Here is a 129,141-nt window from a genome sequence, read left to right on the forward strand (position 1 = left end):
AATCTACAACAGGCTGGAGGCTTGAAATAAAAAGGTTTCGCTTTCTGCATGAATCTACCCAACTCTGAAGCGGGGAAGATAAATAATCAAAACAGACTGAGCAGGGGGTTGGACTCGATGGCCTTGTAGGCCCCTTCCAACCCTTCTATTCTAGGATTCTGACGCCGATTGTCTTGGCCTTTGTGCATTTTACAATTCTGGTCCATGGCCAAGAGCAAAGCGGGTCTGGACCTAGTTCTCAGGCTACACTCCTGTCCTGGGGGCTCTCTGGTGGGGGGCTTTTCCGCCCCCACACTTCAACTCCCCTTTTCAGATGTGGAGTATATTGGGGCGATTACATGCACAGTTTGTAGGGGCTACTGCCATGGTCACTCGCGGCTGCCCCCCGCCCCCAATTGGGCCCATTCCTAGCGCATGGGTAGACGGGAAAAGCCCTGCAACTCCCAGCATTCCTCATGCACTGGATTGCGCCCTTCACGTGTTACTGTTTTCCAGGCGTTTTGTAAAGATCATGTTCAGGTTTTCTTGCTTTACATGGTCGTGCGCCGCCTCGGTGGCTGTTTCGCGAAGGAGACGGTGTCTTCCTGGTCACAGTAAATACATACGCAACCCCCGACCACAGCCGGCCTCCCGCTCCTCGCAACCCCCCCACTTCGCAGACCCCCGACTCACCCGTTGCGCATCAGTCTCCCCGCCCCGCGGCTCCGGCAACCGAAGAAGCGGCAACGTCCACCCTTTCGCACTCCCAGCCCAGATCCCTCTTTGTCCCTGGAGCAGGACATACGGTTCTGGCTTCCGATGGAAGGAGGGGCAAAGGGCCCTGTGCGCAAAGCAACAGGACCGGGGCGCCACGGAGCTCTGGGGCAGAGTGCATACAAGCCAAACAAAGGTAGCCATGCTGGTCTATAGGCCTGGAGGGAGAGCCCACAATCCAGAGTGGGGCCGTGCATCCTTCAACTATGGGGCCCCCCAAATGCCGCAAGGGCTTGTGTAGGGCGACCTGCACTGGGAACCCGGAGGGCAGCTTGGGCGCACTGTCTCCCTCTCGCTCTGCGAGGCCTCGCTCCTGCAGTTTCTGGCCGCAAACGTGTCAAAGCCCCGCTCCCTAGCGGTCAGCCCATTGCTCCTCGCGGGGCAAGCTTCTCTCAGCAGGCCTGCATAAGACAGCACCGTGAAAGTGATTGTCTTGTTGCCGTGTTATGTGGCCTTCTTCCTTTTTAGGGCCTGAATTTTCAGTGTCATCTCAAAATAAAATAGGTAACATTTCCAAACAAAACTCCCATGCATTGCATTAGTGCGCCAGCTTTCAGGACCCAGAGTCCACTTCACGAGATGCAGGGGGTGTTATTAGCAGCTGACAGGGCACAGAGACACACGCAGCCTTCTCTGCAGCGGCCCCGGCCTTCTGGAACGCTCCTGTGGCCAGAGAAACTGTGGCAACCTGCAGATGCCTCTGGAAAATGCACCTCTTAGGCTTTCCCTGACCTGTAACTGCCCGGCTCTGTTTTACTGTTTCCGCAATGTGTTGAATGTATTTATTATGTTGCAGTTTGTATATAGGCGTTTATACTGTGTTTTATGCATTCTTTATATAAATCATATTAAGCAGTATATAAGTAGTTTAAATAAATAGTACATAATTATAATGCAGGCGGTAAGAGAAACAAGATGTAAACAGTGATTCTGAAAGGCCATGAAACGGAAGCAGTAGGGTCCATGCAACTGTTTTCTGCTGAGTGTATAAAGGATAAGAATACAGCCGCCCTGTTCCCAACAATAAAACATTAGTGATTATATGATCTTTCTAGCCACATCATGCTAATATAAGGCCTGCAGCTAGAGAATGCAGAAAATGTCTCACGGCACCTTAAAGCAGCCTCCCTCAACCTGCCCCCACACTGCTAGATGTGTCATACTACAACTCCCACCACCCCAGTCAGCATTGCTCGGGCTGATGGGAGTTGTAGTATCCCAACACATCTGGAGAATGCCAGGTTGGGGGAAGCTACTGTAAAGACTAACAAGTGTATGAGTGTGTCAGCTTTCATGGACCAGAGCCCACTGTACCAAATGCACGACATGTGATCTTCGGTTGGCAAGTCCCTGTACACGCATGGGGGTACAGAGAGCATAGGGGGATGAAAATGTAAGGAGTGAGGTCAGAGGGAATGAAATGCAAAAAATACAGCCTGTGGCAATTGTGCAAAAGCTGAAATGTACGTAATATTTAATTACTCTTTAATTAGAGCTTCCGTCGTGCATTAAAAACGTGGTTGTTCAGGCAGGCATTTGGGGTGGGTTAGGGTATTTAAAAAAAAATTTTATGGTAGAATTTTGTTTTAAATTGTTTTATGGTGTGTTGTACATCGCCCAGAGTGGCTGGGTGACCAGCCAGATGGGCAATTAATAAATTTAATAATAATAAATAAATAATAAAATATAGGTAGAGTGATGTTTCACAAAGCTGTTTTGGTGATAGCTAACCAATACTGGGATGTTTGCGTTCAGTAACACCTCTAGGGGGATAGGAAACCATGATCTTTGTTCAGGCAAGAGATGATAGAACTGAACTTGCTGATAAAGCTGTAATTCCAACTGTTTATCTTCATAATAATTGTTCGCAGGAGTTGACACGTTTCACCAAAGCACCGCTATTCCCTTCACCTACTTTTAGGCTATGGCAATGGCATCATTTCTGAAATTTCAGTTCCTGCCTCGTCTGTCAGGGGAGGAGCCACCCCCACCATCAGGAACTCAGGACAAGCCTCTCCCTCACGCATTTCTGTCCCCTTCCACCAGCAGTTGCACCTTGCAGGCTTCAGTCGCTCTGCCCCGTCTCGTCTCGTGCAGGAATAGCTTCCAAGGGACAGCACGGCCATCAAGCAAAATCCCTCCTGCCCCCGCAAAGGGCTCCAGGGCACATCCCCCCGGCAAAGACCCACCTCCCCCACAGCAGTCGTCCCCTAACCTTAATCCCCCAACCAGTACTGCAGGAGAGCCAGGGCTGGCTGGGGCGCAGCACCCCCCGGCAGTTGCCAGACCCCAGACTGCCCACCAGGGATGCCCACTACAGAGGCCTTGCCTGTGCTCCTCTTGAAAGATGTTTCTCTCAGCCTGCAGGCAGCCCTGTTATTACCCACAAGGCCCCAGCGCAGTGCTCCATCGCAGCCTTGTGAGAAGCTTAAATGGTGGCTTCCAGGCCCAGCCACCAAGAGCTTACCAGAGCACTGGTGCTGTCGCTCCCCGCCACCAGCTAAGCCTGCCAGGAGGGCCCCCCGACCCAGGCAGGCCCCCCTAGATGGCACTCCGTGGAGGGCTTCCACACACCTGGAGCTCGCACAGCTAAAAGCCATTCGCAAGAGGCTTCTGTGTCCAGGCTCAGAATACAAAGCTATCCCGATGCATTTCAGTGGCCGTACCCCCTCGCTCATTTCAAGATGTCTCTGCAGACTTATTCCATTCATATATATTTGGAAACATGCGTTTACGGCAATGAAAGCGCATCGTTCCCAGTGACCACGGTACAGGCCACTCTGTTTGGGGGAAGAAAGACACATTCACGTTGAATCTGGCTTCTGCTCTCCTTCCATGTAAGTGGAGACCTTCGTCCCTTTCTCCCTCCTTGGGATGGGCAGAGGTGGGGCAGGGGGGTGTTTGCCCCAGCCGTGGGCTGCTAAGGTTTGGAGGTGCTGCAAAAGTGGTAAGCCAGATCCAGGTTTACTTACAAGGAGACTTTATTGAGTACTTACAGCACACAGGCGTACACAGTGGCTGGATCAGACGGCTTCTCTGAACAAAGAGCTCTGCTCCTAGAAGACTTTTATATCATATACAGTCAGAGCCAGAAATATTGTGTGGGTGTGTTTCCTTTCAACTTCAATGTGGTGGTGTACGGAGGCCAACTGCCAAAACAGTTATCCTCGTTCCAGTATTTCTGGCCCTGACTGTATGTTATTCAGGCATAGCAGTGAGGTAATATGACAGGTGCAAGCATTACTTAGAGTTCATCCGCACCTTTCCCAGTACAGCCTAACAGGGCCTGGTTCCCAGCACAGACACCTGTAGCTTTACAACAAGCAGAGCTCCACTTCCCGGGCACATCCGAGACTCTGATAAGATGCAGAGTACCAGAGCACGGAAGGTGCTGAGGCGGCCATATCGACCTTTGACTCATCTCACCAGCCAAGGAGCCCACTTGAAAGGAAATTGCACTTACTAATGAGCCAAAGCAGAGAGCATTATCGATCTCTAAGCCTTTCTCAACGACTGTTAGCTTGCTTACAGTCTGGGGACTTACGGGGGGGGGGGGCTCCTCCTTCAGCCCACCTCCATTCATGGATTTCTTTCTAAGCCCACCACCTGTAAGCACCCACCCCAGTGGGCAAGGCTGAACTAACAGGAAATTCACCAAAAAAGGAAATTCAGTATTTCACCAAAAGAAATCAAAAGGTTTATTGGGGACAATGCACAATACAAGGACAGCAGAAAAAATAATAAAGCAAACAAGGATAAGAACTGAACAAATGTCTAGCAATTGCTGCCCAGCCCTCTTTCATATTACACTCCAGCAACGCCCTGAACTCCCTCCAGCCCATCTGCTTAAAAGCAAATCATCCTGAGTCGTTGCAAGACCCACAGCATTCGCGCACGATCGTAGTTTGTAGTCCAGCAGTCCTTTATCCTGCACCAGCAAAGAGAGAATAGGAGAGAGAGAAAGAAAAGGCACATTGGCGCATATGGCAGTGTTATGCTGTCATGACATTCATTAGGGCTGGATGGAAACGTCTGTGCCACATTCTTCTATGCTTGAATTCTGAGGTTCTTTCTGTCCTGAATATGAAGGAATTTGCAAACTAGGGTGAATTCCTATCAAAACTGAACTGAAATTAAAGTCTCTGCACTGGCCCAATGAAATACGTCTAGCTATTCCAAGCATGGTGGGGACCATGTTGTGCCTGCCATGTAGCTGTTGAAAGATGAGCAGCCTGACAGAAAAATGAGGTGGGGACCCTAGTTCAGCACTAACATTGTGGAATAAGCCAGGATTCAAGCCCAGACTTCTAAGAGCTAAGCGTGCCAAACCTTGGCATGGATGGAGGAATCTGTCACACTCTCCGTTTCTCCAACATTTGACTGTTTTTTTTAAGTCTCAACTTCTTTCCATCCAAATATGAAGAAACTGGTGAATTGTGGAAAATTCTGATGAATACTGACCTGAAACGAAATGCTCAGCCATCCCAGGCAATCATAGCCGTATAGCAGTTCAAAGGACTTTCCAGTGCCCCTTTCTCCTTCATCAGCAAAGAGAGAAAAGAAAACGACTATGTGCTCTATATGGAAGCGTAAGGCTGGGGAGACATTTCCCACGTCCCCAGCAATTATGGGTGGGTCTTTTTTGTCCCGTGTGACAAAACAGCCGGTATTTCTGCTTAACACATTTCTATCCTTCCTCGCCTCTATGGGCTCTCTTCTGGTGTCTAGTAAGGCGTGATTTCCGAGAAAAAGAATTTGCACATGTCAAGCTTTTAAAGGGTCTTTCTCCTGTGAGGACCCTCTGATGGGTTAGAAGAGTTTCCTTCCGAGCAATAGATTTGCCACACTCCAAGCATTTCTGTTGTCTCTCTCCCATGTGAATAGTTTGATGTCTAAGGCGGCAGGATTTCTCCTGAAAACGTTTGCCACACTCCAGACATATGGGGTTTCTCTCCTGTGTGGACTCTCTGGTGCAACACAAGACTGTCCTTCTGGGAAAAACGTTTCCCACACTCCAAGCATTCATGAGGTCTCTCTCCTGTATGGATTCTTTGGTGTCCCTTAAGGCTTGATTGATGAGCAAATGATCTTCCACAGTCCAAACATTTATATGGTTTCTCTCTTGTGTGGATTTTCTTATGACTAATAAGATGTGATGAGACAGTAAACGATTTCCCACAATCCGCACATTCATACGGCCTCACTCCTGTATGTATTCTCTGGTGTACAGTAAGGCCTGATTTGCTGGCAAAAGATTTCCCACAATCCAAACACTTGTATGGCTTTTCTCCTGTGTGGACTCTCTGGTGGTTTTGAAGGTTTCCCATCTGTGAAAAACATTTGCCACACTCCAAACATTTATGTGGTTTCTCTCCTGTGTGGACTCTCTGGTGGTTTTGAAGGCTTCCCATCAGTGAAAAACATTTGCCACACTCGAAACATTTATGTGGTTTCTCTCCTGTGTGGACTCTCTGGTGTTTACGAAGTGAGGATATTTCAGTAAAACACTTGCCACACTCAAAACATTGATGTGGTTTCTTTCCGGTGTGGACTCTCTGGTGTTTCAAAAGAGTGTCTTTCCTGGAAAAGCATTTACCACAGTCCAAACACTCATGAGATTTGCCACACTCCAAGGATTTGTGTTGTCTCTCTCCTGTGTGAATAGTTTGGTGTCTAAGAAGGCGGGATTTCTCCTGAAAACCTTTGCCACACTCCAAACATTTATGGGGTTTCTCTCCTGTGTGGACTCTCTGGTGGGTAACAAGGCTTGAGCTGTGAGAAAAACATTTGCCACACTCCAAACATGTATGGGGCTTCTCCCCTGTGTGGACTCTCTGGTGCGACACAAGACTGTCTTTCCGGGAAAAACGTTTCCCACACTCCAGGCATTCATGAGGTCTCTCTCCTGTATGGATTCGTTGGTGTCCCTTAAGGCTTGAGTGATCAGCAAATGATCTTCCACAGTCTAAACATTTATATGGCTTCTCTCCTGTGTGGACTCTTTTATGACTAATAAGGTGTGATGAGACAGTAAACAATTTCCCACAAACCGCACAGTCATACGGCCTCACTCCTGTATGTATTCTCTGGTGTATAGTAAGGTCTGATTTGCTGCCAAAATGTTTCCCACACTCCAAACACTTGTATGGCTTTTCTCCTGTGTGGACTCTATGGTGACCCTGAAGGTGTTGCTTCTGGGAAAAGCATTTCCCACACTCAACACATTTGAAGGGTCTCTCTCCTGTATGGATTCTCTGATGAATTAGAAGTTGTGATGGTACACCAAAACCTTTCCCACACTCCGTGCATGTATAGGGTCTCTCCCCACTGTGCAACGTCTGATGCGTCACAAGCGCTGAATGTTCACCAAAACATTTCCCACATTCTGAGCATTCATAGGGCTTTTCTCCCGTGTGGATTCTCTGATGTCGCTCAAGGCTTTTTTTCCGGGGAAAACATTTCCCACACTCCAAGCACTTGTGGGGCTTTTCTCCCACATGGGTCCTCTGATGGCACATCAGTCCTGAACGCTGACGGAAACATTTTCCGCACTCCAAGCATTTGTAGGCTTTTACTCCCATGTGAACTTTCCCATGGCTCCAAAGCTGTGCATTTTGAGCAAAGCATTTCCCACACTCCCAGCATTTATATGGTTTCTCTCCTGTGTGAAGCCTCTGATGGATTACGAGGACTGACTTTTGAGCAAACGATTTGCCACATTCCAAACATTGATAAGGCCTTTCCCCAGTATGGGTTTGTTGATGCTGCATCAGTTGTGGTCGTCGGGAAAAGCATTTTCCACACTCACTGCATTTGTAGGGTCTCTCTTCTGTGTGGACTCTCTGGTGTACACGAAGGTGTGAATTCCGGGAAAAGGTTTTCCCACATTCATCACATTTGTAGGGTTTCTCTCCCGAATGGATTCTCTGATGGATTGCAAGGTGCGATCCTTTACCAAAACATTTCCCGCACTCCCAACATTTGTAGGGTCTAATTCTTGTGTGGACTCGTCGATGTTTCACAAAATCTGATACTCGAAGAAAGCATTTCCCACACTCCAAGCATGTGTATGATTTATCTCCGGCATGGAGCCTCTGGTGGATCAAAAGGACAGATCGATGAGCAAATGATTTCCCACACTCTGAGCATTTATGGCGTCTTGGGCCCCTTCGTGTTTGGCGGTTGCTCCCACGTTCTGAACTTTGACCACAACTTTCCCCACACTCTGAGCTTTCCTGGGGCTCCTCTCTTGCGTGGATTCTCTGGTGTGCAGCAAGAGACAATTTGAGGGCAAAACATCGGCCGCACTCTGGGCAGAAGTGTGTTTTCCAGAAATGACCTGCTGGGAGGAAGAAACAGGTGAGGGGGAAACAAGATTTGCTCCTGAATCTGGCAGAGGAGGAACCTTGGAAAATACACGGAATGACGGCTTGATTAGGAGCTACACAAGATATGGAGCTGTTGCTGCCCCCGATCTCTTTCCCTCGCGAAACATGTCGGCTCCAGCTTTGGGGGTCTCTTGGGCAACAGGCCCTAGGGGGGTCTCTTCCTCCTCCCTACAATCACACTCTTCCTCCCGCTCTGATCCCAATCCCCGCCCCCGCTGCTCAGAGAGAAAGGGCAGGTGAGAAAGCACCTGGTGTTCCTTCTGCTCACAGCATCCCTAGCTTCCTTGCGCTCCCCCTGTGGACCAGGACAGAGTACGAAAGAATCGTTGGAGGAGTCAGAAGTTGTCGCCACATCTCGTGACGGGCAATTCCGCGCCTGGCGTGAAAGAATGCTTCCCTTCTTCTGTCTGCCAATCCGGTTGCCAGAGTCACCCCGTCCTAACACTGGCTGTAGATGGCTTAGGGCCCAGGGAGCTGAAGGGCCGTCTTTCCCAACGTGCGTCTGCCACGGACTGGGACCTGGGGGAGCAGGATCTCCTCTGCATACTGGTGGCAACGTACCCCAGGACTAGAGACCCAGGGATGTGAACGGGATGTTAACTGTCATGGGGGACAGTATCGAAGCTTGGGGGGCACCATGCACCACTGGCTGAGCGTCACACAGGGCCCCCCCGACATCGTCTGAAACAGACCCCGAAGCCAGCAAGCCAGCCCTCGGAAGGTGGCGCCGCTCAAGCCCCTCCCCACCAGGCGGGCCAGGAGGACACCACGGTCGATGGTACGGAATGGCGCTGAGCGGTGCAGCAGAATGAACAGGGGCATATTCCCCCTGTTTAATTAACACATTTATATCCCGCCTTTTTCCTCTACGGAACCCAAGGTGGCTTGCATGGTCCTCCTCCTCCTCCATTTTTATCCTCACAACAACAGCCCTGTGAGGTAGGTTGGGCTGAGAGTCAGTGACTGGCCCAAAGGCACCCAGAGAGCTTCATGGTCAAGTAGGGACTCGAACCCGGATCTCCCGAGTCCCAGTGCAACGCTCTAACCACTGCACTGCACTGCCTCTCCAAGTGTACATCACCCACCAGGCAAGCAAAGCTGTGTGGGTCTCCCCGTGTCAGTTTCCTTGTACGTTTCCTACTGGTGTGACCCAGACCTGAAGCTGGACTGGAATGGTCCAGATCACCCTTCTCCAACCGGTTGCCCTCAGGGTGTGTGGGAGATGCAGTCTCCCACTGCTGCAGGGACCAGGTTGGGGAAAGCTGGTCTAGATGATCCATTTCATCCAAACACCACCCCTGGAACTGAGATGCCACCAGACACTCAAAAATGGCAAATGGGAGACTGGTAGTAAATTATCCAACGTGATGGGATCCAGACAGGGTTTTCTCAATCAAGGTTTCACAACAGGATCCTTGAGTCTGGGAGGCATGTGGTCAGCCTCATGGTACCATGAACCTTGTCCACGTTCCCAGGCTGTACATATGGAAATGGATCCATTACAAAAGGACAAGCAGAAGCGCCAAAGGCACATCCTTCGGATGCGCTCTTGTGGCACCTAAGTCTGAACAGATGCGAGCAACTCTGTCCACAAAACATCCAGCCAAAATGACACAGCGGACAATTGAGTCTGCTTCCTCAATTCTCGCTGGTCCTTCCTGTAATGGAGCTTTCACAACTCGGAGTAGCTCCATGCAGTGGCAATGGTGGCAGAAAAGTACAATTTCTTTACCAATAAAGCAAATAGTAATATGAGAAAGAGAGTTGAAGGCAGAAACGGGAGTTTCATCATCGGGAAGACATTTCTATTCCCTGAGAAATGTCATCCCCTCTTCAGTTATCACTCAGATGGTCCAAAGCAAAGAAGGAGCCTTCCAGGTGGCAGGATGGCTGAACTGGGGGGAGGGGAGGCTTAGCAGGGTAGGCACATAAGAGGAGCCCTACCGGATCAGACCAAAAACCCGTCTTATCCACCAACCTCTTTCCAAAAGGGCGGAAAGAAGGTTCCGGGAGATAGGGTGGTTGAGTTAGTGGGAGATGTGCCCTTCAGGATGAAATGACCGAGAACGTTGCTTTGTCATTTCTCAGCAGGAGTTGAGAGAAGCCTGATGGATTCTTTGCTACACCTCGAACTCTTTACCTGAGGTGCTGTTGGACTCAGTGACCTCTGTTCCCTCTGGACTGGGCAGATACGGCTCTTCCTCTTGCTCCAGCCGGGAGACAAGGTCAGGCTTGGGCACTGCTGATCCCACGTGGGAAAGAGGAGAGAACAAGGAAACGTCAGGAGGAATTCAGTCTGAAGGCCCAAACCATCCCTGGCAGACACTCCTCCGAAGCCCTCTCAGACCTTTTTGGAGGAGAAGGGAGATCTGTAATGAATGTTCCTGGGGTGGTGTGAGCAGAGGGAGCGGGAAAAGGGCACTGACTGCCTCTTGCCCCATGTCAGAGGACGGGTGAAGATGTCCTTGCCGCTCCTGGAAAAAGGACACACGCTGCCCCCTCTCCATCCCAGGGGACTCCCTGGCACAGGCGATCTCCAGGGCCACCTCACCCACAGTGCCTGGCTTTGTGGAAGGACACCCTCAGAATCGGCCATCTGGACCTGGCAGGCTTTCAGCAGAGCCCTCCAAAGAGCCGTCCCACTTGCCACCTCACTCCGAGGGGTCCTCAGAGCAAGGCATGGGGTGGGCTGCAATGGCCACCCTCCAGGGCAGCAGCCAGGCCAACAGCCTGCTCTAAGGACCCCTCCGAGTGAGGCATCAGGCCAGCCACTCCGGAGACCTCGGATGGCGGCGCAGCGGGACGGCAAAGAGGGTACGCTTTGGTATGCTGTCAAAGAGCGCAGCGTACGCTGCTGGCAACGAGGAGGAAACGAGAGACGGATATTTCCTGACCCATCTTGCATCCTTCACCAAGGGGGTGGAAAAATTCGGATTTTTGGAATATAAAGAAGGCTTGTTTAAAAAACCTCCGGAAAGTAGGCTGGGCAAAGGGAATGACTTATCCAGGGCCTTAATATTCTCCAACCTCTCCAGGTTCATTGCGCCAACGAGGAAGGAGGCTCCTTACCCAACGAGGCCACGATCCCGTAATTCTCCAGCGTGACCTCCTTGTACAAGGCTCTTTGGTCTGCATCCAGCAGGGCCCAGTCCTCCTCGGTGAATCGCACAGCCACCTCCTCAAAGGTCACCGGCCCCTGGAAGGACACAAGAGCCCCTCGCTCAGTCTCCGCCACCCAGAAACCTTTCACGGCATAGGTCATTCACACAGCCTAACAGGGGGGAAAGTGAGCTGCGAAAGACGCTCTCCCAAGAACACAAGAAGACCCGCTGGGCCAGTCAAGGCGCTAATCAGCGTGGATCCCCTCCAATGTGCCCATACATGTCATCATCCCAAACAAAGGCATAAGGATCCCAGGGGATTCCCGGTGCTACAGCTGACAGGCTTGGGGGAATCCCAGCAGTATCCCCATTTCACTGCCCTGAAAGCAGACTCCCATCCCCGAGAGACTGGGCTAAGAGCAGGGCACATGGCAGTGAAAGGCAGTATTGACTGGCTCTGTGCTCCCTCCACTGTCAGGGGCAGTAGGCCCGTGTACACCAGTTGCGGGGAACGTGGGCGGGAGGGTGCTGTTGCACTCATGTCCTGCCTTTGGGTTTCCCGTGGGCAGCCGGTTGGCCCCTGGGTGAACGGAATGCTGGCCTGCATGGAGCCTTGGTCTGGTCCAGCAGGGCTCCTCTGATGGTCTCAGAACTCTGCCTCCCAGCACTGCAAGGCGGATGCCTGTGTGACCAGAACGGCCGGGCACAGGCTGACCAGCCCCGATCAGGACTGGGGCCTCTGAAGCAGTGGAGTCAAGAGGCTGCGCCCAAGAGCTCTTCTCCTCCTGAGTCGAGTGACTGGTGTACCAAGAGAGCACAGAGTATTTATTATTATTTATATTTATTTATTTCATTTCTATACCGCCCAATAGCCGAAGCTCTCTGGGCAGTTCACAAAAATTAAAACCAAACACACAATAAAACAATTTAAAATATATAGAACATTAAAACCACAATATAACAATACAACCACAATAAAACCTAGCAGCAGTGCAGGAGTTTAAAATACAGATTTAAAACAGCAAAGATAAAAATTTAGAAAGCTAAAATGCTAAAATGCCTGGGAAAATAAAAAGGTCTTCACCTGGCGCTGAAAGGAATACAATGTAGGCGCCAGGCGAACCTCACTAGGGAGCTCATTCCAGAGCCGGGGTGCCACAGCAGAAAAAGCCCTCCTCCTAGTAGCCACCCGCCTCACTTCCTTTGGCAGGGGCTCACGGAGAAGGGCCGCTGATGATGATCTTAAGGTCCAGGCAGGCAAATATGGGAGGAGGCGATCCTTCAGGTAACCTGGTATTTGCATTTTGAATCGCAAGCGGTGTCATACAGACATTACATTTTGTCCCTATCCAAAACTCACCACTCGCTATAATGGGTGGCCAAATTCCTGGCCTTCTGGCCTGATCTCTCAACCCCCCCAGCACTGCATAGCTCAGGGCCTTGCTCAAACCCACCAACACTCATGCCAGCGGAACCCATTCACCTACAATGTGATGCATGGACTGGGTTTGGACATGTTTATTTAACCTATCCTGGGTTGTCGTGTCGTCTGTCGGGAATTTTTAAATCCATGATGGCTTATTTGCCCCAAACGACCCACAGTCTGCAGTACGGGTCATTTCACCCACCGTGGGTCGTCGTGTCGTCTGGCGGGCACCCTGGGTTCTTTTGGTCGCCTGCAGAGCTGGGCTGCAAGAGCACTGAGATCCCTGCCGCTGTGCTCCTGCGGGCACTTCCGTGTTAAGGAAAGAGCCTACGTGGGCTGCTTCAGTAGCGTCTACGGGGGAGATGCCAAGTGGAAACACCCTAAGTTTGCAGGATCCGGACCTAACTTCACACACAGCCTCACCTAGTCAGGAGGCACCCGATGCACTGCGTAAAGAATCCTTTCTTTTCTCTCTGAATATTTGGCTTTTACTTCTGATTATTTTTATATGGGACTTTTAGGCTGTAATTCTATACCCAATTACCTCAGAGTAGGTTCCCTTGAACTCAGTGGGACTTACTTCTGAGTAGACGTGCATACGAGTAAGTTGTCAGCCAAATTATTACACATCGCTTTACCTGATGCTTTTCCTGGCCTTGTTCACTCAGCTTCGTATTCTTGGCATGTTTTTTTCCACTTCTCTTTCTCTGTGCGAAACAGGAAAATAATATTTGCAATTAAAAGTATGCAAGGAAAAAATAGAGGCAGAGAGAGAGAGGTGCCAGAACTGCCTCAGGTGTCACAACTCTGGAACAGACTGCGCCGGAGTGGTGGGCTTGGGGGCAGAAGACCCCGGTTTAAATCTTTGCTCAGCCCATGACGCTCCCTGGGTTGCCTTGGGCCAGTCACCCACCCTTGCCTACTCTAAACAAAAAAATGAATTCATTAAAAACGGTACAAGAACTAACAGTGAGCGGAGGAGCGAGAATTCATTAGATGTGGCACATTTCATTTTGGGCCTTCGTGTACAGTGTTCCACGCGTGGCCAGTGGTTCTCTTCCACTATCCTCCTTTCGGACGTAATCAGTGAAGCAGCACCATGTGCCAGAGGAGGAATCCGATTTCTGCCATCCTCCAAGCACTGCAGTTTCATCGAGATGTTTCTCAGCTGACATCATATTCCAGAGCTGAGAACAGAAGAGCCCTGCTGGATCACACCAAGGTCCATCTGGTCCAGCATTCTGTTCACACAGCGGCCTGGGGCATCACTGGTTTCAAAATGACATGTCGCAGTTGTCTGTATTTTAATATGATTCTGTCATAACAAGCAATCTACGCTCCAGCTACGTGTGGTTTGACGGTTGTCTCCGGCAGCGATTGTCGCGTAGAGGGCGCATGGCGGGAGAATGTCATTGGGCCAGTCAGGGCCTGTTGTGTGCCCTGTGTCGGGGCTCTTGAAAGCAGAATATCATCTATTCCTGCAGACATCTTGTGCTGATGAGAGTGTCGGCTGAAATCCCTTCTTCTGGGCCACATAATTCTTCATGAGCCTGTTGGATTGTATCCTTCTAGTAGCAGGGCAAATTCATTGGCTGCATTCACACGACACGACACCCCGCCCTGTGAATAAGCTACTCAGAGAGGTTGTTCCCAGGACAACCCACAGTGCACCCGGCAGATGATTGGGCTCACCGTGGTTTGTTCTCCCCCTCCGTCCTCTCTGATCCTCCAGCTGGGATCCCAGTGTCCTTCGCAGCAGAACCCATCTTATCTCCCTGCCCGCCCCCCTCCCTGCTCTGACTCTGCCCCCCTTGTGTTCCCCGGGGTTTACATTTTTATTTAATTTATTCATTTTAAAAATTATTTATGCTTTATCTTTTCAGCCACAGGACACCGCGACGCAGACCAGATTGACTGGGAACATGGCATTTTGCCTCTCCTGCTGGGCAGCTCTGGACCCGACTGCCGCATCCCACCACGTGTTGAACAACCCCTAGAACAAGCCATGGGTTGTCAGGGTGGCTCATTGCCCCCAAATAAGCCACCCTGCAGAAAGCGGTCTGGGTGCGGACGACACGACAACCCACTGTGGCGCGTTTTCCACGAGGGGTTGTCAAGCCGTGCGAACCCAGTCGTTATCTTCACCGTTTTGATTTAATTACCTGTGGCCCCTTCCTGTCCAAATGCCAATGAACTATATACCTAATATCATCCCCGGCCACAGAATCATTTCCCCCTGCTTAAATTCATCTAGAGTTTAGGAAACTTACTCTTCTTTTTCAACACATGGTCCGCTGGGTTTCCTTAGCACATCGTGTACAATCAAATTGAAAATTTAAGCCACCAAGATAGCTACTCCTCTCGCCTTTCAGTTTCCATGAGCTATTTATTTATTTATTAAATTTATTAATCACCCTCTGGCTGGTCACCCAGCCACTCTGGGCAATGTACAACATATGATAAAACAGTTTAAAACAATAAAATTCTACAATAAAAACATTTTCTGAAATACCCTAACCCACCCCAAATGCCTGCCTGAACAACCACGTTTTTCATGCATGGCAGAAGTTCATTAAAGAGGGGGCATGACGGAGTTCCTTAGGGAGGGAGTTCCACAGAGTGGGGGCCACCACAGAAGAGGCCCTCTCCCTTGTCCCCACCAGTCTAGCTGTCCTGGCTGATGGGACGGAGAGAAGGCCATCCGAGGCTGATCTTGTTGAGCGGCCTGTCTGGTGTTGCTGGAGGCGCTCCTTAAGATAGGCTGGGCCGGAACCATATAGGGTTTTAAAGGTCAAAACCAACACCTTGAATTTGGCCTGGAAAACAACTGGTAACCAGTGCAACTCCTTAAGCACTGGAGTGATATGATCTTGCCAGCGGCTGCCTTTAATCAGGCGAGCTGCCACGTTCTGTACCAGCTGCAGCTTCTGAACCGTCTTCAAGGGTAACCCCATGTACAGCGCATTACAGTAGTCTAAACGACAGGAGACCAGGTCATGTACTACTGATGGGAGCAGATGGTCGGGAAGGAAGGGGCCACCACCTTGCCCCAAAATGGCAGATTTGAGACTGGGCGAAAGTTGTTCAGAACTTGGGGATCCAAGGAGGGCTTCTTTAAGAGCGGTCTTATCACTGTCTCCTTGAGGGCTGATGGCATCACTCCCTCTCAAGGGAGGCGTTCACCACCGCCCTGATCCCCTCACCCAGTCTCTCTCTGCAGCCCATAATGAGCCAAGATGGGCAAGGATCAAGCAAGCAGGTGGTCGGCCTTACAGATGAAAGCACCTTTTCCACTTCATCAGAAGGAAGAAGCTGGAAGTGATCCCACAAAACCGGTTTGCCACAGGCCGCCTCTTGCTCACTAACTGTATCCACAGCGTGCGGAGTAACACTCCTAATCCGATCAATTTTATCACAGGAGGCCTTAGAATGCTCCAGTGGTTCTGGAGCCACAGGACTGACCAGGCTCTGGACCAGTTGGAAGAGCCTCCTATAGCTTTTTTCTACCTCTGAGGATCTCAAGAGGGCATTGCTATCTTTCTTTTGGTGCGATTCCTGTACGAGGAGTAGCTGAGGCTTTCCCCCCTTTAATAAGGAGAAAGCTAGGGAACCGTCCTGCTCTCTCCCCTCCTGACCAAACCCACAGGGACCTTCCAGAGAGAATCTCCTACCTGAGCCGACTGCGCTTTAGTCCTTTCCCCCCTTCTTCCGGAAGGAGGGGGAGGGTGATCCGAATTGAAGCGCCATTCTGCGGTGGGCGAAATCAAGGGGAGAGCGTTTCAGAAAAACACCCACCTTCACATCATATCAAGTCTTTAGAACCGGGCCCGAGTCAACGGTTGGCTGGGGACGGGCAAGACGCCACTGCTTCCCCCACTCTGATGCTTCAGGGGAAATAGAGGAAACCATCCCAGGACAGTCCAGTAGTCCATCTAGCCCAGGGGTGCAACACGGGCAGCCATTTCTGGTGGCCTAAAAGACCCACCCGTGTGCACCGCTGTGGCGGCACTGCCTGGGGTTTGCCGTGCCAGCGCTACCCAGAGAAGCCCTTCCCTTTTCTCCGATCTCTGAGGAGAGATCGGGGATCAGGAAGGATCCCCTTGCTAGCGCCGGCAAGAGAAACCCCAGGCTTGGGTGTTGGTGTGTGCGGCCCCCGGCACCGCCTGGTGCGCCCTCAGGGCCAAAAGGTTTGTGCACCAGTGATTTATTTATTCATTCATTCATTCATTCATTCATTTCTATACCGCCCAATAGCCGAAGCTCTCTGGGCGGTTCACAAAAATTAAATCCAAGCAACACACAATAAAACAATTTAAAATATACAGAACATTAAAACCACAATATAACAATACAACCACAATAAAACCTAGCAGCAGTGCAGGAGTTTAAAATACAGATTTAAAACAGCAAAGATAAAAATTTAGAAAGCTAAAATGCTAAAATGCCTGGGAAAATAAAAAGGTCTTCACCTGGCGCCGAAAGGAATACAATGTAGGCGCCAGGCGAACCTCGCTAGGGAGTTCATTCCAGAGCCGGGGTGCCACAGCAGAAAAAGCCCTCCTCCTAGTAGCCACCCGCCTCACTTCCTTTGGCAGGGGCTCACGGAGAAGGGCCGCTGATGATGACCTTAAGGTCCAGGCAGGCACATATTGGAGGAGGCAATCCTTCAGGTAACCTGGCCCCAAGCCGTTAAGGGCTTTGAATGTTAACACCAGCACTTTGAATCGGGCCCAGAAATGGACTGGCAGCCAGTGCAGCTGGAAAAGTACTGGCGTAATATGAGCTCGCAGGCCAGTCCCTGTTAACAATCTTGCTGCCCTATTTTGGACCAGCTGAAGTTTCCGGACCGTTTTCAAAGGCAGCCCCACGTATAACGCATTGCAGTAATCCAGACGAGAAGTTATCAGAGCATGGATAACTGTAGCAAGGCTATCTCTGTCCAGATAAGGGCGTAGATGGTATACCAGCCTAAGCTGATAAAAAGTGCTCCATGCCACTGAGTTCACCTGTGCCTCAAGTGACAGTTCTGGATCCAAGAGCACCCCCAAACTACGAACCTGATCCTTTAGGGGGAGTGCAACCCCCTCCAGAACAGGTTGAATATCACCTAGCCGGGCAGACAAACCACCCACTAACAGTACCTCCGTCTTGTCTGGATTGAGTTTCAGTTTATTAGCCCTCATCCAGTCCATTACCGTGCCCAGGCACAATTGCCATGGCACAGAGCAGTAATCCCCCAGCACCACCTTCTGGAATCGGTCATCCAAGCAGGAGCGGAACCACTGTAGTGCAGTGCCTCCTACTCCCAACCCAGACAACCTATCCAGAAGGATACCATGGTCGATGGTATCGAAAGCTGCTGAGAGGTCCAGGAGAATCAACAGGGTCGCACTCCCCCTGTCCCTCTCCCGGCAGAGGTCATCCCACAGGGCGACCAAGGCAGTTTCCGTTCCAAAACCAGGCCTGAAGCCCGATTGAAATGGATCTAGATAATCCGTTTCATTCAAGAGTGCCTGGAGCTGTCCTACAACCACCCGCTCAAGCACCTTGCCCAGGAAGGGGATGTGGGCCACTGGCCTATAATTGTTAACATCCTCTGGGTCCAGGTTAGGCTTTTTCAGGAGTGGTCTAACTACCGCCTCTTTTTAAAGCGGCAGGCACCACTCCCTCTCTCAAGGAGGAATTTACAACCTCCTGGATCCAGCTAGTCCAACCTGGACCCAACCTAGTGATCTCCTAGTGATCAACCTAGTGATACTCCTGGACCCAACCTAGTGATCTAGGCCACGACTGTCCGTTCTGACTTGGGGAGGGTCTCCAGCTGAGGGCCCCCCCTCCCGTCACCTGTTCCTTTGGCCCGGAGATGTGGAGAAAGCTGAAGAGCCATTCGCAGATCCCAAAGGGCACAAAATAAAATGACGGGAGGATAGCAGCGCAACGATGCCCTCCCTGAGGCCCTAGAAGACGCCGGGGAAGTTTCCCTCTGCCCTTTTGGCTGCCGAGACGGGAGAATCGCCCTCACCCGCACAGCCGCCCCACTCCCCCGTTGTGTGTGGCGCACGTTCCCTTTAGAGCCAAGCCACGAGGGACTCCCCAGCTCAAACAGTCATGGCGAGGCACAAGGTCACACCAAGGTGCATTTCAAAAATATACAACCCGGTGCCGGCAGAGAGAGACACGGTCGCTCAGCAGCAGTTGCTCGGCAGCGGTGGCGGGATGGGAGCTGAGAGGGCGCTCTCATCTTGGTTCCCGTCCAGCCACCCCCCACCCATGTCTCTCCCTGCGAGGCAGTGCAGCAGCCTCCCGTGTGCTCCTTCCTTGCAAGGAGAGCGCGAGGGTTGAGAACAGCTGAGCACAGTGACACCACACATGGGCCTTTATGTAGAACTTTCCGTGCTGCAAATTTAGCTGGCACAAAGCCTGCGCGAAGAACAGTCAGGCCTGCTCAGAAACTCTGGGCAGGCCTGTCTTCATTGGAGGCACATTATTGACCACACTGGCAGTGGTATTTCCAAGTAAGCTGAAAAAAGGAGGGCAAGGGGAGACATGTTAGAGGTGTACAACGTTACGCCTGGCGTGGAGAATGTGGACGGGGAGACATTTTTCTCCCACTCTGAAAATACTGGAACCCAAAGGGGGTCACCCCATGAATCTGATTGGTGGGAGATTCAGGACAGATCAAAGGAAGGACTTCTTCACACAGCGCAGAGCTAAACGATGGCATTCAGTACAGCAAGATGTTGTGATGGCCACCAATTTCGATGGCGTTAAAAGGGGGCTGGACAAATTCCTGGGGGAAAAGGCTGTCAGTGGCTACTAGTCTTGATGGCTATGTGCTGCCTCCAGTACCAGAGGCACCGGTTGCTGGGGAACATGGGTGGGAGGGTGCTGTGGGGCTCCTGTCCTGCTTGTGGGTTCCTGGTCGACAGCTGGTTGGCCACTGTGTCAACAGGATGCTGGACTAGATGGGCCTTGGCACTACGTCACCTGCTGCTGGCAAGCAGATGGGTGCCAGCCAGCGTGCAATGACACCCACCTGTCTGTACACAGGCGACTGCTGCCACGTTTGAGGGACGCGCACCCTCTGTTGCTGGCTGAGAAGCAATGGATGGCCGTTGCATGGTGCTTCGCATGGAGAGCGGACGGGAAGAGCGGCCAGGCAGGTTTCAGTCAGTACGATGACACTGGAAAGCACGCTAGTCGCAGACAGGCTTCTGAAGGGTCTTCGCCTGCCCGTCGGAGGCCGCCTTCTTTGGCCGCCACGTGTGCCCAACCTCCCTGCTCCCAGACCTGAGGCTTCTGCGGCCGCCTGCGCTGTGGCTGGTGGCGGGGAGTCCAGAGGGGGCCACAGCAGATGCGTCCTCCTGCCACGTCCAGCGTGCTGGTAGCCAGACACTGGAAAGCGCTGGGAAGCTTTTTAGCCTGCCGCTGTACACTCCAGGTGACACGTGACATGGAGAAGGGCCCTAAATGCGGGGAACCCTCTCACCGCTCCAGTGTGGATGAGCACCGGTCTCCACAGCCCTCTGTGCTCGTACCTCCTGCTGCAAGACTCGTGGGGAGGCAGGAGGGCTCCGAGGGGCGCCTTAAGAGCTTTCCTCACAGCACCTGTGATGCCAGAGGCAAAACCCACTTGGGCTCGGGACTTCCGGCTGAGCTGACCCGCGAAAGGTGGGAGATCGTTTGCCAACCACGTGCCTTGGGCAGAGGGACCAGCCCATGCGCGGCCAGGGACGAAGGGCAGGAGCCCGCTGGGGCACAGCAAGGGTCCGCCCAGTCCGGGGCTCTTTGCCCGCACTGCACGTCCAGAAGCCCCGACGGGCAGCCCGCACGCCCGCCTTCCAGCAACCGGCTCCTTGCGCAGCTGTTCCACGCGCATCTGGGCCTTGAAAACCAATGCTGCTGCCACCTTTTCCGGAGTCGGAATCCCGCTCCCGCCCAGCTCGGCGTCCCAGGGCAGGAGTGCGAGTGAACAGCGGGGGGACGAGGGCCAGGACGCCGCCTGGCGCGACCCCAGACCGGAGGCGCGGGGGAGCCCAAGCGGTCCGCGCGTTTGCGGCTCCATTCAGCACACGTCGCGGGGGGGCGTCTGGACGGCTCCCCATCGTCACCGTCGGCCCAGGGCGAGCGCGCCTCGCTCGCCATTCCCGAGCGGCGAGGACGTGCTGGGATCCAGGCCGCGGCCGCTAACCCCCCGCCCCGCCCCCGGCTCTTCCGAGGAGGGTCGGCGGGGCACCGCGCGCGGCCCCTCCTGGCGCGCGCCCCGCCTCCGCTGCCCCGCAGGCCAGGCGGCTGGGGGGGGAACGTCGCGGGCTCCCCGCACCGAGGCCTTCCTCGCCGCCCTCCGGCGCTTTGGAGAAGGACGTGAACGCTCGGAGCAGCTCTGAGGTTCTCCGACGCCGGGGGGGCGGGGGGCTTCTCCCTCCCTTCCCAGGCTCGGAGCACCGTGGGGCGACCCACGCGGACCTGGCGGGCGACTTCCACTGGCAACCCGCGACTGGCCCCCCTCCGCCCTCGGGGCTCCGTGGGAGTCCCGCGACCCCCAGCATTCCCCCTGGAGAGCGGAGTTGCGGGGCCTGTTTCTGCCTGGCGTGCGCAGGACTCCACGCGCGGTGGCTCGCTGTTTTGGAACGTGTTTTTAACGTCACGCTAAGGCTCTCTTGCTTTAAATGGGCGTGCAGCGCCTTGACGGCTTTTTCGCAGAGGAGACCGTGTCTTCCTGTCCCGTTCACAGCAAATCAGTTCACAAACCCCGACTGCAGCCAGCCTCCCCCTTCGCAGACCCCGACTCACCCGCAGGCATCGGTCTCCCCAGCCCCGCGGCTCCGGCTCCTGCCACTGGGAGAAGCCGCTGCAACCTCCCCCCTCGCGCGCTCCCTCCCCAAATCCCTCCTTCACCAGGGGCTCCAGGGCTTCCTGATGCCGGACGGACAGTTCCGGCTCCCAACTGCAGGGCGGTGGGGGCACGCGCAGCAGGCGGGGCAAAGGGCCCCGTGGGCAATGCAACAGGGGCGGGCAGCACGGAGCTCCGGGGCGGATCACGTGCAAGCCAAACAAAGGCTGCGGGGAGAACCCAAACGCCAGAGTTGGGCCGTGCGCCTCTATTATCGCAGGACACCCCCGCGCCGTGCCACAAGGGCTTGCATAGGGCGACCTGCATTGGGAACCCGAAGTGAGGGTTGTGCGCACTTTTGTTGTTGTTCAGTCGTTCAGTCGTGTCCGACTCTTCGTGACCCCATGGACCATAGCACGCCAGGCCTTCCTGTCCTGCGCTCTCTCCCGGAGCGTGCTCAAGTCCATATTCATTGCATTGGTGATGCTATCTAGCCATCTCATCCTCTGCCGTCCCCTTCTCCTTTTGCCTTCAGTCTTTCCCAGCACAGGGTCTTTTCCAGAGAGTTTCCTCTTCGCATTAGGTGGCCAAAATATTTGAGCTTCAGCTTCAGTATCTGTCCTTCCAATGAGCAGCCAGGGTTGATTTCCTTTAGGATGGACTGATTTGACCTCCTTGCAGTCCAGGGGACTCGTAAGAGTCTTCTCCAGCACCACAGTTCGAAAGCATCAATTCTCCAGCTCTTACAGCCATACATTACTACCGGGGAAACCATAACTTTGATTAGACGGACCTTTGTCGGCAAGGTGATGTCTCTGCTTCTTACTATGCTGTCAAGGTTTCCATAGCTTTCCTCCCAAGGAGCAAGCGTCTTTTAATTTCATGGCTGCATTCACCCCAGTATTCTTGCCAAGAAAACCCCATGGAACATATTGTGTGCACTGCCTCCCTCTATCTCCGCGAGGCACGTTTCGTTTCGAAGCCCCATTTCCTGGCAGCGCATCTCGCTGCTCTCCCTGCGGCTGAGCTCCCTGAGCAGGCCTGTGCAGGAGCGCTCGGTGGAAGTAGCCTGCCTTTTCCATTTCATGAGCGCTCGGTGGAAGTAGCCTGCCTTTTCCATTTCGTGAGCGCTCGGTGGAAGTAGCCTGCCTTTTCCATTTCGTTTCATTTCAAAGAAAAATAAAAAGTCACCTTCCAACACAAAACTCCACTCCAAGAGACCAAGTCCTTTTGTCAGAGCGCCAGCTTTCAGGACTCAGAGTTCACTTCACGACATGCGCAGGGTGTTATTAGCAGCCGGCAGGGCACAGAGACACACGCAGCCTTCTCAGCGGTGGCCCCCGCCTTCTGGAACGCTCCTGTGGCCTGAGGGGTGGAAACAGCGGCAAACTTCAGACGCCTCTTTACTCAGGCTTTCCCTGACGTGGAATTGCACTGCTCTGTTTTAGTGTTTCTGGAATGTTTTTGATGCATTTATTCTTTTCTATTGTGTTTCTCTTGGCTTAACACAGTAACAAGGAACAGGTGCAGCAGATACAAACGGCTGAAAGAAAGGGGTTGGTCCAGCGGCAGGAATAAAAGTACCTTAACAGGATGGAAGAAAGCCCAGGCAAAGAGAGCCAATCAGATTTCCTGGCCCCAGCAGGGCGCTCCACAATCAGGGTGCCGCCACAGAGAAGGCCCTCTTGTCCTGCATCCTGACCAGTCCTCCCTCGGCCACCATCGGGACACAGAGAAGAGCCTCCCCAGTGCAGCAGGCAGGCTGATCCAGGAGGAGGCGATCTTGAAGTATCCTGATCCCAAGCCGTTCAGGGCTTTGGTAACAAGTGGGACTGGCAAGGAACCGTACCCGAGGGTGTTGCTCTGTGGTCGTTGGTTTTTTCCTAAGGGTTTTCTACTTTTGCAGGACTTGAAGTTCCCCTCGGCTTGGTGATACCCCCTTTTGTGCATGGACGGTGCCGCTTTGGCTACAGCAGAAACGGGACTCTGAGAATTGGGATTGCTATTACTATATACCAGTGAGAACTGAGGTGATCCTGCTCAGGGTTCCAGTCTGTGCCCATTCCCAGGATATTTTTTAATACATGTACGTGGATATATATGAAGTGCATACAACATTCTAGCAGTTCTACACGGGCTTCATCAAAAGTGGACCAAAAATCGACAGAACTACCCATTTGAAGGTGTCTATATGCCATCAGTTCAAATACTGAAAGCGTTGTAAGGTCCTCAGTCCGCTGCATTATAGGAGGACAGTGTTTATCGTCCCAGTGTTTTAATACTGGCCTTTCAGCTGTCCAAAGAGTGCAGAGATTCCATTTCCACTGACCAGTTGTTAATGTCGAAGAGGCAGGTAAATAATTTAGAAGACTGTGTAGATGTAGATACTAAAGACAGTTCCAATACAAAATTGATCTGCGCGGTAACTTCCCCCCACAAAAGAAGGAACTACCGGACATTGCCAAAACAGACCTTTAAAAGAAGCATTAGCTGCACTGCACTACCAGCAATTAGCTGAATTAGACAATCCCTTAGTAAAGAAATGTTGCGGTGTCCAATAGACATGAAACAAACATTTTTGCTGAATAAGACGCATCCTGATCTCCCTAGACATGACAGCTAAACACCAAATCCACTGATTAGGCATTTTGTGGTGGTGCCCACAGCAGTTTCTCAAATTCTGAAATGTGCCCACAGATCCAAAGAAGGTTGGGAACCCCTGATGTACAATATACAATTCGCTCGAGTGTGGAGAGCTCCTGGTCAGGGTTCCAGTCAGACAGCCATGCCCTCCTCCAGGATACTCCATGGCATTCCCTCGCCCCTTCGCCTGACTCTCCCCCTCCCCTCACACATTCAGTCAGCGTTCCCTGCTCACTGAGCACACCCAGTCCTTGTCAAGATTGGGCCAGGGGGCTTTTCCCAAAATATGTTGTGAACCTCCTGCGAAGGGTGGGATTGCCCTGAGCCTGCCAGTACCTCCCTCTGGTCTCTGGATGGTGCTGTTTCGGCTACGTACGCAACGGCACTCATCTCTGAAGATTGGAAATAAAGGCGGGGGGGGGGGATGATAACCAGCACTTTGAATTGTGCCCAGAAGCCACCTGGAAGCCAATGCAACTGGAAGGAGCCACCTGGACACCAATGCAGCTGTTGCAAATGAGGCATTCTGCGCTCCCAAGGACGGTGCTGCATTCTGGACAGCCGAGGTTTCCAGGGACCCTTCAAAGGCAGCCCCACGGAGAGCGTGTTGCAGTAATCCAAGCTGGGTGTAGCAAAGGCCTCTGGAGGCTTCCTAGTCCCGGAGCAGAACTGCAGCCTGCTCCAAGGCATTTCAAGGGAAGTTCCAGGCCTGGCGTCAGCACTCGGCACCCTCCGGCAGCTGCCACGGCCCAGGACTGCCCACCAGGGCCCCTACGGATGCCTTGCCCGGGCTCCCCTTTGAAAGAGGCTTTCTCTCAGCCTGCAGGCGACCCTGTTAATTACCCACAATGCACCGGTGCACCTGTGCTCCATCAGGGGCCTTGTGAGCGGCTTAAATGGTGGTTTCCAGGCCCAGCTACCCACAGCATACCAGAGTATCCGTGCTGTTGCTCCCCGCCACCAGCTAAGCCTGCCAGGCAGCCCACCGACCCAGGAGAGTCCCCCCAGATGGCACTCTCCGGAGGGCTACCGCATACCTGGAGGTCAGACACATAAAAGCTGTTCGCAAGAGGCTTTTGGGTCTGTGGGCAGAATCACAAAGCCATTCCGCTGCATTTCAGTGGCCATACTCCCTCGCTCATTTCAAGATGTCTCTGCAGACTTATTCCATTCATATATATTTGGAAACATGCGTTTACGGCAATGAAAGCGTATCGTTCCCAATGACCGTGGTACAGGCCATTCTGTTTGGGGGAAGAAAGCTCATTCACAATGAATCTGGCTTCTGCTTTCCTTCCACGTCAGCGGAGACCTTTGTCCCTTTCTCCCCGCTTGGGATGGGTACAGGTGGGGCAGAGGTGGGGGGCCCCTCCTCCTTCAGCCCACCTCCATTCGTGGATTTCTTTCTAAGCCCACCACCTGTAAGCACCCACCCAGTGGGCAAGGCTGAACTAACAGGAAATTCATCAAAATAGGAAATTCACCAAAAGAGGTCAAAGGTTTTATTGGGTACAATGCGCAATACAAGGACAGCAGAAAAAATAATAGTAAACCAAATAAGGATAAGAATAACTGAACAAAAGTCTAGCAATTGCTGCCCAGCTCTCTTTCATATTACATTCCAGCAACGCCCTGAACTCCCTCCAGCCCATCTACTTAAAAGCAAATCATCCTGAGTCGTTGCAAGACTCACAGCATTTGTAGCACGATCGCAGTTCATAGGAACCAGAGCGCAACGAGTCCAGCGGTACTTTGTCCTGCACCAGCAGAGAGAGAAAAGGAGAGACAGAAAGAAAAGGCACGTTGGCAGTATGGCAGCGTTATGCTGCCATGACATTCATTACGGCTGGATGGAAACGTCCGTGCCACGTTCTCCCAGGCTTGAATTCTGAAGTTCTTTCTGTCCTGAATATGAAGGAATTTGCAAACTAGGGTGAATTCCTATCAAAACTGAACTAAAATTAAAGTCTCTGCACTGGCCCGATGGAATACGTCCAGCTATTCCAAGCATGGAGGGGACCATGTTGTGCCTGCCATGTAGCTGTTGAAAGATGAGCAGCCTGTCAGAAAAAAGAGGTGGGGACCCTAGTTCAGCACTAACATTGGGATAGACTCAGGGATTCAAACCCAGAGCTAAGCGTGCCAAGCCTGGGCATGGATGGAGGAATACGTCACACTCTCCGTTTCTCCCACATTCGAATGTTTTGTTTTGTTTTAAATCTCAACTTCTTTCCATCCCACATATGAAGGAACGTATGAATTGTGGAAATTCTGATGAATACTGGCCTGAAACGAAATGCTCAGCCATCCCAGGCATTCATAGCAGTGTAGCAGTTCATACGATTCTCCAGCGCCCCTTTCTCTTTCACCAGCAAAGAGAGAAAAGAAAAAGACTATGTGCTCTATATGGAAGCGTAAGGCTGGGGAGACATTTCCCACATTCCCAGCAATTATGGGTGGGTCTTTTTTGTCCCGTGTGACAAAAGAGCTGGTATTTCTGCTTAATGCATTTCTATTCTTTCTCGCCTCTATGGGCTCTCTCCTGGTGTCCAGTAAGCAGTGATTTATGAGAAAAACATTTCGCACATGCCAAGCACTTAAAGGGTCTTTCTCCTGTGTGGACCCTCTGATGGATTACAAGGGTTTGCTTCCGAGCAAAAGATTTGCCACACTCCAAGCATTTGTGGGGTTTCTCTCCTGTGTGGACTCTCTGGTGGGCAACAAGGCTTGACTTTTGAGAAAAACATTTGCCACACTCCAAACATTTATGTGGTTTCTCTCCTGTGTGGACTCTCTGGTGGTCTTGAAGGTTTCCCATCTGTGAAAAACATTTGCCACACTCGAAACATTTATGTGGTTTCTCTCCTGTGTGGACTCTCTGGTGTTTATGAAGTGAGAATTTTTCAGTAAAACATTTGCCACACTCCAAACATATATGTCGTTTTTCTCCTGTGTGGACTCTCTGGTGGGCAACAAGGCTTGACTTTTGAGAAAAACATTTGCCACACTCCAAACATTTATGTGGTTTCTCTCCTGTGTGGACTCTCTGGTGGTTTTGAAGGTTTCCCGTCTGTGAAAAACATTTGCCACACTCCAAACATTTATGTGGTTTCTCTCCTGTGTGGACTCTCTGGTGTTTATGAAGTGAGGATTTTTCAGTAAAACATTTGCCACACTCCAAACATTTATGCCGTTTTTCTCCTGTGTGGACTCTCTGGTGTTTATGAAGGTTTCCAGTGTGTGAAAAACATTTGCCACACTCCAAACATTTATGTGGTTTCTCTCCTGTGTGGACTCTCTGGTGTTTCAAAAGATTGTCTTTCCTGGAAAAGCATTTCCCACAGTCCAAACATTCATGAGATTTGGCACACTCCAAGGATTTGCGTTGTCTCCCTCTTGTGTGAATAGTTTGGTGTCTAAGAAGCCAGGATTTCGCCTGAAAACATTTGCCACACTCCAAACATTTATGGGGTTTCTCTCCTGTGTGGACTCTCTGGTGGGTAACAAAGCTTGAGCTTTGAGAAAAACATCTGCCACACTCCAAACATTTATGGGGTTTCTCTCCTGTGTGGACTCTCTGGTGGCTTTGGAGCTGTGAACTCTGGGAAAAACATTTCCCACACTCCAGACATTTATAGGGTCTCTCCCCACTGTGCAACGTCTGATGCAATACAAGTTGTGAACGTTCACGAAAACATTTCCCGCATTCTGAGCATCCATAGGGTTTCTCTCCTGTATGGATTCTCTGATGTTGCACAAGCCTTGCTTTTTTGGGGAAACATTTCCCACACTTCAAGCATGTGTATGATTTATCTCCGGCATGGAGCTTCCGGTGGATCAAAACGACAGATCGATGAGCAAATGATTTCCCACACTCTGACCATTTATGGCATCTTGGGCCCCTTCGTGTTTGGCGGTTGCTCCCACACTCTGAACTTTGACCACAACTTTCCCCACACTCTGAGCTTTCCTGGGGCTCCTCTCCTGCGTGGATTCTCTGGTGTGCAGCAAGAGACAATTTGAGGGCAAAACATCGGCCGCACTCTGGGCAGAAGTGTGTTTTCCAGAAATGACCTGTTGGGAGGAAGAAACGGGTGAGGGGGAAACAAGATTTGCTCCTGAATCTGGCAGAGGAGGAACCTCGGAAACTGCACGGAATGACGGCTTGATTAGAAGCTACACAAGATAAGGAGCTGTTGCTGTGCCGATCTCTTTCCCGCTCCACCCCGTGAAACATGTCGGCTCCAGCTTTGGGGATCTCTTGGGCAAGAGGCCCTAGGGGGGTCTCTTCCTCCTCCCTACAATCTCACTCTTCCTCCCGCTCTGATCCCAATCCCCGCCCCTGCTGCTCAGAGAGAAAGGGCAGGTGAGAAAGCACCTGGTGTTCCTTCTGCTCACAGCATCCCTAGCTTCCTTGCGCTCCCCCTGTGGACCAGGACAGAGTACGAAAGAATCGTTGGAGGAGTCAGAAGTTGTCGCCACATCTCGTGACGGGCAATTCCACGCCTGGCGTGAAAGAATGCTTCCCTTCTTCTCTCTGCCAATCCGGTTGCCAGAGTCACCCTGTCCTAACACTGGCTGTAGATGGCTTAGGGCCCAGGGAGCTGAAGGGCCATCTTTCCCAACGTGCGTCTGCCACGGACTGGGACCTGGGGGAGCAGGATCTCCTCTGCATACTGGTGGCAACGTACCCCAGGACTAGAGACCCAGGGATGTGAACGGGATGTTAACTGTCATGGGGGACAGTATCGAAGCTTGGGGGGCACCATGCACCACTGGCTGAGCGTCACACAGGGCCCCCCCGACATCGTCTGAAACAGACCCCGAAGCCAGCAAGCCAGCCCTCGGAAGGTGGCGCCGCTCAAGCCCCTCCCCACCAGGCGGGCCAGGAGGACACCACGGTCGATGGTACGGAACGGCGCTGAGCGGTGCAGCAGAATGAACAGGGGCATATTCCCCCTGTTTAATTAACACATTTATATCCCGCCTTTTCCTCCACGGAACCCAAGGTGGCTTGCATGGTGGTCCTCCTCCATTTTTATCCTCACAACAACAGCCCTGTGAGGTAGGTTGGGCTGAGGTAGGTTGGGCTGAGGTAGGTTGGGCTGGGGTAGGTTGGGCTGAGCTTCATGGTCGACTAGGGACTAGAACCCGGATCTCCCGAGTCCCAGTCCAACGCTCTAACCACTGCACTGCACTGCCTCTCCAAGTGTACATCACCCACCAGGCAAGCAAAGCTGTGTGGGTCTCCCCGTGTCAGTTTCCTTGTACGTTTCCTACTGGTGTGACCCAGACCTGAAGCTGGACTGGAATGGTCCAGATCACCCTTCTCCAACCGGTTGCCCTCAGGGTGTGTGGGAGATGCAGTCTCCCACTGCTGGAGGGACCAGGTTGGGGAAAGCTGGTCTAGAGGATCCATTTCATCCAAACACCACCCCTGGAACTGAGATGCCACCAGACACTCAAAAATGGCAAATGGGAGACTGGCCGTAAATTATCCAACGTGGTGGGATCCAGACAGGGTTTTCTCAATCAAGGTCTCACAACAGCCTCCTTGAGTCTGGGAGGCATTCGGCCTCCCTCTAAGGACACATTTCCCACTCTCTGTAGACCCCCAACCAGCCCCCACAAACTGCTTTCGTCAGCCAGGAAGGGCAAGGACGAAGCCTGCATGTGGTCAGCCTCACGGTACCAAGAACCTTGTCCACATTCCCAGGCTGAACATATGGAAATGGATCCATTACAAAAGGACAAGCAGGGGCGCCAAAGGCACATCGTTCGGATGTGCTATTGTGGCATCTAAGTCTGAACAGATGTGAGCAACTCTGTCCACAAAACATCCAGCCAAAATGACACAGCGGACAATTGAGTCCGCTTCTTCAACTCTCGCTGGTCCTTCCTGTCATGGAGCTTTCACAACTCAGAGTAGCTCCATGCAATGGCAATGGTGGCAGAAAAGTACAATTTCTTTACCAATAAAGCAAATAGTAACATGAGAAAGAGAGCTGAAGATGGAAAGGGGAGTTTCATCATCAGGGAAGACGTTTCTATTCCCTGAGCTATTAGAAATGTCATCCCCTCTTCAGTTATCACTCAGATGGTCCAAAGCAAAGAAGGAGCCTTCCAGGTGGCAGGATGGCTGACATGGGGGGAGGGGAGGCTTAGCAGGGTAGGCACATAAGAGGAGCCCTACCGGATCAGACCAAAAACCCGTCTTATCCACCATCCTCTTTCCAAAAGGGCGGAAAGAAGGTTCCAGGAGATAGGGTGGTTGAGTTAGTGGGAGAAGCGCCCTTCGGGATGAAATGACTGAGAACGTTGCTTTGCCATTTCTCAGCAGGAGTTGAGAGAAGCCTGATGGATTCTTTGCTACACCTCGAGCTCTTTACCTGAGCTGCTGTCGGACTCGGTGACCTCTGTTCCCTCCGAGCCCTGCAGACTGGGCAGACTCGGCTCTTCCTCTCGCTCCAGCCTGGAGACAAGGTCAGGCTTGGGCACTGCTGATCCCACGTGGGAAAGAGGAGAGAACAAGGAAGCGTCAGGAGGATTTCAGTCTGAAGGCCCAAACCATCCCTGACAGACACTCCTCCGAAGCGCTCTCAGACCGTTTTGGGGGAGAAGGGAGATCTGTAATGAATGTTCCTGGGGCGGTGTGAGCAGAGGGAGAGGGAAAAGGGCACTGACTGCCTCTTGCCCCATGTCAGAGGACGGGTGAAGATGTCCTTGCCGCTCCTGGAAAAAGGACACACGCTGCCCCCTATCCATCCAGGGGCCTCCCCGGCACAGGCGGTCTCTAGGGCCACCTCACCCACTCTGCCTGGCTTTGTGGAAGGACACCCTCAGAATGAGCCATCTGGACCTGGCAGGCTTTCAGGCAGAGCCCTCCAAAGAGCCGTCCCAATTGCCACCTCACTCTGAGGGATCCTCAGAGCAAAGCACGGGGTGGGCTGCAATGGCCACCCTCCAGGGCAGCAGCCAGGCCAACTGCCTGCTCTAAGGACCCCTCCGAGTGAGGCATCAGGCCAGCCACTCTGGAGACTTCAGATGGCGGCGCAGCGGGACGGCAAAGAGGGTACGCTTTGGTACGCTATCAAACAGCGCAGCGTACACTGCTGGCAACGAGGCGGAAACGAGAGACGGATATTTCCTGACCCATCTTGCATCCTTCACCAAGGGGATGGAAAAATTAGGCGTTTCGGAATATAAAGAAGGCTTGTTTAATAAACCTCCGGAAAGTAGGCTGGGCAAAGGGAATGACTTATCCAGGGCCTTAATATTCTCCAAACTCTCCAGGGTCATTGCGCCAACGAGGAAGGAGGCTCCTTACCCAACGAGGCCACGATCCCATAATTCTCCAGCATGACCTCCTTGTACAAGGCTCTTTGGTCTGCATCCAGCAGGGCCCAGTCCTCCTCGGTGAATCGCACAGCCACCTCCTCGAAGCTCACCGGCCCCTGGAAGGACACAAGAGCCCCTCGCTCAGTCTCCGCTACCCAGAAACCCTTCACGGCGTAGGTCATTCACACAGCCTAACAGGAGGGAAAGTGAGCTGTGAAAGACGCTCTCCCAAGAACACAAGAAGACCCGCTGGGCCAGTCAAGGCACTAATCAGCGTGGATCCCCTCCAACGCGCACATACATTTCATCATCCCAAACAAAGGCGTAAGGATCCCAGGGGTTCTGTGTGCTACAGCTGACAGGCTTGGGGGAATCCCAGAAGAATCCCCATTTCACTGCCCTGAAAGCAGACTCCCATCCCCAAGAAACTGAGCCATGAGCAGGGCGCACAGCAGTGAAAGGCAGTATTGACTGGCTCTGTGCTCCCTCCACTGTCAGGGGCAGTAGGCCTGTGTACACCAGTTGCGGGGAACATGAGCGGGAGGGTGCTGTTGCACTCGTATCCTGCTTGTGGGTTTCCCGTGGGCAGCTGGTTGGCCCCTGGGTGAACAGAATGCTGGCCTGCATGAAGCCTTGGTCTGGTCCAGCAGGGCTCCTCTGACGGTCTCAGGACTCTGCCTCCCAGCACTGCAAGGCGGATGACTGTGTGACCAGAACGGCCTGGCACACGCTGACCAGCCCCGATCAGGACAGGCGCCTCCGAAGTGGTGGAATCATGAGGCTGCGCCCAAGAGCTCTTCTCCTCCTGAGTCGAGTGACTGGTGTACCAAGAGAGCACAGAGTATTTGCATTTTGAATCGCAAGCGGTGTCATACAGACATTACATTTTGTCCCTATCCAAAACTCACCGCTCGCTATAATGGGTGGCCAAATTCCTGGCCTTTTGGCCTGATTTCTTAAACCCCCCAATATTGCATAGCTCAGGGCCTTGCTCAAACCCACCAACACTCACGCCAGTGGAACCCATTCACCTAAAATGTGATGCACGGACTGGGTTTGGACAACATGTTTATTTAACCTATCGTGGGTCGTCGTGTCATCTGTCGGGAATTTTTAAATCCATGATGGCTTATTTGCCCCAAATAACCCACAGTCTGCAGTACGGGTTATTTCACCCACCATGGGTTATCGTGTCTGGCGGGCACCGTGGGTTCTTTTGGTCACCTGCAGAACTGGGCTGCAAGAGCAGTTGAGATCGCTGCCGCTGTGCTCCTGCAGGCACTTCCATGTTAAGGAAAAAGCCTACATGGGCACTGCGTAAAGAATCCTTTTTTCTCTGAATATCTGGCTTTTACTTCTGATTATTTTTATATGGGACTTTTAGGCTGTAATTCTATACCCAATTACCTCAGAGTAGGTTCCCTTGAACTCAGCGGGACTTACTTCTGAGTAGACGTGCATACGAGTAAGTTGTCAGCAAAATTATTACACATCACTTTACCTGATGCTTTTCCTGGCCTTGTTCACTCGGCTTCGTATTCTTGGCATGTGTTTTTCCACTTCTCTTTCTCTGTGCGAAACAGGAAAATAATATTCTCGATTAAAAGTATGCAAGGAAAAAACAGAGGTGGGGAGAGAGAGGTGTCAGAACTGTCTCAGGTGTCACAACTCTGGAACAGATTGCGCTGGATTGGTGGGCTTGGGGGCGGAAGACCCCGGTTTAAATCTTTGCTCAGCCCATGATGCTCCCTGGGTTGCCTTGGGCCAGTCACCCACCCTTGCCTACTTTAAACAAAAAAATGAATTCATTAAAAACGGTACAAGAACTAACAGTGAGTGGAGGAGCGAGAATTCATTAGATGTGGCACATTTCATTTTGGGCCTTCGTGTACAGTGTTCCACGCGTGGCCAGTGGTTCTCTTCCACTATCCTTCTTTCGGACGTAATCAATAAAGCAGCACCATGTGCCAGAGGAGGAATCCGATTTCTGCCATCCTCCAAGCACTGCAGTTTCATCGAGACGTTTCTCAGCTGACATATTCCAGAGCTGAGAACAGAAGAGCCCTGCTGGATCACACCAAGGTCCATCTGGTCCAGCATTCTGTTCACACAGCGGCCCGGGGCATCACTGGTTTCAAAATGACGTGTCGCAGTTGTTTGTATTTTATCTAATGAAATATGATTCTGTCATAACAAGCGATCTACGTTCCAGCTACGTGTGGTTTGACAGTTGTCTCCGGCAGCGATTGTCACGTAGAGGGTGCATGGCGGGAGAATGTCATTGGGCCAGTCAGGGCCTGTTGTGTGCCCTGTGTCGGGGCTCTTGAAAGCAGAATATCATCTATTCTTGCAGATATCTTGTGCTGATGAGAGTGTCGGCTGAAATCCCTTCTGCTGGGCCGCAAAATTCTTCATGAGCCTGTTGGATTGTATTCTTCTAGTAGCAGGGCAAATTCATCGGCTGCGTTCACAAGACATGACACCCTGCCCTGCAAATAAGCTACGGAGCGAGGGTTGTTTCCAGGACAACCCACAGTGTGCCCAGCAGACAATTGGGCTCACTGTGATTTGTTCTCCCCCTCTGTCCTCTCTGGTCCTCCAGCTGGGATCCCAGTGTCCTTCAAAGTAGAACCCATCTTATCTCCCTGCCCGTCCCCCTCCATGCTCTGACTGTGCCCTCTTTGTGTTATCTTTTCAGCCACAGGACACCGCGACGCAGACCAGATTGACTGGGAACATAGCATTTTGCCTCTCCTGCTGGGCAGCTCTGGACCCGATTGCCACAACCCACCACGTGTTGAACAACCCCTAGAACAAGCCATGGGTTGTCAGGGTGGCTCCTTGCCCTGAAATAACCCACCCTGTAGAAAGCAGTCTGGGTGCGGACGACACGACAACCCACTGCGGCGAATTTTCCACGAGGGGTTGTCAAGTCGTGCGAACCCAGTCGTTATCTTCACCGTTTGATTTAATTACCTGTGGCCCCTTCCTGTCCAAATGCCAATGAACTATATACCTAATATCATCCCCGGCCACAGAATCATTTCCCCCTGCTTAAATTCATCTAGAGTTTAGGAAACTTATTCTTTTTCGACACATGGTCCACTGGGTTTCCTTAGCACCTCGTGTAGTATCAAATTGAAAATTTAAGCCACCAAGATAGCTACTCCTCTCACCTTTCAGTTTCCATGAGCTATTTATTTATTTATTAAATTTATTAATCACCCTCTGGCTGGTCACCCAGCCACTCTGGGCAATGTACAACATATGATAAAACAGTTTAAAACAATAAAATTCTACAATAAAAACATTTTCTGAAATACCCTAACCCACCCCAAATGCCTGCCTGAACAACCACGTTTTTCATGCACGGCGGAAGTTCATTAAAGAGGGGGCATGACGGAGTTCCTTAGGGAGGGAGTTCCACAGAGTGGGGGTCACCACAGAAGAGGCCCTCTCCCTCGTCCCCACCAGTCTAGCTGTCCTGGCTGATGGGACAGAGAGAAGGCCATCCAAGGCTGATCTTGTTGAGCGGCCTGCCTGGTGTTGCTGGAGGCGCTCCTTAAGATAGGCTGGGCCGGAACCATATAGGGTTTTAAAGGTCAAAACCAACACCTTGAATTTGGCCTGGAAAACAACTGGTAACCAGTGCAACTCCTTCAGCACTGGAAGGATGTGATCTTGCCGGCGGCTGCCTTTAATCAGGCGAGCTGCCACATTCTGTACCAGCTGCAGCTTCTGAACCGTCTTCAAGGGTAACCCCACGTACAGCGCATTACAGTAGTCTAAACGAGAGGAGACCAGGTCATGTACTACTGATGGGAGCAGATGGTCGGGAAGGAAGGGGCCATCACCCGCTCAATCACCTTGCCCCAAAATGGCAGATTTGAGACTGGGCGAAAGTTGTTCAGAACTTGGGGATCCAAGGAGGGCTTCTTTAAGAGCGGTCTTATCACTGTCTCCTTGAGGGCTGATGGCATCACTCCCTCCTCAAGCGTTCACCACCGCCCTGATCCCCTCACCCAGTCTCTCTCTGCAGCCCATAATGAGCCAAGATGGGCAAGGATCAAGCAAGCAGGTGGTCGGCCTTACAGATGAAAGCACCTTGTCCACTTCATCAGAAGGAAGAAGCTGGAAGTGATCCCACAAAACCGGTTTGCCACAGGCCACCTCTTGCTCACTAACTGTATCCACAGCGTGCGGAGTAACACTCCTAATCCGATCAATTTTATCTGCAAAGTGCCTTGCCAAGGCCTCACAGGAGGCCTTAGAATGCTCCAGTGGTTCCGGAGCCACAGGACTGACCAGGCTCCGGACCACTTGGAACAGCCTCCTATTTTTTTCTATCTCTGAGGATCTCAAGAGGGTGTTGCTATCTTTCTTTTGGTGCGATTCCTGTACGAGGGGTAGCTGAGGCTTTCCCCCCTTTAATAAGGAGAAAGCTAGGGAACCATCCTGCTCTCTCCCCTCCTGACCAAACCCACAGGGACCTTCCAGAGAGAATCTCCTACCTGAGCCGACTGCGCTTTAGTCCTTTCCCCCCTTCTTCCGGAAGGAGGGGAGGGTGATCCGAATTGAAGCGCCATTCTGTGGTGGGCGAAATCAAGGGGAGAACGTTTCAGAAAAACACCCACCTTAACATCATATCAAGTCTTTAGAACCAGGCCCGAGTCAACGGTTGGCTGGGGACGGGCAAGACCCCACTGCTTCCCCCACTCTGATGCTTCAGGGGAAATAGAGGAAACCATCCCAGGACAGACCAGTAGTCCATCTAGCCCACGGGTTCAACACAGACAGCCATTTCTGGCGGCCCACAAGACCCCCCCCCCCGTGTGCACCGCTGTGACAGCACTGCCTGGGGTTTGCCGTGCAAGCACCACCCAGAGAAGCCCTTCCTTTTTCTCCGATCTCTGTGGAGAGATCGGGGATCTGGAAGGATCCCCTTCCTGGAGCTGGCAAAAGAATCCCCAGGCTGGGGTGTTGGTGTGTGCGGCCCCCGGCACCGCCTGGTGCGCCCTCAGGGCCAAAACGTTTGTGCACCAGTGATCTAGGCCATGACTGTCCGTTTTGACTTGGGGAGGGTCTCCAGCCGAGGGCTCCCCCTCCTGTCACCTGATCCTTTGGCCCGGAGATGTGGAGAAAGCTGAAGAGCCATTCGCAGATCCCAAAGGGCACAAAATAAAATGACGGGAGGACAGCAGTACAACGATGCCCTCCCTGAGGCCCTAGAAGACGCCAGGGAAGTTTCCCTCTGCCCTTTTGGCTGCCGAGACGGGAGAATCGCCCTCACCCGCACAGCCGCCCCACTCCCCCGTTGTGTGTGGCGCACTTTCCCTTTAGAGCCAAGCCACGAGGGACTCCCCAGCTCAAACAGTCATGGCGAGGCACAAGGTCACACCAAGGTGCATTTCAAAAATATACAACCCGGTGCCGGCAGAGAGAGACACGGTCGCTCAGCAGCAGTTGCTCGGCAGCGGTGGCGGGATGGGAGCTGAGAGGGCGCTCTCATCTTGGTTCCCGTCCAGCCACCCCCCACCCATGTCTCTCCCTGCGAGGCAGTGCAGCAGCCTCCCGTGTGCTCCTTCCTTGCAAGGAGAGCGCGAGGGTTGAGAACAGCTGAGCACAGTGACACCACACATGGGCCTTTATGTAGAACTTTCCGTGCTGCAAATTTAGCTGGCACAAAGCCTGCGCGAAGAACAGTCAGGCCTGCTCAGAAACTCTGGGCAGGCCTGTCTTCATTGGAGGCACATTATTGACCACACTGGCAGTGGTATTTCCAAGTAAGCTGAAAAAAGGAGGGCAAGGGGAGACATGTTAGAGGTGTACAACGTTACGCCTGGCGTGGAGAATGTGGACGGGGAGACATTTTTCTCCCACTCTGAAAATACTGGAACCCAAAGGGGGTCACCCCATGAATCTGATTGGTGGGAGATTCAGGACAGATCAAAGGAAGGACTTCTTCACACAGCGCAGAGCTAAACGATGGCATTCAGTACAGCAAGATGTTGTGATGGCCACCAATTTCGATGGCGTTAAAAGGGGGCTGGACAAATTCCTGGGGGAAAAGGCTGTCAGTGGCTACTAGTCTTGATGGCTATGTGCTGCCTCCAGTACCAGAGGCACCGGTTGCTGGGGAACACGGGTGGGAGGGTGCTGTGGGGCTCCTGTCCTGCTTGTGGGTTCCTGGTCGACAGCTGGTTGGCCACTGTGTCAACAGGATGCTGGACTAGATGGGCCTTGGCACTACGTCACCTGCTGCTGGCAAGCAGATGGGTGCCAGCCAGCGTGCAATGACACCCACCTGTCTGTACACAGGCGACTGCTGCCACGTTTGAGGGACGCGCACCCTCTGTTGCTGGCTGAGAAGCAATGGATGGCCGTTGCATGGTGCTTCGCATGGAGAGCGGACGGGAAGAGCGGCCAGGCAGGTTTCAGTCAGTACGATGACACTGGAAAGCACGCTAGTCGCAGACAGGCTTCTGAAGGGTCTTCGCCTGCCCGTCGGAGGCCGCCTTCTTTGGCCGCCACGTGTGCCCAACCTCCCTGCTCCCAGACCTGAGGCTTCTGCGGCCGCCTGCGCTGTGGCTGGTGGCGGGGAGTCCAGGGGGGGCCACAGCAGATGCGTCCTCCTGCCACGTCCAGCGTGCTGGTAGCCAGACACTGGAAAGCGCTGGGAAGCTTTTTAGCCTGCCGCTGTACACTCCAGGTGACACGTGACATGGAGAAGGGCCCTAAATGCGGGGAACCCTCTCACCGCTCCAGTGTGGATGAGCACCGGTCTCCACAGCCCTCTGTGCTCGTACCTCCTGCTGCAAGACTCGTGGGGAGGCAGGAGGGCTCCGAGGGGCGCCTTAAGAGCTTTCCTCACAGCACCTGTGATGCCAGAGGCAAAACCCACTTGGGCTCGGGACTTCCGGCTGAGCTGACCCGCGAAAGGTGGGAGATCGTTTGCCAACCACGTGCCTTGGGCAGAGGGACCAGCCCATGCGCGGCCAGGGACGAAGGGCAGGAGCCCGCTGGGGCACAGCAAGGGTCCGCCCAGTCCGGGGCTCTTTGCCCGCACTGCACGTCCAGAAGCCCCGACGGGCAGCCCGCACGCCCGCCTTCCAGCAACCGGCTCCTTGCGCAGCTGTTCCACGCGCATCTGGGCCTTGAAAACCAATGCTGCTCCAACCTTTTCCGGAGTCGGAATCCCGCTCCCGCCCAGCTCGGCGTCCCAGGGCAGGAGTGCGAGTGAACAGCGGGGGGACGAGGGCCAGGACGCCGCCTGGCGCGACCCCAGACCGGAGGCGCGGGGGAGCCCAAGCGGTCCGCGCGTTTGCGGCTCCATTCAGCACACGTCGCGGGGGGGCGTCTGGACGGCTCCCCATCGTCACCGTCGGCCCAGGGCGAGCGCGCCTCGCTCGCCATTCCCGAGCGGCGAGGACGTGCTGGGATCCAGGCCGCGGCCGCTAACCCCCCGCCCCGCCCCCGGCTCTTCCGAGGAGGGTCGGCGGGGCACCGCGCGCGGCCCCTCCTGGCGCGCGCCCCGCCTCCGCTGCCCCGCAGGCCAGGCGGCTGGGGGGGGAACGTCGCGGGCTCCCCGCACCGAGGCCTTCCTCGCCGCCCTCCGGCGCTTTGGAGAAGGACGTGAACGCTCGGAGCAGCTCTGAGGTTCTCCGACGCCGGGGGGGCGGGGGGCTTCTCCCTCCCTTCCCAGGCTCGGAGCACCGTGGGGCGACCCACGCGGACCTGGCGGGCGACTTCCACTGGCAACCCGCGACTGGCCCCCCTCCGCCCTCGGGGCTCCGTGGGAGTCCCGCGACCCCCAGCATTCCCCCTGGAGAGCGGAGTTGCGGGGCCTGTTTCTGCCTGGCGTGCGCAGGACTCCACGCGCGGTGGCTCGCTGTTTTGGAACGTGTTTTTAACGTCACGCTAAGGCTCTCTTGCTTTAAATGGGCGTGCAGCGCCTTGACGGCTTTTTCGCAGAGGAGACCGTGTCTTCCTGTCCCGTTCACAGCAAATCAGTTCACAAACCCCGACTGCAGCCAGCCTCCCCCTTCGCAGACCCCGACTCACCCGCAGGCATCGGTCTCCCCAGCCCCGCGGCTCCGGCTCCTGCCACTGGGAGAAGCCGCTGCAACCTCCCCCCTCGCGCGCTCCCTCCCCAAATCCCTCCTTCACCAGGGGCTCCAGGGCTTCCTGATGCCGGACGGACAGTTCCGGCTCCCAACTGCAGGGCGGTGGGGGCACGCGCAGCAGGCGGGGCAAAGGGCCCCGTGGGCAATGCAACAGGGGCGGGCAGCACGGAGCTCCGGGGCGGATCACGTGCAAGCCAAACAAAGGCTGCGGGGAGAACCCAAACGCCAGAGTTGGGCCGTGCGCCTCTATTATCGCAGGACACCCCCGCGCCGTGCCACAAGGGCTTGCATAGGGCGACCTGCATTGGGAACCCGAAGTGAGGGTTGTGCGCACTTTTGTTGTTGTTCAGTCGTTCAGTCGTGTCCGACTCTTCGTGACCCCATGGACCATAGCACGCCAGGCCTTCCTGTCCTGCGCTCTCTCCCGGAGCGTGCTCAAGTCCATATTCATTGCATTGGTGATGCTATCTAGCCATCTCATCCTCTGCCGTCCCCTTCTCCTTTTGCCTTCAGTCTTTCCCAGCACAGGGTCTTTTCCAGAGAGTTTCCTCTTCGCATTAGGTGGCCAAAATATTTGAGCTTCAGCTTCAGTATCTGTCCTTCCAATGAGCAGCCAGGGTTGATTTCCTTTAGGATGGACTGATTTGACCTCCTTGCAGTCCAGGGGACTCGTAAGAGTCTTCTCCAGCACCACAGTTCGAAAGCATCAATTCTCCAGCTCTTACAGCCATACATTACTACCGGGGAAACCATAACTTTGATTAGACGGACCTTTGTCGGCAAGGTGATGTCTCTGCTTCTTACTATGCTGTCAAGGTTTCCATAGCTTTCCTCCCAAGGAGCAAGCGTCTTTTAATTTCATGGCTGCATTCACCCCAGTATTCTTGCCAAGAAAACCCCATGGAACATATTGTGTGCACTGCCTCCCTCTATCTCCGCGAGGCACGTTTCGTTTCGAAGCCCCATTTCCTGGCAGCGCATCTCGCTGCTCTCCCTGCGGCTGAGCTCCCTGAGCAGGCCTGTGCAGGAGCGCTCGGTGGAAGTAGCCTGCCTTTTCCATTTCATGAGCGCTCGGTGGAAGTAGCCTACCTTTTCCATTTCGTGAGCGCTCGGTGGAAGTAGCCTGCCTTTTCCATTTCGTTTCATTTCAAAGTAAAATAAAAAGTCACCTTCCAACACAAAACTCCACTCCAAGAGACCAAGTCCTTTTGTCAGAGCGCCAGCTTTCAGGACTCAGAGTTCACTTCACGACATGCGCAGGGTGTTATTAGCAGCCGGCAGGGCACAGAGACACACGCAGCCTTCTCAGCGGTGGCCCCCGCCTTCTGGAACGCTCCTGTGGCCTGAGGGGTGGAAACAGCGGCAAACTTCAGACGCCTCTTTACTCAGGCTTTCCCTGACGTGGAATTGCACTGCTCTGTTTTAGTGTTTCTGGAATGTTTTTGATGCATTTATTCTTTTCTATTGTGTTTCTCTTGGCTTAACACAGTAACAAGGAACAGGTGCAGCAGATACAAACGGCTGAAAGGAAGGGGCTGGTCCAGCGGCAGGAATAAAAGTACCTTAACAGGATGGAAGAAAGCCCAGGCAAAGAGAGCCAATCAGATTTCCTGGCCCCAGCAGGGCGCTCCACAATCAGGGTGCCGCCACAGAGAAGGCCCTCTTGTCCTGCATCCTGACCGGTCCTCCCTCGGCCACCATCGGGACACAGAAGAGCCTCCCCAGTGCAGCAGGCAGGCTGATCCAGGAGGAGGCGATCTTGAAGTATCCTGATCCCAAGCCGTTCAGGGCTTTGGTAACAAGTAGGACCGGCCAGGAACCGTACCCGAGGGTGTTGCTCTGTGGTCGTTGGTTTCTTCCTGAGGGTTTTTCTACTTTTGCAGGACTTGGAGTTCCCCTCAGCTTGCTGATACCCCTTTTGTACATGGACGGTGCTGCTTTGGCTACAGTAGAAATGGGACTCTGAGAATTGGGATTGCTATTTCTATATACCAGTGAGAACTGAGGTGATCCTGCTCGGGGTTCCAGTCTGTGCCCATTCCCAGGATATTTTTTAATACATGTACGTGATATATGAAATGCATACAACGTTCTAGCAATTATACACGGGCTTCATCAAAAGTGGACCAAATATCGACAGAACTACCCATTTGAAGGTGTCTATATGCCATCAGTTCAAATACTGAAAGCGTTGTAAGGTCCTCAGTCCGCTGCATTATAGGAGGACAGTGTTTATCGTCCCAGTGTTTTAATATTGGCCTTTCAGCTGTCCAAAGAGTGCAGAGATTCCATTTCCGCTGACCAGTTGTTAATGTCCAAGAGGCAGGTAAATAATTTAGAAGACTGTGTAGATGTAGATACTAAAGACAGTTCCAATACAAAATTGATCTGCGCGGTAACTTCCCCCCACAAAAGAAGGAACTACCGGACATTGCCAAAACAGACCTTTAAAAGAAGCATTAGCTGCACTGCACTACCAGCAATTAGCTGAATTAGACAATCCCTTAGTAAAGAAATGTTGCGGTGTCCAATAGACACGAAACAAACATTTTTGCTGAATAAGACGCATCCTGATCTCCCGAGACATGACAGCTAAACGCCAAATCCACTGATTAGGCATTTTGTGGTGGTGCCCACAGCAGTTTCTCAAATTCCGAAATGTGCCCACAGATCCAAAGAAGGTTGGGAACCCCTGACGTACAATATACAATTCGCTCGAGTGTGGAGAGCTCCTGGTCAGGGTTCCAGTCAGACAGCCATGCCCTCCTCCAGGATACTCCATGGCATTCCCTCGCCCCTTCGCCTGACTCTCCCCCTCCCCTCACACATTCAGTCAGCATTCCCTGCTCACTGAGCACACCCAGTCCTTGTCAAGATTGGGCCGGGAAATAAAGGCGGGGGGGGGGGATATTTATTTCTTTATTGGAAATAAAGGCGGGGGGGGGGATGATAACCAGCACTTTGAATTGTGCCCAGAAGCCACCTGGAAGCCAATGCAACTGGAAGGAGCCACCTGGACGCCAATGCAGCTGTTGCAAACGAGGCATTCTGCGCTCCCAAGGACAGTGCTGCATTCTGGACAGCCGAGGTTTCCAGGGACCCTTCAAAGGCAGCGTGTTGCCGTAATCCAAGCTGGGTGTAGCAAAGGTCTCTGCGACCTCCGGAAGCTTCCTAGTCCCGGAGCAGAACTGCAGCCCGCTCCAAGGCATTTCAAGGGAGGTTCCAGGCCTGGCGTCAGCACTCGGCACCCTCCGGCAGCTGCCAGGGCCCAGGACTGCCCACCAGGGCCCCTACGGATGCCTTGCCCGGGCTCCCCTTTGAAAGAGGCTTTCTCTCAGCCTGCAGGCGACCCTGTTAATTACCCACAATGCACCGGTGCACCTGTGCTCCATCAGGGGCCTTGTGAGCGGCTTAAATGGTGGTTTCCAGGCCCAGCTACCCACAGCATACCAGAGTATCCATGCTGTTGCTCCCTGCCACCAGCTAAGCCTGCCAGGCAGCCCACCTACCCAGGAGGGTCCCCCCAGATGGCACTCTACGGAGGGCTACTGCATACCTGGAGGTCAGACACATAAAAGCTGTTCGCAAGAGGCTTTTGGGTCTGTGGGCAGAATCACAAAGCCATTCCGCTGCATTTCAGTGGCCGTACGCCCTCGCTCATTTCAAGATGTCTCTGCAGACTTATTCCATTCATATATATTTGGAAACATGCGTTTACGGCAATGAAAGCGTATCGTTCCCAATGACCGTGGTACAGGCCATTCTGTTTGGGGGAAGAAAGCTCATTCACAATGAATCTGGCTTCTGCTTTCCTTCCACGTCAGCGGAGACCTTTGTCCCTTTCTCCCCGCTTGGGATGGGCACAGGTGGGGCAGAGGTGGGGGGCCCTCCTCCTTCAGTCCACCTCCATTCGTGGATTTCTTTCTAAGCCCACCACCTGTAAGCACCCACCCAGTGGGCAAGGCTGAACTAACAGGAAATTCATCAAAATAGGAAATTCACCAAAAGAGGTCAAAGGTTTTATTGGGTACAATGCGCAATACAAGGACAGCAGAAAAAATAATAGTAAACCAAATAAGGATAAGAATAATTGAACAAAAGTCTAGCAATTGCTGCCCAGCTCTCTTTCATATTACATTCCAGCAACGCCCTGAACTCCCTCCAGCCCATCTACTTAAAAGCAAATCATCCTGAGTCGTTGCAAGACTCACAGCATGTGTAGCACGATCACAGTTCATAGGAACCAGACCGCAACGAGTCCAGCGGTACTTTGTCCTGCACCAGCAGAGAGAGAAAAGGAGAGACAGAAAGAAAAGGCGCGTTGGCGGTATGGCAGCATTATGCTGCCATGACATTCATTACGGCTGGATGGAAACGTCCGTGCCACGTTCTCCCAGGCTTGAATTCTGAAGTTCTTTCTGTCCTGAATATGAAGGAATTTGCAAACTAGGGTGAATTCCTATCAAAACTGAACTGAAATTAAAGTCTCTGCACTGGCCCGATGAAATATGTCCAGCTATTCCAAGCATGGAGGGGACCATGTTGTGCCTGCCATGTAGCTGTTGAAAGATGAGCAGCCTGTCAGAAAAATGAGGTGGGGACCCTAGTTCAGCACTAACATTGGGATAGACTCAGGGATTCAAACCCAGAGCTAAGCGTGCCAAGCCTGGGCATGGATGGAGGAATATGTCACACTCTCCGTTTCTCCCACATTCGAATGTTTTTTTTAAAAATCTCAACTTCTTTCCGTCCCACATATGAAGGAACGTATGAATTGTGGAAATTCTGATGAATACTGGCCTGAAACGAAATGCTCAGCCATCCCAGGCATTCATAGCAGTGTAGCAGTTCATACGATTCTCCAGCGCCCCTTTCTCTTTCACCAGCAAAGAGAGAAAAGATTAAGACTATGTGCTCTATATGGAAGCGTAAGGCTGGGGAGACATTTCCCACATTCCCAGCAATTATGGGTGGGTCTTTTTTGTCCCGTGTGACAAAAGAGCTGGTATTTCTGCTTAATGCATTTCTATTCTTTCTCGCCTCTATGGGCTCTCTCCTGGTGTCCAGTAAGCAGTGATTTATGAGAAAAACGTTTCGCACATGCCAAGCACTTAAAGGGTCTTTCTCCTGTGTGGACCCTCTGATGGATTACAAGGGTTTGCTTCCGAGCAAAACATTTGCCACACTCCAAGCATTTGTGGGGTTTCTCTCCTGTGTGGACTCTCTGGTGGGCAACAAGGCTTGACTTTTGAGAAAAACATTTGCCACACTCCAAACATTTATGTAGTTTCTCTCCTGTGTGGACTCTCTGGTGGTTTTGAAGGTTTCCCATCTGTGAAAAACATTTGCCACACTCAAAACATTTATGTGGTTTCTCTCCTGTGTGGACTCTCTGATGTAACACAAGGACATCTTTCCGGGAAAAACGTTTCCCACACTCCAAACATTCATGAGGTCTCACTTTTTTGTGGATTCTTCTGTGGCTCCCTAGATCTGATTGATGAGCAAACAATTTCCCACACTCCAAGCATTTATATTGTTTCTCTCCTGTGTGGACCCCCTGATGTTTATCAAGGTTTGATTTCTCTGCAAAACATTTCCCACACTCCGTGCATTTGTACATCCTTGATCCTGTATGGACACTCCAGTGTGTCACAAGGGCTGTCTCATGACTAAAACATTCCTCACACTCCCAGCATTGATATACTTTCTCTTTTAGGTGACCTCTCTGATGTGTTCGAAGGCTTTCCATCAGTGAAAAACATTTGCCACACTCCAAACATTTATGTGGTTTCTCTCCTGTGTGGACTCTCTGGTGGTTTTGAAGGTTTCCCATCTGTGAAAAACATTTGCCACACTCGAAACATTTATGTGGTTTCTCTCCTGTGTGGACTCTCTGGTGTTTATGAAGTGAGGATTTTTCAGTAAAACATTTGCCACACTCCAAACATCTATGTCGTTTTTCTCCTGTGTGGACTCTCTGGTGTTTATGAAGGTTTCCAATCTGTGAAAAACATCTGCCACACTCCAAACATTTATGTGGTTTCTCTCCAGTATGGACTCTCTGGTGTTTATGAAGTGAGGATGTTTCAGTAAAACATTTGCCACACTTGAAACATTGATGTGGTTTTTCTCCTGTGTGGATTCTCTGGTGTTTCAAAAGAGTGTCTTTCCTGGAAAAGCATTTCCCACAGTCCAAACATTCATGAGATTTGGCACACTCCAAGGATTTGTGTCTCCCTCTTGTGTGAATAGTTTGGTGTCTAAGAAGGTGGGATTTCTCCTGAAAACATTTGCCACACTCCAAACATTTATGGGGTTTCTCTGCTGTGTGGGCTCTCTGGTGGGTAACAAAGCTTGAGCTTTGAGAAAAACATCTGCCACACTCCAAACATTTATGGGGTTTCTCTCCTGTGTGGACTCTCTGGTGGCTTTGGAGCTGTGAACTCTGGGAAAAACATTTCCCACACTCCAAACATGTATGGGGCTTCTCCCCTGTGTGGACTCTCTGGTGCAACACAAGACTGTCTTTCCGGGGAAAACGTTTCCCACACTCCAAGCATTCATGAGGTCTCTCTCCTGTATGGATTCTTCGGTGACCCTTAAGGCTTGATTGATGAGCAAATGATCTTCCACAGTCCAAACATTTATATGGTTTCTCTCTTGTGTGGATTTTCTTATGACTAATAAGGTGTGATGAGACTGTAAATGATTTCCCACAATCCGCACATTCATACGGCCTCACTCCTGTATGTATTCTCTGGTGTATAGTAAGGTCTGATTTGCTGACAAAAGATTTCCCACAATCCAAACACTTGTATGGCTTATCTCCTGTGTGGATTCTATGGTGACGCTGAAGGTGCTGCTTCTGGGAAAAGCATTTCTCACAATCCATGCATTGGTAGGGTTTCTCTCCTCTGTGGATTCTCTGATGGATTGCAAGGTATGATTGTCCTATAAAAGATTTCCCACACTCCACACATTTATAGGGTTTCTCCACACTGTGCAACGTCTGATGCAATGCAAGTTGTGAACGTTCACCAAAACATTTCCCACATTCTGAGCATCTATAGGGTTTGTCTCCTATATGGATTCTCTGATGTTGCACAAGCCTTGCTTTTTCGGGTAAACATTTCCCACACTCCAAGCATGTGCATGATTTACCTCCAGCATGGAGCTTCCGGTGGATCAAAAGGACAGATCGATGAGCAAATGATTTCCCACACTCTGAGCATTTATGGCGTCTTGGTCCCCTTCGTGTTTGGCGGTTGCTCCCACATTCTGAACTTTGACCACAACTTTCCCCGCACTCTGAGCTTTCCTGGGGCTCCTCTCTTGTGTGGATTCTCTGGTGTGCAGCAAGAGACAATCTGAGGGCAAAACATCGGCCACACTCTGGGCAGTAGTGTGTTTTCCAGAAATAACCTGCTGGGAGGAAAAAACGGGTGAGGGGGAAACAAGATTTGCTCCTGAATCTGGCAGAGGAGGAACCTCGGAAAATACACGGAATGACGGCTTGATTAGAAGCTACACAAGATAAGGAGCTGTTGCTGTGCCGATCTCTTTCCCCCTCCACCCCGTGAAACATGTCGGCTCAAGCTTTGGGGGTCTCTTGGGCAAGAGGCCCTAAGGGGGTCTCTTCCTCCTCCCTACAGTCACACTCTTCCTCCCCCTCTGACCCCCCCCCCCCCGCTGCTCAGAGAGAAAGGGCAGGTGAGAAAGCACCTGGTGTTCCTTCTGCTCACCCCATCCCTAGCTTCCTCGTGCTCCGCCTGTGGACCAGGAGCACAGAGTACCAAAGAATCGTTGGAAGAGGAGTCAGAAGTTGTCGCCACATCTCGTGACGGGCAATTCCGCGCCTGGCGTGAAAGAATGCTTCCCTTCTTCTCTCTGCCAATCCGGTTGCCAGAGTCACCCCGTCCTAACACTGGCTGTAGATGGCTTAGGGCCCAGGGAGCTGAAGGGCCGTCTTTCCCAACGTGCGTCTGCCACGGACTGGGACCTGGGGGAGCAGGATCTCCTCTGCATACTGGTGGCAACGTACCCCAGGACTAAAGACCCAGGAATGTGAACGGGATGTTAAATGTCATGGGGGACAGTATCGAAGCTTGGGGGGCACCATGAACCACTGGCTGAGCGTCACACAGGGCCCCCCCGGCATCGTCTGAAACAGACCCCGAAGCCAGCAAGCCAGCCCTCGGAAGGTGGCGCCGCTCAAGCCCCTCCCCACCAGACGGGCCAGGAGGACACAGTGGTCGATGGTACGGAATGGCGCTGAGCGGTGCAGCAGAATGAACAGGGGCATATTCCCCCTGTTTAATTAACACATTTATATCCCGCCTTTTCCTCCACGGAACCCAAGGTGGCTTGCATGGTCCTCCTCCTCCTCCATTTTTATCCTCACAACAACAGCCCTGTGAGGTAGGTTAGGCTGAGAGTCAGTGACTGGCCCAAAGGCACCCAGTGAGCTTCATGGTCAAGTGGGGACTAGAACCCGCATCTCCCGAGTCCCAGTCCAGCGCTCCAACCACTACACCACACTGCTTCTCAGGGCGTACATCACCTATCAGGCAAGCAAAGCTCTGTCATTCCCAACCGGGGCCTGAAGCTGGCCTGAAAAGGGTCTAGATCACCTTCTCCAGCCGGTTGCCCTCCAGGCCTGTCGGAGGTATAGTGCAGCACCACACTGAGGAAGGCCGGTCTAGACCACCTCCTTCATTCAGAACCCCCCTGGAGCTGAGATGCCATCAGACACTCAAGTGCCTCTCCCAAAAATGGGGAATGGGGGACTGGTCAGAAACTACCCAACACGGTGCCACCCAAACAGGCTTTCCTCAGTCAAGGTTTCACAACAGCCCTCTTCAGGCTGGGTGACGTTCTGCCTTCCTCCAAGGACACGTTTCCCACGCTCTGTAGCCCCCCAATCAGCCCCCCATGAACTGCTTTCGTCAGCCAGGAAGGGCAAGGATGAAGCCTACGTGTGGACGGCCTTATTACCAAGGATCTTGTCCACATTCCCGGGCTGTACAGATTGAAACGGATCCATTCCAAAGGGACAAGCAGGAGCGCCAAAGGTACATCGTTCGGATCTGCTAGCCGTGTGGCATCTAAGTCTGAACAGATGCGAGCGACATCTAGCAAAGCCACACAGCGGACAACTGGGTCCGCTTCCTCAGCTCTCCCCGCTCCCTGATGTAGCGGAGCTTTCAATGGTTGGAGTGGCTCTGTGCAGTGGCAGAAAAGTACAAGCTCTTTGCTAAGAAAGGAAATAGCGATGTGAGAAATGGGCCTGACGATCGAAAGGGCTGATTCATCGTCAGGGAAGAACTTAATGTTCCTGGGCCTGTTAGAGAAGCCACCCCCTCTTCAATCATCCTAGAGATGATCAGAAGGAACCAAAGATCCAGGGGGCAGGATGGCTGAGCCGGGGGGAGGGAAGGCTTAGCAGAGTAGGAACCTAAGAGGAGCCCTACTGGATCAGACCAAAACCCCATCTTATCCGCCGTCCTCTTTCCAAAAGGGCAGAAGGAAGGTTCCGGGAGATAGGGTGGTTGAGTTAGCAAAAGAAGCGCCCTTCGGGATGAAATGACCGGGAATGCTGCTTTGCAGTTTCTCAGCAGGAGGTGAGAGAAGCCCGATGGATTCTTTGCTACACCTCGAGCTCTTTACCTGAGCTGCTGTCGGACTCGGTGACCTCTGTTCCCTCCGAGCCCTGCAGACTGGGCAGACACGGCTCTTCCTCTCGCTCTAGCCGGGAGACAAGGTCAGGCTTGGGCACTGCTGATCCCACGTGGGAAAGAGGAGAGAACAAGGAAACGTCAGGAGGAATTCAGTCTGAAGGCCCAAACCATCCCTGGCAGACACTCCTCCGAAGCCCTCTCAGACCGTTTTGGAGGAGAAGGGAGATCTGCAACGGATGTTCCTGGGGCGGTGTGAGCAGACAGAGCGGGAGAATGGCCCTGACTTTACAGGTCCTCCTCCCCCTTGGCCCCATACCAGAGGGATCCCGGAAGCAGGCCGGAGGGCAGGGGCAGCACAAGACCTCCTGCCGGCCCTGGCAGGAGGACACACGCTGCCCCCTCCCATCCCAGCTGCCTCGCTCCTGGAGGGAGGCGCCCTGACCCTCCAGGGCACCTCCCCGCCTGAGACCTCCTGCCCTGTTTTTATCTGCTGCCTTTCTAACAGGAGGCTGCAGTGCCAACTCTTTCCCATCAGACATCCTCCACACTCTCCCGGCTCATCACCCCAGCGAGGAAGGAAGCTCCTTACCCAGCAACGAGACCACGATCCCGTAATTCTCCAGCGTGACTTCCTTGTACAGGGCTCTTTGGTCTGCATCCAGCAGGGCCCACTCCTCCTCGGTGAAATGCACAGCCACCTCCTCGAAGGCCACTGGCCCCTGGAAGGACACAAGAGCCCTCTCTCAGTCTCCGCTACCCAGAAACCCTCTCCACAGTTCGTTCACACAGCCTAACGGGGGGGAAAGTGAGCTGTGAAAGATGGACTTGCAAGAACACAAGAAGAGCCCCGCTGGGCCAATCAAGGGCCCATCTGGTCCAGTTTCCTGATTCCCACAGCGGCCGGCCAGAGGCCTCCGGGAAGCCCAGAAGCAGGACACGGGCGCCACAGACCTTTCCCACTGTTGCTCCCCGACGACTGTGCCCAGGCGACACTCATCCATGCTCTCGAAACACGGACATTAAAAAAATCTTAATTAGCACCAAACCACATTAGATTTGTATACTGCCTAGCTGGGAAATGCCCAGCTGGCATATGAAGCTAGCCTTACAGGACTCATAGAATTATAGAATAGTAGGGTTGGAAGGAGCCTACAAGACCATCAAGTCCAATCCCCTGCTCAATGCAGGAATCCAAGTCAGAGCATCCCCGACAGGTGGCTGTCCAGGCTCCTCTTCAATGCCTCCAGTGCGGGAGAGCCCACTGCCTCCCTAGGTAATTGGTTGACTCGGGACCGCAGTCAGGACCCACCAAAATGGCAGAATGTCATGAGCAAGCTTTTGAGTTCTGCAGAACGCTTCGTCACGCTGCATGTTAAGCAAACGATGGGGCCCGAGGGGTGGGGAGAAAAGCTGGCTTGATATTGAAGCCACAAACTGTGCATTGAGTCACAGCCTGAAGGTGGAACGTAGAAGATTCCAGACACAGGCTGCCAGCCCAAAGTCGCTTACTACGGAGTAGGTCCCGTTGAACTCAGTGGAACCTACTTCTGACTAAACAGGCAGACGCTTGCAGTATGAACCGGGTTAGGCTCGAGTTGCAGCCCTCTGCTTGCAACTAGGGTGAAAATAAAGAAGTCCAGCATCGACCTGGATCCATGTCCAGCATTAAGCAAAGCAGGCAGGTCCCTTTGCCAGGCGAAGGAGAGAGCAGAAGCCATCTCCTTTGATTTTACCCGGCCCGAGGCAGCTGTTCCGCCCCTCTGGCAGCTGCCCCACTCCAGAGGACAAGGAGGAGGCCCTGTGCTGCCCCCGCAGCTGGGGAAGGAGGCACGAGTGAGCAGGCGGGGCTCCTGTCCTCCCCTCCCTGCTCGCCCCTGTGGCTGGGGAGGAAGACGCGAGCAGAGCAGCGTGGCGGGTGGGTGCGGGAGGAAGAGGCGGCAGCGGCACGGCGGGAGGGGGGGCGTAGGAGTGTGGCTGGCTGGGCGGGAGCTTCGGGGGGAGCAAAACAAATTGCCGCTCTTCCCACTCCGCACAGGTTCACGCGGGGGCTTCCTCTCGCTTCGTTATAGGGCCGGCCCTGATTTTACTGCTGAAAGAATGCTTTCTTTTCTCTATATGTATCTGGCTTTTGCACGTGAGCATTTTTATAAGCAAACGATGGGGCCCGAGGGGTGGGGAGAAAAGCTGGCTTGATATTGAAGCCACAAACTGTGCATTTAGTCACAGCGTGAAGGTGGAACGTAGAAGATTCCAGACACAGGCTGCCAGCCCAAAGTCGCTTACTACGGAGTAGGTCCCGTTGAACTCAGTGGAACCTACTTCTGACTAAACAGGCAGATGCTTGCAGTATGAACCGGGTTAGGCTCGAGTTGCAGCCCTCTGCTTTCAACTAGAGCTGCTGGGACGAAGACACAAATCGTGTCCGATTCCGCACCGTTGAAAATAAAGAAGTCCACCATCGACCTGGATCCGTGTCCAGCATTAAGCAAAGCAGGCAGGTCCCTTTGCCAGGCGAAGGAGAGAACAGAAGCCATCTCCTTCGATTTTACCCGGCCCGAGGCAGCTGTTCTGCCCCTCTGGCAGCTGCCCCACTCTGGAGGACAAGGAGGAGGCCCTGTGCTGCCCCCGCAGCTGAGGAAGGAGGCACGAGTGAGCAGGCGGAGCTCCTGTCCTCCCCTCCCTGCTCGCCCCGTGGCTGGGGAGGAAGATGCGAGCAGAGCAGTGTGGTGGGGGGCGTGGGAGGAAGAGGCGGCAGCGGCACGGCGTAGTGGGGCGGAGGAGTGTGGCTGGCTGGGCGGGAGCTTCGGGGGGAGCAAAACAAATCACCGCTCTTCCCACTCCGTGCGGGTTCACGCGGGGGCTTCCTCTCGCTTTGTTATAGGGCCGGCCCCGATTTTACTGCTGAAAGAATGCTTTCTTTTCTCTATATGTATCTGGCTTTTGCACGTGAGCATTTTTATATGGTGCACCTGGGACTTTTAGGCTGTAATTCTGTACCCAATTACCCGACAGGAGGTTCCCCTGAACGCAGTGGGACTTGCTTCTGAGCAGACATGCACAGCATTGTGCTGTCAGCCAAATTGTTCCACATCACTTTACCTGACGCTTTTCCTGGCCTTGTTCACTCGGCTTCTTCTTGGCCTGTCTTTTTCCACTTTTCTTTCTCTGTATGAAACAGGAGAAGAATCTTCTCAATAAAAAGTACATGAGGAAAGGAGGGGGAGTGGGGGGAGAATTGGGTCTCAGGGGCCAAAACTCTGGAAAAAGACTACGCTGGAGAGGTGGGCTTGGAGGCGGGAGACCCCAGTTTAAATTCTTGCTCAGCCCCTGAGGCTCCCTGGGTTGCCTTGGGCCAGTCACCCACCTTCAGCCTAATGTCAAAGTATCTATATCATTAATTTTTTACATTAAAACCATTACAACAAAAGCGAACAATGAGTGGAGGAGAGGGAATTCATTAGATGTGACACATTTCATTTTGGGCCTTCGTGTACAGTGTTCCACGCGTGGCCAGTGGTTCTCTTCCACTATCCTCCTTTCGGACGTAATCAGTGAAGCAGCACCATGTGCCAGAGGAGGAATCCGATTTCTGCCATCCTCCAAGCACTGCAGTTTGACTGAGATGTTTCTCGGCTGACATCATATTCCAGAGCTGAGAACAGAAGAGCCCTGCTGGATCACACCAAGGTCCATCTGGTCCAGCATTCTGTCACACAGCGGCCCGGGGCATCACTGGTTTCAAAATGACGTGTCGCAGATGTCTGTATTTTATCCAGTGAAATACGATTCTGTCATAACAAGCAATCTACGCTCCAGCTACGTGTGGTTTGACGGTTGTCTCTGGCAGCGATTGTTGCGTAGAGGGCGCATGGCGGGAGAATGTCATTGGGCCAGTCAGGGCCTGTTTTGTGCCCTGTGTCGGGGCTCTTGAAAGCAGAATATCATCTATTCCTGCAGACATCTTGTGCTGATGAGAGTGTCAGCTGAAATCCCTTTTTCTGGGCCACAAAATTCTTCATGAGCCTGTTGGATTGTATCCTTCTAGTAGCAGGGCAAATTCATCGGCTGTGTTCACACGACACGACACCCCGCCCTGTGAATAAGCTACGCAGCGAGGGTTGTTTCCAGGGCAACCCACAGTGCACCCGGCAGACAACTGGGCTCACCGTGGTTTGTTCTCCCCCTCTGTCCTCTCTGGTCCTCCAGCTGGGATCCCAGTGTCCTTCGCAGCAGAACCCATCTTATCTCCCTTCCCCCCCCCCCGCTCTGATTGTGCCCCCTTTTTGTTCCCCGGGGTTTACATTTTTATTTCATTTATTCATTTTAAAAATTATTTATGTTTTATTTGTTTTATCTTTTTAGCCACAAGACTAATGCGGACAAGATTGACTGGGAACATGGCATTTTGCCCCTCCTGCTGGGCAGCTCTGGACCCGATTTCCGCAACCCAGAACATGTTGAACAACCCCTAGAACAAGCCATGGGTTGTCAGGGTGGCTTGCTGCCCAAAAATAAGCCACCCTGCGGAAAGCGGTCTGGGTGCGGAGGACACGACAACCCATCGCGGCGAGTTTTCCACAATGGGTTGTCAAGCTATACGAACCCAGTCGTTCTCTTCACTATTTGATTTAATTACCTGCGGCCCCTTCCTGTCCAAATGCCAATGAACTATATACCTAATATCATCCCCGGCCACAGAATCATTTCCCCCTGCTTAAATTCATCTAGAGTTCAGGAAACTTCTTTTTCGACACATGGTCCACTGGGTTTCCTTAGCACATCTTGTACAATCAGATCGAAAATTTAAGCCACCAAGATAGCTGCTCCTCTCGCCTTTCAGTTTCCATGAGCTATATAGCTTTTTTCTCTCTCTGAGGATCTCAAGAGGGCATTGCTATCTTTCTTTTGGTGCGATTCCTGTACGAGGAGTAGCTCAGGCTTTCCCCCCTTTAATAAGGAGAAAGCTAGGGAACCGTCCTGCTCTCTCCCCTCCTGACCAAACCCACAGGGACCTTCCAGAGAGAATCTCCTACCTGAGCCGACTGCGCTTTAGTCCTTTCCCCCCTTCTTCTGGAAGGAGGGGAGGGTGATCCGAATTGAAGCGCCATTCTGCGGTGGGCGAAATCAAGGGGAGAGCGTTTCAGAAAAACACCCACCTTCACATCATATCAAGTCTTTAGAACCAGGCCCGAGTCAACGGTTGGCTGGGGACAGGCAAGACCCCACTGCTTCCCCCACTCTGATGCTTCAGGGGAAATAGAGGAAACCATCCCAGGACAGTCCAGTAGTCCATCTAGCCCAGGGGTGCAACACGGGCAGCCATTTCTGGCGGCCCACGAGACACCCCCCCCATGTGCACTGCTGTGGTGGCACTGCCTGGAGTTTGCTGTGCCAGCGCCACCCAGAGAAGCCCTTCCCTTTTCTCCGATCTCTGAGGAGAGATCGGGGATCAGGAAGGATCCCCTTGCTAGCGCCGGCAAGAGAAACCCCAGGCTGGGGTGTTGGTGTGTGCGGCCCCCGGCACCGCCTGGTGCGTCCTCAGGGCCAAAAGGTTTGTGCACCAGTGATCTAGGCCATGACTGTCCGTTCTGACTTGGGGAGGGTCTCCAGCCAAGGGCCCCCCCTCCCATCACCTGATCCTTTGGCCTGGAGATGTGCAGAAAACTGGAGAAAGAGCCATTCACAGATCCCAGAGGGCACAAAAGAAAATGATGGGAGGACAGCAGTGCAACGATGCCCTCCCTGAGGCCCTAGAAGACGCCGGGGAAGTTCCCTCTGCCCTTTTGGCTGCAGAGACGGGAGAATCACCCTCACCCACACAGCCGCCCCAGTCCCCCGTTGTGTGTGGCGCACTTTCCCTTTAGAGCCAAGCCACGAGGGACTCCCCAGCTCAAACAGTTTCAAAAATATACAACCCGGTGCCGGCAGAGAGAGGCGCGGTCGCTCAGCAGCGGTTGCTCAGCAGTGGTGGTGGCAGGATGGGAGCCGGGAGGGCGCTCTCGTCTTGGTTCCCGTCCTGCCACCCCCACACCCGCCATGTCTCTCCCTGCAAGGCCATGCAGCAGCTCCCCATGCGCACCTTCCTTGCAAGGAGAGCGCGAGGGTTGAGAACAGCTGCGCACAGTGAGACCACATGTGGGCCTTCATGTGGTATGTATGTATGTATGTATTTCTTTCATTTCTATACCTCCAATAGCCCAAGCTCTCAGGGCGGTTCACTGCAAACAGGGGAGGCCCTGAAATTTCAGTTGCAGAGTTTTGATCTGCACATGCTGGTCACCAGTGACAGGTTCGATCTGGGGCAAAGCTCAATAAATATTTCCCGATGGCACAAGAAAAGCCTCACCTGGAAGCACCGCTAATCTACAACAGGCTGGAGGCTTGAAATAAAAAGGTTTCGCTTTCTGCATGAATCTACCCAACTCTGAAGCGGGGAAGATAAATAATGAAAACAGACTGAGCAGGGGGTTGGACCCGATGGCCTTGTAGGTCCCTTCCAACCCTACTATTCTATGATTCTGACGCCAAATTGTCTTGGCCTTTGTGCATTTTACAATTCTGGTCCATGGCCGAGAGCAAAGTGGGTCTGGACCCAGTTCTGAGGCTATACTCCTGTCCTGGGGGCTCTCTGATGGGGGGCTTTTCCGCCCTCACACTTCAACCCCTCCCTTTTCAGACGTGGAGTATATTGGGGCGATTACATGCACAGTTTGTAGGGGCTACTGCCATGGTCACCCGCGGCTGCCCCCGCCCCCCTTTGGGCCCAATCCTAGCGCATGGGTAGACTGGGAAAAAGCCCTGCAACTCCCAGCATTCCTCAAGCACCGGATTGCGCCCTTCACGTGTTACTGTTTTCCAGGCGTTTTGTAAAGATCACGTTCAGGTTTTCTTGCTTTACATGGTCGTGCCCCGCCTCGGTGGCTGTTTCGCGAAGGAGACGGTGTCTTCCTGGTCACAGTAAATACATACGCAACCCCCGACCACAGCCGGCCTCCCGCTCCTCGCAACCCCCCCACTTCGCAGACCCCCGGCTCACCCGTCGCGCATCGGTCTCCCCGCCCCGCGGCTCCGGCAACCGGAGAAGCGGCAACGTCCACCCTTTCGCGCTCCCGGCCCAGATCCCTCTTTGTCACCGGGGGCTCCCGGGCTTCCTGGAGCAGGACAGACGGTTCCGGCTCCCGATGGAAGGGGGGCGAAGGGCCCTGTGCGCAAAGCAACAGGACGGGGCGCCGCGGAGCTCTGGGCAGAGCGCATACAAGCCAGACAAAGGGAGCCATGCTGGTCTATGGGGCTGGAGGGAGAGCCCACAATCCAGGGCGGGGACGCGCGTCCCTCGACTAGGGCCCCCCCAGATGCCGCAAGGGCTCGCGTAGGGCGACCTGCACCGGGAAGCCGGAGGGCGGCTTGGGCGCGCCGCCTCCCTCTCGCTCCGCGAGGCCTCGCTCCAGCGGCTTCTGGCCGCAAACGTGTCAGCCCATTGCTCCCCGCGGGGCGCGCTTCTCTCAGCAGGCCGGCATAAGACTGCGCCGTGAGAGTGATGGTCCTGTTGCCGTGTTATGTGGCCTCCTTCCTTTTCAGGGCCTGAATTTTCAGTGTCATCTCAAAATAAAATAGGTCACATTTCAAAACAAAACTCCCAGGCATTGCATTAGCGCGCCAGCTCTCACGACCCAGAGTCCACTTCACGAGGTGCAGGGGGTGTTACTAGCAGCTGACAGGGCACAGAGACACACGCAGCCTTCTCAGCGGTGGCCCCCGCCTTCTGGAACGCTCCTGTGGCCTGAGCGGTGGAAACTGTGCCAAACTTCAGACGCCTCTTTACTCAGGCTTTCCCTGGCGTGGAATTGCACTGCTCTGTTTTACTGTTTCTGGAATGTTTTTGATGTATTTATTCTTTTCTACTGTGTTTCTCTTGGCTTAACACAGTACCAACAAAGAACAGGTGCAGCAGATACAAACGGCTGAAAGGGTTGGTCCAGCAGCAGGAATAAAAGTACCTTAACAAGATGGAAGAAGCCCAGGCAAAGAGAGCCAGTCAGATTTCCTGGCCCCAGCAGGGCGCTCCACAATCAGGGCGCTGCCACAGAGAAGGCCCTGCTGTCCTGCATCCTGATGAGAAGGTGGAGTAGGAGGCGCAGACGCCGCCACGGCTTCCCTGCTCTCTGCCTGCCAAGCCAGCACGTGGGAGCCAGGAGGAGGAGGAGGAGGGGGAGGAGGGGGAGGAGGAGGAGGGGGAGGAGGGGGAGGGGGAGCAGCTGGTGACCACGGCGGGGAGGAGGAGGATCCACGGGGGGGGGGCATGGAGGGTGTCCTGCCTGAGGGGCCTCAGAAACCTACCACTGGCTCTGTTGCTTGGCCTTGCAGGGCAATGAAGAGCCATCCGCTTTACCACAGTAAACAGCAAGGAACAGGTGCAGGGGATACAAACAGCTTAAAAGACATCCAACTGCAGGAACAAACATACCGTAGTAGGTGGCAGAAGGCCCAGAGAAAGGGAGCCAAACGGACCCCCTGGCCCTGTCAGGGCGCCCCACAATCTGGGTGCCACCACAGAGGAGGCCCTCCCATCCTGCCTCCTGACCGGTCCTCCCTCAGCCTCCATCGGGACACAGAGAAGAGCCTCCCCAGTGCAGCAGGCAGGCTGATCCGGTAATCTAATGTAATCTAATGAATTCTCTCTCCTCCGCTCTTGTACCGTTTTTAATGAATTCATTTTTTTGTTTAGAGTAGGCAAGGGTGGGTGACTGGCCCAAGTCGGCCCAAGGCAACCCAGGGAGCGTCATGGGCTGAGCAAAGATTTAAACCGGGGTCTTCCGCCCCCAAGCCCACCACTCCAGCGCAGTCTGTTCCAGAGTTGTGACACCTGAGGCAGTTCTGACACCTCTCTCTCTCCGCCTCTATTTTTTCCGTGCATACTTTTAATCGAGAATATTATTTTCCTGTTTCGCACAGAGAAAGAGAAGTGGAAAAACACATGCCAAGAATACGAAGCTGAGTGAACAAGGCCAGGAAAAGCATCAGGTAAAGCGATGTGTAATAATTTGGCTGACAACTTACTCGTATGCACGTCTACTCAGAAGTAAGTCCCACTGAGTTCAAGGGAACCTACTCTGAGGTAATTGGGTATAGAATTACAGCCTAAAAGTCCCATATAAAAATAATCAGAAGTAAAAGCCAAATATTCAGAGAGAAAAGAAAGGATTCTTTACGCAGTGCATCGGGTGCCTCCTGACTAGGTGAGGCTGTGTGTGAAGTTAGGTCCGGATCCTGCAAACTTAGGGTGTTTCCACTTGGCATCTCCCCCGTAGACGCTACTGAAGCAGCCCACGTAGGCTCTTTCCTTAACACGGAAGTGCCCGCAGGAGCACAGCGGCAGGGATCTCAGTGCTCTTGCAGCCCAGCTCTGCAGGCGACCAAAAGAACCCAGGGTGCCCGCCAGACGACACGACGACCCACGGTGGGTGAAATGACCCGTACTGCAGACTGTGGGTCGTTTGGGGCAAATAAGCCATCATGGATTTAAAAATTCCCGACAGACGACACGACAACCCATGATAGGTTAAATAAACATGTCGTCCAAACCCAGTCCTTGCATCACATTTTAGGTGAATGGGTTCCGCTGGCATGAGTGTTGGTGGGTTTGAGCAAGGCCCTGAGCTATGCAGTATTGGGGGGTTTGAGAGATCAGGCCAGAAGGCCAGGAATTTGGCCACCCATTATAGCGAGCGGTGAGTTTTGGATAGGGACAAAATGTAATGTCTGTATGACACCGCTTGTGATTCAAAATGCAAATACTCTTTGCTCTCTTGGTACACCAGTCACTCGACTCAGGAGGAGAAGGGCTCTTGGGCGCAGCCTCATGACTCCACCGCCTCGGAGGCGCCTGTCCTGATCGGGGCTGGTCAGCCTGTGCCAGGCCGTTCTGGTCACACAGTCATCCGCCTTGCAGAGCTGGGAGGCAGAGTCCTGAGACCGTCAGGGGAGCCCTGCTGGACCAGACCAAGGCTCCATGCAGGCCAGCATTCCGTTCACCCAGGGGCCAACCGGCTGCCCACGGGAAACCCACAAGCAGGATACGAGTGCAACAGCACCCTCCCGCCCATGTTCCCCGCAACCGGTGTACACAGGCCTACTGCCCCTGACAGTGGAGGGAGCACAGAGCCAGTCAATACTGCCTTTCACTGCCGTGCACCCTGCTCATGGCCCAAGTCTCTCGGGGATGGGAGTCTGCTTTCAGGGCAGTGAAATGGGGATTCTTCTGGGATCCCACAAAGCCTGTCAGTTGTAGCACTGGGAATGACCTGGGATCTTTACACCTTTGTTTGGGATGATGAAATGTATGGGCGCGTTGGAGGGGATCCACCCTGGTTGGTGCCTTGACTGGCCCAGCGGGTCATCTTGTGTTTTTGGGAGAGCGTCTTTTACAGCTCACTTTCCCCCCTGTTAGGCTGTGTGAATGACCTACGCCGTGAAGGGTTTCTGGGTAGCGGAGACTGAGCGAGGGGCTCTTGTGTCCTTCCATGGGCCGGTGAGCTTCGAGGAGGTGGCTGTGCAATTCACCGAGGAGGACTGGGCCCTGCTGGATGCAGACCAAAGAGCCTTGTACAAGGAGGTCACACTGAATTTTTCCACCCCCTTGGTGAAGGATGCAAGATTGGTCAGGAAATATTCGTCTCTCGTTTCCTCCTCGTTGCCAGCAGTGTACGTGAGAGGTCTCCGGAGTGGCTGGCCTGATGCCTCACTCGGAGGGGTCCTTAGAGCAGGCTGTTGGCCTGGCTGCTGCCCTGGAGGATGGCCATTGCAGCCCACCCCGTGCCTTGCTCTGAGGACCCCTCGGAGTGAGGCGGCAAGTGGGACGGCTCCTTGGAGGGCTCTGCTGAAAGCCTGCCAGGTCCAGATGGCTCATTCTGAGGGTGTCCTTCCACAAAGCCAGGCACTGTGGGTGAGGTGGCCCTGGAGACTGCCTGTGCCGGGGAGGCCCCTGGGATGGAGAGGGGGCAGCATGTGTCCTTTTTCCAGGAGCGGCAAGGACGTCTTCACCCGTCCTCTGACATGGGGCAAGAGGCAGTCAGTGCCATTTTCCCGCTCCCTCTGCTCACACCGCCCCAGGAACATTCATTACAGATCTCCCTTCTCCTCCAAAAAGGTCTGAGAGGGCTTCGGAGGAGTGTCTGCCAGGGATGGTTTGGGCCTTCAGACTGAATTCCTCCTGACGCTTCCTTGTTCTCTCCTCTTTCCCACGTGGGATCAGCAGTGCCCAAGCCCGACCTTGTCTCCCGGCTGGAGCGAGAGGAAGAGCCGTGTCTGCCCAGTCCAGAGGGAACAGAGGTCACTGAGTCCAACAGCAGCTCAGGTAAAGAGTTTGAGGTGTAGCAAAGAATCCATCGGGCTTCTCTCAATTCCCGCTGAGAAATGGCAAAGCAACGTTCTTGGTCATTTCATCCCGAAGGGCACATCTCCCACTAACTCAACCACCCTATCTCCCGGAACCTTCTTTCCACCCTTTTGGAAAGAGGATGGTGGATAAGACGGGTTTTTGGTCTGATCCGGTAGGGCTCCTCTTATGTGCCTACCCTGCTAAGCCTCCCCTCCCCCCAGTTCAGCCATCCTGCCACCTGGAAGGCTCCTTCTTTGCTTTGGACCATCTGAGTGATAACTGAAGAGGGGATGACATTTCTAATAGCTCAGGGAATAGAAATGTCTTCCCTGATGATGAATCTCCCCTTTCCGTCTTCAGCTCTCTTTCTCATATTACTATTTGCTTTATTGGTAAAGAAATTGTACTTTTCTGCCACCATTGCCACTGCATGGAGCTACTCCGAGTTGTGAAAGCTCCATGACAGGACCAGCGAGAATTGAGGAAGCGGACTCAATTGTCCACTGTGTCATTTTGGCTGGATGTTTTGTGAACAGAGTTGCTCGCATCTTAGGTGCCACAATAGCGCATCCGAACGATGTGCCTTTGGTGCTCCTGCTTGTCCTTTTGTAATGGATCCATTTCCGTATGTACAGCCTGGGAACGTGGACAAGGTTCTTGGTACCGTGAGGCTGACCACATGCAGGCTTCGTCCTTGCCCTTCCTGGCTGACGAAAGCAGTTCGTGGGGGCTGGTTGGGGGTCTACAGAGAGTGGGAAATGTGTCCTTAGAGGGAGGCCGAATGCCTCCCAGACTCAAGGAGGCTGTTGTGAGACCTTGATTGAGAAACCCTGTCTGGATCCCACCACGTTGGATAATTTACGACCAGTCTTCCATGTGCCATTTTTGAGTGTCTGCTGGCATCTCAGTTCCAGGGGTGGTTTTGGATTGTAGCAGCCATGTCAGGGGTCAGACTAAGTGGTCTCATGTTCTTGCTGAGCTAGCATAGTTTGGCAGGAACAGCAATGTAGAGACTTCCCCTGTCAGCAAGCCGAATTGCACAACACAGTCATGATTTTGCCTTTTTGCTTACTGCAAGACCGTATCCTTGTTCTCAAGATAGAATGTCCTATGGCCCATTTCCTGTACTATAAACAACTGTACCAACTGTAAAACCACAGGAGAGGGAGTGGGAGAAAGGGTCGCTTGTGTGTCATCATCTCTATAAAAGTAATGTGTGGCTATGCCTCGGGGCTTTTGGCTCTTTGGAAAAGATTCCAGCCTTAAGCCCACGCGTTAAATAAAGAATACTCATTTTTCTTTACTCCGTGGTCTCTCTGACTCTGATTTCTGTTACATAAATGGTGCCGTGACTCGGATGTGGCAGGCTCTGAGACAGAGAGGCGGCAGTTGCCTGCTCTTTATCGCCGCACCGGGAGGGAGAGCTCAGCGCACGCCTCCCTTTCTTGGCGCCACCGACCTTTTTGTCAGGTAAACGGGATGGAGCCTGCGCCGGGATCGCCCAAACGGCAGCGAGCAGCAAGAGAACCTTGGGAAGCGGAGGAAGGAACTTGAGCCCTGCCTGTATCGCAGCTGCAATTGAGTTGAAACCCACATTGGAAGTCTTCAGGAGAAAGGCAAGTATATGGGAAAAAGAGGGCCCCGCCTTTAGGGAGAAAAGCCACTGGGCAGAAAAAAATAGGGCCCCACCTTATGAAGAAGGTCAGTGTTGGTGGTATACGTATACAAAAAGAACCTACTCCTTGCGGGTAGAAGGGGGGCCTGATAACACCCCCGAGTGGGCGCCAGTACCCAGCACGCCAGTACTCAGTAGGAAGCTGAGGAAGCTGGGGAAGCCGCTTTCCGCTCTGGTAAAAAGTGGGAAAAGTGGGTGGCAGGGACATATGGATGCAGTGGAGAGATTGATGATTGTGTGAGTGGCTACTGCGGTTTCTGACGCATACCGTTGACCGTCCGGGTGGCCAGGCCAGTAGCAAAGTGCGTGGTGTGTAAAATCCTCTTGTGTCGGCCAGTGAGACCCCTTACTCACTGACCAATTCCCATTCCCTAATTGTGTCTGTCTTCAATTTAGGAGGGAGGCTATGGGTGGTGGGGGAAGCAAACCTTGCACCCCCTTGGGATGTATGCTAGCAAATTTTAAGAAAGCTTTTAGTGGAGATTATGGGGACCCCCCCCCCCATGAATCCTCAACGGTTGCAGACTTTGTGTGAAATAGAGTGGCCGTCTTTTGGTGTAGGATGGCCTACTAAAGGCTCTTTAGAGCCCAGCAAAATCAGCTGTGTATATGCCATTGTGGTTGGGAGACCTGGGCACCCCGACCAATTTCCCTACATAAACTCATGAGATTCCATAGTCCGCGCTTCTCCTCCATGGCTAAAGAAATGCCTAGAATCCCAGGCAAAAGTTTTGGTGCTCAGAAAAGAAAAATTGGCCAAAAAGAAATTACAACCAGTGTTAGAAGCCCCGTGTGAAGATCTGGCAGAGCTAACGGCGTTTCCACCTGCTTATGCCCTGCTTCCACCACGGGCCCATGTTACTGTAAGACCGCCCTGTCAAGATCCAGATCCTGTGGCTCCTGAGCCCCTGCCATCCCCCCTACAGAGGCATTGCCCCTCGCTTTGACTTAGAACTGTCGCCATCAGTTTCAAGCCCCACCGGCAGTAATTCGCCGATTTCAGCTACGGTCCTCAACTCCTAGATATTGTCTGCCGAGACTTTCATCTCTACGGGATCGGGAGGTTCCCCTCTTACACCTCAATCAGCATTAATAAAAGAAACTGAAAAATTGAAGTGTTGGGCAGAAGATTTAATAAAATCGGCGGTAACCCTTAAAAAGATGTGTTCTCACAAAAAAGGGGAGGCGAGCTCGTCTACTGCTCAAGACTTGCACCCCCTTGAGATGTATGTCAAACAAAGAAGGAAAAAGGTTTTTTTTTTAAAAAAAAGATTCAGAATAGAGAGAGCAAACAGCAAAAAGCTCAAGGTCGAGCTGAGAGGAAAAAAAAGAACAAGATCTGAGGCTGTTAATTAGAAAAATGTTGCAGGACAGTGTGGCTTTTAACAAAGCATGGGAGCGTGAGAGTGTAAGGCCGAAGAAGTAGCTGTTAGCGTTGAGGGGGGGCAGGAAAATTGCCCACAACGTTCTGAGTTGTGCAACATCATCACCTCGCCTAATTGAGATGAAATCCCTAAGAAATGGAAACTGAAAATGAACACCCAGAAGATGGAGGCAAAATAGAAAATAAAGGTGAAGAATCAGCCCCAGAGCACAGGCTAGACCCCTCTTCGAGTGAAAAGTGTGCCATAAAACTGTCCCAAAGCAGAATGAAGCGGAAAGACCATGTTGAAGATCTCTGTCAAGGTAACCGTGTTTAGCTTTGAACTGTGTTAGAATTGCATAAAGCCTGTAGCTACTGACCATCGGCTATATGATTTCTGAAGAGCATAACCATTAAGCTTTTGCCGTGGGATTCCCTGCAATGAAGAAATCTCACTGATTTAAGTGTCCAGTGTTACACTGCCTAAGTGTGTGTGCTGAAGAGACTGAGAAACCAGACAGCATGTTCCTGGCCAAGCCAAAATCACGGTACTACCATGCTCCTGAAAGCTGCAATAAACTGTGCAAGCTGGGAGACCCAACCTGATTGAGAAGAAAAGAAGATATTGGAGCAACTGTCTTAAAAAACAATGAGATCTGTGTAGCTGGCTGGCTTACGCTGTCAGTGATGTTACAAATTTAAATTAAGACTGTTTTCCTGTTTGAGACCCCAGTGAAGAAAGCTGACCCGAGTTATTTGTTGCCTGTGCCAAAGCAAAGATTTAGCTGCCCTGTACCTCATCGTGTCCTGTTTTAAGCTTGGGATTTACAAATACAAACAAACTGAGAAGCTTGCCTTTGAAGTCCTGCAAATCACCCCACCGCCTCCCCGAAGATTAATGGCTGCCTGAAAATGCAAGTATAAGGCGATGCCCATCACCCCCCAGCGTCCTGAGTTTCAGCACTCAGTGTTTCAGTGCTTTCGTGTACCAGGTTAGAAGAGAGAAGAAAAAAAAAGAGTAAGTTTTTAAAATGTCTGTGAGAACCTGACAGAAGTAAAATAAAATTTACAGAGGAGTTGCCCAGGTTAAAGCGTCACGGCTAGAGAGCTGAGCTGTGCCGCTCTGTTTAGACAGAGGCCTTGCTAAAACGTTAAAGGCCCTTGTCTGTCAGGAGGGTTGTAGGGCCACACTTCCCCTTTTTAAACTGATGCAGAAGTGGAGAGCCTTTGCTGGAAACATCTCATCTTCATTGCCCAGAGCCTTCTCTGTTTGCCTCCATCATCATCTGGGCTTTTTAGAGACACTCTGCACATGGACTAAAATTTTAAATTGTCAAAGACTTGCCATGGACAGTGCTGTGAAGCTTTTGATAAACTTGAACTCTCATCGCTGTGGACCGTGTGTCTGTGTTTGTAGTCAGCTCAGTGTACAGCAGGCTGAGTTTGATCTATGACTTTTAGATTTCCTTCTGCCAGAACTCATGCAGCATAGAGTTGCCGATGCAAAAATGGTGACCTAGAACTCTTTGCGTGTGTGGGTATGCCCGTCCCTTGATTTTAATGGGCCCTGAGCTTTCAGCCAGAAGAGCAGTATAATTGCTGGATCTGCTCCATCGTGCCTTACCATGCTAAAAGTGCTTTCCATTCATTGTGTTAAATTGCAGAAAAAGTTTGTTGTGTATATTTTATGATTTCTTAAATATCATAAAATATATGTGATATTTGCAGATTAGTGTTAGTTGCAACTCCAAATAATACTAAGTGTGGTTCCCAATGGATGACAAGGAGAAAAGACAAAGTCAAGTAGAGAAAGACAGAAGCAAGTAGAAAAGAAGGAATAGAGAAAGTAGAAGACAGAGAAGGGGAAAAAAAGAAGAAAGAAGAGGCAAGAGGGGAAAAAAAGAAAAAAAACATTTGTAGAAAAGAAGCGTGGCCATAGTTGCCCCCAGGGTAAATTAAAAGCAGCTGATTGTGCCTGGAGCTTATTACCTGGGGTAAAGTAGCCACAATAATGTAATAGTTCTTTAAGATGAAGAAAATGTAACTAGAAGGAGAAGAAGAGCCTATCCCAAATGTGTGTCATTGGGACTAGTGTAAGGCAGAAAGGTTTAAGTAAGTGAGTTTAACTTGAAAAAGACAAATAAAGAGACAAGGCTGGTGCATGGAGCAGAAAGTTTTATGTAAAAAGTTTGAAACATGATCTGCAATACAGGCAGATCAGCAAAGAAAAAGAAAGCAAAAGAAAGAGAAAAAATTTGTCTTCCCATACTAATGAATAAAAGTGTTATCAAGCACTTTGGGAAGCGAAGTTGTTTACAGGAAGCTGTGCCTGAGAACCAAACACTTCTAGCCTATGCTGAAAATGCTTGCTAGTGTTGTGCTGTCTCATGGGTAACATGTATGGTATAAAACCCATTTAGCCCAATAGCTCGTGGTTCAGAGAAGCTGTCTGATCCAACCATTAGGTACGCCTGTGTGCTGTAAGTTACCCAATAAAGTCTCCTTGTAAGTAAACCCCCCGCTGGAATCCCAAAACACAAGTGGGGCTAGAGCGCCTCACCCAGTATCAAACCCTGCTGTTAGAAGCCGTGAAAGTAGGTATGAAGAAGTCAGCTAATATGATCAAAGTGTCTAAAGTGCTGCAAGGTGCCACTGAGGCCCCAGAGCGTACTTGGAGCATCTTTCAGATGCCTATCGCCAGTATACCCCCCTCAACCCAGAGGCCCAAGAAGACGTGGACGAAAGAAGAAAAGAAGAAGACCCGGCAGAGGCAGAAGATTCTTAAAAAAGAACCAGTGTGCCCAATGTGGACAAGATAGACATTAGTGGCATGAATGCCCAAATAAAATAAATCAAATACACAAATACCCAAAGGGGCCAGAATAGGGGAAGAGGGAAACAGCTTGAGAGGGGCTGTGACATTGACTTTATAATTGACACTAGAGCGGCATCAAAAGCAAGCAAACGTTAGCCTTAAACAAGAAGTCCAAACACTGAGCAAAGTTCTTCAAGCCCAGCATCGCTTTGTCTTAGAAAATAAGCCATTCCCATCACAGAAGTTCATCCTTTCCAACCAAGAGTTAAAGTATGAGTTAAAGAGGGAAAAATAACCCTTTGACTCCCAGATGGAGAAGACTGAGAACTGTCATACTTTCCACCCCCGCAGCTATGAAAGCAGCTGGAGTTAAACCCTGGATACATTGGACACAAGTCAAGAGAGCGAGAGGGGGAGAGTACACTGTAAACAGAAATCCTGAAAATCCTTTAAAAATCATTCTGAAAAAGCAGTAAGAAGACTCAGGCTAGACCTTACTGTGGACACACCGGGACTCTCCCCCTGCGTACGGTCAGACCTGCAACTGGAGAATTGAAGAAGGGGACTAGACCTTACTGCAGCTTGCCAGGTGAATAGCTGTCCGGCGTACGGTCAGATCCCAAAGAAGATCAAACATGCGTGTTGCAGTGTTAGTAGTGTTGCATTGTGTTTCCTTAATAAGGTGCAAAAAGGGGGGCCTGCCCCTGGAAGGAGAAGTTTGTCCCAGTGATTTGCTGATAATTACTGGCTTCACCTGGCTAAAATCACGAGAGTAAAACATTTTTGTTTGCCAAGAGATATACCTGTAAACAGGCTTATTTTGCCGTTCAGTCGTGTCCGACTCTTCGTGACCCCATGGACCATAGCACGCCAGGCCTTCCTGTCCTGCGCTCTCTCCCGGAGCGTGCTCAAGTTCATATTCATTGCATCGGTGATGCTATCTAGCCATCTCATCCTCTGCCGTCCCCTTCTCCTTTGGCCTTCAGTCTTTCCCAGCATCAGGGTCTTTTCCAGAGAGTTTTCTCTTCGCATTAGGTGGCCAAAATATTTGAGCTTCAGTTTCAGTATCTGTCCTTCCAATGAGCACTCAGGGTTGATTTCCTTTAGGATGGACTGATTTGACCTCCTTGCAGTCCAGGGGACTCGTAAGAGTCTTCTCCAGCACCACAGTTCGAAAGCATCAATTCTTCGGCGCTCAGCATTCCTTATAGTCCAGCTCTCACAGCCATACATTACTACTGGGAAAACCATAGTTTGATTAGACGGACCTTTGTCGGCAAGGCGATGTCTCTGCTTCTTACTATGCTGTCTAGGTTTGCCATAGCTTTCCTCCCAAGGAGCAAGCGTCTTTTAATTTCATGGCTACAGTCACCATCTGCGGTGATCTTGGAGCCCAAGAGAGTAAAATCTGTCACTGCTTCCATTTCTTCCCCTTCTATATGCCAGGAAGTGATAGGGCCAGATGCCATGATCTTCGTTTTTTTAATGCTGAGTTTCAAACCAGCTTTTGCACTCTCCTCTTTCACCCTCAACAAGAGGCTCTTGAGATCCTCTTCGTTTTCTGCCATTAGGGTGGTATCATCTGCATATCGGAGGTTGTTGATAATTCTCCCAGCAAGCTTAATTCCGACCTCTGATTCATCCAACCCGGCATTTCTCATGATGTACTCTGCATATAAGTTAAATAAGCAGGGTGACAATATGCAGCCTTGTCGTACTCCTTTCCCAATTTTGAACCACTTCGTTGTTCCATGTCTGGTTCTTACTATTGTTTCTTGACCCTCGTACAGGTTTCTCAGGAGACAGGTAAGGTGGTCTGGTATTCCCATCACTTTAAGAATTTGCCACAGTTTGTTGTGATCCACACAATCAAAGGTTTTAGCGTAGTCAATGAAGCAGAAATAGACGTTTTTCTGGAATTCTCTTGCTTTCTCCATGATACAGTGAATGTTGGCGATTTGATCTCTAGTTCCTCTGCCTCTTCGAAACCCAGCTTGTACTTCCGGTAGTTCTCGGTTTGCATACTGCTGAAGCCTAGCTTGTAGGATTTTGAGCATCACCTTGCTGGCATGCGAAATGAGCGCAATTGTGCGGTAGTTTGAACACTCTTTGGCGTTGCCCTTCTTTGGAATTGGAATGTAAACTGACCTTTTCCAGTCTTGCGGCCATTGTTGAGTGTTCCAAATTTGTTGGCATATTGAATGCAGCACTTTAACAGCATCATCTTTTAGGATTTTAAATAGCTCAGCTGGAATACTGTCATCTCCGCTAGCTTTGTTGTTAGTAATGCTTCCTAAGGCCCACTTGACTTCACTCTCAAGGATGTCCGGCTCAAGTTCAGTGACCTCACTATCATGGCTATCAGGGACATTCAGATCTTTCCTGTATAGTTCTTCTGTGTATTCTTTCCACCTCTTCTTAATCTCATCTGCATCTGTAGGTCCCTGCCTTCTTTGTCCTTTATCATGCCTGTCTTTGCACAAAACATTCCCTTGAGATCTCCGATTTTCTTGAAGAGATCTCTAGTCTTTCCCATTCTGTTGTTTTCCTCGATTTCTTTGCATTGTTCATTTAAGAAGGCCTTCTTGTCTCTCCTTGCTATTCTCTGGAACTCTGCATTCAGTTGGGTATATCTTCCCCTTTCTCCCTTGCTTTTTGCTTCCCTTCTTTCCTCAGCCACTTGTAAAGCCTCATCAAAAGCCACTTGGCTTTCTTGCATTTCTTTTTCTTTGGGACGGATTTCGTTGCTGCCTCCTGAACAATGTTACAGACCTCCATCCATAGTTCCTCAGGCACTCTGTCTATCAGGTCTAATCCCTGAAATCTATTCCTCACCTCCACTGTATATTCATAAGGAATATGATTTAGGTCATACCTGAATGGTATAGTGGTTTTCCCTACGTTCTTCAATTTAAGCTGAAATTTTGCAACAAGAAGCTCATGATCTGAGCCACAGTAAGCTCCAGGTCTTGTTTTGAGTGACTGTATAGAGCTTCTCCATCTTTGGCTGCAAAGGACATAATCAATCTGATTTCGATATTGACCATCTGGTGATGTCCATGTGTAGAGTCGTCTCTTGTAATGTTGGAAAAGAGTGTTTGCTATGATCAGCGTGTTCTCTTGGCAAAACTCTATTAGCTTTTGTCCTGCTTCATTTTGTACACCAAGGCCATTCCTGCCTGTTATCCCAGTGATTTCTTGACTTCCTACTTTAGCATTCCAATCCCCTATGATGAAGAGGACATCTTTTTTTGGTGTTAGTTCTAGAAGGTGTTGTAGGTCTTCATAGAACCGATCAACCTCAGCTTCTTCGGCATCAGTGGTTGGGGCATAGACTTGAATTACTGTGATGTTGAATGGTTTGCCTTGGATTCGTACTGAGATCATTCTATCATTTTTAAGATTGTACCCCAGTACTGCTTTTCCCACCCTTTTGTTGACTATGAGTGCTACTCCATTTCTTCTAAGGGATTCTTGCCCACAATAGTAGATATGATGGTCACCTGAATTAAATTCGCCCATGCCTGTCCATTTTAGTTCACTGATTCCCAAGATGTCAATGTTCAATCTTGCCATCTCATGTTTGACCACCTCCAGCTTACCTTGATTCATTGATCTGACATTCCAGGTTCCTAAACAATATTGTTCTTTACAGCATCGGATTTTCTTTTCACCGCCAGACACATCCACAGCTGAGTGTCCTTTCGGGTTTGGCCCAGCCGCTTCACTCTTTCTGGCGCTACTTGGAAATACCCTCTGCTCTTCCCCAGTAGTATACTGGACACCTTCCGACCTGAGGGGCTCATCTTCCGGCGTCATCTCTTTTAGCCTTGTGATACATTCCATGGGGTTTTCTTGGCAAGAATACTGGAGTGGGTTGCCATTTCCTTCTCCAGTGGACCACATTTTGTCAGAACTCTCTGCCATGACCTGTCCGTCTTGGGTGGCCCTGCACGGCATAGCTTATGGCTTCACTGAGTTACGCAAGCCCCTTCGCTACAACAAGGCAGTGATCCATGAAGGGGAAACAGGCTTATTAGCTCTTGCCTAATACCTGTCTGTAGACATCCTAGGAAAATTCATAAAGATACCATGTTAAGAGTTTATGGTGTAAGTTTAACTTATTCCCAAAATGCTAACTGGGGCGTGGTTGCAAAGATCCTACCCCCTACAGAGTTCACTCTACGCACCCCCATCGTTGCTGAAACAAATGCTATGTGTGCACGAATGCTTAATTGTCAAAAATTTTCCAGAAAATATAAAGCTATCCCTGGCCCCCTTCCACTGTAATAAAATTCAAAACATATATTTTAATGATGCCCACATACTTTTGCCTCATGGATGGTTTTAGACATGTAGTTCCTGCACTTGGTCATTCATTCCTGCCAACTTGTCTAATAACCACCCACGTTGCCTCAGCCACCAATTGAACTGGTGCCAATTCTTCCCCTGTGGCCCGAGAAAATCCGTCGACGGCAGCCTCGAGCACTCCAACTAACTAAAAATTGTAATAGCCATGTGCAGTTATATTCTGACTCAGAAAAATTGGCCTTAGCAATGTCACTGGTTGGGGTTCCAGGTTTAGTCTTGGCTGATGGTCTGGAGATCAACCAGTTAGCTTGCAGCTTAGCCAAAAGCATAAATGCCACCTCATGAGCATTGTCATTGTTAAATAAAGAGTTGCGTGATCTAAGAGGTGCGGTTCTAGAAAATAGAGCTGGTATAGATTACCTCTTCCTTCTTCATCATTTAAGTTGTGAGACACACCAAAAGCTCTGTTGTTTTAACTTAACTGATAATGGCAATGCTGTAGATGAACAGATCAACAAGCTGCACAATATAGTAACTAACAAAACAATAAGACAAAACAATTAGCTCAATTAGTTAACCCCTTGGCTTCCAGATCTTAGCTGGTTTAAAGCATTGTTCATCCTAATTCTACCAGTGTTGTTCATAAAAGTTCTGTTATGTCTCTGCGTTCCTTGTCTTATGTGCTGTTTAACCAATCTGTTTTATGTCTCAGCTAGTAAAACTGCTGCCCTCTACGCTCTAATAGCCCAACAAGAGGCTAAGTAATATGTATGTCACAAAAAGCTTTGTATGGTTATCAGAAATGCTATAATTGTAATGAAATTATGCATTTAAGGGGGGAATGTAGCAGCCATATCGGGGGTCAGACTAAGTAGCCTCATGCAGTCTCATGCTTCATGTTCTTGCTGAGCTCTTTCTCCCTTGAATATATTGTTGTAAGCTGACGAGACACAGGAATTCCTTATCTTGTCAAAGGTCATACAATTGTATATCTTGTTCTTTGCTGTTCTCTCCTTATCATGGCTACCCTATAACCCAGTTCTTGTATTATAAACAATGGTGCTGGGAAAAGAAATGTTGAGGACTGCAACCCCACGTGGGAGGGGGAGGAGGAGCCGTTTCATATGTGTCACAATGTCTATAAAAACAATGTGCTGATGTATTTCGGGGCTTCTGGCTCTTTGGAAATGATTCCAGCCTTAAGCCCGCGCGTTAAATAAAGAATCTCTTTTTCCTTCACTCCGTGGTCTGACTCTGGGTTCTGCAACAATGGCATCATTTCTGAAATCTCAGTTCCTGCCTCGCCTGCAAACCAAGTCTGATGCCTGTCAGGGGAGGAGCCGCCCCCACCATCAGGAACTCGGGACAAGCCTCTACCTCACACATTTTTGTCCCCTTCCACCAGCAGTTGCACCCTGCAGGGTTCAGTCGCTCTGCCCCGTCTCGTTCATGAACAGCTCCGAAGGGACAGCATGGCCATCAAGCAAAATCCCTCCTGCCCCCGCAAAGGGCTCCAGGGCACATCCCCCCAGCAAAGACCCACCTCCCCCACAGCAGTCGTCCCCTAACCTTAATCCCCCAACCAGTACTGCAGGAGAGCCAGGGCTGGCTGGGGCGCAGCACCCCCCGGCAGTTGCCAGACCCCAGACTGCCCACCAGGGATGCCCACTACAGAGGCCTTGCCTGGGCTCCTCTTGAAAGATGTTCCTCTCAGCCTGCAGGCAGCCCTGTTAATTACCCACAAGGCCCCAGCGCAGTGCTCCATCGCAGCCTTGTGAGAAGCTTAAATGGTGGCTTCCAGGCCCAGCCACCAAGAGCTTACCAGAGCACTGGTGCTGTCGCTCCCCGCCACCAGCTAAGCCTGCCAGGAGGGCCCCCCAACCCAGGCAGGCCCCCCTAGATGGCACTCCGTGGAGGGCTTCCACACACCTGGAGCTCGCACAGCTAAAAGCCATTCGCAAGAGGCTTCTGTGTCCAGGCTCAGAATACAAAGCTATCCCGATGCATTTCAGTGGCCGTACCCCCTCACTCATTTCAAGATGTCTCTGCAGACTTATTCCATTCATATATATTTGGAAATATGCGTTTAAGGCAATGAAAGCTTATCGTTCCCAATGACCACGGTACAGGCCATTCTGTTTGGGGGAAGAAAGACACATTCACGTTGAATCTGGCTTCTGCTCTCCTTCCATGTAAGTGGAGACCTTCGTCCCTTTCTCCCTCCTTGGGATGGGCAGAGCTGGGGCAGGGGGGTGTTTGCCCCAGCCGTGGGCTGCTAAGGTTTGGAGGTGCTGCGAAAGTGGTAAGCCAGATCCAGGTTTACTTACAAGGAGACTTTACTGAGAACTTACAGCACACAGGTGTACGCAGTGGCTGGATCAGACGGCTTCTCTGAACAAAGAGCTCTGCTCCTAGAAGACTTTTATATCATATACAGTCAGGGCCAGAAATATTGGAACAAGGATAACAGTTTTGGCAGTTGGCCTCTGTACACCACCACATTGAAGTTGAAAGGAAACACACCCAGATGGGAGCGAAGTCAGGACTTTCAGCTGTAATTCAAGGGCTTTGACAAAAGTGGGGCACCAACCATCCAGGAAGGACAGCCAGTGGCATACACACACCCCTGCCATTGGTGGCTCATAAGTAATGGAACAAACCAACATCATTTCAAACTTAAGTGTCGCCTTTAATACCTGGATGAAAATCCTTTGCAGTCAATGACTGCCTGAAGCCTGGAACCCATGGACATGACCAAATGCGGAGTCTCCTCCCTCGAGATGCTTGGCCAGGCCTTTACTGCAGCTGCCTTCAGCTGCTGCTTGTTTGTGGGTCTTTCTGCCTTGAGTCTTGTCTTCAGGAAGTGAGAAGCATGCTCTGTTGGGTTGAGATCAGGCAATTGACTTGGCCATTGAAGAACATCCCACTTCTTTGCCTGGAGAAACTCTTGAGTAGCTTTTGCTGTATGTTTTGAGTCATTATCCATCTGCAATATGAAGCGGCGTCCTATCAGTTTGGCAGCATTCTGCTCAATCTGAGCAGAAAGTATCACCCTATACACTTCAGAATTCGTCCGGCTGCTTTTCTCAGCAGTCAGGTCATCAATAGACACCAGTGACCCGGCTCCATTGGCAGCCATACATGCCCATGCCATAACACTGCTTCCACCATGTTGGACAGATGATGTGGTATGCTTTGGATCATGAGCTGTTTCTTTCCTTCTCCATGCTTCCCCCATCATATTGGTACAAGTTAATCTTGGTTTCATCAGTCCAAAGAATCTTATTGCAGAACTGGGCAGGCTTTTTAGGTGTTTGCTGGCAAAGGCTAATCTGGCCTGTCTGTTCTTGAGCGTTACCAGTGGTTTGCACCTTGTTGTAAAGTCTCTATATTTACATTCATAAAGCCGTCTCTTGACTGTAGATGTTGACAATGACATGTCTACCTCCACAAGAGCGTTCTTGCCCGGGCTAGATGTTGTGAAAGGGTTCCTCTTCACCATGAGCAGAATTCTGCAGTCATCCACTTGAGTTGTCTTCCGTGGTCTGCCAGGCCTTTTGCTGTTGCTGAGCTTGCCAGTTAATTCCTTCTTTTTCAGGATGTTCCAAACTGTTGCGTTGGCCACTCCCACTGTTTTTGCTCTCTCTCCGATGGGTTTCTTTTGTTTCCTCAGCCTAATGATGGCCTCCTTCACTCGCATGGACACCTCTTTGGACCTCACGTTGGGGGTTCCAGTGAACAGCTACCAAATGCAAATGTAACACTCAGAACCACCTGGCCATGCAGCTGCTTGTCGGCCATTCGTTCCATTACTTATGAGCCACCAACGACAGGGGTGTGTGTATGCCACTGGCTGCCCTTCCTGAATGATTAGTGCCCCACTTTTGTCAAGCCCCTTGCATTACAGCTGAAAGTCCTGACTTCGCTCCCAACTGGGTGTGTTTCCTTTCAACTTCAATGTGGTGGTGTACGGAGGCCAACTGCCAAAACAGTTCTCCTTGTTCCAGTATTTCTGGCCCGGACTGTATGTTATTCAGGCATAGCAGTGAGGTAATATGACAGGTGCAAGCACTACTGATGAATACTGGCCTGAAACGAAATTCTCAGCCATCCCAGGCAATCATAGCAGTATAGCAGTTCAAAGGATTTTCCAGTGCCCCTTTCTCATTCTTCAGCAAAGAGAGAAAAGAAAATGACTATCTACTGTATATGGAAGCATAAGGTTGGGGAGACATTTCCCACGTCCCCAGCAATTATGGGTGGGTCTTTTTTGTCCTGTGTGACAAAACAGCCGGTATTTCTGCTTAACACATTTCTATTCTTCCTCGCCTCTATGGGCTCTCTTCTGGTGTCTAGTAAGGCGTGATTTCCGAGAAAAAGAATTTGCACATGTCAAGCTTTTAAAGGGTCTTTCTCCTGTGAGGACCCTCTGATGGGTTAGAAGAGTTTCCTTCCGAGCAATAGATTTGCCACACTCCAAGCATTTCTGTTGTCTCTCTCCCGTGTGAATAGTTTGATGTCTAAGGCGGCGGGATTTCTCCTGAAAACGTTTGCCACACTCCAGACATATGGGGTTTCTCTCCTGTGTGGACTCTCTGGTGCAACACAAGACTGTCCTTCCGGGAAAAACGTTTCCCACACTCCAAGCATTCATGAGGTCTCTCTCCTGTATGGATTCTTTGGTGTCCCTTAAGGCTTGATTGATGAGCAAATGATCTTCCACAGTCCAAACATTTATATGGTTTCTCTCTTGTGTGGATTTTCTTATGACTAATAAGGTGTGATGAGACAGTAAACGATTTCCCACAATCCGCACATTCATATGGCCTCACTCCTGTATGTATACTCTGGTGTACAGTAAGCTCTGATTTGCTGGCAAAAGATTTCCCACAATCCAAACACTTGTATGGCTTTTCTCCTGTGTGGACTCTCTGGTGGTTTTGAAGGTTTCCCATCTGTGAAAAACATTTGCCACACTCCAAACATTTATGTGGTTTCTCTCCTGTGTGGACTGCCTGGTGTTTCAAAAGAGTGCCTTTCCTCCACGGAACCCAAGGTGGCTTGCATGGTCCTCCTCCTCCTCCATTTTTATCCTCACAACAACAGCCCTGTGAGGTAGGTTAGGCTGAGAGTCAGTGACTGGCCCCAAGTCACCCAGAGTGTTTCATAGTCGAGTAGGGACTAGAACCCGGATCTCCCGAGTCCCAGTGCAACGCTCTAACCACTGCACTGCACTGCCTCTCCAAGTGTACATCACCCACCAGGCAAGCAAAGCTGTGTGGGTCTCCCCGTGTCAGTTTCCTTGTACGTTTCCTACTGGTGTGACCCAGGCCTGAAGCTGGACTGGAATGGTCCAGATCACCCTTCTCCAACCGGTTGCCCTCAGGGTGTGTGGGAGATGCAGTCTCCCACTGCTGGAGGGACCAGGTTGGGGAAAGCTGGTCTAGAGGATCCATTTCATCCAAAAACCACCCCTGGAACTGAGATGCCACCAGACACTCAAAAATGGCAAATGGGAGACTGGTCATAAATTATCCAACGTGGTGGGATCCAGACAGGGTTTCTCAATCAAGGTTTCACAACAGCCTCCTTGAGTCTGGGAGGCATTCAGCCTCCCTCTAAGGACACATTTCCCACTCTCTGTAGACCCCCAACCAGCCCCCACAAACTGCTTTCGTCAGCCAGGACGGCAAGGACGAAGCCTGCATGTGGTCAGCCTCACGGTACCAAGAACCTTGTCCACGTTCCCAGGCTGTACATAAGGAAATGGATCCATTACAAAAGGACAAGCAGGAGCACCAAAGGCACATCATTCGGATGCGCTATTGTGGCACCTAAGTCTGAACAGATGCGAGCAACTCTGTCCACAAAACATCCAGCCAAAATGACACAGCGGACAATTGAGTCTGCTTCCTCAACTCTCGCTGGTCCTTCCTGTCATGGAGCTTTCACAACTCGGAGTAGCTCCATGCAGTGGCAATGGTGGCAGAAAAGTACAATTTCTTTACCAATAAAGCAAATAGTAATATGAGAAAGAGAGCTGAATTCAGAAAGGGGAGTTTCATCATCAGGGAAGACGTTTCTATTCCCTGAGCTATTAGAAATGTCATCCCCTCTTCAGTTATCACTCAGATGGTCCAAAGCAAAGAAGGAGCCTTCCAGGTGGCAGGATGGCTGACCTGGGGGGAGGGGAGGCTTAGCAGGGTAGGCACATAAGAGGAGCCCTACCGGATCAGACCAAAAACCCGTCTTATCCACCATCCTCTTTCCAAAAGGGCGGAAAGAAGGTTCCGGGAGATAGGGTGGTTGAGTTAGTGGGAGAAGCGCCCTTCCGGATGAAATGACCAAGAACGTTGCTTTGCCATTTCTCAGCAGGAGTTGAGAGAAGCCTGATCGATTCTTTGCTACACCTCGAGCTCTTTGCCTGAGCTGCTGTCGGACTCGGTGACCTCTGTTCCCTCTGAGCCCTGCAGACTAGGCAGACACGGCTCTTCCTCTCGCTCCAGCCTGGAGACAAGGTCAGGCTTGGGCACTGCTGATCCCACGTGGGAAAGAGGAGAGAACAAGGAAACGTCAGGAGGAATTCAGTCTGAAGGCCGAAACCATCCCTGACAGACACTCCTCCGAAGCCCTCTCAGACCTTTTTGGAGGAGAAGGGAGATCTGTAATGAATGTTCCTGGGGCGGTGTGAGCAGAGGAAGAGGGAAAATGGCCCTGACTTGACAAGTCCTCCTGCCCCTTGGCTCCGTGTCAGAGGATGGGTGAAGACATCCTTGCTGCTCCTGGAAAAAGGACACACGCTGCCCCCTCTCCATCCCAGGGGCCTCCCCGGCACAGGCGGTCTCCAGGGCCACCTCACCCACAGTGCCTGGCTTTGTGGAAGGACACCCTCAGAATGAGCCATCTGGACCTGGCAGGCTTTCAGGCAGAGCCCTCCAAAGAGCCGTCCCACTTGCCGCCTCACTCTGAGGGGTCCTCAGAGCAAGGCATGGGGTGGGCTGCAATGGCCACCCTCCAGGGCAGCAGCCAGGCCAACAGCCTGCTCTAAGGACCCCTCCGAGTGAGGCATCAGGCCAGCCACTCCGGAGACCTCGGACGGCGGCACAGCGGGACGGATGGCCCTCCTGGTAGCAGGTGGGTGGGTGCGCAATGTGCCGCCCCTCCTGAACCTGAGGGGAGGGGTTCGCCCTGCTCATGGGAGAGCTGGCCCTGCCAAAGAGGGCAGCATACACTGCTGGCAACAAGGAGGAAATGAGAGACGGATATTTCCTGACCCATCTTGCATCCTTCACAAAAGGGGGCAGAAAAATTCAAAGTTTCGGAATATAAATCAGGCTTGTTTAATAAACCTCCGGAAAGTAGGCTGGGGAAAGGGAATGACTTATCCAGGGCCTTAATATTCTCCAAACCCTCCAGGTTCAATGAGGCGCCAATGAGGAAGGAGGCTCTTTACCCAGCAAGGCCACGATCCCGTAATTCTCCCCGGCACAGGCGGTCTTCAGGGCCACCTCACCCACAGTGCCTGGCTTTGTGGAAGGACACCCTCAGAATTGGCCATCTGGACCTGGCAGGCTTTCAGCAGAGCCCTCCAAGGAGCCGTCCCACTTGCCGCCTCACTCCGAGGGGTCCTCAGAGCAAGGCACGGGGTGGGCTGCAATGGCCACCCTCCAGGGCAGCAGCCAGGCCAACAGCCTGCTCTAAGGACCCCTCCGAGTGAGGCATCAGGCCAGCCACTCCGGAGACCTCAGACGTACACTGCTGGCAACGGGGAGGAAATGAGAGACGAATATTTCCTGACCAATCTTGCATCCTTCACCAAGTGGGTGGAAAAATTCAGTGTGACCTCCCTGTACAAGGCTCTTTGGTCTGCATCCAGCAGGGCCCAGTCCTCCTCGGTGAATCGCACAGCCACCTCCTCGAAGCTCACCAGCCCCTGGAAGGACACAAGAGCCCCTCGCTCAGTCTTCGCTACCCAGAAACCCTTCACGGCGTAGGTCATTCACACAGCCTAACAGGGGGGAAAGTGAGCTGTGAAAGACGCTCTCCCAAAAACACAAGATGACCCGCTGGGCCAGTCAAGGCACCAACCAGGGTGGATCCCCTCCAACGCGCCCATACATGCCATCATCCCAAACAAAGGCGTAAGGATCCCAGGGGATTCCCGGTGCTACAGCTGACAGGCTTTGTGGGATCCCAGAAGAATCCCCATTTCACTGCTCTGAAAGCAGACTCCCATCCCCGAGAGACTGGGCCAAGAGCAGGGTGCACAGCAGTGAAAGGCAGTATTGACTGGCTCTGTGCTCCCTCCACTGTCAGGGGCAGTAGGCCTGTGTACACCAGTTGCGGGGAACATGGGTGGGAGGGTGCTGTTGCACTCGTATCCTGCTTGTGGGTTTCCCGTGGGCAGCCGGTTGGCCCCTGGGTGAACGGAATGCTGGCCTGCATGGAGCCTTGGTCTGGTCCAGCAGGGCTCCCCTGACGGTCTCAGGACTCTGCCTCCCAGCTCTGCAAGGCGGATGCCTGTGTGACCAGAACGGCCTGGCACAGGCTGACCAGCCCCGATCAGGACAGGCGCCTCCGAGGCGGTGGAGTCATGAGGCTGCGCCCAAGAGCCCTTCTCCTCCTGAGTCGAGTGACTGGTGTACCAAGAGAGCACAGAGTATTTGCATTTTGAATCGCAAGCGGTGTCATACAGACATTACATTTTGTCCCTATCCAAAACTCACCACTCGCTATAATGGGTGGCCAAATTCCTGGCCTTCTGGCCTGATCTCTCAACCCCCCCAGCACTGCATAGCTCAGGGCCTTGCTCAAACCCACCAACACTCATGCCAGCGGAACCCATTCACCTACAATGTGATGCATGGACTGGGTTTGGACAACATGTTTATTTAACCTATCCTGGGTTGTCATGTCGTCTGTCGGGAATTTTTAAATCCATGATGGCTTATTTGCCCCAAACGACCCACAGTCTGCAGTACGGGTCATTTCACCCACCGTGGGTCGTCGTGTCGTCTGGCGGGCACCCTGGGTTCTTTTGGTCGCCTGCAGAGCTGGGCTGCAAGAGCACTGAGATCCCTGCCGCTGTGCTCCTGCGGCTGGCACTTCCGTGTTAAGGAAAGAGCCTACGTGGGCTGCTTCAGTAGCGTCTACGGGGGAGATGCCAACTGGAAACACCCTAAGTTTGCAGGATCCGGACCTAACTTCACACACAGCCTCACCTAGTCAGGAGGCACCCGATGCACTGCGTAAAGAATCCTTTCTTTTCTCTCTGAATATTTGGCTTTTACTTCTGATTATTTTTATATGGGACTTTTAGGTTGTAATTCTATACCCAATTACCTCAGAGTAGGTTCCCTTGAACTCAGTGGGACTTACTTCTGAGTAGACGTGCATACGAGTAAGTTGTCAGCCAAATTATTACACATCGCTTTACCTGATGCTTTTCCTGGCCTCGTTCACTCAGCTTCGTATTCTTGGCATGTGTTTTTCCACTTCTCTTTCTCTGTGCGAAACAGGAAAATAATATTCTCGATTAAAAGTATGCACGGAAAAAATAGAGGCGGAGAGAGAGAGGTGTCAGAACTGCCTCAGGTGTCACAACTCTGGAACAGACTGCGCCGGAGTGGTGGGCTTGGGGGCGGAAGACCCCGGTTTAAATCTTTGCTCAGCCCATGACGCTCCCTGGGTTGCCTTGGGCCAGTCACCCACCCTTGCCTACTCTAAACAAAAAAATGAATTCATTAAAAACGGTACAAGAACTAACAGTGAGCGGAGGAGCGAGAATTCATTAGATGTGGCACATTTCATTTTGGGCCTTCGTGTACAGTGTTCCACGCGTGGCCAGTGGTTCTCTTCCACTATCCTCCTTTCGGACGTAATCAGTGAAGCAGCACCATGTGCCAGAGGAGGAATCCGATTTCTGCCATCCTCCAAGCACTGCAGTTTGACTGAGACGTTTCTCAGCTGACATCATATTCCAGAGCTGAGAACAGAAGAGCCCTGCTGGATCACACCAAGGTCCATCTGGTCCAGCATTCTGTTCACACAGCGGCCCGGGGCATCACTGGTTTCAAAATGACATGTCGCAGTTGTCTGTATTTTAATATGATTCTGTCATAACAAGCAATCTACGCTCCAGCTACGTGTGGTTTGACGGTTGTCTCCGGCAGCGATTGTCGCGTAGAGGGCGCATGGCGGGAGAATGTCATTGGGCCAGTCAGGGCCTGTTGTGCCCTGTGTCGGGGCTCTTGAAAGCAGAATATCATCTATTCTTGCAGACATCTTGTGCTGATGAGAGTGTCGGCTGAAATCCCTTCTTCTGGGCCGCAAAATTCTTCATGAGCCTGTTGGATTGTATCCTTCTAGTAGCAGGGCAAATTCATCGGCTGCGTTCACACGACACGACACCCCGCCCTGCGAATAAGCTACGCAGCGAGATTGTTTCCAGGACAACCCACAGTGCGCCCGGCAGACAATTGGGCTCACCATGGTTTGTTCTCCCCCGCCGTCCTCTCTGGTCCTCCAGCTGGGATCCCAGTGTCCTTCGCAGCAGAACCCATCTTATCTCCCTGCCCGCCCCCCTCCCTGCTCTGACTCTGCCCCCCTTGTGTTCCCCGGGGTTTACATTTCTATTTCATTTATTCATTTTAAAATTTATTTATGCTTTATTTTATCTTTTCAGCCACAGGACACCGCGACGCAGACCAGATTGACTGTGAACATGGCATTTTGCCCCTCCTGCTGGGCAGCTCTGGACCCGATTGCCACAACCCACCACGTGTTGAACAACCCCTAGAACAAGCCATGGGTTGTCAGGGTGGCTCATTGCCCCCAAATAAGCCACCCTGCAGAAAGCGGTCTGGGTGCAGAGGACATGACAACCCACCACGGTGAGTTTTCCACGATGGGTTGTCAAGTCATGCGAACCCAGTCATTATCTTCACTGTTTGATTTAATTACCTGTGGCCTCTTCCTGTCCAAATGCCAATGAACTATATACCTAATATCATCCCTGGCCACAGAATCATTTCCCCCTGCTTAGATTCATCTAGAGTTTAAGAAACTTCTTTCTCGACATATGGTCCATTGGGTTTCCTTAGCACATCTTGTACAATCAGATCGAAAATTTAAGCCACCAAGATAGCTGCTCCTCTCGCCTTTCAGTTTCCGTGAGCTATATAGCATTTTCTCTCTCTGAGGATCTCAAGAGGGCATTGCTATCTTTCTTTTGGTGAGATTCCTGTACGAGGAGTAGCTGAGGCTTTCCCCCCTTTAATAAGGAGAAAGCTAGGGAACCGTCCTGCTCTCTCCCCTCCTGACCAAACCCACAGGGACCTTCCAGAGAGAATCTCCTACCTGAGCCGACTGCGCTTTAGTCCTTTCCCCCCTTCTTCCGGAAGGAGGGGAGGGTGATCCGAATTGAAGCACCATTCTGCGGTGGGCGAAACCAAGGGGAGAGCGTTTCAGAAAAACACCCACCTTCACATCATATCAAGTCTTTAGAACCGGGCCCGAGTCAACGGTTGGCTGGGGACGGGCAAGACGCCACTGCTTCCCCCACTCTGATGCTTCAGGGGAAATAGAGGAAACCATCCCAGGACAGACCAGTAGTCCATCTAGGCCAGGGGTGCAACACGGGCAGCCATTTCTGGCGGCCTAAAAGACTCACCCGTGTGCACCGCTGTGGTGGCACTGCCTGGGGTTTGCTGTGCCAGCGCCACCCAGAGAAGCCCTTCCCTTTTCTCCGATCTCTGAGGAGAGATCGGGGATCAGGAAGGATCCCCTTGCTAGCGCCAGCAAGAGAAACCCCAGGCTTGGGTGTTGGTGTGTGCGGCCCCCAGCACCGCTTGGTGCACCCTCAGGGCCAAAAGGTTTGTGCACCAGTGATCTAGGCCACGACTGTCCGTTCTGACTTGGGGAGGTTCTCCAGCCGAGGGCCCCCCCTCCCGTCACCTGATCCTTTGGCCCGGAGATGTGGAGAAAGCTGAAGAGCCATTCACAGATCCCAAAGGGCACAAAATAAAATGATGGGAGGATAGCAGCGCAACAATGCCCTCCCTGAGGCCCTAGAAGATGCCGGGGAAGTTTCCCTCTGCCCTTTTGGCTGCAGAGACAGGAGAATCGCCCTCACCCGCACAGCCGCCCCACTCCCCCATTGTGTGTGGCGCACGTTCCCTTTAGAGCCAAGCCACGAGGGACTCCCCAGCTCAAACAGTCATGGCGAGGCACAACGTCACACCAAGGTGCATTTCAAAAATATACAACCCGGTGCCGGCAGAGAGAGGCGCGGTTGCTCGGCAGCGGTTGCTCGGCAGCGGTGGCGGGATGGGAGCCTAGAGGGCGCTCTCATCTTGTTTCCTGTCCTGCCACCCCCCACCCACACAGCTGCGTCTCTCCCTGCGAGGCAGCGCAGCAGCCCTCGTGCGCTCCTTCCTTGCAAGGAGAGCGCGAGGATTGAGAACAGTTGAGCACAGTGACACCACACATGGGCCTTTATGTAGAACTTTCCGTGCTGCAAATTTAGCTGGCACAAAGCCTGCGAGAAGAACAGTCAGGCCTGCTCAGAAACTCTGGGCAGGCCTGTCTTCATTGGCGGCACATTATTGACCACACTGGCAGTGGTATTTCCAAGTAAGCTGAAAAAAGGAGGGCAAGGGGAGACATGATAGAGGTGTACAACGTTACGCCTGGCGTGGAGAATGTGGATGGGGAGACATTTTTCTCCCGCTCTCAAAATACTGGAACCCAAAGGGGGTCACCCCATGAAGCTGGTTGGTGGGAGTTTCAGGACAGATCAAAGGAAGGACTTCTTTACACAGCGCAGAGCTAAACGATGGCATTCAGTACAGCAAGATGTTGTGATGGCCACCAATTTCGATGGCGTTAAAAGGGGGCTGGACAAATTCCTGGAGGAAAAGGCTGTCAGTGGCTACTAGTCTTGATGGCTATGTGCTGCCTCCAGTACCAGAGGCACCGGTTGCTGGGGAACATGGGTGGGAGGGTGCTGTGGGGCTCCTGTCCTGCTTGTGGGTTCCTGGTCGACAGCTGGTTGGCCACTGTGTCAACAGGATGCTGGACTAGATGGGCCTTGGCACTATGTCACCTGCTGCTGGCAAGCAGATGGGTGCCAGCCAGTGTGCAATGACACCCTCCTGTCTGTACACAGGCGACTGCTGCCACGTTTGAGGGACGCGCACCCTCTGTTGCTGGCTGAGAAGCAATGGATGGCCGTTGCATGGTGCTTTGCATGGAGAGCAGACGGGAAGAGCGGCCAGGCAGGTTTCAGTCAGTATGATGACACTGGAAAGCACGCTAGTTGCAGACAGGCTTCTGAAGGGTCTTCGCCTGCCCGTCGGAGGCCGCCTTCTTTGGCCGCCACGTGTGCCCAACCTCCCTGCTCCCAGACCTGAGGCTTCTGCGGCCGCCTGCGCTGTGGCTGGTGGCGGGGAGTGCAGGGGGGGCCACAGCAGATGCGTCCTCCTGCCATGTCCGGCGTGCTGGTAGCCAGACACTGGAAAGTGCTGGGAAGCCGGGGGCTCCTCATGCCCAGCTGCCATGGTCCACTCCTGCCCACCAGAGTCTTCTGACCACCCCGTGCCCATGTCTCCTCCCCCAGGCTTTTAGCCTGCCGCTGTACACTCCAGGTGACACGTGACATGGAGAAGGTCCCTAAATGCGGGGAACCCTCTTACCACTCCAGTGTGGATGAGCACCGGTCTCCACAGCCCTCTGTGCTCGTACCTCCTGCTGCAAGACTCGTGGGGAGGCAGGAGGGGCTCCGACGGCTCACCTTAAAAGCTTTCCTCACAGCACCTGTGATGCCAGAGGCAAAACCCACTTGGGCTCGGGACTTCCGGCTGAGCTGACCCGCGAAAGGTGGGAGATCGTTTGCCAGCCATAATGCCAACCACGGCGTGCCTTGGGCAGAGGGACCAGCCCATGCGTGGCCAGGGACGAAGGGCAGGAGCCCGCTGGAGCACAGCAAGGGTCCACCCAGTCCAGGGCTCTTTGCCCGCACTGCACATCCAGAAGCCCCGACGGGCAGCCCGCATGCCCGCCTTCCAGCAACCGGCTCCTTGCGCAGCTCTTCCACGCGCATCTGGGCCTTGAAAACCAATGCTGCTGCCACCTTTTCCGGAGCCTGAATCCCGCTCACACCCAGCTCGGAGTCCCAGGGCAGGAGTGCAAGTGAACAGCGGGGGGATGAGGGCAAGGAAGCCGCCTGGCGCGATCCCAGACCGGGAGGCGCGGGGGGGAGAGTCCAAGCGGTCCGCGTGTTTGCAGCTCCAGTTCAGCACACGTCGCGATGGGGGGGCGGGAGTCTGGACGGCTCCTCATCGTCACCGTCGGCCCAAGAGCGAGAGTGGCGCGTTTGTTATTCCCTAGCGGCGAGGAAGTGCTGGGATCAAGGCCACGGGCCGCTAACCCCCCCAACCCCCTTTACGCGACACCCCCGCCCCGCCCCCGGCTCTTCCGAGGAGGGTCGGCGAGGCACCCGCGTGCGGCTCCTCCTGGCACGCCCCGCCTTCACGCATCGTCTCCTTCCCTTCTCAGGCTTGGAGCACAGTGGGGCGACCACATGCAGACTTGGTGGGGCGACTTCCATTGGCAACCTGTGATTGCCCCCCCCTTTGGGGCTCAATGGGAGTCCTGCAACTCCCAGCATTCCCCTGCGAGAGCGGACTTACAGGACCTTTTTCTGCCTGGTGTTAGACAAAAGTCCAAGAGGCAGGTAAATAATTTAGAAGAGTGCATAGACGTAGGTACTTGTTGTATTACTTGTTTGATGGTCTAGTGGACCCGTGGTGGACTCCATTCATCTAACCCCCATTGAGGAAGCTTTTTTCACCTAGCTCCCATTGCTCCCCCCCCCCCCGATAAGGCAGACCGTGGCACCTGATAGTAGGTGGCCTTTCTGCTTGCCAATGTAGTAGGTATAAGGTTTAATCAGTTGTACCTCATAAACCTTTCTTTTTTTGCAGGTGGTGGATTTCATGGACTTATAGTATTCTGCCCTCAAAGAGGTTCTGAAAACTGTCTGGCCATTCTCTTGACAACAGGATCGCCTCGCTGCCTTTGTTGATATGTTAGAAAGCAACATTAGGACCCACAGCCACTTCATTTTAGCAAAAGTGGCCCTTTTCTCAAGCCCGGTTGAGTCGGATCTTGGCCTTTCCTAGGTGCTGGGATTTATAAACAAGAGGTGATTGTGGCTCCTGGATGGTTTCTTCGCCTGTGTCCCTGGCAGCTTCCAGGGGGGTGCCAGGGAGCAGAGGGCTGTTGCCCATGTCCTCCTGTTCTTTCCAGGTGACAGGAGGAGGCAGGGCCGTCTAAATGGCTTCAACCGGCTGCAATGTGTCCATTTGCTAGAACCTACAAGTTTCACGCATGAATGGCTGGTTGGTCCCTTCCCACCCTTCTTTTAGAGCTTCTTTATTCCACTTTTTCAACAACACTTCGTCTCCCGGCTGGAAGAGATGGATGGGTGCATCTAGCGGCAACCTCTGAAACGGGACGGAGTAAGCTCGTAGCTGTGAAAGAACGGACTGTAGAGAAGTCAATTGGCCCCTCAACATCTGATCCCCCATTTCCCACTTGACCTCCTCCCTCCTTCCGCAGTGTACCCTGGGTGGGAACCCAAACATTAGCTCAAAGGGGGACAACTTTATGCCTTTTCTTGGCATCCTTCGAAGCTTTGTTAAAGCTATTGGCAAAGCCTCAACCCAAGTAAGCTTTACCCCTTGCTGGAGCTTGGTTAGGGTCTCCTTGAGACTCCGATTAGTTCTTTCAACCTGTCCACCCGCCTGGGGTCTCCAGGGGCAATGAAAGTGCCATTCTACCCCCGGGGCTCATGCCAGTCCCTGCGTAACAGCTGAGGTGAAATGTGAGCCCTGGTCAGACTCTACAACCTCAGGCAGGGAGAACCGGGGCACCACCTCCTGTAACAACTTAGCAACTACAGTTTTTGCTTGACAGTTTCTGCATGGGAATGCTTCTACCCACCCCGTCATTTGACACACTATTACAAGCAAGTATCTGTAACCCCTACATGGTGGCATTTCAGCAAAATCAATCTGCACCCTCTGGAAGGGATAATACGCCCACGGTCGCCCTCCCCTTGGTGGAGGGGGTGCCCTGGGGGAATTAATCATCTGGCAAACCTCACATGTTGCTGCTAATCGATGGGCGCGTACAGTTAGACCAGGAAAGACGAACAGCCTCTTGCAATAGTCAATCATAGCTGATGCCCCAGGATGTCCAAGAGAGTGATGCACTTGTTCTAAGATAGCTCCCTGCAGGGTCTGCCGTAGGAGCAGTCTCCCATCTGTCATCTGGATCCATCCGTCGCCGCGGGGACTTACTTTGTGTTCTTGTGCCATTTGTAATTCGGAAGGGGAGTATGTGGGGGGTTCCTCTCTTCTGGGTAAGACGAGAAATGTCCCTTGGATTCCTTCCTTGGCTGCCCTCTTTGCGGCCTCATCTGCCCTTTGGTTTCCCTGCCTCCACTTTTCTTCTTTCTCCTTTCCATGGGCTCGGACATGGACAACAGCTACTTGCAAGGGCAGTTGGAGAGCATCTAGAAGATCCATTATTAGGCCTCCATTGGCCCCCGGAGACCCATTTGCCGTGAGGAATCCCCTCTCTTTCCATAGTTGCCCGTGAGCATGCACAACGGCGAAGGCGTTCTTGCTATCGGTGTAAATATTTACTCTCTTTCCTTTGCCTGCCTGCAGTGCTCTTGTTAAGGCCACCAACTCAGCGGATTGGGCGGAGAAATGAGGAGGCAGTCATTCTTCATGCACACTCTCGTCTTGGGTGACAATGGCTGCTCCTGTGTAACACTTTCTATTTAACATGTAACTAGACCCGTCTACAAACAGATCTTTGGCTCCCTCTATTGGTTCATCCTCGAGATCTGGTCGGCCTTTGGTATCTAGGTCTAGCACCTCGAGGCAATCATGATCAGGGAGCCCTGGTCCGCTTGTGCCCTGTAGTGTTGGCAGCAGTGTGGCGATATTAAAGCTAGAGCAGGCCTTAAAAGTGAGATTCTCATTTGTCAACAGGCCTATCTCATACCGGGAATGCCGGGCCGGGTTGAGAAATTTGCTTCCTCCTCCCGACCCTAAAGTCTGTGGCACCCCATGCAACACCCAGACTTTGGTGGGTCCTCCCATTGTCATATTTTCGGCCTCAGTGAAGATTAAAGCTGTAGCCACTACCGCCCTTAAGCAACTTGGCCAGCCTCTTGCCACGACATCAAGTACCTTGGAATAATATCCCACCGGCCTCCAGGAGGGGCCCTTTCACTGGCAAAGTACTCCCGAGGCTACGCCTTTATTCTCATGCACATAGAATCTAAATGGTCGACTGGAATTTGGTATGGCTAGGGCAGGTGGTGACACAAGGGCAGCTTTGAGACTGAGGAAAGACTTATTAATTTCTTTAGTCCATTTCCATTTATCTAATTTATCTTTTTGCAGCGCCTCATATAGCGGCCGTGCCGTCTCCCCATAGTTTGCTATCCATAGCCGGCAGAATCCAGTCAACCCCAGATAGGCCCTTAATTCGCGGGGGGACGCAGGGACAGGGGTGTCACGGATGACTTCGACTCTTTCCCGCCCCAGGCTCCGGGTCCCCTTGGTTAGGTGATAGCCCAGGAATTTTACAGTCGGTTGAGCCAGCTGCACCTTTTCCCTTGACACTTTATAGCCCCCCCCCCCCGCTAAATGGTTAAGGAGACTTCCATTTAGGCACATGCTTTTGGTCTTGGCTGAAATCAGGAGGTTGTCACAGTACTGGAGGAGATGCACCTCAGGGTGTTGATGGACCCAAGGCTCCAGGTCCTTTTGGGGTTGCTGACCAAAAATGACTGGTGAAAGATTGAGCCCCTGAGGGATTACTGTCCATGTTAATTGAACCTTTGATTCACCCTCTGGGCTCTCCCACTCGAAGGCGAACAAGGGCCTTGAATCGGGGTGGAGTGGGATGCTGAAGAAGGCGTCTTTTAGGTCTATAACAGTGAACCATGAGTGGTCTTCTGGAATTCTTACAAGGAGGGTGTGTGGATTAGGGACTACAGGGTGGGGGGCCTCGATCTGCTGGTTAATGAGCCGGAGGTCTTGCACCAGGCGAAACCCCTTTCCTTCCCCTTTGGACACAGTGAGAATGGGTGTGTTGTAGGGGGGCATTGTCTCGGTGAGTCGGCCCTCCTCTCGGAGCTTCGCTATTACTGGCTGTAGGCCCAGCTTCCCTTGGCGGGAGAGGCGATACTGCTTCACATGAACTGGTTTGGCTCCCTTCTTGTGAGGAATTTTGTACGGTGCTGCCGACTTGGCACGAGAGGTCCCTCCGACCCCGGCCCAAACTAGGGGATTGACTCTGTTTTCTATTAAGCACCACTTTTCGTCTGCCTCTGAGGCGGGCTCCTCTGTGACCTTTAAAAGGGCCATTTGATAGTTACTGCTCTGTTGTTTGGGGAGCCATACTTCCATCCTTCCGTCAGAAGTGAAAGCAATCTCAATTTGGAGCTTAGTCAATAAGTCCCTTCCTAACAATGCTACCGGACAGGAGGGGGTACAGACAAATGCGTGTTCCAGGTGTATTTTCCCAACCTTGGTGAGCACTCGGGTTGCCCTTCCCTCGACCCCCATTGTGGTGGATCCCCCACTTCCCACTGGTGGTTGGCTAAGGGGGGGATGGACAGGGCGGCCCCTGTATCCACAAGGGCATTGTAAGAGCGGCCCCCAACTTTAATTTTGACCATGGGGTCCCGTCTTGCCTCAGAGACAGCTAAGAGGGGGCCGGGCCCCGGTCTGTCCTAGTCTCTTTCTTGTTCATGCAAAATCCTTTCTGCCCCCCCCCTGCACCCTCCTCTCTCTCCTTTTGCTTCAAGGCTTCACAGTCACACTTCCAGTGCCCAATTTTCTTACAGAAGGCACACTGGTCTCTTCCCAGGGAGGACCCCTTCCTCCCTCCTTTTCCTCCCTTCTTAGCTCCTCCTTTGTTGGGTCTGAGAACCGCAGCGAGGAGCTTTGCTTGCCTCTCGTCTTTCTCTTTTTCTTCTTCTCGTCTTTCATAAACTTTCTGCGCTACTTCTACTAAAACACCTAGGTCAGCTGCCAATCCTCCCTCAACCTTCTGCAACTTCTTTCTGATGTCTTAGCAACTATTTCCCACGAACTGAGTCGTGAGAATCCTTAAATTATTTGGGTCATTCAAGTCAATGTCAGTATACTTGGCGAAGGCTTCCCTTAGCCTTTGGAGGAACATGGCAGGAGGTTCGTTTTTGTCTGGTCAGGACTTTTTGCAAATTGGGGGCCCTCCGCGCGGCTTGCTTCATGCCCGCTAAAACGAACCGGAAATACTCAGCATGTAGCTGTCTCTGTGCTGCCGTGGCCATCCCCCAATTGGGCCGTCCTGTGGCCAGAGCTGCTGCCGTCTCATCCTCAGTTGCCTGGGGGTGTTCCTCTCTAAACCTGGTCCGTGCCCCCGCAAGGATGGTTGGTTTTTGACTAAGGAAACAGGTGTTTAACAGCATCTGTGTATCATCCCATGTGGGGTTGTGTGTGAGCCTCACATTCTCCATCAGGGATAGGAGTGGGCCGGGATCCTCCTCAAAAGGAGGGTTAAATTGTTTCCAATTGTACAAGTCAGACGTCGTGAATGGGACATAGACAAACATTGTCCCTTGAGGATGTTGGGCGGAAGGGTCAGGGACCTCTCTGATGGGGAAGGCTAATTTCACCGGTGGCTGGGGATCATTTTGCAAATTGTAGCTAGGCCCCCTTTTGTCTCCCCGTCCTTTTCGGGGGCCCTTTCCTGTGACGAGGGTCCCCATGTGTCCTCTAGTATTTCCAACTTTATTTCAAGGGAATCCAGATGATCTTGCAAAGTGTCCTGGAACTCAACTAGAGGGATGGGGTCCTCTGGCACCACTTCGCGAGAGGTGTCCTCCTCGGGGGCATTTGGCCGCCAGGTGGGCTCCTCAGGAGATGGTGGTGCATGTAATGGGCGCAGTTGTCTGGCGACGGCCGTCCCATAGGGTGGAGGAAGCAGTGGGTCTTCCGGTGCCGTGGCCACGACCCTAGGCGGCCCTCTCTTTGTTAGTTTCTTATTGACCACCACGGGAAGGGCCAGAGACATGCATTTGACAACCCACGGAGCGGGCTTGCCGCCAAGGGGTACGCAGGTCGCCCATGAATCGATATAGGGGAACTGGTCCCAACTTCCCCTCTGTGTTACTATTATATGCACAGCAGATAGCAGGGTTGGGTCAAAAGACCCCTTGGGTGGCCATTTGGGTTCTAATACTGGCCATTCCCGGGCACAAAGAAGGACAAGTCGATTCTTCGTCATCTTAGTTCCATAATCTTGCTTAAAACGTGACCAATTGCGCAAACAACATCCTAAGGGCGTAGGGGACTCTTCGTCAGGCCTGGATTGGGACCTGCCCATGACGGTGGCAATTTCAATCAACAAGTCTCGTGCTTCACCCTCCTCTGGCCCAGCCCGTCTCCAGGGTAGGGAAATGCAGATCGGGGCTCCTCACTCGCTTCGCCCGTAGGCGTCTCACACAATCACAAACACACCACCGTCCCGCGTTTATCCCCTAATGTAAGCTGTTTCACTTACCGCAAAGGCCTCTTCTGTCCCACCCGCAACTGCGTCCAGCTGCTTATTGATCCACTACCGGTGCCTAAAAGGAGTGATCATGTCTCCCTCTCCCTCTGGCGTTGGTCCCCAAGCACCTTCGCCGACGACGACGAGAGGAGAAGGCAGTGTAAAACAACCTCCTGTGGCCACTCCTCCACAGCCCCTTGGCTCAGCGCGAAGGGGACACATCCCGAAGCAGGATCTGAGTCACGGCACCAAATTGTTAGACAAAAGTTCTTGCTTCTGGTTGAAAGAAAGGATGCCAGGCAGGCAGCAGTGGATCCAACACGATTTTATTAGTTGTTTTGCAAAACGGGTGCAGAGCAGTCTGGACCCAGAGATAAGCGGGCCCAAGTCTTTTATACCCTCCCTCCCCTCTACAACCTTTCCGTTAGCCACAAGACATGTCAACTGACTGAGCCGTTAGCTGACTCATTAGTCATGAGTGTGTCAATATGTTTATTACTGATTATGCCTACGTAACTGGCTCGCCAGCCACTTATGGCATCTCTTTTTCTAACACTGTCCGGTTCATAGCAAATCAATTCACAAACCCTGACTGCAGCCAGCCTCTCCCCTCCTCGCAAAACCTCCCCCCCTTCGCAGACCCTCGACTCACCCGTAGGCATCGATCTCCCCAGCCCCACGGCTCTGGCTCCTGCAACTGGGAGAAGCTGCTGCAACATCCACCCTTGCATGCTCCCTCCCCAAATCCCTCTTTCACCAGGGGCTCCAGGGCTTCCTGATGCTGGACAGACAGTTCCGGCTCCCAACTGAAGGGCGGTGGGGGCACACGCAGCAGGAGGGGCAAAGGGCCCCGTGGGCAAAGCAACAGGACCGGGGCACCACAGAGCTCTGGGATGGAGCACGTGCAAGCCAAACAAAGGCTGCGGGGAGAACCCAAATGCCAGAGTTGGGCCGTGCGCCTCTATTATCGCAGGACACCCCCCCGCCATGCCACAAGGGCTTGCATAGGGCGACCTGCATTGGGAACCCGAAGTGAGGGTTGTGCGCACTGCCTCCCTCTATCTCTGCGAGGCCTCGCCCCGGCGCGTTTCGTTTCGAAGCCCCATTTCCTGGCAGCGCGTCTCGCTGTTCTCTCTGCGGCTGAGCTCCCTGAGCAGGCCTGCGCAGGAGCGCCCAGTGGAAGTAGCCTGCCTTTTCCATTTCGTTTAATTTCAAAGTAAAAGAAAAAGCCACCTTCCAACACAAAACTCCACTCCAAGAGACCAAGTCCTTTCGTCAGAGCACCAGCTTTCAGGACCCAGAGTTCACTTCACGACAGGCGTGGGGTGTTATTAGCAGCCGGCAGGGCACAGAGAGACACGCAGCCTTCTCAGCGGTGGCCCCTGCCCGCCTTCTTAAACGCTCCAGTGGCCTGAGGGGTGGAAACGGCGGCAAACTTCAGACGCCTCTTTACTCAGGCTTTCCCTGACGTGGAATTGCACTGCTCTGTTTTAGTGTTTCTGGAATGTTTTTGATGCATTTATTCTTTTCTATTGTGTTTCTCTTGGCTTAACACAGTAACAAGGAACAGGTGCAGCAGATACAAACGGCTGAAAGGAAGGGGCTGGTCCAGCTGCAGGCATAAACGTACCTTAACAAGATGGAAGAAAGCCCAGGCAAAGAGAGCCAATCAGATTTCCTGGCCCCAGCAGGGTGCTCCGCAATCAGGGTGCCGCCACAGAGAAGGCCCTCTTGTCCTGCATCCTGACCGGTCCTCCCTCGGCCACCATCTGGACACAGAGAAGAGCCTCCCCAGTGCAGCAGGCAGGCTGATCCAGGAGGAGGCGATCTTGAAGTATCCTGATCCCAAGCCGTTCAGGGCTTTGGTAACAAGTGGGACTGGCAAGGAAACATATTCGAGGGTGTTGCTCTGTGGTCATTGGTTTTTTCCTAAGGGTTTTTCTACTTTTGCAGGACTTGGAGTTCCCCTCAGCTTGCTGATACCCCCTTTTGTACATGGACAGTGCTGCTTTGGTTACAGTAGAAATGGGACTCTGAGAATTGGGATTGCTATTACTATATACCAGTGAGAACTGAGGTGATCCTGTTCAGGGTTCCAGTCTGTGCCCATTCCCAGGATATTTAATACACGTACGTGGATATATATGAAGTGCATACAACGTTCTAGCAATTATACACGGCTTCATCAAAAGTGGACCAAATATCGACAGAACGACCCATTTGAAGGTGTCTATATGCCATCAGTTCAAATACTGAAAGCGTTGTAAGGTCCTCAGTCTGCTGCATTATAGGAGGTGAGTGTTTATCGTTCCAGTGTTTTAATATTGGCCTTTCAGCTGTCCAAAGAGTGCAGAGATTCCATTTCCGCTGACCAGTTGTTAATGTCCAAAAGGCAGGTAAATAATTTAGAAGAGTGCGTAGATGTAGATACTAAAGACAGTTCCAATACAAAATTGATCTGCGCAGTAACTTCCCCCCACAAAAGAAGGAACTATTGGACATTGCCAAAACAGACCTCTAAAAGAAGCATTAGCTGCATTGCACCACCAGCAATTAGCTGAATTAGACAATCACTTAGTAAAGAAATGTTGCGGTGTCCAATAGACACGAAACAATTTTTTTTGTTGAATAAGACGCATCCTGATATCCCTAGACATGACAGGTAAATGCCAAATCCACTGTTTAGGCATTTTGTGGTGGTGCCCACAGCAGTTTCTCAAATTCCAAAATGTGCCCACAGATCCAAAGAAGGTTGGGAACCCCTGACGTACAATATACAATTCACTAGAGTGTGGAGAGCTCCTGGTCAGGGTTCCAGTCAGACAGCCATGCCCTCCTCCAGGATACTCCATGGCATTCCCTCGCCCCTTCGCCTGACTCTCCCCCTCCCCTCACACATTCAGTCAGCGTTCCCTGCTCACTGAGCACACCCAGTCCTTGTCAAGATTGGGCCGGGGGGCTTTTCCCCAAATATGTTGTGAACCTCCTGCGAAGGGTGGGATTGCCCTGAGCCTGCCAGTACCTCCCTCTGGTCTCTGGATGGTGCTGTTTCGGCTACGTACGCAACGGCACTCATCTCTGAAGATTGGAAATAAAGGCGGGGGGGGGGGGATGATAACCAGCACTTTGAATTGTGCCCAAAAGCCACCTGGAAGCCAATGCGGCTGTTGCAAACGAGGCCTTCTGCGCTCCCAAGGACGGTGCTGCATTCTGGTCAGCCGAGGTTTCCAGGGACCCTTCAAAGGCAGCCCCACGGACAGCATGTTGCAGTAATCCAAGCTGGGTGTAGCAAAGGCCTCTGCAGCCTCCGGAAGCTTCCTAGTCCCAGAGCAGAACTGCAACCCGCTCCGAGGCATTTCAAGGGTGGTTGCAGGCCTGGGGTCAGCACTCAGCACCCTCCAGCAGCTGCCAGGGCCCCGGACTGCCCGCCAGGGCCGCTACGGATGCCTTGCCCGGGCTCCCCTTTGAAAGAGGCTTTCTCTCAGCCTGCGGGCGACCCTGTTAATTACCCACAGTGCACCGGTGCACCTGTGCTCCATCAGGGGCCTTGTGAGCGGCTTAAATGGTGGTTTCCAGGCCCAGCCACCCAGGGCATACCAGAGTACCAGTGCTGTTGCTCCCCGCCACCAGCTAAGCCTGCCAGGCGGCCCACCGACCCAGGAGGGTCCCCCCAGATGGCACTCTCTGGAGGGCTACCGCATACCTGGAGGTCAGACACATAAAAGCTGTTCGCAAGAGGCTTTTGGGTCTGTGGGCAGAATCACAAAGCCATTCCTCTGCATTTCAGTGGCCATACTCCCTCGCTCATTTCAAGATGTCTCTGCAGACTTATTCCATTCATATATATTTGGAAACATGCGTTTACGGCAATGAAAGTGTATCGTTCCCAATGACCGTGGTACAGGCCATTCTGTTTGTGGGAAGAAAGCCCCATTCACAATGAATCTGTCTCAAGCTTTGTTACCCACCAGAGAGTCCACACAGGAGAGAAGCCCCATAAATGTTTGGAGTGTGGCAAAGGTTTTCAGGAGAAATCCTGCCTTCTTAGACACCAAACTATTCACACAAGAGGGTGACAACACAAATCCTTGGAGTGTGCCAAATCTCATGAATGTTTGGACTGTGGGAAATGCTTTTCCAGGAAAGACACTCTTTTGAAACACCACAGAATCCACACAGGAGAAAAACCACATCAATGTTTCAAGTGTGGCAAATGTTTTACTGAAACATCCTCACTTCGTAAACACCAGAGAGTCCACACAGGAGAGAAACCACATAAATGTTTGGAGTGTGGGAAATGTTTTCACAGATTGGAAACTTTCATAAACACCAGAGAGTCCACACAGGAGAAAAATGACATAAATGTTTGGAGTGTGGCAAATGTTTTACTGAAAAATCCTCACTTCATAAACACCAGAGAGTCCACACAGGAGAGAAACCATATAAATGTTTCGAGTGTGGCAAATGTTTTTCACTGATGGAAAGCCTTTGAACACATCAGAGAGGTCACCTAAAAGAGAAAGTATATCAATGCTGGGAGTGTGAGGAATGTTTTAGTCATGAGACAGCCCTTGTGACACACTGGAGTGTTCATATAGGATCAAGGATGTACAAATGCATGGAGTGTGGGAAATGTTTTGCAGAGAAATCAAACCATGATAAACATCAGAGGGTCCACACAGGAGCGAAACGAACGCGCAATGCTGGGATGGTGGGAATTGTAGCAGTGTGGGGGCAGGTTGAGGGAGGCTGCTTTAAGGTGCTGTGAGACATTTTCTGCATTCTCCCACTGCAGGCCTTATATTGGCATGATGTGGCTAGAAAGGTCATATAATCACTAACGGTTTATTGTTGGGAACAGGGCGGATGTATTCTTATCCTTTATACACTCAGCAGAAAACAGTTGCACGGACCCCAGTGCTTCTGTTTCATGGCCTTTTAGAATCGCTGTTTACATCTTGTTTCTTTTTCTCTTATCATCTGCATTATAATTATGTACTATTTAAACTACTTGTTGTTGTTGTTGTTCAGTCGTTCAGTCGTGTCCGACTCTTCGTGACCCCATGGACCATAGCACGCCAGGCCTTCCTGTCCTGCGCTCTCTCCCGGAGCGTGCTCAAGTTCATATTCATTGCATCCGTGATGCTATCTAGCCATCTCATCCTCTGCCGTCCCCTTCTCCTTTTGCCTTCAGTCTTTCCCAGCATCAAGGTCTTTTCCAGGGAGTTTTCTCTTCGCATTAGGTGGCCAAAATATTGGAGCTTCAGCTTCATTATCTGTCCTTCCAATGAGCACTCAGGGTTGATTTCCTTTAGGATGGACTGATTTGACCTCCTTGCAGTCCAGGGGACTCGTAAGAGTCTTCTCCAGCACCACAGTTCGAAAGCATCAATTCTTCGGCGCTCAGCCTTCCTTATAGTCCAGCTCTCACAGCCATACATTACTACTGGGAAAACCATAGCTTTGATTAGACGGACCTTTGTCAGCAAGGTGATGTCTCTGCTTCTTACTATGCTGTCTAGGTTTGCCATAGCTTTCCTCCCAAGGAGCAAGCGTCTTTTAATTTCATGGCTACAGTCACCGTCTGCGGTGATCTTGGAGCCCAAGAAAGTAAAATCTGTCACTGCTTCCATTTCTTCCCCTTCTATATGCCAGGAGGTGATAGGGCCAGATGACATGATCTTCGTTTTTTTAATGTTGAGTTTCAAACCAGCTTTTGCACTCTCCTCTTTCACCCTCAACAAGAGGCTCCTGAGATCCTCTTCGCTTTCTGCCATTAGGGTGGTATCGTCTGCATATCGGAGGTTGTTGATAATTCTCCCGGCAATCTTAATTCCGACCTGTGATTCATCCAACCCGGCATTTCTCATGATGTACTCTGCATATAAGTTAAATAAGCAGGGTGACAATATGCAGCCTTGTCGTACTCCTTTCCCAATTTTGAACCAATCGGTTGTTCCATCTCTGGTTCTTACTGTTGCTTCTTGATCCTCGTACAGGTTTCTCAGGAGACAGGTAAGGTGGTCTGGTACTCCCATCTCTTTAAGAATTTGCCACAGTTTGTTGTGATCCACACAATCAAAGGCTTTAGCGTAGTCAATGAAGCAGAAATAGACGTTTTTCTGGAATTCTCTTGCTTTCTCCATGATGCAGCGAATGTTGGCGATTTGATCTCTAGTTCCTCTGCCTCTTCTAAACCCAGCTTGTACTTCTGGTAGTTCTCGGTTCGCATACTGCTGAAGCCTAGCTTGTAGGATTTTGAGCATCACCTTGCTGGCATGTGAAATGAGCGCAATTGTGCGGTAGTTTGAACACTCTTTGGCGTTGCCCTTCTTTGGAATTGGAATGTAAACTGACCTTTTCCAGTCTTGTGGCCACTGTTGAGTGTTCCAGATTTGTTGGCATATTGAATGCAGCACTTTAACAGCATCATCTTTTAGGATTTTAAATAGCTCAGCTGGAATACTGTCATCTCCGCTAGCTTTGTTGTTACTAATGCTTCCTAAGGCCCACTTGACTTCACTCTCTAGGATGTCCGGCTCAAGTTCAGTGACCGCACTATCATGGCTATCAGGGACATTCAGATCTTTCCTGTATAGTTCTTCTGTGTATTCTTGCCACCTCTTCTTAATCTCATCTGCTTCTGTTAGGTCCCTGCCTTCTTTGTCCTTTATCATGCCCATCTTTGCACAAAACGTTCCCTTGAGATCTCCAATTTTCTTGAAGAGATCTCTAGTCTTTCCCATTCTGTTGTTTTCCTCAATTTCTTTGCATTGTTCATTTAAGAAGGCCTTCTTGTCTCTCCTTGCTATTCTCTGGAACTCTGCATTCAGTTGGGTATATCTTCCCCTTTCTCCCTTGCTTTTCACTTCCCTTCTTTCCTCAGCTACTTGTAAAGCCTCATCAGACAGCCACTTGGCTTTCTTGCATTTCTTTTTCTTTGGGACGGATTTCGTTGCTGCCTCCTGAACAATGTTACGGACCTCCGTCCATAGTTCCTCAGGCACTCTGTCTATCAGGTCTAATCCCTGAAATCTATTCCTCACCTCCACTGTATATTCATCAGGGATATGATTGAGGTCATACCTGAACGGTTTAGTGGTTTTCCCGACGTTCTTCAATTTAAGCCGAAATTTTGCAAGAAGCAGCTCATGACCTGAGCCACAGTCTGCTCCAGGTCTTGTTTTTACTGACTGTATGGAGCTTCTCCATCTTTGGCTGCAAAGGACATAATCAATCTGATTTCGATACTGACCATCTGGTGAGGTCCATGTGTAGAGTCGCCTCTTGTGCTGTTGGAAAAGAGTGTTTGCTATGATCAGCATGTTCTCTTGGCAAAACTCTATTAGCTTTTGTCCTGCTTCATTTTGTACACCAAGGCCATGCCTGCCTGTTATCCCGGTGATTTCTTGACTTCCTACTTTAGCATTCCAATCCCCTATGATGAAGAGGACATCTTTTTTTGGTGTTAGTTCTAGAAGGTGTTGTAGGTCTTCATAGAACCAATCAACCTCAGCTTCTTCGGCCTCAGTGGTTGGGGCATAGACTTGAATTACTGTGATGTTGAATGGTTTGCCTTGGATTCGTACTGAGATCATTCTATCATTTTTAAGATTGTACCCCAGTACTGCTTTTCCCACCCTTTTGTTGACTATGAGTGCTACTCCATTTCTTCTAAGGGATTCTTGCCCACAATAGTAGATATGATGGTCACCTGAATTAAATTCGCCGATGCCTGTCCATTTTAGTTCGCTGATTCCCAAGATGTCGATGTTCAATCTTGCCATCTCATGTTTGACCACCTCCAGCTTACCTTGATTCATTGATCTTACATTCCAGGTTCCTAAACAATATTGTTCTTTACAGCATCGGATTTTCTTTTCACCGCCAGACACATCCACAGCTGAGTGTCCTTTCGGCTTTGGCCCAGCCGCTTCACTCTTTCTGGCGCTACTTGGAAATACCCTCTGCTCTTCCCCAGTAGCATATTGGACACCTTCCGACCTGAGGGGCTCATCTTTCGGCGTCATCTCTTTTAGCCTTGTGATACGTTCCATGGGGTTTTCTTGGCAAGAATACTGGAGTGGGTTGCCATTTCCTTCTCCAGTGGACCACATTTTGTCAGAACTCTCTGCCATGACCTGTCCGTCTTGGGTGGCCCTGCACGGCATAGCTTATGGCTTCACTGAGTTACGCAAGCCCCTTCGCCACAACAAGGCAGTGATCCATGAAGGGGTTAAACTACTTATATACTGCTTAATATGATTTATATAAAGAATGCATAAAACACAGTATAAACGCCCATATACAAACTGCGACATAATAAATACATTCAGCACACTGCAGAAACAGTAAAACCGAGCCGGGCAGTTACAGGTCAGGGAAAGCCTAAGAGGTGCATCTTCCAGAGGCATCTGCAGGTTGCCGGTGTCCGCCTCTCCGGCCACAGGAGCGTTCCAGAAGGCGGGGCCGCTGCAGAGCAGGCTGCGTGCGTCTCTGTGCCCTGTCAGCTGCTAATAACACCCGCTGCATCCCGTGAAGTGGACTCTGGGTCCTGAGGGCTGGCGCGCTGAAGCAGCGCCTGGGAGTTTTGTTTTGAAATGCGACCTATTTTACTTTGAGATGCCGCTGAAGATTCAGGCCCTGAAAAGGAAGGAGGCCACATAACGCGGCAGCCAGACCGTCACGCTCGCGGCGCGGCGCTGAGAGGAGCACGCCCGCGGGAGCAGCGGGGCCGAGAGGAGCACGCCCGCGGGGAGCAGCGGGGAGCAGCGGGGCCGAGAGGAGCACGCCCGCGGGGAGCAGCGGGGAGCAGCGGGGCCGAGAGGAGCACGCCCGCGGGGAGCAGCGGGGAGCAGCGGGGCCGAGAGGAGCACGCCCGCGGGGAGCAGCGGGGAGCAGCGGGGCCGAGAGGAGCACGCCCGCGGGGAGCAGCGGGGAGCAGCGGGGCCGAGAGGAGCACGCCCGCGGGGAGCAGCGGGGAGCAGCGGGGCCGAGAGAAGCACGCCCGCGGGGAGCAGCGGGGCCGAGAGGAGCACGCCCGCGGGGAGCAGCGGGGCCGAGAGGAGCACGCCCGCGGGGAGGAGCGGGGCCGAGAGGAGCACGCCCGCGGGGAGCAGCGGGGAGCAGCGGGGCCGAGAGGAGCACGCCCGCGGGGAGCAGCGGGGAGCAGCGGGGCCGAGAGGAGCACGCCCGCGGGGAGCAGCGGGGAGCAGCGGGGCCGAGAGGAGCACGCCCGCGGGGAGCAGCGGGGAGCAGCGGGGCCGAGAGGAGCACGCCCGCGGGGAGCAGCGGGGAGCAGCGGGGCCGAGAGGAGCACGCCCGCGGGGAGCAGCGGGGAGCAGCGGGGCCGAGAGGAGCACGCCCGCGGGGAGCAGCGGGGCCGAGAGGAGCACGCCCGCGGGGAGCAGCGGGGAGCAGCGGGGCCGAGAGGAGCACGCCCGCGGGGAGCAGCGGGGCCGAGAGGAGCACGCCCGCGGGGAGCAGCGGGGAGCAGCGGGGCCGAGAGGAGCACGCCCGCGGGGAGCAGCGGGGCCGAGAGGAGCACGCCCGCGGGGAGCAGCGGGGAGCAGCGGGGCCGAGAGGAGCACGCCCGCGGGGAGCAGCGGGGAGCAGCGGGGCTGAGAGGAGCACGCCCGCGGGGAGCAGCGGGGCCGAGAGGAGCACGCCCGCGGGGAGCAGCGGGGAGCAGCGGGGCCGAGAGGAGCACGCCCGCGGGGAGCAGCGGGGAGCAGCGGGGCCGAGAGGAGCACGCCCGCGGGGAGCAGCGGGGCCGAGAGGAGCACGCCCGCGGGGAGCAGCGGGGAGCAGCGGGGCCGAGAGGAGCACGCCCGCGGGGAGCAGCGGGGAGCAGCGGGGCCGAGAGGAGCACGCCCGCGGGGAGCAGCGGGGCCGAGAGGAGCACGCCCGCGGGGAGCAGCGGGGAGCAGCGGGGCCGAGAGGAGCACGCCCGCGGGGAGCAGCGGGGCCGAGAGGAGCACGCCCGCGGGGAGCAGCGGGGAGCAGCGGGGCCGAGAGGAGCACGCCCGCGGGGAGCAGCGGGGAGCAGCGGGGCCGAGAGGAGCACGCCCGCGGGGAGCAGCGGGGCCGAGAGGAGCAAGCCCGCGGGGAGCAGCGGGGAGCAGCGGGGCCGAGAGGAGCACGCCCGCGGGGAGCAGCGGGGAGCAGCGGGGCCGAGAGGAGCACGCCCGCGGGGAGCAGCGGGGAGCAGCGGGGCCGAGAGGAGCACGCCCGCGGGGAGCAGCGGGGCCGAGAGGAGCACGCCCGCGGGGAGCAGCGGGGAGCAGCGGGGCCGAGAGGAGCACGCCCGCGGGGAGCAGCGGGGCCGAGAGGAGCACGCCCGCGGGGAGCAGCGGGGAGCAGCGGGGCCGAGAGGAGCACGCCCGCGGGGAGCAGCGGGGAGCAGCGGGGCCGAGAGGAGCACGCCCGCGGGGAGCAGCGGGGAGCAGCGGGGCCGAGAGGAGCACGCCCGCGGGGAGCAGCGGGGAGCAGCGGGGCCGAGAGGAGCACGCCCGCGGGGAGCAGCGGGGAGCAGCGGGGCCGAGAGGAGCACGCCCGCGGGGAGCAGCGGGGAGCAGCGGGGCCGAGAGGAGCACGCCCGCGGGGAGCAGCGGGGAGCAGCGGGGCCGAGAGGAGCACGCCCGCGGGGAGCAGCGGGGAGCAGCGGGGCCGAGAGGAGCACGCCCGCGGGGAGCAGCGGGGCCGAGAGGAGCACGCCCGCGGGGAGCAGCGGGGCCGAGAGGAGCACGCCCGCGGGGAGCAGCGGGGCCGAGAGGAGCACGCCCGCGGGGAGCAGCGGGGCCGAGAGGAGCACGCCCGCGGGGAGCAGCGGGGCCGAGAGGAGCACGCCCGCGGGGAGCAGCGGGGAGCAGCGGGGCCGAGAGGAGCACGCCCGCGGGGAGCAGCGGGGAGCAGCGGGGCCGAGAGGAGCACGCCCGCGGGGAGCAGCGGGGAGCAGCGGGGCCGAGAGGAGCACGCCCGCGGGGAGCAGCGGGGAGCAGCGGGGCCGAGAGGAGCACGCCCGCGGGGAGCAGCGGGGAGCAGCGGGGCCGAGAGGAGCACGCCCGCGGGGAGCAGCGGGGAGCAGCGGGGCCGAGAGGAGCACGCCCGCGGGGAGCAGCGGGGAGCAGCGGGGCCGAGAGGAGCACGCCCGCGGGGAGCAGCGGGGAGCAGCGGGGCCGAGAGGAGCACGCCCGCGGGGAGCAGCGGGGAGCAGCGGGGCTGAGAGGAGCACGCCCGCGGGGAGCAGCGGGGCCGAGAGGAGCACGCCCGCGGGGAGCAGCGGGGAGCAGCGGGGCCGAGAGGAGCACGCCCGCGGGGAGCAGCGGGGCCGAGAGGAGCACGCCCGCGGGGAGCAGCGGGGCCGAGAGGAGCACGCCCGCGGGGAGCAGCGGGGCCGAGAGGAGCACGCCCGCGGGGAGCAGCGGGGAGCAGCGGGGCCGAGAGGAGCACGCCCGCGGGGAGCAGCGGGGAGCAGCGGGGCTGAGAGGAGCACGCCCGCGGGGAGCAGCGGGGCCGAGAGGAGCACGCCCGCGGGGAGCAGCGGGGAGCAGCGGGGCCGAGAGGAGCACGCCCGCGGGGAGCAGCGGGGAGCAGCGGGGCCGAGAGGAGCACGCCCGCGGGGAGCAGCGGGGAGCAGCGGGGCCGAGAGGAGCACGCCCGCGGGGAGCAGCGGGGCCGAGAGGAGCACGCCCGCGGGGAGCAGCGGGGCCGAGAGGAGCACGCCCGCGGGGAGCAGCGGGGCCGAGAGGAGCACGCCCGCGGGGAGCAGCGGGGCCGAGAGGAGCACGCCCGCGGGGAGCAGCGGGGCCGAGAGGAGCACGCCCGCGGGGAGCAGCGGGGAGCAGCGGGGCCGAGAGGAGCACGCCCGCGGGGAGCAGCGGGGCCGAGAGGAGCACGCCCGCGGGGAGCAGCGGGGCCGAGAGGAGCACGCCCGCGGGGAGCAGCGGGGAGCAGCGGGGCCGAGAGGAGCACGCCCGCGGGGAGCAGCGGGGCCGAGAGGAGCACGCCCGCGGGGAGCAGCGGGGAGCAGCGGGGCCGAGAGGAGCACGCCCGCGGGGAGCAGCGGGGCCGAGAGGAGCACGCCCGCGGGGAGCAGCGGGGCCGAGAGGAGCACGCCCGCGGGGAGCAGCGGGGAGCAGCGGGGCCGAGAGGAGCACGCCCGCGGGGAGCAGCGGGGAGCAGCGGGGCCGAGAGGAGCACGCCCGCGGGGAGCAGCGGGGAGCAGCGGGGCCGAGAGGAGCACGCCCGCGGGGAGCAGCGGGGAGCAGCGGGGCCGAGAGGAGCACGCCCGCGGGGAGCAGCGGGGAGCAGCGGGGCCGAGAGGAGCACGCCCGCGGGGAGCAGCGGGGAGCAGCGGGGCCGAGAGGAGCACGCCCGCGGGGAGCAGCGGGGCCGAGAGGAGCACGCCCGCGGGGAGCAGCGGGGAGCAGCGGGGCCGAGAGGAGCACGCCCGCGGGGAGCCGCGGGGCTGGCTGCTGGGCAATGGGGCTTCGACTCCAGGAGCCGCCGCGCAGGGAAGAGGAAGGCCGTGCCCGACCCTCGCTCCGGGTCCCACTTCCGGCCGCTCTCCGCGGGCCTCGCGGCCGCCGCGTCGCTCCTCCGGGAACGCAGGCGTGCGGCCCTGCTCGGGATGCGGGGCCCCCGGCGTGGCTCCCCCGGCCTGGCTCGGACGCGCTGCCCGGAGCCCTGCGGCGCCGCCGGCCCCGCTCCTCCCCGCAGGTCCTGGCCCGCTGCGCGCGGCGCCCCTGCAGTTGGGAGCCGGCACCGTCTCTCCTGCTCCAGGAAGCCCGGGAGCCCGGCGAAGGAGGGGCTGCGGCGGGGGCGGGGCCGGGGCCGGGCGCTCCTCCCAGTCGCGAGAGCCGGAGCGCGCGGCGCGGAGGCCGGTGCGCGACGGGTGAGCCGGGGGTCTGCGGGGGGGCGCGACGCGGTGCCTGGTTAGGCCGAACGGAGCCCTGCAGCTCCGCTCCCGCGGGGAGCGCGGGGGCCGCAGGCTTTCCCCCGTCCACCCGCGCGCTAGGTTGCGCCCAGAGGGGGCGGGGCAGCCGCGGGTGACCATGGCAGCGCCCCTACAAGCTGCGTGTCAGCGCCCCAGTATGCTCCACGTCTGAAAAGGGGGGCGGCGTGTGAGGGCGGAAAGCCCCACCAGAGAGCCCCCGGGACAGGAGCGCAGCCTCGGAGCTGGGTGCGGACCCGCTTTGCTCCCTGCCGCGGACCGGAGTTGTGAAATGCACAAAGGCCGAGACAGTCGGCGTCAGCATCTAGAATAGAAGGGTTGGGAGGGACCTACGAGGCCATCGCGCCCAACCCCCTGCTCAGTCTGTTTCGATTATTTATCTCCCCCGCTTCAGAGTCGGGTAGATTCATGCAGAAAGCGAAACCTTTTTATTTCAAGCCTCCGGCCTGTTGTAGATTAGCGGTGCTTCCAGGTGAGGCTTTTCTTGTGCCATCGGGAAATATTTATTGAGCTTTCCCCCAGATCGAACCTGTTGCTGGTGACCGGCACGTGCAGATCAAAACTCTGCAACTGAAATTTCAGGGCCTCCCCTGTTTGCAGTGAACCGCCCTGAGAGCTTGGGCTATTGGAGGTATAGAAATGAAATAAATAAATACTACACGAAGGGCCACGTGTGGTCTCACTGTGCGCGGTTGTTCTCAACCCTTGCGCTCTCCTTGCAAGGAAGGCGCGCACGGGGGGCTGCTGCACGGCCTTGCAGGGAGAGATGCAGGTGGGGGGGTGGCAGGACGGGAACCAAGACGAGAGCGCCCTGTCGGCTCCCATCCTGCCACCACCGCTGCTGAGCAACCGCTGCTGAGCGACCGCGCCTCTCTCTGCCGGCACCGGGTTGTATATTTTTGAAATGCACCTCGGTGTGACGTTGTGCCTCGCCATGACTGTTTGAGCTGGGGAGTCCCTTGTGGCTTGGCTCTAAAGGGAACGTGCGCCACACACAACGGGGGACTGGGGAGGCTGTGTGGGTGAGGGTGATTCTCCCGTCTCTGCAGCCAAAAGGGCAGAGGGAACTTCCCCGGCGTCTTCTAGGGCCTCAGGGAGGGCATCGTTGCACTGCTGTCCTCCCATCATTTTCTTTTGTGCCCTCTGGGATCTGTGAATGGCTCTTGTAAAATGCACAAAGGCCAAGACAATCGGCGTCAGCATCTGTTTTGATTATTTATCTCCCCCGCTTCAGAGTCGGGTAGATTCATGCAGAAAGCGAAACCTTTTTATTTCAAGCCTCCAGCCTGTTGTAGATTAGCGGTGCTTCCAGGTGAGGCTTTTCTTGTGCCATTGGGAAATATTTATTGAGCTTTCCCCCAGATTGCCCCAGATCGAACCTGGTGACCGGCACGTGCAGATCAAAACTCTGCAACTGAAATTTCAGGGCCTCCCCTGTTTGCCGTGCCTGTGTGTGGAGTGGCTGGGTGGATTTGGGTCTCTCTGTAGGGCAGTGCTCACCTGGAGTGCTAGAAAAGATGTTCTTTGCTGTCGCTGGGAAGTGAGCAAAAGGTGGGCAACTTAGCGCAGAGGGCAGGTGACTCTGCAATAAAACCAACTGTGCTGGTGCTGTTTGCTTTCTGCTTTGCGTTTGCAGAGGAGGGTGGATAGTGGCCTGACTCGGGTGGGGGGTGGGGGGAGAGAAACTGGTGGGCAGAGCATATCTACTGGGCCCCCATTTCCTACCACCAGTTAGGTTTGGGCCCTTGTCGGCCACAGTGTAACCGTGGCAGCTGTGAAGTGGAAGCACATAGCAGCTTCCGCATTCTGTGACCTTGCACATTTGGTGGGAAGAAGAGCGGGAGAAGCTGAGATCATCTTCAGAAGACAGGGAGGGAAGTGGAGGTGGCAGAGTTAAAAAAATATATATATATGGGTGGTTTTTTCACGAACCCATCCCTAGGCTTGGTTATTACAGACTTGAGTTGCAGAAGAGTCCGGGATCAGGGAGCCGAGTGTAAGACTTCAGCATAAAGGTAGGTTTGGGGGAGAGATGTAATTTCCTGTGTCCTTGATCCCAGCATTTCCTCATTGTTACTGAGTAATGTTGCACAAATGGCTAGTGTCGCCCCCTGGAGGCTAGTTCAGTTTGCCCCAAAGAGGAGAGTCACACTGCAGGCTCGATCCAACTCCGTTTTATTGTTTTGCAAAACAGGTCAGCAAAGGAGCTGTTGCTCAAAGCAAGGCTGGCCCCAGGCAACGCCCGAGGCAACGCAGATATAGATTCTGTAGACAAAGAACGTATTTTTAATTGGTTAACATATCTCATACCGGACTGCCTATATCAGGCAACACATAGTTGCTTAAAGCATCTGTCGCCCACCCCTCGTAGCAACAGGGTCTGTTGTCGTGCTAAAACAAGCAGATGTAACGGCGCCTTAGTTGGCTCAGTTAATGCAGCTAATAATACTTCACACAGCTGTTAGTATAGCATCAGCATTGGTTCCAATTTTTTGTACCGCCCAGAGAGCTTCGGCTAATGGGCGGTATAGAGATGAAATGAATAAATAAATACTGCACGAAGACCCACATATGGTCTCATGGTGCTTGGCTGCTCTCAGCCCTCACGCTCTCCTTGCAAGGAAGGAGGGGCTGCTGCGCGGCCTCGCAGGGAGAGACGCGGCTGTGCGGGTGGGGGGGGTGGCTGGATGGGAACCAAGACGAGAGCGCCCTCCCAGCTCCCATCCTGCCACCACCGCCGCTGAGCAACCGCTGCTGAGCGACTGCGCCTCTCTCTGCCGGCACTGGGTTGTATTTTTGAAATGCACCTTGGTGTGACGTTGTGCCTCGCCATGACTGTTTGAGCTGGGGAGTCCCTTGTGGCTTGGCTCTAAAGGGAACGTGCTCCACACACAACGGGGGAGTGGGGTGGCTGTGCGGGTGAGGGCGATTCTCCCATCTCTGCAGCCAAAAGGGCAGAGGGAACTTCCCCGGCGTCTTCTAGGGCCCCAGGGAGGGGATCGTTGCACTGCTGTCCTCCCGTCATTTTCTTTTGTGCCCACTGGGATCTGCGAGTGGCTCTTCAGTTTTCTGCACATCTCCAGGCCAAAGGATCAGGTGATGGGAGGGGGGGCCCTCGGCTGGAGACCCTCCCCAAGTCAGAACGGACAGTCATGGCCTAGATCATTGGTGCACAAACCATTTGGCCCTGAGGGCACAACAGGCGGTGCCGGGGGCTGCACACACCAACACCCAAGCCTGGGGTTTCTCTTGCCGGCGCTAGCAAGGGGATCCTTCCTGATCCCCGATCTCTCCTCAGAAATCGGAGAAAAGGGAAGGGCTTCTCTGGGTAGCGCTGGCACGGCAAACCCCAGGCAGTGCCGCCACAGCAGTGTACACGGGGGGGGGGGGGTCTTGTGGGCTGCCAGAAATGGCTGGCTGTGTTGCACCCCTGGGCTAGATGGACTACTGGTCTGTCCTGGGATGGTTTCCTCTATTTCCCCTGAAGCATCAGAGTGGGGGAAGCAGTGGGGTCTTGCCCGTCCCCAGCCAACCGTTGACTCGGGCCCGGTTCTAAAGACTTGATATGATGTGAAGGTGGGTGTTTTTCTGAAACGCTCTCCCCTTGGTTTCGCCCACCGCAGAATGGTGCTTCAATTCGGATCACCCTCCCCTCCTTCCGGAAGAAGGGGGGAAAGGACTAAAGTGCAGTCGGCTCAGGTAGGAGATTCTCTCTGGAAGGTCCCTGTGGGTTTGGTCAGGAGGGGAGAGAGCAGGACGGTTCCCTAGCTTTCTCCTTATAAAACAACAAAAAGCCTCAACTGGTGCTCCTACAATAATTGCACCAAAAGAAAGATAACAATGCTCTTTGGAGATCCTTGTAAATGGAAAAAAGCAATGAACGTCTATTATAAAAGCTAATAGACTTGTGAAGGGATTTCACCCGACACTCTCATCAGCACAAGATCTCTACAAGGACGGATGATATTCTGCTTTTGTCGGGTTCCCCGCTCAATAAGGAATGAGGCTGGAGGGTGAGGCTGAGTTAAACACTCCTTTCTTCGTGCACGAAGGCTGATCGCCAACAGGTGGGAACAACAACCTTCTTCTAACAAACACACATTCTTATACCTTAGATAGGAGACAGCCCAAAGGCCAGTCGTCCAATCGTTCTGTAGCCCAATGGCCAATCACAGCACAGCATACTATTAGCCTATGTCATTACTCAAGATTATTCCTCCTCATATGATGACTCCGAAATGAGTACAGACTTTGCAACGCTTACAGAAACGGTTGATTAGCAAGCAGCAACTTCTAACTGCAGGAACAGCAACTTCTAACAGTAAGGGAAAAACAGGAAACATCTGGCACATTGCTCAGACTTTCTGAGCAACCCTACTAAGCTCCTTTCTCCGTAGGCTCTTGGGACCTGGAGACTTTGACCCTTGATTTAGGCCAAAGTGAACCAGGCCAAAATGCCTTTCCTCGGATGATCAAATCCTGTTAATGTCTTGGGATAATCAAAAAACCTCTCACTTTCAAGAGCCCTGACACCGAGCACACAACCGCCCCTGACTGGCCTAATGACATTCTCCCACCATGCGCCCTCTACGCGACAATCACCGCCGGAGACAACCTTCAAACCACACGTAGCTGGAGCATGGATCGCTTGTTGTGACAGGATCGTATTTCATTGGCTAAAATACAGACAACTGCGACACGTCATTTTGAAACCAGTGATGCCCCAGGCCGCTGCGTGAACAGAATGCTGGACCAGATGGGCCTTGGTATGATCCAGCAGGGCTCTTCTGTTATTTATTTATTTATTTATTATTGCATTTATATCCCGCCTTTTTTCCTCTTGCAAGGCACTCAAGGCGGCTTACATGATACTCCTCCTCTCCATTTTATCCTCACAACAACAACCCTGTGAGGTAGGTTGGGCTGAGAGTCTGTGACTGGCCCAAAGTCACCCAGTGAGCTTCCATGGCCGAGTGGGGACTAGAACCCGGATCTCCCAGCTCCCAGTCCAACGCTCTAGCCACTACACCACACTGTTCTCAGCTCTGGAATATGATGTCAGCTGAGAAACTCCCCAGTCACGTAGAAATGCTACGTGACCAAGTCCGATCGTGGCCAAGTCCAATCGACCACTTGTGTGCTTGACCCTTGCCCTTCATGGCTTATTAAATCAAACAAGGAAGGGATGTCCGGCTGGGTCCAGGAGGTTGTAAATTCCTCCTTGAGAGAGGGAGTGGTGCCTGCCGCTTTAAAAGAGGCAGTAATTAGACCACTCCTGAAAAAGCCTAACCTGGACCCAGAGGATGTTAACAATTATAGGCCAGTGGCCCACATCCCCTTCCTGGGCAAGGTGCTTGAGCGGGTGGTTGTAGGACAGCTCCAGGCACTCTTGAATGAAACGGATTATCTAGATCCATTTCAATCGGGCTTCAGGCCTGGTTTTGGAACGGAAACTGCCTTGGTCGCCCTGTGGGATGACCTCTGCCGGGAGAGGGACAGGGGGAGTGCGACCCTGTTGATTCTCCTGGACCTCTCGGCGGCTTTCGATACCATCGACCATGGTATCCTTCTGGATAGGTTGTCTGGGTTGGGAGTAGGAGGCACTGCACTACAGTGGTTCCGCTCCTACTTGGATGGCCGATTCCAGAAGGTGGTGCTGGGGGATTACTGCTCTGTGCCATGGCATTTGTGCCATGGGGTTCCACAGGGCTCTATTTTATCCCCCATGCTGTTTAACATCTACATGAAACCGCTGGGGGAGGTTATCCGGAGGTGTGGGCTGAGGTGCCATCAATATGCAGATGACACCCAGCTCTACCTCTCTTTCTCATTAAAACCAGGTGAGGCAGTGGCTGTTCTGAATCAGTGCCTGGGCACAGTAATGGACTGGATGAGGGCCAATAAACTGAAACTCAATCCAGACAAGACGGAGGTACTGCTAGTGGGTGGTTCGTCTGCCCGGCTAGGTGATATTCAACCTGTTCTGGAGAGAGTTGCACTCCCCCTAAAGGATCAGGTTCGTAGTTTGGGGGTGCTCTTGGATCCCGAACTGTCACTTGAGGCACAGGTGAACTCAGTGGCACGGAGCACTTTTTATCAGCTTAGGCTGGTATACCAACTACTCCCTTATCTGGACAGAGATAGCCTAGCTACAGTTATCCATGCTCTGATAACTTCTTGTCTGGATTACTGCAATGCGTTATACGTGGGGCTGCCTTTGAAAACGGTCCGGAAACTTCAGCTGGTCCAAAATAGGGCAGCAAGATTGTTAACAGGGACTGGCCTGCGAGCTCATATTACGCCAGTACTTTTCCAGCTGCACTGGCTGCCAGTCCATTTCCGGGCCCGATTCAAAGTGCTGGTGTTAACATTCAAAGCCCTTAACGGCTTGGGGCCAGGTTACCTGAAGGATCGCCTCCTCCCATATGTGCCTGCCCGGACCTTAAGATCATCATCAGCGGCCCTTCTCCGTGAGCCCCTGCCAAAGGAAGTGAAGTAAAATAATTGTTTTATTGTGTGTTGCTTGGATTTAATTTTTGTGAACCGCCCAGAGAGCTTCGGCTATTGGGCGGTATAGAAATGAAATGAATAAATAAATAAATAAAATGCTTCAAGGGGAGCAGGAATGGACTCCTCCCATGGCGCATGGTGCTGCTTCATTGATTACGTCCGAAAGGAGGATAGTGGAAGGGAACCACTGGCCGTGTGTGGAACAGTATAAATTGAGGTCAAAAATGAAATGTGCCATCTCTAATGAATTCTCTCTCCTCCACTCATTGTTCGCTTTTGTTGTAAAGGTTTTAATGTAAAAAATTAATGATACAGATACTTTGACATTAGGCTGAGGGTGGGTGACTGGCCCAAGGCAACCCAGGGAGCCTCGTGGGCTGAGCAAGAATTTAAACTGGGGTCTCCCGCCTCCAAGCCAGGCTCTCCAGCGTAATCTTTTTCCAGAGTTTTGGCCCCTGAGACAAAATTCCCCCCCCTCCTTTCCTCATGTACTTTTTATTGAGAAGATTCTTCTCCTGTTTCATACAGAGAAAGAGAAGTGGAAAAAGACATGCCAAGAAGAAGAAGCCGAGTGAACAAGGCCAGGAAAAGCGTCAGGTAAAGTGATGTGGAATAATTTGGCTGACAGCACAAAGCTATGCATGTCTGCTCAGAAGCAAATCCCACTGCGTTCAGTGGAACCTCCTGTCGGGTAATTGGGTACAGAATTACAGCCTAAAAGTCCCAGGTGCACCATATAAAATGCTCACGTGCAAAAGCCAGATACATATAGAGAAAAGAAAGCATTCTTTCAGCAGTAAAATCAGGGCCGGCCCTATAACGAAGTGAGAGGAAGCTACCGCGTGAACCTGCATAGACTGGGAAGAGCGGCGATTTGTTTTGCTCCCCCCAGCGTCCCCGCCCAGCCAGTCACACTCCTCTGCCTCCCACCCTCCCGCCGTGCCACTGCCGCCTCTTCCTCCTGCACCCACCTGCCACGCTGCTCTGCTCGCGTCTTCCTCCCCAGCCACAGGGGTGAGCAGGGAAGGGAGGAGTAGGAGCCCTGGCTGCCGGCTGCTCGCTCGCGCCTCCTTCCCCAGCTGCGGGGGCAGCACAGGGCCTCCTCCTTGTCCTTTGGAGTAGGGCAGCTGGCAGAGGGGCAGAACAGCTGCCTCGGGCCGGGGCCGGGTAAAATCGAAGGAGATGGCTTCTGTTCTCTCCTTTGCCTGGCAAAGGGACCTGCCTGCTTTGCTTAATGCTGGACACGGATCCTGGTCGATGCTGGACTTCTTTATTTTCAACGGTGCGGAATCGGACACGATTTGCGTCTTCGTCCCAGCAGCCCTAGTTGCAAGCGGAGGGCTGCAACTCGAGCCTAACCTGGTTCATACTGCAAGCGTCTGCCTGTTTAGTCAGAAGTAGGTTCTGAGTTCAATGGGACCTACTCCGTAGTATGTGACTTTGGGCTGGCAGCCTGTGTCTGGAATATTCTACGTTCCACCTTCAGGCTGTGACTAAATGCACAGTTTGTGGCTTCAATATCAAGCCAGCTTCCTGCCCCCCCGGGCCCCATCGTTTGATTAACATGTAGCGTGACGAAGCATTCTGCAGAACTCAAAAGCTTGCTCATGACATTCTGCCATTTTGGTGGGTCCTGACTGTGGTCCCGAGTCAACCAATTACCTAGGGAGGCAGTGGGCTCTCCCGCACTGGAGGCATTGAAGAGGAGCCTGGACAGCCATCCGCTGGGGATGCTCTGAATTGGATTCCTGCATTGAGCAGGGAATTGGACTCGATGGTCTTGTAGGCCCCTTCCAACCCTACTATTCTATAATTCTATGAGTCCTGTAAGGCTAGCTTAATATGCCAGTTGGGCATTTCCCAGCTGGGCAGTATACAAATCTAATAAGTATGTGGTTCGGTGCTAAATAAATATTAGATTTTTTTAATATCTGTGTTTCGAGAACCTGGATGATGTCAGGAGCACCCTAGCTGCCTCTTATGCTCCCCTCCAATAGCCAACTCAAGACGCAGACAAAAAGGATTCTTTTCAAGGCTTTATTCCTTTTACAACTTAATGACCGTTTCAGATGCTAATCACCAGCGACTAAGCAAGGAACAGCACTGGGGAAAGATAGCAGAGTGGCCTATGCTCCAGGTTAGGAAGTTGGTCCCCGTTTGAAGGAGAATCACGGGAAGACCCTGAACGTAGGGCTAGGGAGAGATCCTCCCTCTTTCCCCTGGGTCCTTGGGACGCGACCGTTGCTTGCGCGCCAAACGAGCGCTACGCCTGCTTTCCGTGCCCTCCATTGCTCGACGCTCTCTGCGTCGAGTGTCCAGCAAGCCCCCCTCCAGCGCTCTCTCACTGCCAGGGTCACTATCTATCCCAGGTATGCTGGCAGGAGGAATCTCTGCCAGCTGCTGTGCCTGTGAGGGATGAGCGCGCTCCTCTCCCACGGATTGCTGTTCCTCCTCAGGATCAGAACTGCTCTATGGCTCTATGGGCTCAGTTTCCACCCTGACAGATGAGTGTTGCCTGGGCACAATTATCGGGGAGCAACAGTGGGAAAGGTCTGTGGCGCCCGTGTCCTCCTTCTGGGCTTCCCGGAGGCCTCTGGCCGGCCGCTGTGGGAATCAGGAAAATGGAACAGACGGGCCCTTACCTGGCCCAGCAGGGCTCTTCTTGTGTTCTTGCAAGTCCATCTTTCGCAGCTCACTCCCTCCCCCCCCCCGTTAGGCTGTGTGAACGAACTGTGGAGAGGGTTTCTGGGTAGCGGAGACTGAGAGAGGGCTCTTGTGTCCTTCCAGGGGCCGGTGGCCTTCGAGGAGGTGGCTGTGCGTTTCTCCGAGGAGGAGTGGGCCCTGCTGGATGCAGACCAAAGAGCCCTGTACAAGGAGGTCACGCTGGAGAATTATGGGATTGTGGCCTCGTTGCTGGGTAAGGAGCTTCCTTCCTCACTGGGGCGATGAGCTGGGAGAGTGTGGGGGATGTCTGATGGGAATGACTTGGCACTGCAGCCTCCTGTTAGAAAGGCAGCAGATAAAAACAAAAGGCAGGAAATCTCAGGCGGGGAGCGAGGCAGCTGGGATGGGAGGGGGCAGCATATGTCCTCCTGCCAGGGCTGGCAGGAGGTCTTGTGCTGCCCCTGCCCTCCGGCCTGCTTCCGGGATCCCTCTGGTATGGGGCCAAGGGGGAGGAGGACCTGTAAAGTCAGGGCCATTCCCCCGCTCCGTCTGCTCTCGCCGCCCCAGGAACATTAGTTACAGATCTCCCTTCTCCTCCAAAACGGTCTGAGAGGGCTTTGGAGGAGTGTCTGCCAGGGATGGTTTGGGCCTTCAGACTGAATTCCTCCTGACGCTTCCTTGTTCTCTCCTCTTTCCCACGTGGGATCAGCAGTGCCCAAGCCTGACCTTGTCTCCCGGCTAGAGCGAGAGGAAGAGCCAAGTCTGCCCAGTCTGCAGGGCTCGGAGGGAACAGAGTTCACCGAGTCCGACAGCAGCTCAGGTAAAGAGCTCGAGGTGTAGCAAAGAATCCATCGGGCTTCTCTCACCTCCTGCTGAGAATCGGCAAAGCAACATTCCCAGTCATTTCATCCCGAAGGGCGCTTCCCCTGCTAACTCAACCACCTTATCTCCCGGAACCTTCCTTCTGCCCTTTTGGAAAGAGGATGGCGGATAAGATGGTGTTTTGGGCTGATCCAGTAGGGCTCCTCTTAGGTTCCTACCCTGCTAAGCCTTCCCTCCCCCCGGCTCAGCCATCCTGCCCCCTGGATCTTTGGTTCCTTCTGATCATCTCTAGGATGATTGAAGAGGGGGTGGCGTCTCTAACAGGTCCAGGAACATTAAGTTCTTCCCTGACGACGATTCAGCCCTTTCGATCATCAGGCCCATTTCTCACATCACTATTTCCTTTCTTAGCAAAGAGCTTGTACTTTTCTGCCACTGCACAGAGCCACTCCAACCATTGAAAGCTCCGCTACATCAGGGAGCGGGGAGAGCTGAGGAAGGGGACCCAGTTGTCCGCTGTGTGGCTTTGCTAGATGTCGCTCGCATCTGTTCAGACTTAGATGCCACACGGCTAGCAGATCCGAACGATGTAACTTTGGCGCTCCTGCTTGTCCCTTTGGAATGGATCCGTTTCAGTCTGTACAGCCCGGGAATGTGGACAAGATCCTTGGTAATAAGGCCGTCCACACGTAGGCTTCATCCTTGCCCTTCCTGGCTGACGAATGCAGTTCGTGGGAGGCTGGTTGGGGGGCTACAGAGCGTGGGAAACGTGTCCTTGGAGGAAGGCAGAACGTCACCCAGCCTGAAGAGGGCTGTTGTGAAACCTTGAATGAGGAAAGCCTGTTTGGGTGGCACCGTGTTGGGTAGTTTCTGACCAGTCCCCCATTCCCCATTTTTGGGAGAGGCACTTGAGCGTCTGATGGCATCTCAGCTCCAGGGGGGTTTCTGCATGAAGGAGGTGGTCTAGACCGGCCTTCCTCAGTGGTGCTGCACTATACCTCCGACAGGCCTGGAGGGCAACCGGCTGGAGAAGGTGATCTAGACCCTTTTCAGGCCAGCTTCAGGCCCCGGTTTGGGAATGACAGAGATTTGTTTGCCTGATAGGTGATGTACGCCCGGAGAAGCAGTGTGGTGTAGTGGTTGGAGCGCTGGACTGGGACTCGGGAGATGCGGGTTCTAGTCCCCACTTGACCATGAAGCTCACTGGGGGACTTTGGGCCAGTCACTGACTCTCGGCCCAGCCTACCTCATAGGGCTGTTGTGCGGGTAAAATGGAGAGGAGGAGGACCGAGTCAGCCCCCCTGTGTTCCTTGGAGGAAAAAGGCGGGATGTAAAAGTATTAATCAATCAGTTAAACACACAGGGAGGATATGTCCCTGTTGTTTGTGCTGGACCTCTCAGCGCCATTCCGTACTGTCGACCGTGGAGTCCTTCTGGACCGCCTGCTGGGGAGGGGCTCGAGCGGCGCCGTCTTTCAGTGGCTCCCTTGCTTGCTGGCTTCGACACCCGTTTCAGACGATGTCGGGGGAGTCCTGTGTGACGCTCAGCCAGTGCTGCAGTGTCCGTCAAGGCTGGACTCTGTCCCCCGTGACGTTTAACATCCCGTTCACATCCCTGGGTCTCTAGTCCTGGGGTACGTTGCCACCAGTATGCAGAGGAGATCCTGCTCCCCCAGGTCCCAGTCCGTGGCAGACGCACATTGGGAAAGACGGCCCTTCAGCTCCCTGGGCCCTAAGCCATCTACAGCCAGTGTTAGGACGGGGTGACTCTGGCAACCGGATTGGCAGACAGAAGAAGGGAAGCATTCTTTCACGCCAGGCGCGGAATTGCCCGTCACGAGATGTGGCGACAACTTCTGACTCCTCTTCCAACGATTCTTTGGTACTCTGTGCTCCTGGTCCACAGGCGGAGCGTGAGGAAGCTAGGGATGGTGTGAGCAGAAGGAACACCAGGTGCTTTCTCACCTGCCCTTTCTCTCTGAGCAGCGGGGGGGGGGGTCAGAGGGGGAGGAAGAGTGTGACTGTAGGGAGGAGGAAGAGACCCCCTTAGGGCCTCTTGCCCAAGAGACCCCCAAAGCTGGAGCCGACATGTTTCACGGGGTGGAGGGGGAAAGAGATCGGCACAGCAACAGCTCCTTATCTTGTGTAGCTTCTAATCAAGCCGTCATTCCGTGTATTTTCCGAGGTTCCTCCTCTGCCAGATTCAGGAGCAAATCTTGTTTCCCCCTCACCCGTTTTTTCCTCCCAACAGGTCATTTCTGGAAAACACACTTCTGCCCAGAGTGCGGCCGATGTTTTGCCCTCAAATTGTCTCTTGCTGCGCACCAGAGAATCCACGCAAGAGAGGAGCCCCAGGAAAGCTCAGAGTGTGGGGAAAGTTGTGGTCAAAGTTCAGAACTTGGCAGCAGCAGCCAAACACGTGGGCGACAAAGACGCCATGATTGCTCAGAGTGCGGGAAATCGTTTGCTCATCGATCTGTCCTTTTGATCCACCGGAAGCTCCATGCAGGACATAAATCATACACATGCTTGGAGTGTGGGAAATGTTTTCCTCTAGTATCAGATTTTGTGAAACACCTAAGAGTCCACTCAACACTTAGACCCTACAGATGTTGGGAGTGTGGAAAACGTTTTGGTAAGGGATCACAACTTGTAATTCATCAGAGAATCCACACAGGAGAGAAACCCTTCAAATGCTTGGAGTGCAGGAAAAGTTTTCCTCAGAGATCAGAGCTGTGCGAACACCAGAGAGTCCACACAGGAGACAGACCCTACAAATGCTTGAAGTGCAAGGGATGTTTTTCTCAAAGGTCTCACCTTGTCAGCCATCAGCGAACTCATAAGGGGGAGAGTCCCTATAAATGTTCAGACTGTGGGAAAATGTTTGCTCAGCATTCCGTCTTCGTGATCCATTGCAGGGGCCACAGGGGAAAGGCCCCCTATAAATGTCTTGTGTCCGAGAAAGGTTTTGCTTCTGGATCACACCTTGCAATCCGTCGGAGAATCCATACAGGAGAGAAACCCTACAAATATGATGAATGTGGGAAAACCTTTGCCCGGAATTCACACCTTCGTGTACACCAGAGAGTCCACACAGAAGAGAGACCCTACAAATGCAGTGAGTGTGGAAAATGCTTTTCCCGACGACCACAACTGATGCAGCATCAACAAACCCATACTGGAGAAAGGCCTTATCAATGTTTGGAGTGTGACAAATCATTTGCTCAAAAATCTGGCCTCGTAATCCATCAGAGACTTCACACAGGAGAGAAACCATATAAATGCTGGGAGTGTGGGAGATGCTTTGCTCAAAATGCACAGCTTTGGAGCCATGGGAAAGTTCACATGGGAGTAAAAGCCTACAAATGCTTGGAGTGTGGAAAATGTTTCCGTCAGCGTTCAGGACTGATGTACCATCAGAGGACCCATGTGGGAGAAAAGCCCCACAAGTGCTTGGAGTGTGGGAAATGTTTCCCTGCAAAAACAAGGCTTGTGCGACATCAGAGAATCCATACAGGGGAGAAACCCTATGAATGCTCGGAATGCGGGAAATATTTTGGTGAACGTTCACAACTTGTGTTGCATCAGACGTTGCACAGTGGTGAGAGACCCTATAAATGTCTGGAGTGTGGGAAATCATTTGTAGGACAATCATATCTTGCAATCCATCAGAGAATCCACACAGGAGAGAAACCCTACCAATGCATGGATTGTGAGAAATGCTTTTCCCAGAAGCAGCACCTTCGGCGTCACCATAGAGTCCACACAGGAGAAAAGCCATACAAGTGTTTGGATTGTGGGAAATCTTTTGCCAGCAAATCAGACCTTACTATACACCAGAGAATACATACAGGAGTGAGGCCATATGAATGTACAGATTGTGGGAAATCGTTTACTGTCTCATCACACCTTATTACACATAAGAAAATCCACACAAGAGAAAAACCATATAAATGTTTGGACTGTGGAAGATCATTTGCTCATCTGTCAAGTTATAAGGGACACCAACGAATCCATACAGGAGAGAGACCTCATGAATGCTTGGAGTGTGGGAAACGTTTTTCCCGGAAAGACAGTCTTGTGTCGCACCAGAGAGTCCACACAGGGGAGAAGCCCCATACATGTTTGGAGTGTGGCAAATGTTTTTCTCACAGCTCAAGCCTTGTTACGCACCAGAGATTCCACAGAGGAGATAAACCCCATAAATGTTTGGAGTGTGGCAGATGTTTTCAGGAGAAATCCCACCTTCTTAGACACCAAACTATTCACACAGGAGAGAAACCACATAAATGTTTGGAGTGTGGGAAATGTTTTTCACAGATGGGAAACCTTCGAACACATCAGAGAGTTCACATAAAAGAGAAAGTATATCAATGTTGGGAGTGTGAGGAATGCTTTAGTCATGAGACAGCCCTTGTGACGCACCGGAGTGTCCATACAGGAGCGAGGACGTACAAATGCGTGGAGTGTGGGAAATGTTTTGCAGCGAAATCAAACCTTGATAAACATCAGAGGGTCCACACAGGAGAGAAACAATATAAATGCTTGGAGTGTGGGAAATTGTTTGCTCATCAATCAGATCTTGGGAGCCACAGAAGAATCCACAAAAAAGTGAGACCTCATGAATGTTTGGAGTGTGGGAAACATTTTTCCCGGAAAGATGGCCTTGTGTTGCACCAGAGAGTCCACACGGGGGAGAAACCCCATAAATGTTTGGAGTGTGGCAAATGTTTTTCGCAGAGTTCACAGCTTCAAACACACCAGAGAATCCACACAGGAGAGAAACCACATAAATGTTTGGAGTGTGGCAAATGTTTTTCTCAAAGCTCAAGCCTCATTGCCCACCAGAGAGTCCACACTGGAGAGAAACCCCACAAATGCTTGGAGTGTGGCAAATCTTTTGCTCGGAAGGAAACCCTTGTAATCCATCAGAGGGTCCACACAGGAGAACGACCCTTTAAGTGCTTGACATGTGCGAAATGTTTTTCTCAGAAATCACTGCTTACTGGACACCAGGAGAGAGCCCATAGAGGCGAGAAAGAATAGAAATGCATTAAGCAGAAATACCAGCTCTTTTGTCACACGGGACAAAAAAGACCCACCCATAATTGCTGGGAATGTGGGAAATGTCTCCCCAGCCTTAAGCTTCCATATAGAGCACATAGTCTTTTTCTTTTCTCTCTTTTCTGGTGAAAGAGAAAGGGGTGCTGGAGAATCGTATGGTGCGCTTAGCTTGGTTTGGTGCACTTAGCTCTGGGTTTGAATCCCTGAGTCTATCCCAATGTTAGTGCTGAACTAGGGTCCCCACCTCTTTTTTCTGACAGGCTGCTCATCTTTCAACAGCTACATGGCAGGCACAACATGGTCCCCTCCATGCTTGGAATAGCTGGACGTATTTCACTGGGCCAGTGCAGAGACTTTAGTTTCAGTTCAGTTTTGATAGGAATTCACCCGAGTTCGCAAATTCCTTCATATTCAGGACAGAAAGAACTTCAGACTTCAAGCGTGGGAGAATGTGGCACGGACTTTTCCATCCTGCCCTAATGAATGTCATGACAGCATAACGCTGCCATACGCGCCAATGCGCCTTTTCTTTCTGTCTCTCCTTTTCTCTCTCTGCTGGTGCAGGACAAAGGACCGCTGGACTCGTTGCGCTCTGGTCCCTGTGAACTGCGATTGTGCTACAAATGCTGTGGGTCTTGCAACGACTCAGGATGATTTGCTTTTAAGTAGATGGGCTGGAGAGAGTTCAGGGCGTTGCTGGAATGTAATATGAAAGAGCTCGGCAGCAATTGCTAGACTTTTGTTCAATTATTCTTATCCTTACTTTTTAAATTTTTTTTTGCTGTCCTTGTATTGCGCATTGTACCCAATAAAACTTTTGACCTGTTTTGGTGAAATACTGAATTTCCTTTTTTGGTGAATGTCTTGTTAGTTCAGCCTTGCCCACTGGGTGGGTGCTTACAGGTGGTGGGCTTAGAAAGAAATCCACAAATGGAGGTGGGCTGAAGGAGGAGCCCCCCCACCTCTGCCCCACTTGTGCCCATCCCAAGCGGGGAGAAAGGGATGAAGGTCTCCACTGACATGGGAGGAAAGCAGAAGCCAGATTCATTGTGAATGGGCTTTCTTCCCCCAAACAGAATGGCCTGTACCACGGTCATTGGGAACGATACGCTTTCATTGCCGTAAACGCATGTTTCCAAATATATATGAATGGAATAAGTCTGCAGAGACATCTTGAAATGAGCGAGGGAGTACGGCCACTGAAATGCAGAGGAATGGCTTTGTGATTCTGCCCACAGACCCAAAAGCCTCTTGCGAACAGCTTTTATGTGTCCGACCTCCAGATATGCAGTAGCCCTCCGGAGAGTGCCATCTGGGGGGACCCTCCTGGGTTGGTGGGCCGCCTGGCAGGCTTAACTGGTGGCGGGGAGCATGTCATGTCTAGCTGTCATGTCTAGGGGGATCAGGATGCGTCTTATTCAGCAAAAATGTTTGTTTCGTATCTATTGGACACCGCAACATTTCTTTACTAAGTGATTGTCTAATTCAGCTAATTGCTGGTAGTGTAGTGCAGCTAATGCTTCTTTTAAAGGTCTGTTTCGGCAATGTCCGGTAGTTCCTTCTTTTGTGGGGGGGAAGTTACCGCGCAGATCAATTTTGTATTGGAACTGTCTTTAGTATCTACATCTACACAGTCTTCTAAATTATTTACCTGCCTCTTGGACATTAACAACTGGTCAGTGGAAATGGAATCTCTGCACTCTTTGGACAGCTGAAAGGCCAGTATTAAACACTGGGACGATAAACACTCTCCTGCTATAATGCAGCGGACTGAGGACCTTACAACGCTTTCAGTATTTGAACTGATGGCATATAGACACCTTCAAATGGGTAGTTCTGTCGATATTTGGTCCACTTTTGATGAAGCCTGTGTATAATTGCTAGAACGTTGTATGCACTTCATATATATCCACATACGTGTATTAAAAAATATCCTGGGAATGGGCACAGACTGGAACCCTGAGCAGGATCACCTCAGTTCTCACTGGTATATAGTAATAGCAATCCCAATTCTCAGAGTCCCGTTTCTGCTGTAGCCAAAGCGGCACCGTCCATGCACAAAAGGGGGTATCACCAAGCCGAGGGGAACTTCAAGTCCTGCAAAAGTAGAAAACCCTTAGGAAAAAACCAACGACCACAGAGCAACACCCTCGGGTACAGTTCCTGGCCGGTCCCACTTGTTACCAATGCCCTGAACGGCTTGGGATCAGGATACTTCAAGATCGCCTCCTCCTGGATCAGCCTGCCTGCTGCACTGGGGAGGCTCTTCTCTGTGTCCCGATGGTGGTCGAGGGAGGACCTCCTCTATGGTGGCACCCAGATTGTGGGGCGCCCTGACAGGGCCAGGGGGTCCGTTTGGCTCCCTTTCTCTGGGCCTTCTGCCACCTACTACGGTATGTTTGTTCCTGCAGTTGGATGTCTTTTAAGCTGTTTGTATCCCCTGCACCTGTTCCTTGCTGTTTACTGTGGTAAAGCGAATGGCTCTTCATTGCCCTGCAAGGCCAAGCAACAGCCAGTGGCAGGTTTCTGAGGCCCCTCAGGCAGGACACCCTCCATGCCCCCCCCATGGATCCTCCTCCTCCCCCCTCCTCATGGCTCCCACGTGCTGGCTTGGCAGGCAGAGAGCAGGGAAGCCGTGGCAGCGTCTGCGCCTCCTGCTCCACCTTCTCATCAGGATGCAGGACAACAGGGCCTTCTCTGTGGCGGCGCCCTGATTGCGGAGCGCCCTGCTGGGGCCAGGAAATCTGACTGGCTCTCTTTGCCTGGCCTTCTTCCATCTTGTTAAGGTACTTTTATTCCTGCGGCTGGACCAACCCCTTCCTTTCAGCTGTTTGTATCTGCTGCACCTGTTCCTTGTTACTGTGTTAAGCCAAGAGAAACACGGTAGAAAAGAATAAATGCATCAAAAACATTCCAGAAACACTAAAACAGAGCAGTGCAATTCCACGCCAGGGAAAGCCTGAGTAAAGAGGCGTCTGAAGTTTGCCGCCGTTTCCACCCCTCAAGCCACAGGAGCGTTCCAGAAGGCGGGGGCCACCGCTGAGAAGGCTGCGTGTGTCTCTGTGCCCTGCCGGCTGCTAATAACACCCCGCGCATGTCGTGAAGTGAACTCTGGGTCCTGAAAGCTGGGGCTCTGACGAAACGGTCTCTTGGAGTGGAGTTTTGTGTTGGAAGGTGGCTTTTTATTTTACTTTGAAATGAAACGAAATGGAAAAGGCAGGCTACTTCCACCGGGCGCTCCTGCGCATGCCTGCTCGGGGAGCTCAGCCGCAGGGAGATCGATGCCTGTGGGTGAGTCGGGGTCTGCGAAGGGGGGAGGCTTTGCGAGGAGGGGGGAGGCTGGCTGCAGTCAGGGTCTGTGAATTGATTTGCTATGAACCGGACAGGAAGATACGGTCTCATCTGCGAAAAAGCCATCAAGGCGCTGCACGTCCATTTAAAGCAAGAAAACCTTAACATGATTTTTAAACACGTTAAAAAACAGAAAAAGTGGGCCGGATGAACTGAAGCAAAGGCCGATATTATTCATTTATTGACAATATTTATTGCCCGCTTCTCATTTCAAACAAATCCTGAAATGGTTTAGACAAGGACAACAACGAAACAAACACACACACCCCCAAATCCACACACACATTCACAGTAATGTCATGAGGCTGGTACAAAAGCCCAAATGAACAGATACATTTTCAATAAATGCCTAAAACATACCAGCGTTGAGGCGTGATGCATGTCAGACCAGAGACCATCCTACAGAGCGGGTGCCCCTGAAGAGATACCCAAGACAGCCAGCGTGGTGTAGTGGCTAGAGTGCTGGACTGAGAGTCGGGAGAGCCGGGTTCTAGTCCCCACTCGGCCATGGAAGCTCACTGGGTGACTTTGGGCCAGTTGCAGACTCTCAGCCCAACCCACCTCACAGGGTTGTTGTTGGGAGGATAAAATGGAAAGGAGGATGAGGAGGATTATGTACGCCGCCTTGAGTTCCTTGGAGGAAAAAAGGCAGGATATAAATGTAATGAATGAATGAATGAATGAATAAGATCCACCCGATTGGAGTCGGAGCCTGCTTGAGGGGGTGGGCGGTGGGGCTGGGAGAGGGCCGGTGGGCAGATCACGTCTCGGGGCCCATGCTGCGCTCTGGCGCCTGAGCAGGGAGACCGTCTCCGGAGACAGGGGGGCAGCGGAGGCGGGCGAGGCGCCTGTCTGATGAGGCTTTACAAGTAGCTGAGGAAAGGGAAGCGAAAAGCAAGGGAGAAAGGGGAAGATATATCCAACTGAATGCAGAGTTCCAGAGAATAGCAGGGAGAGACAAGAAGGCCTTCTTAAATGAACAATGCAAAGAAATCGAGGAAAATAACAGAATGGGAAAGACTAGAGATCTCTTCAAGAAAATCTGAGATCTCAAGGGAAAGTTTTGTGCAGACGGGCATGATAAAGGACAAAGAAGGCAGGGACCTAACAGAAGCACATGAGATTAAGAAGAGGTGGAAAGAACACACAGAATAACTATACAGGAAAGATCTGAAAGATCTGTCCCTGATAGCCATGATAGTGCGGTCACTGAACTTGAGCTGGACTTCCTCGAGAGTGAAGTCAAGTGGGCCTTAGGAAGCATTACTAACCACAAAGCTAGCGGAGATGACAGTATTCCAGCTGAGCTATTTAAAATCCTAAAAGATGATGCTGTTAAAGTGCTGCACTCAATATGCCAACACATTTGGAACACTCAACAGTGGCCACAAGACTGGAGAAGGTCAGTTTACATTCCAATTCCAAAGAAGGGCAACGCCAAAGAGTGTTCAAACTACCATACAATTGCGCTCATTTCACATGCCAGCAAGGTGATGCCCAAATTCCTACAAGCTAGGCTTCAGCAGTATGCGAACTGAGAACTACCGGAAGTCCAAGCTGGGTTTCGAAGAGGCAGAGGAACTAGAGATCAAATCGCCAACGTTCGCTGGATCATGGAGAAAGCAAGAGAATTCCAGAAAAACATCTATTTCTGCTTCATTGACTACGCTAAAGACTTTGATTGTGTGGATCACAACAAACTCTGGCAAATTCTTAAAGAGATGGGAGTACCAGACCACCTTACTGTCTCCTGAGAAACCTGTACGAGGGTCAAGAAGCAACAGTAAGAACCGGACATGGAACAACCGATTGGTTCAAAATTGGGAAAGGAGTACGAAAAGACTGCATATTGTCGCCCTGCTTATTTAACTTATATGCAGAGTACATCATGAGAAACGCCGGGTTGCATGAATCACAGGTCGGAATTAAGATTGCCGGGAGAATTATCAACAACCTCCGATATGCAGACGATACCACCCTAATGGCAGAAAGCGAAGAGGATCTAAAGAGCCTCTTGTTGAGGGTGAGAGTGAAAAAGCTGGTTTGAAACACAACATTAAAAAAACGAAGATCATGGCATCTGGCCCCATCACTTCCTGGCATATAGAAGGGGAAGAAATGGAAGCAGTGACAGATTTTACTTTCTTGGGCTCCAAGATCACCGCAGACGGTGACTGTAGCCATGAAATTAAAAGACGCTTGCTCCTTGGGAGGAAAGCTATGGCAAACCTAGACAGCATTGTAAGAAGGAGAGACATCACCTTGCCGACAAAGGTCCGTCTAATCAAAGCTATGGTTTTCCCAGTAGTAATGTATGGCTGTGAGAGCTGGACTATAAGAAAGGCTGAGCGCCGAAGAATTGATGCTTTCGAACTGTGGTGCTGGAGAACACTCTTACGAGTCCCCTGGACTGCAAGGAGGTCAAATCAGTCCATCCTAAAGGAAATCAACCCTGAGTGCTCATTGGAAGGACAGATACTGAAGCTGAAGCTGATATATTTTGGCCACCTAATGCGAAGAGAAAACTCTCTGGAAAAGACCCTGATGCTGGGAAAGAGTGAAGGCAAAAGGAGAAGGGGACGGCAGAGGATGAGATGGCTAGATATCACCGATGCAATGAATATGGACTTGAGCACGCTCCGGGAGAGAGCGGAGGACAGGAAGGCCTGGCATGCTATGGTCCATGGGGTCACGAAGAGTCGGACATGACTTAACGACTGAACAAGCGTTGGAAGAGGCCTAAAAAACCATCGAGTCCAATCCCCTGCTCAATGCAGGAATCCAAGTCAGAGCATCTCCAACGGATGGCTGTCCAGCCTCCTCTTCAATGCCTCCAGTGCGGGAGAGCCCACTGCCTCCCTAGGTAATTGGTTGACTCGGGACCGCAGTCAGGACACATCAAAATGGCCGAATGTCATGAGCAAGCTTTTGAGTTCTGCTGAATGCTTCGTCACGCTGCATGTTCAGCAAACGATGGGGCCCGAGGGGGCAGGGAGAAAAGCTAGCTTGATATTGAAGCCACAAACTGCATTAGTCACAGCCTGAAGGCGGAACGTAGAAGATTCCAGACACAGGCTGCCAGCCCAAAGTCGCTTACTACGGAGTAGGTCCCGCTGAACTCAGTGGAACCTACTTCTGACTAAACAGGCAGATGCTTGCAGTATGAACCGGGTTAGGCTCGAGTTGCAGCCCTCTGCTTGCAATTTGGGTGAAAATAAAGAAGTCCAGCATCGACCTGGATCCATCTCCAGCATTAAGCACAGCAGGCAGGTCCCTTTGCCAGGCGAAGGAGAGAACAGAAGCCATCTCCTTCGATTTTACCCGCCCCGGCCCGAGGCGGCTGTTCCGCCCCTCTGGCAGCTGCCCTACTCCGGAGGACAAGGAGGAGGCCCTGTGCTGCCCCCACAGCTGGGGAAGGAGGCACGAGTGAGCAGGCGGGGCTCCTATCCTCCCCTCCCTGCTCGCCCCTGTGGCTGGGGAGGAAGACGCGAGCAGAGCAGCGTGGCGGGTGGGTGCGGGAGGAAAAGGCGGCAGCGGCACGGCATGGCGGGAGGGGGGCGGAGGAGCGTGGCTGGCTGGGCGGGAGCTTTGGGGGGAGCAAAACAAATTGCCGCTCTTCCCACTCCGCGCAGGTTCACGCGGGGGCTTCCTCTCGCGTCGTTATAGGGCCGGCCCCGATTTTACTGCTGAAAGAATGCTTCCTTTTCTCTATATGTATCTGGCTTTTGCACGTGAGCATTTTTATATGGTGCACCTGGGACTTTTAGGCTGTAATTCTGTACCCAATTACCCGACAGGAGGTTCCCCTGAACGCAGTGGGACTTGCTTCTGAGCAGACATGCATAGCTTTGTGCTGTCAGCCAAATTATTCCACATCACTTTACCTGACGCTTTTCCTGGCCTTGTTCACTCAGCTTCTTCTTCTTGGCTTGTCTTTTTCCACTTCTCTTTCTCTGTATGAAACAGGAGAAGAATCTTCCCAATAAAAAGTACATGAGAAAAGAAGGGGGAGGGGGGGAGAATTGTGTCTCAGGGGACAAAACTCTGGAAAAAGATTACGCTGGAGAGGTGGGCTTGGAGGCGGGAGACCCCAGTTCAAAGTCTTGCTCAGCCCACGAGGCTCCCTGGGTTGCCTTGGGCCAGTCACCCACCCTCAGCCTAATGTCAAAGTATCTGTATCATTAATTTTTTACATTAAAACCTTTACAACAAAAGCGAACAATGAGTGGAGGAGAGAGAATTCATTAGATGTGGCACATTTCATTTCTGACCTCAATTTATACTGTTCCACGCACGGCTGGTGGTTCCCTTCCACTATCCTCCTTTCGGACGTAATCAATAAAGCAGCACCATGCGCCACGGGAGGAGTCCATTCCTGCTCCCCTCGAAGCATTTCTACTTGACTGGGGAGTTTCTCGGCTGACATCATATTCCAGAGCTGAGAACAGAAGAGCCCTGCTGGATCACACCAAGGTCCATCTGGTCCAGCATTCTGTTCACGCAGCAGCCCGGGGCATCATTGGTTTCAAAATGACGTGTCGCAGTTGTCTGTATTTTAGCCAATGAAATACGATCCTGTCACAACAAGCGATCCATGCTCCAGCTACGTGTGGTTTGATGGTTGTCTCCGGCGGTGATTGTCGCGTAGAGGGCGCATGGTGGGAGAATGTCATTGGGCCAGTCAGGGCCTGTTGTGTGCTCGGTGTCAGGGCTCTTGAAAGTGAGAGGATTTTTTGATTATCCCAAGACATTAACAGGATTTGATCATCCGAGAAAAGGCATTTTGGCCTGGTTCACTTTGGCCTAAATCAAGGGTCAAAGTCTCCAGGTCCCAAGAGCCAACGGAGAAAGGAGCTTAGTAGGGTTGCTCAGAAAGTCTGAGCAATGTGCCAGATGTTTCCTGTTTTCCCCTTACTGTTAGAATTTGCTGTTCCTGCAGTTAGAAGTTGCTGCTTGCTAATCAACGGTTTCTGTAAGCGTTGCAAAGTCTGTACTCATTTCGGAGTCATCATATGAGGAGGAATAATCTTGAGTAATGACATAGGCTAATAGTATGCTGTGCTGTGATTGGCCATTGGGCTACAGAACGATTGGACGACTGGCCTTTGGGCTGTCTCCTATCTAAGGTATAAGAATGTGTGTTTGTTAGAAGAAGGTTGTTGTTCCCACCTGTTGGCGATCAGCCTTCCTACGAAGAAAGGAGTGTTTAACTCAGCCTCACCCTCCAGCCTCATTCCTTATTGAGCGGGGAACCCGACAAAAGCAGAATATCATCTGTCCTTGTAGAGATCTTGTGCTGGTGAGAGTGTCAGGTGAAATCCCTTCACGAGTCTTTTAGCTTTTATAGAAGACTTTTATTCCTTTTTTCTCTCTCTGAGGATCTCAAGAGGGCATTGCTATCTTTCTTTTGGTGCGATTCCTGTACGAGGAGTAGCTGAGGCTTTCCCCCCTTTAATAAGGAGAAAGCTAGGGAACCGTCCTGCTCTCTCCCCTCCTGACCAAACCCACAGGGACCTTCCAGAGAGAATCTCCTACCTGAGCCGACTGCGCTTTAGTCCTTTCCCCCCTTCTTCTGGAAGGAGGGGAGGGTGATCCGAATTGAAGCGCCATTCTGCAGTGGGCGAAACCAAGGGGAGAGCGTTTCAGAAAAACACCCACCTTCACATCATATCAAGTCTTTAGAACCGGGCCCGAGTCAACGGTTGGCTGGGGACGGGCAAGACCCCACTGCTTCCCCCACTCTGATGCTTCAGGGGAAATAGAGGAAACCATCCCAGGACAGACCACTAGTCCATCTAGCCCACGGGTGCAACACGGACAGCCATTTCTGGCAGCCCACAAGACCCCCCCATGTGCACCGCTGTGGCGGCACTGCCTGGGGTTTGCTGTGCCAGCGCCACCCAGAGAAGCCCTTCCCTTTTCTCCGATCTCTGAGGAGAGATCGGGGATCAGGAAGGATCCCCTTGCTAGCGCCGGCAAGAGAAACCCCAGGCTTGGGTGTTGGTGTGTGCGGCCCCCGGCACCGCCTGGTGCGCCCTCAGGGCCGAAAGGTTTGTGCACCAGTGATCTAGGCCACGACTGTCCGTTCTGACTTGGGGAGGGTCTCCAGCCGAGGGCTCCCCCTCCCGTCACCTGATCCTTTGGCCTGGAGATGTGCAGAAAACTGGAGAGCCATTCACAGATCCCAAAGGGCACAAAATGAAATGACGGGAGGACAGCAGAGCAACGATGCCCTCCCTGGGGCCCTAGAAGACGCCGGGGAAGTTTCCCTCTGCCCTTTTGGCTGCCGATATGGGAGAATCGCCCTCACCCGCACAGCTGCCCCACT

At 52.8% G+C, this 129,141-nt stretch overlaps 3 protein-coding genes across 6 annotated transcripts; 1 reads left to right on the plus strand and 2 right to left on the minus strand.

Moving 5' to 3' along the window:
* Nucleotides 1-4,357: 4,357 nt before the first annotated feature.
* On the minus strand, nt 4,358-21,832 carry LOC146356047 (uncharacterized). Of its 4 annotated transcripts, XR_014787257.1 has the most exons (7): nt 21,462-21,832; nt 16,340-16,416; nt 13,307-13,375; nt 11,211-11,337; nt 10,282-10,380; nt 5,215-8,092; nt 4,358-4,681 (listed from the first exon to the last, which is right to left on the minus strand). XR_014787257.1 is itself a non-coding variant. In XM_084831233.1 (6 exons), the coding sequence occupies exons 1-6, from the start codon at nt 21,826-21,828 to the stop codon at nt 5,646-5,648; spliced, it is 3,186 nt and encodes a 1,061-aa protein (XP_084687359.1). In that variant the 5' UTR covers nt 21,829-21,832; the 3' UTR covers nt 4,358-5,645. The 4 variants fall into 4 exon arrangements, 3 of the variants coding, with proteins under 3 accessions (XP_084687359.1, XP_084687358.1, XP_084687357.1); XM_084831233.1 differs by having other exon boundaries at nt 4,358-8,092; XM_084831232.1 differs by having other exon boundaries at nt 4,358-8,092; nt 10,282-10,383.
* A 3,799-nt stretch (nt 21,833-25,631) lies between these two features.
* Nucleotides 25,632-56,539, minus strand: LOC146356048 (uncharacterized). The gene is made up of 20 exons (XM_084830003.1): nt 56,322-56,539; nt 54,319-54,394; nt 52,385-52,450; nt 49,875-50,004; nt 49,275-49,382; nt 44,646-47,030; nt 43,968-44,028; nt 43,817-43,880; nt 42,847-42,956; nt 41,168-41,548; nt 39,461-39,904; nt 38,442-39,370; nt 38,240-38,358; nt 37,738-38,131; nt 35,994-36,069; nt 32,984-33,052; nt 32,145-32,300; nt 31,472-31,665; nt 30,534-30,644; nt 25,632-28,218 (listed from the first exon to the last, which is right to left on the minus strand). The coding sequence occupies exons 1-20, from the start codon at nt 56,537-56,539 to the stop codon at nt 26,657-26,659; spliced, it is 7,653 nt and encodes a 2,550-aa protein (XP_084686129.1). The 3' UTR covers nt 25,632-26,656.
* A 47,392-nt stretch (nt 56,540-103,931) lies between these two features.
* On the plus strand, nt 103,932-120,289 carry LOC146356049 (uncharacterized). Its single transcript, XM_084830004.1, has 7 exons — nt 103,932-104,199; nt 104,232-104,343; nt 108,027-108,102; nt 111,442-111,510; nt 113,701-113,830; nt 114,287-114,397; nt 116,650-120,289. The coding sequence occupies exons 1-7, from the start codon at nt 103,932-103,934 to the stop codon at nt 119,442-119,444; spliced, it is 3,561 nt and encodes a 1,186-aa protein (XP_084686130.1). The 3' UTR covers nt 119,445-120,289.
* The last annotated feature ends 8,852 nt before the right edge of the window (nt 120,290-129,141 follow it).

This window comes from Heloderma suspectum, chromosome 2 (assembly GCF_057233095.1).
Source record: "Heloderma suspectum isolate Gila_16-S chromosome 2, 16-S_ref, whole genome shotgun sequence".
Lineage (NCBI taxonomy): Eukaryota > Metazoa > Chordata > Lepidosauria > Squamata > Helodermatidae > Heloderma > Heloderma suspectum.

What these genes read in the sequence shown, in the direction of transcription:
- LOC146356047 (XM_084831231.1), bottom strand. Translation starts at nt 21,828, where the DNA reads ATGCAGGTCGCCCTATGCAAGCCCTTGTGGCACGGCGCGGGGGTGTCC. An exon ending in GGGGAGACCGATGCCTGCGG is followed by an intron (nt 16,417 to 21,461) that starts GTGAGTCGGGGT and finishes CGCCCACCGCAG; the next exon opens with AATGGCGCTTCAATTCGGAT. An exon ending in AAGGCCAGGAAAAGCATCAG is followed by an intron (nt 11,338 to 13,306) that starts GTAAAGCGATGT and finishes GTGTCCTTCCAG; the next exon opens with GGGCCGGTGACCTTTGAGGA.
- LOC146356048 (XM_084830003.1), bottom strand. Translation starts at nt 56,539, where the DNA reads ATGCGCTCTGCCCAGAGCTCCGCGGCGCCCCGTCCTGTTGCTTTGCGC. An exon ending in CCCTCTGCCCAAGGCACGTG is followed by an intron (nt 38,359 to 38,441) that starts GTTGGCAAACGA and finishes CTGGCATCACAG; the next exon opens with GTGCTGTGAGGAAAGCTCTT. An exon ending in CTAAAGCGCAGTCGGCTCAG is followed by an intron (nt 33,053 to 35,993) that starts GTAGGAGATTCT and finishes TGTTTCGCACAG; the next exon opens with AGAAAGAGAAGTGGAAAAAC.
- LOC146356049 (XM_084830004.1), top strand. Translation starts at nt 103,932, where the DNA reads ATGGGGCTTCGACTCCAGGAGCCGCCGCGCAGGGAAGAGGAAGGCCGT. An exon ending in AAGGCCAGGAAAAGCGTCAG is followed by an intron (nt 111,511 to 113,700) that starts GTAAAGTGATGT and finishes GTGTCCTTCCAG; the next exon opens with GGGCCGGTGGCCTTCGAGGA. An exon ending in CGAGTCCGACAGCAGCTCAG is followed by an intron (nt 114,398 to 116,649) that starts GTAAAGAGCTCG and finishes TCCTCCCAACAG; the next exon opens with GTCATTTCTGGAAAACACAC.